Here is a 144,179-nt window from a genome sequence, read left to right on the forward strand (position 1 = left end):
AGGCAAGTATTGGATTCACAAAGCAAAACAACCCACCACAGAAGAATTCAGCATGCCCAGAACTATCCCTTGCTCTTTGATTGAATCCAGCACACAACTATAAAGTACAATAGGTGACCAGTGACTTATTTTTGTGTGGGTAACTGACCACTGAGAGCAGGGGGGGGGGGGGGGGGGGGGGTGTAGCCTAGAGGAGAGTGAAATTTAGTGTTATGTAAAAAAGTAACTGGAATTTATTTTGAACAGTGTAGCATGTAAACCTTTTTTAGTGGACCGTGCTAAATAAATAATGATGTGCATAATATGGCCAATTTAAAAGATTTGTTTGTATTATTAACTAAAAAACACATCTGAAAAAAACCCAGAATGCTATTTGTATTTTTATTAACAGAATTAGGTAGTAGCAGTGACTTACCCCTGTTAGATGTGTGTATATTTTTGGATAATCAATTACCCTGGTTAAAATAATTCTGTAAAAGTAATTATATAATAATTAAAACATTTATAGTACATTTATAGGAGGTTAATGCCACTGGGGGGAAATGAATAAATAAAAATTAAAAATTATAAAAATTTGGTCTATTGAAAGTTCATGTTAGTTGTAAATAATTATCTGAAAATTCTGACTTAATAACTCAAAGGATTCGAGATGTTATTTCCAGATTTAACATAAGATAACATGACATAACAATTTGAAACTTTGACGTAATAACCCACAATCTTAACTTACTTGATCTTTAACTTACTTTTTTGCAGTGTTGGAACCTAGCTTCAATTGTTATATCTAAGGGCTGTAATAATTTAAGGTTTATATGTTTTCGGTAAGTAGCACAGAGATTCACTGGGTATGGAAATTGTGGATAACGATTAATGCGCTAGTAATAAACCCGTAACAATCTGTTACTTAACTACACTCTATTTCCCACAGTGCTCCGCTCTTGAGTGCACGTGTCAATGATGCCAGCAGACCGGACTGAACGTCACATTCCTGCATTCCCTTTTTCCTCAGTGTGGGACGTCGGAGTTGCCACTGGATAGCTAACCCTCTTTCCCCCTCGCTTTCTTTTAGAGAAACACACCCATGACACGGCGGATTTAATCTCTGGAGGCGATCCAAGGTTCGCCAGGAGTTCGCATTTCACTTCGGGTGAGGATTTACTTCGTTTTAAGACAACAGAAGGTGTTTTTCGGTTGGAGCGTTTCAACCGTTGTAACGAGATAACAGTTTTAAGAGATGCGCTGGATTTGCTGCGAGTTGTCTCAGTGAGTGACCTGGTTATGCTGGGATTGGTTAAGCCTCCACCAGCAGACCTGTTGATACGACAGAGGTGACGGAGACTTGTTTGAATTTGTAATTTATAGCCTTTCGGTTACTGCTCCTAAGGGCTAACGCTAGCCGGCTGGTTAGCCGCAAAGCTTGCGTCACCATTGTTACCGGCGATACGCGGGCACACGCAGACACACAGACACACACAACAGGGCGTGGAAGTGCCCCCAGATGTGGCTTTGTTACCTTAACAGGAACAATGCTGTGCAGCTGTTTTCAAAACCTCTGACATAAACGAACCGTCATGTATCGCTTCACTGACCCCGGTACACACGGTACTAGCATCACAGACAGCATGGGCGTGGTTCTAAGTGCTAAATTTAAAAAAAGAAAGCTTAAGCTATAGTGGCACAGGTTGTTAGTCTTTCTTCGGTTTCTGTAACGTTGCGTCATACTTGCTTGACAGGAATCATGGGAACAGTCGCTTAAAGCGTTAAAGTCAATCAGCTGTGCTGAGCTAGCTGCAGAGCAGCACACTGTCTCAGCTGTTGGCCCTCACAACAAAGAGTGGATCATCACAGCTGCGACTGTGGCAGGACAGAGGCAGATCAACATTTCTGTCAGATTTGGAACGTCTGTCTAAATATATTTTAACATAAACTTTAGCTCATACTCCAATGATGAATGTGTTACATGTTATTCATTAATCATGCAGTCCTTAATGAGAAAACTTGGCAGACTTAATATTTTGATCACTAGCCGACCTGACTGTTGCTCTTTAGCTCATACTTCGGTGAAGTTTGCGCATGGCATTCCTGGGATTCCAGCTGTTTAGGGACTGATTGGATCAGAGTGACTTTACTGATTTAAGGAATGTTTGCATGCTGCTACAAGTCAAAAAGCAGAGACCAAGGTAACCTTTTTTAATGCAGACTTAGAAGCTAGACCTATTTTGCATGATTGCATTATACAGGTGGTATTATTAATAGAGAATTTTAAAAAAGATTGTCTGCAGTGATGAAAGCATGTCTCTGCAGTGTATTTACCTTGTCACATTACTGTGATCACTCAGGAGACATATGCTATTTCATTAGAATGCCAAGTGGTCAGTCATGCTCAGCCACTTTCTCATTCTGTACATGTACATGTAAAGTCCACCCATTTGGTAACATTTAGCTGTTGTGAAGCTAGTTCAGTCAATTATGATTTGGCCATGATCTGATAGTACATGAGCAAAGACATACTTGGTTGAGATTTGCCTACAGTTGCAGGGAATTCAAGGATATGTATGAAATTGAACTTTGATAATATGCCTATATTACTATCATCAAATAGCTGATCAAGAAAAAGAAAGATCTGATACACTATGTGCCCCACATATGCTCAATAAAGGATACTGTGGATTCTTAATACACATTGCTACAGTTAGGAAATATTAGAAATATCCATCCATTTGCTTTTTCACTTTGTGATATGTTGTGTAGTTAGATTGCTCTCACATTAATATAAAACTGAGTTTTGCTGATGTGTAAATGTGGCCTGAAAAAAAGTTTCATTCATACTAATCTAAGAGTCAGTGCACCATCATCACCCCTGTGATCTGCCATCATGGCGCATGTGAATCCTGCATTGACGTGATGAACGATCGTTATTGTGAACTCTGTCCTGGGAGACCATACAGGGACAAAAAAAGAGAAAAGACAATAATGAAAGGCTGATCTCACCAGTGATGCCAGGGTTAATTTCCATAGCAGCAGGTAACTCTTACCTCTGTGTTGTATGTCAACGTAAGCATTAGAAAAGAGCTGGTGTTTAGGTCATGATGTAGACCCGGTTCCCTGTATGTGCGTGTAGCGCTTTGAAGAATGTGGAGGAGGCACAAATATAGCAGCAATCTTACGGAGAGAGTGGGAGCTGCCTGCACAAAACTGGATCATCCTGAGTCAGGCTGTAAAGCAGAAATCTAGCCTTGTTTCAGTGGGGGCTGCTCCTCATTACATTGCTTCTCTGGAACGGATGAGTGAGTGGGAAATGAGAAAGTGAGGATAGAGTGATTACACGGTTGATGAATCAGAGAAACATACAGCAGTTCTGTGAGAGATGACGGAGCTCCAACATGTTATATACTATGGTTTTTGCAGTAAGCCATTGTGTTGCTACTAGTTGTGTTGTTTGTGTGGTTGATCTCTTTGTCATCATCTCAGCCCTGACCAATAATAGCCACAGCTCTGTTGAACACTCACCTTTGTGCCTGTCTTTTGACTTTTGGTTGCTGTTCACCTTTAAGGTCTCAGGACTGTTATCTACCCTCCATACATGTTAGGAAGCCTGTGAGCAGGTCAGCATGCCCTCATTTGTTTGTCACACCTCCACGCTCGTGTGTCCGGACAGAAGAGCATAGCAATGTGGAGCTTCAATCCCAGCAGTTCTGTAGTACTGCACATGCCCAGTCCATTCCCATTTGGTCAGTACAGGGACAAAGAGGGACAAAAGAGGACAATGAGGCTATTGTTTTAAGTATACACACACACCATTGTACCTCCCCTCTCGTGTGACATGTGCACACACTGTTAGTCTCTTCCACTGGATTCAGGTCGTTCTAATCACACACTTGTACACATAAGAGGGAAAAAATGGAATATTTTTATATTTTGTTTTATGTAACTTGTATTGCAGTGTGAAAGAACAGGTAGTATTTTATGACTTGAATAGCTCTGCTAGGAGAGTTGATCTTTGTAGAATGACTGTGTGATTTTGCAGTGGAGCGCATCTTTGTAGAAAAAAAATCTATATTTATAAAGTGCCAAAAAAGAATGACCTCTTAAGCTGATTTACATCAGTTGTTCTTTAGAGAACTTTCATGCAGTCGTTTTCAACACAACAATTCGTGGAGGAGAAACTCTTCCAGCGCTAGGGAGATGAGTGAGGGCAGGATGTCAGACAAATGAACGGCATTGAGCATCCAGTTAATTTTCAGAGTTAACTGTGGGGATTAATTGCTATCAGTGTGCTCTGAAGCCATCAGCAAAGATCATCATCATCAAGTATAACTGAAGCTGAATGTCTAACCTTGAGGCTCCCTATCGCACATAAATTTATGTTTTTATATTGTTATGACTGTAACTTTTAGCTATGTAAAGGGACCCATATGGAAAAGATATATATAAATCTTATAAAGTTTGTATCTGTCTTGTGTGAAACTTGTATGAAAAGCATATAAGTGTGAAAACAGATATAAGATCCCTTGAAAAATTATATAATGAAACTTGTATGTTTTGGATACTTACTAAAACAATGTATGAAAGTAATGCGAAAGTGGCCACTTTCATGAGTAAATCATGTAAGGCTTATATGATTTACTCATGAAAGTGGCCACTTTCATGAGTAATCACATATAAGTTTTTACTATTTCTTTTCCGTATGGGGATATTCCCCTTGTTTAGCCCTGACAATTCCCTTGTATCCATGTCATCTTTAGTAGTAACAATAATAGATCTACAAAGGCAGTTTTCTCGATTGTTGCCACCTGTTGCTCTGGTAACAGGATTTCTGCTTCTGTTTTGGTGCTGTACTTCCCGATGCCTGTCAGGGGTATCCTGAGGTTGACTACTTACCTACGTTGCAAACTTGACCAACAAGCCACCCCTCTCAGGCTTACGGAGGTTTGAGAATGCCCTTTTTTTTTGCCTTTGTATGAAAACCATAAGATGGACAAATATAGGGGATGCACTCTCTAAAGTGTGACGAATGTCTGAAAAGAAAATGAAATAGAATTTCCAGTTTCACTACCGAGACGCATTATGCAGAAAAAGTGTCGCGGGAGAAATTGTGATTGATTGGTGCCAGCTACATAATGCTTATTATTATCCCTCGGCTTTGTCAGAGAGTGGCACGCAATGTGAACAGTGACACTTTTTCAACTGCATTTTGTAGGCGATATATTTAAAGTGTTCATGTTTGCTAGGTAAGAAGACGCGCTCATCCTGGTACTACCGGTTCCAGTGAATGCAAAATAAGATGCAGTATTAAAAGGATTTATTTGTCATTTACTTATAAAATAAATGAAGCACGTTGTGGAGTCCTGTATTATGATAGAAAATTGTCCATTTGTCATTACATACTGGCAGAGGTGTAAAAAATCTTTGAATCTCTGTGTCTTCAGTGACTGTTAATGTTTCATATGCACACAGGTGTTATTAGTACCCTTTGCTGACTGTAAAGCCCTTGATCCTAAGCAAAGTATGTGGTTGCTCCATTTAACCTATTTGCATACATCTATTACAGCAAGTATGTCTGCTGAATGGTTAGAGTCAAAGAAGGCACGCAGCTCTTCTGCTCTCAAGAATAGACTACTCCAAATTATATTTAAGCTCAAGTGTGAGTTTCTTAAGCTGCCAGTCAGTAGTAGACCAGATTAGACGTATTACCAGCTCTCACTGCATGGGGTGAGAACATTGACTTGGATTCCCACTGGGTAGACGGGGTCTCATGTTCTGCTCTGTTTGGCTTGTGAGGATTATGGTTCTTACTGATTGGTTGTTGTGTAACCATATCAAAGGTTGCAAATCACCGAATGGTTTAGGCTTGTTTTTCTGTATTCACACAGTAGAAGCTGTGTTCTTTCCATTACAGCTGATTTCTTTTTGTGAGTAAAATCCACGAAGAGAGTGACGCACATCACGTGAAGGAGTCCAAAAAGTCTGTCCCGCACTCTGACGCTTAAATTGAGTTTGTGCTTATGTGTTAAATTTTCATTGTAGGTACACTGAAACCAAAACCCCCCCTCCCCCAGCCACAAAAACCTACACCGAAACCTGGTGTGGTCCTCGACAGAAATGGAAGACTGGTTGGCCCGTTCAGTACCATTATTTCTTCCTTTTTGTGGATTTTCCATCTTCTTTTTCTGCTGCCAGTTTTAGAATTGACTGGAACAACTCGAAGATAAAAGCTCCATCATGGTGGTAAAGCATGGTACAGGTACAGCATGCACAGGTATAAATGCTGGGAAAGGCATCAGCCACTAGGCTATGTCATAGGCTCAACATAGATCCAGGGCACAAGTCATATTTAAGCTTTAGGAACAATAATTCAGTTTGTTCAATATCTCATTCAGTAGGCCTGGCAGTGTGTTAATTCAGCACATCAACAGGCTAACTTGTGCAGTGCATTCTCCAGAAGTTTAAGATAGTTACTAATTATATGTATGGTTTTCCAGAAAAGTTCCACTTTCCCTACAATTTAAAAGAAAATACGAGCCTGTGCATATGTTTTCATTTCATAAAATTACATTTTTGGATATGCCCATGCTTCAACGTTCCTTTTGGACCACGATTAACTTCTAAACTAGTTGTGACAGTACTCTTTCATTATTCAGACATTAATTAGACACATTGATTAGAATGTCTACAGCAAAATTGATTTTTTGTGTGTGTTTATACACCACTCCTGTTGTAAGTTTGCATATATTTGTCCATTAATTGACAAATATATGCACTCTGATTTTGGAGATACATCCAATCACGGACATGCATAGTGATGAAAGTATATCTATCGGTCCTGAAACAAAGACACAGTGTGCAGTCCAGTGCCACGCTGTGTCTGTCTGGCCAGTTTAGTATCAACATGAACACTGCTTCACTTTGGGCATCGATGCAGCTGACCTCATAGTCTGCTTTGCATTTTATAGGGTTAATGTTTCTCTGCTTGCCTGGAGGGTCACTGCCTGAGGTAACCCAGCTTCTCACCACACATTGTTACTAGGGCTGCCACAAACGATTATTTTGATAGTCGACTAGTCACCGATTATTTTTGCGATTAGTCGACTAATCAGATCATCATCCATTGGACGTAAAACGTACAGCTTATTGCACCAGCAGCATCTGCTCTTATATAACTATCATTAGCTTACAGCTTTAAGTGTTTCAGGTCTGTGGTAACTAAAAATAAAGACAAGATGATAGTTTATTAAATTTTAATGAAATCTGCAGATTGTTTTGGTGAAGTTTAATAAACTCCTTGCTATCTAAAATATAACAGGACACCGGAGTAAATTCTCGAGCATCTCACACTTCTGATAATCAGCTGTCTGCTTGATGTTTATTCAGCTGTGCAAAAATGATAACTTTAATCTCAGCCAAACCGATTTACTCAGGAACAAATAAAATACTGAAAAAAGCCAAACAATAACATTTTTAAGTTATCTAAGTGACTTATATATGTTTAACCTGAGTAGCGAAAGACGGCGGTGGGTTTGAAAACGATTTGCCGGGAGTCCGGTGTTCTCACGGCTCTAGTGAGCCTAGCCCCCGGCTAGCTATCAAGCTAGTGGGTAACAGACGTCTCTGAAAATGTCGGAGCGCTTTGAAAATATGTGGTGTCTTGATAAACTGAGCAGATATTTGAGGTTTACACAGCTACATTCTCGCCTGAAAATATGTTAAACATTTATTTTGTGACCCAGAAAGAATAATAAGAGTAATATTAAAACTAACCAGCTGCCGCCATTGTTGGAAACTGAGCAGGGCTGCGCTATGAATTCTGGGACACAGCTTCTTCTTCGTCGGAGTTTAACGGCAGCTGGCATCCTTGTACATGCAGTGCTGCCATCTTCTGTTTCAGTCCGTTATTACACTCTTAAATCCTACTACTTATTCCTGCGTCTTTTGGGATCTTACAAAGCTTCAAACGACGCGTCGACTATTAAATCAGTCGTCGACGATTTTGATAGTCAACGTAATCGTGACTAGTCGACTAATCGTGGCAGCCCTAATTGTTACTCCACTATTCATGCTGGAAAGGCTTTGTAATAAGTAATAATGTGTGTATTTTTTGGCTGATAACAAGCTGTGAGACTCTAAAACATAGAGCGGCTCAGGTAAATTGTCCCTAACCCTAACCGGAACCTGCCAGAACCACTCGGCTAATGACAATGGATAGTAATAAATTACGTGGCTTGTCTAGATTCAACTGAAAGGTTAGGAGGAGACTTTGATGTCTGCAATTGTTGTGTACTGATATGCAATTTCTTAAGCGGCTTAAGTTTAGCAGTGAAGTTTGAGGGGAAGCTGGACAGGATGGCAGGCAGTTCTTTGTTGTAACAGCTGTTAGGATTGGGGCAAAAGAGCGAAAAGATGGAGACAGGAAAGAGCAGAGGAGTTAGAGCATTGTGGGTCAGGGGACTGAAAAATGTAGTTTGAGAAGACAGAAAAGGAGAATAGAGAAAAGAGGAGAGAGTGTGTTATACTGTGATGATTCTACAAGCAAATTAATACTACATAAACAGGTAGTATAAAAAAACTCCACAGTGCAACAACCACTGCAAAAATTGCTTGAAATCTGGAGACATGGGTCAGGATATTTTATACTTTCTTACATGGTGCACACAGCTGGAATAAGTGGATTCACATGTGTTTGCACTACTGGAGATACGCTCTGTGGTGCCGGTGAGGGAGTTTGCAGGAAGCAGGACACATGAAGCCTGCTCGCTAGAGGTGAGTGTGCTGGACCGTTAACTGGACTGTTTGCACACTGGCGCAATCCAACATTACACAAACTTGTAGTAAAAAGCTGGAAAGTTTTAGACCGGCTAATGCTAAGCTTCATTGTGTTGAACACTTATCTGCTTATATGCACCTCGAATGCTTATGCACGTTTGTCTGCAAACCATTTTATACTACTTATCTTGGTCCAGGTCATATGACCCTGCTGGTCGATGCACATGCTTTTTTTGGAATGCAGTCTAAAATTTTCGCCACCCTGTAGTTCTTATCTATTTTAGAATAGCTATAGTAAGTAATTTAAACAAATATTTGACAGTACCTGGGGTTGATGACAACTGGTGTGTTGAGTTTTTATCTAACCAAATTCCCTGCGCCAGGAGGGGAAGACATTGTTGCAAATCAGTGACTGTTTCTGTCTTGCTCGATACTTTTCTCTTCCCATCATTCTTTTACAGGTCAACCTTGGTTTCATCTATACAAAGAATTTCTTTTATCAGAAAGATCATAGCTCTTTTAGATGTTTTCTGGCACCAGTGGTTTGCACCTTGTTGCAAATCCTCTGTTTTTACGTTTTTGCATCTCTGACAGTGATACATCTATCTATTTTAGAGCATTCATGACTTGGCAAGAAGCTGAGAAGTTGTTTTTCTTAGGCAAGGAAAGAATCCTTCAATCATCTGCTGTAATTACCTTCTGTAGCCTTTCAGGCTTATTGGTTTTGCTAAGCTGGCCTGTGTCTTCCCTTTCTCAGGCAATTTACCACATTGTTGATTTGGCTACGTTTTTGCAATCTCTCTGATGGGTTTAGTTTGCTTTTTTTTCACTCGCTTCAACATTTTTTTAGACGTTCATTGGGAGTTCTTGTGAAAAGATATGAAACTACCATGGCCATGAAACTGCTTGTCAGTCAATTGTTCAATGGCTAAACAGTCAACACGCTATTTTTGTAAATCTCCTCGAATTAAAGCTAAAAGTCTGCACTTCAATCACATCTTGATTGTTTGGTCAAAAATCCCCTGTGAAAAAAGTACAAAAATTATGTCATTGTCCAAAAGTTCATACATTAAATATTTCAGACAAACAGGTCAGGATACAAGGATGACGTAAGGAAAAAGTCACATTGGATGTTGTGTTAAAAATAGGCATTAGTGCCCACCCTGTAACTGTATGGATCTTCTCTACTCCCAAGTTGAAGATGTTTGTAAAGTATGCGTGTATCATAGGAGTCAGGTTAGGCGTGGATACAAAATGCAGCTTATTTAAATGTCAGAAATCTTCTCATTTCATGTGAGCGTAGATAGAAAGGCTGGACGATCATTACTAGTAAGTTAAAATGCAAGCAGGACTTCAGAATGATTTCATCTTTGTCTGCATCTTTTTGTTATTTGAGAGCTCATATCGCTGATTGATCTTAGCGTGTATGGGGAAGATGAGACCTGTGTTTGGTGAATCTGAGCTGCCTTGCAATGCTATTTGTGTCCCTGACCTTGCAGAGTCAGTTCCTCTGTTTAGTCAAAGCTCTAAGATGGGCTACCAGCCTGCAGAGCATCTTTATTTGTTATTCCTCACATATACACCAAATACAGTAGTATCCTTTTCTTTGTGAAGAGCAGGTCCTTGCTTTAATCTCCTATCCTTTTCCTGCAGCCTATAAGTACAATAATAGTTTGGCTTTTTTTTACTGTTATACGTGATTGTGTTTTATGACTAAACACTTATTTTTCCCTCATGAGAAAAAATTGATTTTTAGTCAATGTAGCCATGAAACAAATCAGAACTGCAGATTTAGAGTGCTGTGTTGCAAAACACTGCTGGGTAGACTCCATTCCACAGATGCCTCACTCCTGTGATATGCAGAACAAGCTTTATATCCTGAAGTTAATGCCATTGAGATGGACCTGGTGATTTACTCATCCCCTACAGAAAGCACATAAAGGCTGTAATAGCACTGTAGAAATTGTCATAGATAGCAAGGCAAAAAAACCCAGAAGCTATGTGTATTTTGCATCAATCAAAGGGTCAATAATTGCTGGCAGCTGTTTACCCTTAGGCAGTAATCCCACACTACATATCAAGGACAACAGTAGGACAACTGACTGGATTGTAGCCACTATCGATATGCATCTATCAACATACTGTTGCATTCACACTATTATTGATTGCAGCTCTACTTATTCAAACTGTGTTAAAAGTATTATAAGTCAACACTTTTAACTTCAGAGCTCGAGTGAATAAACACAGTGCTGTAAAAAAAATTAGTTTTGATTTCTTTTGTAATTTTTATGTTTCAGATTATCAAATTTTAATATTAGACAAAGATAAGTGAAAAAAAATACTAAATGCAATTTTCCAATTATGATTTTTTTTAATCAAGAGAGAGAAGATATCCAAATCTTCCTCGCTTTGTGTGTGCCCTAAACCAGCGGTCCCCAACCTTTTTTGCGCCACAGACCGGTTTATGTCAGACAATTTTTTCACGGACCAGACTTTAAGTTGTCGCGAATAAATACAACAAAATAAAACCAGTACCGGTAACAAAAAAGGAAATGCATTCATAACACAGGGGAAAAGACCCAGGGAAAAAAATGACGATGAAAACTGCTAAAATCTCTGAAAACCATAAATTTCACACCCGAGGTTCAACTCTCGCGGCCCGGTACCAAATGACTCACGGACCGGTACCTGTCCGTGGCCAGTGTGTTGGGGGCCGCTGCCCTAAACCTAATAACTAGTTGCACCACCCTTGACAGCAAGAACTGCAATTGAGTATTTGTAATAACTGGCACTGAGTGTTTCACATCCTCGTGGAGGAATTTTGGTCCACTCTTCTTTGCAGAATAGTTTTAATTCGCTCACACTGCTGGGTTTTCAAGCATGAATGGCCTGTTTAAGGCCATGCCATTATCGGATTTAAGCCCAGACTTTGATTAGGCATCTCTTATATAAGTTTATTATATATAAGTTAATTTACCATTAATTTTTAATGTCTGAAGTGAGTTTGCACTGTCCATGGTTCGTATACAGTGGGTCCATGTAAAATAGTGGTTTACACATTCGATTAACACATGACACATGAAAGGTTGCTGGTAGAGCAGTGGGAGACACAAATCCCTTTGGGGTTCCATGAGTAAGGGCGTCTGGCATAAAAATCTGCTAGGTCAGATATGCAGAGATACCCGCTGTGGCAACCAGCAGGGAGTATCCAAAAGTAGCAGGTTGTTACCGGTTTGGCTGAGGACATAGCGAGGGGTACAACTTGGATTGATTGGATTGTCAGATAAATTTGTTGCCTTTTTGGGCTGCATATGAGTATGAAAAGTGTTAGTTTCAGTCTTAAAATACACCAAATACCATGAAGATAACAAATGTCTCTTGAGTCAGCAATGGCAACGAAAAGGGACAGCGCAGGGAAAACTTGTAAACCTCTGTAGAACTTTACTAAAGCCAACAGTGCACCCTTTTATGGTGTGCAAGTTTGCAAACAATCTCATCATAAATGTCACAATATATTTCCAAAGCTGGATTGAACTACTAGAAAAAAAGCCCTCCATTGGTCAAAGCCACAGAATTGTTTGTCCTTCCTTAAAATGGGGTCTCAAGTCCATGTACCAAGCATGACTGCGATAGCTGTGACCCTACATCCTGTTAGGCAGCTTTCTCAGTGATTATGATTGGCAATAATTGCAGCAAGTGACATAAGATCCAGTATCGCTAAAAATTAATTAAGGAAGAACTATGCTTGATTAAAGCAAACTAATTTTACTCAGACATATGGTTTAAAAGTTAAAGGCACCAAAATGGACCCCCTTTTTAAACCCTTTAGTTGTACTGCACTGCTGGCAAGGCAGACACCATTGTTTAACAGGTTCTTGCTTTCCATATGCCCCAGCTCTCTTCCTACACTCATAAAAAGCATCCTGTCAACTTGTGCATAATCCTGCTAACAAACAAAAAGACAAACCAGAAAGCAGTAGTGAAAACAGAGTTACCTCGGCAGAGGTAACAAGTAGTGAATCACTGCATCTATACGGAGATTGGAGAAAATATGAAAGCATGCAAACATATATGTAGATATATGCATGGGTGTGCCAGGGGATGCTTGTACTTGTACATGTGTGCATGCATTCATAAACTTGCAGGTCCCGTGTTGCTGAGCACACACTTGGTTTGAGTGTGCATATTTCTGTAACCTACTAATTGCAAATCACCAGGCTAATCAAAGCCCTGGCATTAATGTATGGTGGATTATATTATTGACACGTATGGATTACAGTGCTGACTGTGAGTCAGATGTATAACATGTTGACCTGCTAGTGTTTGTGGAGATTCAGGTTACTGTCTCTCAACAACAGTTCAGAACCTGAGGTCTGATCTTCTAGTGGAGGATGTTGATGTTATTTGCTGACTGTTCTAAATTTGTTTAGAGTTGTTGTTATGCTAGCTTAATTTAGAAATGATCCTGCCTTTGTTGTACGTCTGTTTGAAAAACATTGCCCTTCATGCAGTGCAGAAATTAGTAAGATCAAATTTGATCTTGGAAAAAGAGATTGCAGAATATGTTTAGGAAATACCACTCCCCATTACTCTGGCATTAGGCAGCACTGTTGCATCATAGCCAAAACAAAGCCTTTAGACTTTATGTAGCTGACTTGTTGGCTGCAAATGCACAGGACTCCCCAGCGAGTCCCAAGGGCTCAGCAGATACCATTCTGCTTGCTCCAGCCATAAATCCTCTTTGCATGGCTGGTGATCAAGCCGTGATGTAAAGGAGCTTAGTAGCAATAGACAGACAGCCAGGAAGCTGCTTCCCTGTTGGCCGGGGGTCAGGTGATCACACAAAAACACTGACAGGAGACAGAGGGAGAGAGACGGCGAGGTAAAGGTGGGAAAACAAACTGACATTGAGAGGTGTGTGAATGGTGACAGCCAACAGGGTTTGTGGAGCAACTTTTCAAAAGTTGGATTGATAAGCTGAGTGCCTGCCTGGGCCTGCTGTAGCTCCACCTGAACACAAGTTTTCTATCTTGTGTGTTGGACAGTTTGTTGGAAGCAGGCAGTGCATGTATGGGTGTTTGCTGACAGCAGGGAGGCTGTGTACCTTCTTCAAATGTCAGGGAGTTGAGGTGGAAAAGGTAAGAAAAATGTGTTTAGCTGTTCCTGAGCTGCAAGCAGTGATTATTTTAGGTAAATCTCCCAGGGATATATTTGATCAAGTGACTCAACAGTTTGTCTGTATTGGGTCGTTGGACTGATGTCCACGCACCTCTTTGACAGTCAGTGTCTCGATATTGAAACATTTCTTATAATGACTATATAATGACTGTCAAAAAGTTGAGCTTCACTTACTCTTGTACATTTCTTAAACTTCCTTTCCCCACAGGTCACTTTCCTTCCTCCCTCCCTCCCCTTCCTCCCCCTCCACCCATCACTGCACCCGTTGCCATGGAGAGCTCTTCGGTGGCGTCTGCGTCGTCCGAGGCTGGGAGCACACGCTCGCAGGAGATAGAAGAGCTGGAGCGCTTTATCGACAGCTATGTGCTGGAGTATCAAGTGCAAGGGCTTCTGGGAGACAAGGCAGATGGAGACTTGGACTTGGACAGTAGCTGCAAGGTACCCCAGGTCAGAGCTATATCACATCAGCAGTACTGTATTTGATTATTCCAGGCCTTGGTGGTGTCTGTGGATTTTTTTTTTATCTTCCCAAAAAAGACTGGAAGGTTTCTCTCTGTGTCAGCTGCCATTAGTGTTGTAATGAATACTGTGTAAATAGAGAGAAAGTGGAAGGGCATTCGTCAGAGATGTACCACGAAGATAGATTATTGGGTTAGGGTGGTATTTTGAGGTTAATGTCAGAGCGTTCATTGTTATGAAGGTAGCTGTCTTTTTACCTAGTTAGATTACCATGGTAACTAATGCCAAACACATAATATGGCCCGGAGCAGGTTATGTTCTGAGTTTCAGTTCGCAAATGACTGTGTGAGAGCCACATTCTCACAGGCTCTTACATTTTTGGTATGCTCTATGTGCCATATAGATTCTCTGATGAAGATATATGTTTATTCACAGTTTTCTGCAGGATCACTCTCATTTTATTTGTATGAACAGTGATTTGGCATTTAATGATTTAGGTTCTTTATAGATTGGTATCATCTAATACTGTCTCTGATTGGCCGGTTTTGCACTGAAGAAAAGTAAAATAACACATCTAATCTCAGACATTTGAAACAGAAATTTAGAAGTTCAACTTCAAATAGTGACTTGACTGATTCAGGACGGTGATTTAACTACAACATGACATAGAAGCTCAGTAGTCTTGCTCTTATATGCGAACACAACAGAATCTAACCAGTTGGCATCCAGCTGAATAGAGTTCCCCATTGCAAAGAGACACATCTCAGATGATCTCATTGAAAGAGAAAGATCGATTCCAACATGTTGGCAATCCGTCTGCATTTATGAATTAGATATATTCAATTAGTCAATTATTTGCAGGCCTTGCTTTCCACCAGGGTGACCTGTGCATGTGCCATTTGATCAACCAATGTACGGCCAATCACTGGACAACCACAGATTATTGGTTAATTAGTAGCTGTCCCTATTTTTATTGTAGTGTGACAGAACCATAATGCAAAGAAAGCATGGCAGTGTTGAACTTACATTGTAGTTCACCTTTAGCTGCTTCAGCTGCCTTGACCTAGTTTATTGGCTGCTACACAAACTATACACCAGGCTTTAAGATTTGGTCAGAAACATAATTTTGAGTCCGTTTTAAAAGCAGAACTTCAAAGTAAATTTGAATATGCTTTAATAAGACTTTAAATATGCCGTAATTGTTAACCTACCTACTTTGTTTTCTCTCTTCTTCAGTGGACAGATGACTGCAATGATAAGAAAGATGGTAGCTGGACATCATCACAAGGACGAGGCACATCTAAGCCAGTGAGTGTTTGTCTGTTCACAGCTCTATCTTTGCTAAATAGAGGTGGGGATCACCAGATACCCTGTGATATGAAATTATCACAATATATGACTCACAATACAATATTATTGCAATTTTTAACATTTTGCAAGATGCTGACCGTTGCAATAACATATAGTGGGACTTGTCATGTTTTGTCCACCGCAAATGACATTACACTTTGTCAACATCTGTTTTATCCAGTAAGATGAGATAAGTTGCCTCACTTCAATTTTTTTGTTTGCTGGAAAATGAGCATATCGACACTGTCGCTAGCATGTGCTATAACTGTTGCTATAAGATGGAATCAGTTTGCTAACAGTCTGATATGAGTGATTGAATGGGGTCAAGTTGGCAATTACATGCAATCTGTTTCTGATAATATAACAATCAACAGTGATAAATTGTGAAAAATCACATATCTGTTTCTGTTTACCTAGACAGAAATTCACATTTACCTATTACAGTTGTATTCAGCAACCAGCTGGTAACCAGTTGAGTTGAGTATCCTTAAGTTGTGCTCATTGACAATGACTTATTCAGACTGATGGCAACACATCTGTCTGCATTTGAAAAAACCAGATTATTTGCAGACCTTTGACAGTCTCTCTAAGTCTGATTGCTCTCAGTCCAAGTCAGACTGCAACTGCTTGCAGACAGGTAGCCTCCTATCAGTCAATTGCCTTTATGCTTACCATTATGCTGAACATAATGTAATGCTGCTGTTGTGTTAATATAAAGATGTTAAATCACTAACAACCAAAATAATTTGGATGCCTAAAACAATAATACAAAAGCTTTAGTCATTGTAACACATCTCCTAGGCAAGGTCAGATGTATACCGTTGCACATAGTAGTTGCTGATCTGAAAATAGTCCTAATTTTACCCAGTGCACCCTTTCAGTCTGCTCGAGCTGCATATTGACTTACTCTCTGGTCACTGGATCACCACAATGATTAAATCACATGTTTTCCTTCTCTCTGTTCTGTACATGCTCGTCCGTTTTCTGGGCTCTGTCAGCTCTTCAGTGTATGATTGAAAGAGCTCTGTAACACCAACCTTTAGTCATTCATCTACACTTTCTACATTGAACGCATGTTCATAGTGACTGTCATGGGACACTATGACGCTAGAGCCAGTAATTAAAAAAATACTAAGTGAGTTACCAGCTAGTTAGTCTGTTAAATCTGAGTCTGTGTGTGTCGCTCTGGTGCGTTCTCACAATGCAGATTTTGGTGATTTTTTATTGTTGTATTGTTGCTCTCCAGAGTTGACTTTTTAGCAGCATGGATTAGAATGATCTAACAAAATAAAGCAGGGTAGCTGAGGTCAATCTTTTTCCATTTTCCATGTTCAGCAGGTTTTGACATTGACTATCTAGAGCAATGGTCTAATATATATACACACACAAAGCATGAGCAAAAAGGAGGAAAAATGGAAAACCAAAAACAAAGACCATAATTTCTTTCGTTAACTCTCTCAACTCCACAGGATGAATGGGAACACAGCAGTAATGGCAGCACAGGTTCCAGGCCCAGTTCAGGGTCCAGACCTGGATCTGGCTCACGATCTGGCAGCAGGGGGCACAACAACCAGTACAAAGGTTCTGCCAAGGTACAGAAACACATGGGTTTGTCTGCTTTTGAGTTGGATTAACTTTCTGAAAGTGCCTCACTAACATGACTTTAATCAAGATGAAAGTAAATGGAAAAAAACCCTGATACCATGGTCATTTGTGCGTTCAAGCTGTCAGAACAGATTTAGATGCTTCAATGCTCCAATTTATCCTCTTTAAGGAATTTCTCCTCCTGAGAAGCCAGGTTTGTTCTCATTTGTCAGCTGGTCCAGCAAAATGAAGGCACATTAGTTACATTAGTTACTTACAGAGCAGACACCACCTTCAGTGAGTTGTATGCCTACAAAACATTAGACCAGGAACACGGGGAGCTTTGAACAGAGATCACTGCATTACACAGTACATGATAATGTAATGCCCATGACCATTTGTTTCTCTGCCACAGCAGTTAATTTTTCAGTTCCATCATGGTAAAGACTGAAAAGGTCCTGAGCCAAATTATGAAACCTTGTAGAGAGATAGAGCGTTAAAAAAGCAGGGGCAAAGGAAGAGCCAGTAAAGCTTTGGTTTACCTCAGCAGAGGAAAAGTTTGGAGGCTTCCTCATGTCCTGTTGGTTAATGTTAACATAAAATCCAGATAGGCTTAGTTTGTGCCACAGGACAAAGTCGTTTAATGAAAACACGTTAACATACATGGATTCCTTTCTTTTCTTTTCTTTTTTTTACTGATTTCAAATCATTCACTCATTCAAATCACTGATTTCATGTTTCCACAGTTTCTGATTAAAACTTTCACATAGTTCTGGCATATTGATATACAGTCACAGCTGTTGGTCATGTTAGCCACATTAGCTGCTCAAAATCCTGAGAGAAACAATTTCCCTTTTGTTAGGGATATAACAGTAGTCAACTGGGTCTCGGTTTCAACAGCAGAATGCTTCAGAATTTTAGGCTCTAAACACTGCTAACAATGAGGGAATGTAAAGCAGGAAGCTGCTCATTCTCTACACAAGGCCTTGCTTGTTGAGGATTTTGCTTCTGGTTATGGTTGGTTATGGAGTTAAGTCACAGAAACGTCTAGGCTACAAATGAAGTCTTTCTAGAATACCTTTGGAGGAACAAATGATTTGGAGGATTCTTGTGAAAGGTTACATACAAGTTGAGTAATGTGGACATGGGATTGGTGAGAAGTATTTTGTAGTCATGCTGAAAATATTTTTTCTTCTTTTTCCTTGTGTGTTATCTAGAATGGCAACAGAGAGGGATCCTTTGACATCCTGGGGACAGACATATGGGCTGCTAACACAATGGACTCACATGGGTAGGTACCTTTCTGTTTCACACACCTGTCTGCTGGATATAGCTTTTGGATGGTCATGTGACAGACAGTAGACAGCACAGTCTCGTAGCAATTGTTTGTTCCTCTCTTTGGTACATTTTGTAATTTTGTTTGGTTACTCTTTTCACTTCTTTAAGATTTCCTCTCCACTTGTGGTCAGCGGTTGCAGTTTAGCACTTGAGCTCCATTAGTGTCCTGTTTTTAACCTGTTTTATCTTTGTAGTCCAAGACAGTAGTTTCAACATTCAGCTTGACCTTTAGCAAATCTGTTCAGCTGTCGTTCCAAACTAAGTATCTCTTCACTCAACCTTAATCACGAGGGAGAAAAAAAAACACATTTAAACTACATCTGAGCTACCGGAGGCTCGACTGTTTAGCCCCAGTGCTCTAAATCCTGTTACTCTTTATAAATGACGTCTCTGCGTGAATCAGCTTCTGTGTGTCCAAGAGGTTTTTCAAACAAGAGCTAGACGTGAGACTTAAGAGCAGAGGGGGGAAAGTCAAAACGTTAGAGAAAGGAAATGAGCGAAACATAAATCAGTTAAAAGTGGAGGCAGGACTGGTTGCCATGGTAACATCTGCACAGCAGCGACTTCCGTCCACGCTGGCACAACGGAGCATGCAGTGAGTGATGCAGCCAGCATGGTGGGATGATGTAAGCAGTTTTTTCCTCACGCAGGTGGAGACGTGTTACAGGGTTAAATGTTTTACTAAAACACACTGATTCATTCAAGTATGCATTCCTGATAAAAGCTGTGTGTGTGTGTGTGTGTGTTTGTGCGTGTGTGTGTGTGTGTGTGTGTGTGTAATATGGAAACATAGTGTATTATATATTGTATATCAGATGATATAATAAGAAAAACTAAGGGTCTCATTAGCAATGGTACCCTGCAAGTAGATTATAAATTATACAGTATAAAACATGCAGAAATGTGTAAATCATTTTATACACATATAGAGCCAGAGATATAGATGCATAAACAATTCACATATTTATACATCTGCATTCACACCAGGCATTAAAAAATTACATACATTACGGTAATCAATGACAACCTGAAATATTAAGAAAAGCAAGCCATTCATTATATAAAATCTCATGTCCCCCCCCCAAGGGAACTGGTTCTTGAACACCAGTTGCTTTCGTAAGTAGAAGCTTGTGAAGTTTTATCTGGATTTAGTGAAAGTATAATTAAAGCCTTTTGAAAAGCCAAAAATAATTTGAAGGATAACTTTAAAGGATGGTGATGTAACAAGAAATCAAAAAATATCACAATGTCTCTCTATATCTTCAAAATAAAAAGGCAAATAAATCATTTCTAAGGGATTTGATTAAAAAGAAAATGTCCCACATCATTTTTAAAATGAGTTTTTGCAACTTTGTAGCAGTTTTCATGCAAGTGATCCAAATAAAGTCCAGATTATCCCACACAAGACCTGCTAAAGATCTGCATTTCCCCTCATATGCACTTATGCAGAGACTCTCCATGACTCTAACTGTTACTTTGTCTCCTCCTTGTAGAGGTGCAGGCTGGGACGTGCAGCCAGAGAAGCTGGATTTTAGCCATTTTCACAGAAAACACTTCAGAGGAACGCCAAAGCATCTGCCACACATTGACAGAGAAGGGTAAACTATACATTTATTTATGTTCAGTTATTTTGTCTCACTGGTGGAACTCAGAACAGTTTTGATTGCTCTATACCACCTTAATTTATAGCATCATACAACCTCCTGATCTCACCCTTTCTCTCTTACAGGATAATCAAAAACAAGTTTGAAGAAGATGATGGTATAGACATGAACGACATAGAAAGGTTCCTACCCCATCTTCGCTCGGTAAGTCTCTGATTTTTTTCTTGTGTGAAACTAAGCCATCCCAGTTTAGTACTGCAGTGAACAGGTGTGAGAAAGCCATTCACAGGTCACAACTTTAAGAAGCTTTAGCAATACTGTGTGATTTGCTGTTAGAGAGTGACCCCTGGTGGTTAGGTGAAGGAATAACGTGCACCAAATGGAGTTCAGAGTCAAGAGTGCTGGAGTCCGGTTTTTGATTAAATTACTATTAAACATAATTACAGGAATGATCTTTCTTGTACTAAAGGAGCAATTTGTATTGTTAATTTCTTTTTTTTTTTAAAGAAAAAAAAGGAACTTAAGGGTGCAAGATGAGTCTGTGTTATATGTATTTTCTGAGACTTGTTGATTGAAAATAAAAACTTTAGTGACATCCGCTGGTCAGATGCAGGAGTGAGCTGTAACTGTGAATAATGATGTTATATGTCCCTCTAGTGGGCAAATGTTTGCATAACATATATGCATAGATGCCCAAATGATTCACACAGAAGAGATGTGGGTTGTTGGTTTCTGAGGCAGTCGCTGTTTTAGTCAGCGTCTGATTATCTCTAACAGACTCGTGCAAAACTTAATGAGTAGGTTCACATTTTCTCCAAGTGTGTCTCAAAACAATACTTGTACCGTGATAGAAGTTATAATACTTTCTCATTTCAGTCCACAAAATACAAAAATGTATGCCTCAGTATTTCTGTGTACGTGCATTCTTTAGTTTAGTTGAAGTCCCCATGCAGTGTTTTCTCGCTTTGTAATAAGACAAAAAGGCAAATGTTGTACAAACTATACTGTCAGGTCAGTGTACAAACAACAACATAAGTTGACCCAGAGTCTTCAAGCAACTTAAAGAAGTCCAGACGCTTTTCTTTCCAAGCTCCTTAGACTACCATGACCTGGATGGCTGAGAACCTTCACAGACATATTGACCCAGAGTGTTTTCCAGATCACCAAGAACCCAATAATTTGAAAAACAAGAATGAAAAGAATGAAAATATAAATAAAATCTATGAGTGTTCAAAAGAGTCAAATAAAAGAGCAATAGAAAACATTTACAGTGAGCTGTAATAAAGCATATAATAGAGCAGAAAAATAGCGTCCTCTAGAGATTTAAGAAATTGCCAGAACCTCCGTGACACAGAGGAAAAATGCGGAGATAAAAGATTTTTTTAAAAGAACTTCTTCAATATATTACAGATATATTGTGGACTTTAAAAACAAATAGTAAAATTTTAAAATCTATTTGAAATATCACAGATAGTGATGTGCTATTTTCATTGTACTGGTTAAACATTGATCAGCTGCATTTTAAATCATCTGCAACACAGAGAGAGAGAGAGAGACAGAGGTTTGAGGTAAAGTTGCAGCAGTCCAGCTGAAATCCTTTAGCTGCTAAACTGGCTTTAACTTAGTGATTGGTTCTCAGTTGGTAAAAGCTTCGTTTAACAGCATCCTTGATTTGATCGTTAAAACTCAAATAACTCTCCATATAAACACCATGATTTTCAACTGCAGTTTGGAAGATAAGTATCTTATCTTGATGTTTGTGGAGCGTGGGATGCCAAATCAAATAATAAGTAAAGTGAAGTCATTTTGTTGAAGTGTTTGTTTTTTTTGCCTGCATAACAGTGATAGTGAATTTTGTATCTATGAACAATAGAGCAAGAGAGGTAGCGTGTACAATTTAAGTAAAAAAGGACCTAAAACGGATCCTTGAGGGATGCCGCAGTTAATGGAAGTTAGGAATGGCGAGCAGTTTGGACTCTAAAGGTGCCATCAAATAAGGAAATCCAGTTTAAAAATATTTAGTTTAGATCATTGTCTAAATGCAGTAAAGTCCAGAAGAGCCAAAATCAGCAGATAAAATGATATCATTATAAACTCTTAACAGGGCAAAATCTGCATCTTTCTTAAATTAGACTGAAATCTCTTAAACATATTAAAAGTATTCAAGTATGAAAAACTATGAAAAAACTTGAGAAAGGCAACTTTTTCTAAAATCTTGACAGGGAAAGTAACCTTATATATATTATAGGGTTATTCTGAGTTCCTGAACTATTGAGGAGGTTTAGCATCTTCTCTAAATGGGATCTAAGTGCCTCTTACTTACATTACTTGCAGTCTAAAGGGCAACAGCCGTGTTTCTGAACGTGACGTGTCTCGCATCAACAGAGTAAAAGTCATTTTGCAGCTGGAATGCTTCTCTGTATAAGGTATTGAGCATTGTGTTTTCCAACATGATTTGTGATTCATTGAGGTGACGAGAGTTCACATTAGGTCACTCCTGTCACCTTCCTCTCTTCCTCCCCTGCTTTCTGAGCCAAAATATCCTCCGTCTTTCATGGTGTTTAAGCTACAGTGTCTTCCTCTTTCCTTCCCCTCTTGGCCTTTGAGCTGAGCTGCGCCGCTCACGCAGCTTGGGCTAAGATGGATCTAGGTGAGCGATCGAGATGGCTTCCTCACTGTATCATTTCTGAGCCAAGATTGTCGTTTCCGTTCATTCAGTAAGGGCCAAAAGATAGATGGGGTCATCAGCGTTTCTGTGCTGCGATCGGGATCAGAGACGCAGAGCTGGGAATTGAGTGCCACATTTTCTGTTTTGTTTTCCCTGACATTTCTCAGCTGTTTCTGGCAATTCTCATCTTCTCCCAGTTACTCTTTCACGTTCCGATTGTGTGAATATCGAGCCCTGGCAAGCTGATCGCAAAACCATGCCCTGTGGGGTCATGCAGCTATAAAGCAAGGCCACTGATGCCCAGTTGTTTGTCATACTAACAAGGCCATTCACTGACACTCTCTTTGGTCTTGAATAGCCCTCAAGATAACAGGAAGGGTACTTAAGTCTTCCACAAGAGACCACAGTGTAAAATAAAACAAAATCAATGTAAACCTTGGTTGGAATGATAAGCACAGGGGTTTGTGTTTGAAAGTATGTACATCTTTTTGTGGCTCGTTAGATGACTAGAATTTTTGTAGTTAACTGATAACCAGCATTATTACATTAAATTACAAACTGCATACCCCACTGCGCATGGTTTTGTTACTAATAGAAAGGGAGTCGTGTTTCTTCAGTATTGTCATCGCTTTTATTGTCATGAATCTCTATTAAATAAATATATATTCTCAGCATCCTGGCTCTGTATTTATGTTTGCAGGGATCTCTCTTTTCTGCTGGTAACTTGCTGCACTTAAGCAGTGATCCTTGGTCGTAGACATGGACAGCTGAATATCCCATAGACTAGTAGTTATTCCGGTTGTACAGTACTTTTCCACTGGAAGCCTCCCTGATGAGCACGTGCATGTTGTTGCAGACAAGTCTTCCTGGTCACAATAAACTGGCAGACATGCAGACATCCTCATGGGGTATCTTGTTCACCTTCTGAGGAAAAAAGCATTTAAGCTTATGCCTTGACATGCTCACAAATAATGAAACTCTAAAAAAACATCTGTATTAGATGCCCATTCTCCTTTACGTAATATTTAGTCATCAGGGGATTTTTATTTATTTCTTTTGTCTTTGAATAGTTTCATTTTGTGCCGTTATATACGTATTTTTTCCAACATAAACATTTTTGCACCCATGGCCTTGCAGCCTGCTGACAAACCAATTTCTGACAATTCAGATTTTCATTCTAAAAACTATAATTGGCAGCATATACATTTAAAAGCTTTTCTTCAATGCAAAATTTTATTCTCATAATAAAATCTTTTAAACTTCACACTTCCTGTACACCAATCTTTACCTGATATAAGCTTCTTTTCTACTTCTACTTACTCAGTTTTGCTCGACTTGACTTGGTTTTCCGTTTGGCAGTAGTATGGGCTACCAGGTACTTTTTCAGTACCTACTTGGGTGGGGTTCAAAGCCAGTTGAGTCATGCCAAAAATGTGATGTCAACAGACAGAAGGGCACCGAGTGACATCACTGCATGAGCCATGAGAGCGACTCCTACACTAGAATCAAACCCACCATTTTTCCAACCCTGCCAATTTAGTTTGGCCAATTTTGTGTTTTCCTCAGTAAGAACTCGCTAACAGATCACAACCACACCAATCACAGTGTTGTTGATCACAGTGTTGTGTGTTTGCTAATGTGAAAACTGACTATTTTCCTGTGCTACTATGCGCATGCATGAAAAGAATGGGCTCGTAATCTGACATTGGTGATGCTGCCCAGCCAGTCACCAAGCGAGGATGCTGAAAAGTATCTGATTCCTGTCCCTGGTCGGTTGATCAGTGTGTCTTTATATATAATATCAAATATTGTGATTTGGAAGCGCACTTTTAGAGGGCATCTTCAACCAAATCTCCAAAACAAGAGAAAACTGGACTAGGGTAATGCAATATGGGGTTCTTCCTTTGCCCACACTCTACCAAAGCTGTTCTCACATACAAAAACTGGACAATGTCATGAGAATCAGGTCTAAACATAGTCTGAAGTTGTTTTTTTCTCACATGCAGCACACACAAGGTTCCACCTCCTTTGTGGAAGAAACAATTAAACCACTGATTCATAACTATTTTGGCTTAACGGGCACTTAAGAAAAAGCTGTGAGTAGACATTGCTCCTTATTATTTGTCAGTTGTTGATAGTTGTGCCATAGAAACATCACTCCTCTCAACTTCTTAGATGGTAAAATTAGCCTTGGGGGCCCACTTGGGGCTAAGATATATCAGTTTTAATTAAGAGGCAATAGAATTGCATCAAGATTAAAGGTGAAAATATAAATATGTATCACAACTTTGGTTCCCACATTCCGATCCGATTACTCCTATTATGACTCTATATATTTATCATGTGAACCCTTTGCTGCTAAACTGCCCTATTGTATAATAACTGCCTCCACGGATGGAAGGATAAATAGATAGAAAGAAATCATCAGGTATTTTTCCACTCATAATGTACTGGACTTTTCCAGAGTCATCACTTCCTGCTACTGCACGGCAGGACTACATCATCCAAAGTCCCCGTCTGCAATCCACGCTTCCTTCCAACATTCACTTCCCCTTTTTCCAGGAGCCACAATGCGCTTACAAATAGCCCTCGGACGTGGAAAACCTCTCATTTGTGCGAGGGCGTGTGAGCAACCCAGTGAGAAAGGGCTTCCTCCCTTTGCTTTAAGGTTCTGCTGCACCTCCACTGGCCTCTGTGGAATGTCATCCTGCAGTCACAATGACCTGCCTTCACGTGCAATTTCAGGTTGTAACGACAGAAGCATCCAGGGGTCAGGGAGCAAGTATTTGATTCATGTCACGTATCCAATGGATGCTGGGAAACATGAAAGGCTGTATAAAAAGAATACTTGTAATCGCCCTCACGTACAAATTCCTTCACACAAAAGCAAATAAATAAGACAGAGACAGTTAAAATAAAACAGGTATAGACAAAACATGGATGTGGCCACCGTGTCATGGACTATCATTTAATTGTTTGCCCTAAAGTATACCCTCCTTTTTCATCCTTATTGCTTGTAATGAGTACCATGTTTACCAATTGAAGATGCTCGAAACCAGCAACTGAGACCATAAACTCGTCAACAAAGTGTTTCCTGAGGTCACCGGTCAAGTGATCAGTAGGGTCATTTTCCCATTTAATGCTAACCAATCTGACTTATTCTTGCAACAACATGGCTAGCCCCCCTACTGGCCATTTGAAAGAATGCAAGCCACTTTCACATTCAGTTGACTTTTCGGACCCAGAGCCAAATTCCATACCCTAATATAGAATTTATGCAGTTGTTGTACTGTGTTGTCTTGTGACTTTTATTCTCTGTTGTTCCATATTTAATTGTGTGTAAGAAAGCAAAGTGTAAAAGTATGTGGGCGATTGTGGCTCAAGAGTTGGGAGTTCGCCTTGAAATCGGAAGGTTGCCGGTTTGAGCCCCGGCTAGGACAGTCTCGGTCGTTGTGTCCTTGGGCAAGACACTTCACCCGTTGCCTACTGGTGGTGGTCAGAGGGCCCGGTGGTGCCAGTGTCCGGCAGCCTCGCCAGTGCGCCCCAGGGTGGCTGTGGCTACAATGTAGCTTGCCATCACCAGTGTGTGAATGTGTGGATGACTGGATATGTAAAGTGCTTTGGGGTCCTTAGGGACTAGTAAAGCGCTATATAAATACAGGCCATTTATTCCTTTGGCAAAGTTTAAACATTTTCTCAGGACATGTCTACTTTTGTATGTATAGTTGTTCAACTGTTTGTTAATACAAACATTTAATCAACATGGGAGCAACTCAGTGCATTTAGGCATGTAGACACAATTGAGAGGTCCTGCCGAAGTTTAAACCGAGCCTCAGAACAGGGAAGACAGGTTATTTAAGTAAGTCTGAACATGGTGTGTTAGTTGGTCCCAGAGGGGCTGGTCTGAGTTTTTCAAAACTGCTGATTTGCTGGGATTTTCCCACGCAACCATCTCTAGTGTTTACAGAGAATAGTCTGACAAAGAGAAAATATCCAGTGACCAGCAGTTCTCTAGGCAAAAATGCCTTGTTAATGTCAGAGGTCTGACGAGAATGGCCAGACTTCGTCGGCCTGATAGGAAGGCAACAGTAACTCAAATAAACACTTGTTAAAATCAAGACATGCAGAAGAGCATTGCTGAATGCACAAAATGTCAAACCTTGAAGCAAATGGGCAACAGCAGTAGAAGATCACCCCGCAGGAGACTCTTGTCAGCTAAGAACAGAAACTGAGGCTACAGTTCACACAGGCTCACCAAAATTGGACAATAAATGGATCCATATTCCCTCATATCAACCGTTGAGGCTGGTGGTGGCAGTGTAATTGTTTGGGCAATGCTTTTCTTCTTCTTTTTTCCTTGTAGCACTTGAGCACTGTTTTAATGACACAGACTGGCCGAGTATTATTACTGAACGTGTCCACGTCTTTATGACCACTGTGTGCCCATCTTCTGATGGCCGCTTCCACCAGTTTAATGCATCATGTCACAAAGCTCAGATACTCAAACTGGTTTCTTGACCATGTTGAGGAGTTCACACTACTTAAAAGGCCTCATGTCAATATTTACCAGCATCTCTGAGAAACCTTGTTGAGCCTGTGCCATGAAGAATTAAGTTCTGAAGGCAAAAGCGGTTCAACCTGATACTAGCAAGTAGGGTATCCAATGAGTATATACTGTACTGTATTGTACAGCAGTGGGTTCACATGATAAATATGTGGTGTCATGTTTTAATATTAAGGGTTTTTTTGTGTTTGGTTCAGTAAAAAAGAAAAAAGAAAGTATTTTGCTTCTCAAAGAAAGAAACAATAAAATAAAAATAAAGGGCACCAGATAATGAGGAGAGCACTTGGGTGCAACCCGGGAGAAAAGGAGAGTGCAGCTAGTCACTGAGAAGACATCCGGTCTCTGGTCTGTGAACAAAGCCGTCCAAACGGAGAACAAAGCAGGAATCTGGAGCTGGGATATTACAGACTGGTTGGCCCCTCAGTGTGGAAGTGTACGTGCCGCAGAGCAGGACTCCGGTTATAGAATGACACTGGGGGCGGGGTGGGTTTCTTTGGTGGTCTGTGTGTCAGCTGTCAATTTGTCTGAGACGTGCAGGTCATACGCACTCATTTGCTGTTCTTTCCTGTAGTTTTAACTTAAGCTAACCTTAAACCTGTCTCCTTCATGGCATTTTTACTATCTGTTACCTCTTCTCGCTTTGTTTCCTCCAGTTTGCCTTTTCCTACTTATGACCACTACCCTTATGCTCTGCCTCCACCCTCCTTATGGTGTCCTTCACTCGTCCCCTCCATCCTTCAAATCTTGGTAGGCAGCAGAACAATATCCATAGGGTCATGGTGACCGGCAGCCCCCCTTCACGTGGTTACTTCCTGCTATTGTCTCTGGTCCTACTACCGATTGGCTCCTACACTCTATTAACCGCACACATACTGGATTAATCATCATTGTACTCTGTTCTGCTCTGGGCTCTGGCTTGGGAGAAAGACTGGAGCCATGCTTACACGCATGCATGAAAGCACAATACCATGGGAAATGTATGACCACTCACACAGAGGTATTCAATACGTCACCAGTGACTTGACCTGTTTTATCACATATGAGTGGCAGAAAGAATATGGAGTGGTGTATGTAAAAGCATAAAATATATCGTAGTGGAACGCCAAAAATTAATTGGTTCATTGATTTTAATCCCTTTTAATCAAATTTTATGGTCTTTTTTTTAAAGAAACGGTGTAGCACACTCTCCATGAGTTTAGGTTTTTGTCACAGTAATTATTCCTACTCTTCATAGAGACCTTTCTCCGAGAAGTAATTTGACAGGAATTCCCAAAGCTTCACAAGTGTACTTAGTACAGTCTTCACTGAATATGTTTGCTTGTTGAACTTTAGAAGATGCATACTTTCTTGTAGACACTTAGTTAGGCTGATATGTCAGTCAATATTAGCTATTTGCCAATCTATTAGTATAAACATTTATAATTGCTAATAAATAAAACTTTAAAATTTCAAGTTTAGAAGGGGGAAATGCACTTTATCCATGTTTTGAATGTTGAGCTTGCATAGTTTATCCACCAGAGGGCAGTCTGCAAAGTATTTAGGTCATTAACATACCTGCGGACTAGCTGAGCCAATCAGAGTCAGGCAGAGTGTAAATAAATAATCCAGTCCAATAAGGACTCATGTAACAAATGGTAGAGAAATCTGTTTGTGTTTGAAAGAAAAAAATATACAACTTGATGTATCAGATTCTTAATTATTAACTATTGTTATCAGTATGGGCCGTAAAAATTAGTTGGGCTCTAGTATAAAGAGAATTGCCAAAGTTTTAATGATTTGTGTGTGTGTGTGTGTGTGTGTGTGTGTGTGTGTGTGTGTGTGTGTGTGTGTGTGTGTGTGTGTGTGTGTGTTTGTCGAAGCAATACTATAATACTTACATTGCCACGCACCTTTAGTTTCTCGTGATTAACGCATTATGTCTTTTTTTGGACGCACCTACCCCCTCGGCAGCTGCTCACAATAGGCTCTGATGATTCAAGCGTGTCAGTATGTGTAGTAATCTTTGCAATTGAGCTCACAATCATCAGACATGTGGCTCTTTTGACAGCTTGCTGTTTTACGTCAGAATTTTTTGTCCTACTGTGGTCCTCTGAGAAATAGGCTCAGCCAATTAGCGGTAACGTGGCCTTTAAAGGTTTCCTCGGGGTAAGTCTAGGGAGAGCTTTCATCTAATGCTTGTTACTTTCAGATCATCCTGGATAAACGCAGACACCAACCATATTCTTATACACAGCAGAAGTCCACTCATAAAGGCAGTGTTGTTTTAAGACAGACTTAAAAATGCCATACCTGCACTTTAATCATAATAAATTGCATTCCTGTGCGCTTATTCCTAAGGAATGAGGTAATCTTAAGTTTGTGATTACGGATTGTAAAGTTTCACTGTAAGAAGCAGCAAAATGTCTTCATAAAAATGTATATATGCTATTTGCAGGTCTTTATAAATATACTAAAAGAAACATCACACAGACACACACACAGAGTATTGGGATGTAGATAGAACATATGATTGAAGCCTTTTTTCATTATTCTGAGAGCTGCCAAGAGCACAGCTATATGCACTTAAAACCCGCTGCAGCAGCAGTTAATTTCTATAGGGTACTACAGTTTTTCTCCCTTTTTCAGTCTCCGACACTTTGATCCTGCAGTGTTCTCCATATCCTCCAGTAGCAAGACCCCTGAGTTCTTTGATGTACCTGTCTCAGCATCTGTGGCGCTGGCCTCTGATCACTTATTAAATGAGACATGAATGTCAGGACCTCACATCTTTGCCTCTTATCACAGATCATCCTGTATACACGACCGTGGCAGCTCTAAATCTCCTCTGTCTGTACTGTTAGCATGCATCAGCTACAGACTAAGTTACATGAAAGGCAATGCGTATCATGAAACATGAAGGAAATCCTGTACTAGAGGGGTTTTATAGATTCTGAATACTAGCGTGACAAGATGGTCCGATAAAAAAGATCCAGGATCAGCATGTTACTGCTAATTTATCTCTTCCTGCTACTTAAATCTAATGGTAGAAATGCCATCTTTCATCATATAAAGTTAGTAAGTTAAAGTAATAAGAGTGCTAATAGTTTGCTTTTCGTGAATAATTTATAAAATGAAATCACTTAGTGCTGTAAAAGTCACACTGTGTGTAAAATTTCATATAGTACTGTGCAAAAGTCACCCTATATTTCTTTATACTTACATATGTTTCAGTAAATCCTAATTTTCCTATGAAAGGATACATGGAAATACAGTAAATAGGACAAAACTGTTTGTACAGTTTTAGCTAACTTGAAAGTCAAAATTTGGTATGGCCTCCTTTATTCTTCAAAGCTCTTCTTTGGATGTTGGCTGCCTTTTGTTCCTTTTGTCAAGGTGATCCCACACTGCTTAATATTGTTGAGGTCTGGGCTCTGGGGAGGCCAATCCTGGTGTGCTTTTACCAATGTTTGGGATAATTGTCATAATACTTACTGTAATTTTCTTGGTGAACTCCATCTTTTGATGAGATCCCCAACATCACTGCCTGAAACACAACCCCAAGTTGGATACATGACTCCATCAGCATAGCTGCTGATTCTCAGTCCAGTTCTTGTTTCTCTTTCTTAACAATGGCTTCTGGACAGCCACCCTTCCACTGAGACCATTTCTGTTGAGGCTTTGGCAAACAGTAGATGGATGAACTGAAGAGCCAGATGCATCTCTCGGTTCTCCTATTTCTTAAGCATATGACTCAGATAATGTTCATCTGATGTAGTTTTTAAGCCTGCTAGTAACAAAGTTAAACAAAGAAACTGTTTAAAATCTACCCCCCACCCCACAAAAGACAAAAGACAAAAACTTCCAACTCTAATTTCCTTACAGACACAGAAAGGAGCGTTATTTGTTTGGTTTGGCCTGTGAATGAAACGTTGAGGAACGTTTTTGTATTTTCATTTTACGTGCCTGCTGTCTTGTATTGACAGCGGCTTTTGCTCTCAACAACCTGTCCTGTAATGCCACCCTTGGGTCAGCTTTAAATTTATTGCTTTTGGCTGAAAGCCCTTGCAACATAAATAAACTAAGAGAAACAATGGAGCGACTCAATAAGCATCATACCAGAATTGTTACAAAGCAGAAGGGAAAGGAAGACATGCATTTCATTTTCTATGCTATAGCAGACAAAGTTCTATAATCTTTATTCTCCATTTCCATTCTCCACATTTCCACCCTGTTAACATTTCTCATTTCCTTACTTTCCTTCCTTGCAACTTATACTCCTTCCATACTCATAATTGTTATGAATGGATCAACAATGGCATTTGACCTGGTACGTGACTGTTTAGGCAACTCTTTAGAAAAACTGAATCCTCTCAAATGCTACTAAGTATTAGTGGGGCCAGACCAGTGAAACTGCATGATAAATGTGTGAAATTGGAGATTCTGACATTTTTATATAGCAGACAGTTTAAAAACAGACACTTTTCTGTCATTTAATTATTTATCTGTTACTTAATTACTTTTGTGTAGTATAAGGAGAGTCTTTATCAATAGGAAAAGATGTAAAACGCATGAAAATATTGTTCAAAGTTCAAAATTTATAGTCACATTTTACAGTCACGTTTTTGGAATTTTCAGTTCAATTCAATTCAGTTTTATCCATACAGCACCAAAACACAACAACAATTGCCTCAAGGCGTTTTATTTTGTAAGGTAGCCCCTAAACTCGTTTTTTTTTTAACATATTAACTGACTTTGCACTTTATTTCAGCTACATGAAATGCTAGTAGTTGTTTAGCGTGTTATTAAGCACTAATTATCTGGACATCTGCGAGCTTTGACTTTAAACTTTGCTAGCTTGCTACCATTAGCTAATAACTAGCTAATAGCTAATAACACTCCACACTTTCATCCAAATATGGCAGCTTCTGGCTCCAAAATGACAAAATAATATGGTGGCAGCTAAAATGCTAACATCAAAACTCCAGTATGTGTAGTTCAATTTTAGATAGGTTGATCTTTTTTTCTTTTTTTTACCTCTATTACTAACATTGACAGGAATGTCGACAGGAAAGTATTAGCAAGGGGGAATGATGCAGGACATGAGAGCTATAATAGCATCCCATGTTTCACTGGTACCTAAACAAAATAGGTTTCTAAACAGGTTTTCCTTTTTTTTTTTTCAATTTATAATTGAGCTGGATGGAAAAAAAACAAGCACTATCCACTAACTATAATTAATGACTACTGTGTGCCAAAGTCAGAACAAATGCGTGGCAGAGGTGCTGCTCATGTTTCAGACTGCTCCTGGTGCAGATGAACACCTGAAGGTAACAGTCTGAAGGAATCTGCGTGGTTGTTTTAGGCAGTCCTGTAACCATGTCAGCCTGTGTCTAAAGAAAATTCCAAGATGCTAATGATGACAAAGAGTTCACAACCCAACTCCAGAGTGAATTATTTACTGTGATTTATGTGCTAACCTGTGAATGTCCTTGGCATGCTACAGGACCAGACTTCCCCTGAAGGCGGACGCGCAACACCCAACCGCAAAACACAATACACGCATAAAAGAGACACCACAGTCAGGCCTGTAAAATTCAAGCTGATTTATATTTCAGCTGTTGGCACGCTGTTTGACATCTGAGACTCGATGTTGTTTTAAACTTGGAAAAACTTGAGTTTGATGGTTTACATCACCATGCTGTTTACTTTTCTACAAAATAAGGCTGCGTACTACACATGCATATCCACAACTGAAGTCTAAAACTGAAGACTGCAGGAACGATCATTGTTAGCTATTAAAATGCGTGTGTTGTGCCAGCTCTGGCTTGTTAAGGCTTCGGTTAAAACAAGTGATGAATGTTTTAAAAGGAAGCTCTGCCTTCACATTAGCAGGACTCGAGCCCTCATCACTGCCAGCCCCTTTATTGCCGACTACTTCAAGCATATAAAATCCAAATTAAAAATATTCCTCAAATTTAGCTGTCATGAGTCTGAATCCTCATTATTAGCCCTAATTGTTCAATGGACGATAAAATTAAGAGTCTGAATAAAAGACTATTGACAGTGGTGATGAAAGGGGTTAATCCTTCTTTCGTCATTTTTTGTAGCACAGCTCGTCATTCATCTCCACCAGTGTATCGTAATCTTTGAAGAGCTACATTTGTTTTAAAAAACATACAGATGTGATCAGATCCACAGATAAAAATCAGTCTCATTTTCTATCAGCTCTTGCGCAGGCAGTCCCTCCCCTCCATCCTTGTCACGTCCACAGGGCTAGCACGGCCTGCCTCGAGGTGAGAGGTCTTCTGGCTGGGGACCAGGACAGTATGGGTCCTCACTTTGATCTGCCTTAAACTGGCTGCTACCTGCAGATAGCATATTCACACATGCAGCTGCTTGAGAGGCAATTCTACATTTCTCGTTTCCTGTCTCTCGATCACGCCTCTCTTATCTGATAGAAACTACTCACATTTTTTTCTATTTTTCTATTAATAGCGCTTTCTAATGAGATCTAACTAGCAATAGGAAATGCAGCAAGTAGAGAGTTTAAGAAATATGTGGTGGTGGTGGGGTGTGTGTGTGTGTGTGCGCGCGTGCACTCACTGTCATCTGGTTACCATTTGAGGGCAGAATTATAGCTAATGATATCCTAGAGGAGAACTACAGTAGCTAAACATGCAACAGTTTCTCCGTTTTCCTCCCTCTCAGATCATTCCAGTGGTAAGAAGAGTTAAATTATGAGGGAACAAAGGCAGAGTCTATAATATGGGTTAGTTTGTTAGAGGCTAAAAGCATGTGTTTATTTACATTTCCAGACTCTTTGCATCTCAGATTTCCATCAGAATTCAACTATAATAATTTTGGGCTCTTCAGTTTTTCTTCTGAGTGTTTTTAGATGATGTCTGAGTTTGCAGTGCGATGCTGTACAGGTATGTTCTGTACTCTGTGTGTACTCACAGTCCTTGGAGGAAGTTTATGAAAGGCTGGCATAAGTCATTACAGGACTAAAGAACCGCTGACAAACATTTTTTGTAACACAGTTTTCTTTTCACTTTATCTCACTCTTCTGTAATATATGGAAACCAAAGCTTGGAGCTCTAAAAAGTTCTCTCTCGTGTTACTTCTAAACCAGAGTGGTCATACATATACCAACCAGAATTGGCTTGCCAGGGTATCCAGTCTAGTGCACTGACTGGATCACTTCGCAGTGTGCCAAAAAAAAACTACAGGGGAGGATGTTTTTTTTTGTTTTGTGCACTAGAACGTATTGTGTTAGAAGTTGTTAAGAATGCATCATGTCACACGTGGTTGTCTGAACATTTAAATTCATCCAAACCGCAGGTATGAGTCATTATCAGTTTTACGGCAGTCTTACCAAAGCAAGCCAAGGAGCCATGCTGGTGCATGTCATTATAATGACAGCAGACTGAATAAAAAAAAAAAAACAACAACAACAACAATTGAGACCAATTCTTAAATTGTTCTAACTTCTCGACGTCTCAGGCTGTTTATGATCTATTGTGTAAATGGATGATTCGTTAAATGTATTCCTAACATTAAAATAACGGCAGAAATGTACTGATATTTTAGTTATTTTGCATTGAATTAAAAAGTCTAAGAGTCCTGTTTCATGTCAAGGTAAACTAAAAAAAATGGGAACAAAATATTAAAAGTGCTCATGTGATCATTATCAAAAGGCATTATTGTCATTATACGGTCGATATTATCAAGTCATGAGACAAAAAAATCTTTGAGATTTAATATCGACCGTATTTTTTGTCATTCTTTTATGTAGAAGAAGAAAATGATGATACAGTATTATACAGCATCGACCAAAGACTGCACAGCACTCTGCCTCATGCACCTTTTTTTTAAATCCTGTCCTGTCTGGTAGCTTTTGCAATCAGAATTATGATCTGAATGCACTGTTGTGCCAAACGAGCCAGGTTCAGCTCTATAAATTCTGATTAGGCTCCTCTTGTTCAGGGTTTATCTGACTATTTCTTCATTTCTGGTCATTGTATTTAAAGTTATTATATTATATGTGGTATACATTATGTCAATGTCTAAGGCAGGACAGGATAGAGTACAAATAGAAATACACAACGTGTCGCCAACTGCTGCACCTGTAAGGAAAAAAAACATACAACACCTGGGACACAGAAATTCGAAAGTGTGTGTGTGTGTGTGTGTGTGTGTGTCACACAATGTACTTGAAAATGAGGCCTGAAACCAGGAGTACCAAGCCTCCTGCACTCACTCTTATTGCACACTGCATGTGCTAGTCCTGCCTGTAACCATGGTAACAGCGCATAATGATGATGTTTGACTGACAGGGCTGATGTTTAATGGATGGCAGACAGTCTTATGTCCTTTTCACAAGAAGTGAACTGTGTAAGTAAGACATCCAACACAGTGTGCATTGGAAATATCCATGTTAGAACTAACTGTAAAAACATACTCATGTTTCTTATTTGTTTGATTATACTTTGTCGCTTCCAATGCAGGGCACCTTGTGCTATTTATTAAAACCCTGGGAAGTGTTAAGTCTTGATTTAAACTAAAGAACATTAATAACTGTTCCTCGTCCCTCAATGAATTATTGTTTGTTTTCATATCTCTGCTGTTTTCACCTGCACAAAAGTGAGGATATCCTGCTTCCCTCTTTCCTATCACATTTTAAACAGAACATATTTGAGTTCAATTATTGGTACAATAAAAAAAGAGGCTTATAATAGCTTTTGTCTCTCTCTTATCCATTTTTATGCAGTTTTAGACACTTGGCTTCTTTTTAATACATTTGTATGATGATTGCTGGTGCTCAACTTCTAATGATTCCAGAGTGCATAAACACACACACACACGCACACACACACACACACACACACACACACACACACACACACACACACACACACACACACACACACACACACACACACACACACACACACAATGTACTGGTCATTATTGAGTAAATTACTGAGTGTGTCTGTTTGCAGTGAATGACATGAGGCAGTGGATTTTCGCCATAGCCATCCTATTACTGTACAGTTTGTCAAAGTCATGCCTGCGAAAAACTAATCGCAATCAATAACTCTCACTCAGCTATTACTGTGGTAATAGTTCAGTCATCCTTTGGAAATGAAAAGGATGTTTGAAATCCTTGTTTGAAGCAGCCGATCAAAGAGATCTTCAAGGACAATTCTACATACTATAGGTGGATCAAACAGTTCCAGGAACTCCCTGAGGATCACTGCCCAGCAGGGAGCTCCAAAGAGAGATGGCTTATGCCTTAAAGGGATTTTTTTTTTTCTGTTTTTATTTGCATGGCCAATGAGAACTCTACAGTGATGCAACAGCTATTCAGTTCAGTTTTAGGTTACTCATATAGCACCAAATTATAACAACGGTCTCATCAGGACTCTTTGCATTATAAGGTAAAGACCATACAGCACTAGAGAGAAAACCTCAACAATCAGACCTCCTCTAATGAGCAAGCACCAGTGGCGACAGTGGGAAGGAAAAAACCCATTTTAACAGGAAGAAATCGTCAACAGAACCAGGCTCGGGGAAGGGCAGTAATACACCACAGCCGGTTGGGGCGAGCTGGTGGTTGGCAAAGGAACAACAGCAGCAATGACAGGATAGAAGATATCGCCAATAGAGTGTGTATGTTATATACTCTTAATGTCCAACAGGATATTAGGATATTTTTTCTTTTTATTCTTCTTCTTGGGGCAGCACAGTTGTACAGTGATAAGCATTGTGGCCTCACAGTAAGTGGGTTTGAATCAAATGGTGGACTGGTGCCTTTCTGAGTGCAGTTTGCATGTTCTCCCTGTGCCTGTGTGGGTTCTCTCAGCGTATTTCAGCTTCCTCCCACAGTCCAAAAACATGCAAACAAGGTTAACTGGTGATTGGCTGTAGGTGTAAATGTGAGCGTGAATGGTTGTCTGTGTTAGCCATCTGTGACAAGATCGATGGATGTTCTCCTATTTGTAACACCTAAATAGAAAAGCTTTTAACAGAAAAATATTTATGCCAAAATGTGACACTTCATTTGAAATGTAGCATATTCTAGTTTCTAAAATAGTCCCTATTTAGCATGTGGCTAAAACAAAACCCAACCCTAAATTTAGATTGGTTGCTGATGAACCAACAGATGCTAAGAGGCCTTTAAGTCCCATGGCTATGGCCCTTCCAAGGGTAAGAGAGCTGCCATTTTACAGTGCGGAGCTGCCTACCTGAAATGCTTTTTGTGGCACAGACTCACAGCCTAGCTTTTCACACACAGCATGAGTGTGGTCTTTTTCTTTCTTCTAATCCTGTTTCTTTATTTTCTTCCTACATCACCATCTCTGTGAATACTTCAAGTATCAGGCTGAGAGAAAATTGCGAGCTTCATTTCATGAATGAAATTTTCAGTGTATTTCCTCCAGCACATATAGGCTCCACTCCCGGTCCATTTTCCCCCAATTTTGTTCAATTTTAAAACCAGAAGTTGTTTGCACAGCTGATGCGGTACTGAGATTTTTAAAAATGGGCGCTGGTCTTGTGAAAAAAATATGCTTGTGTCTTATCATGTGCTAGTGAGTATGTACCTTGAAGGACAGTTTGAAAAAGATCCTGAAAACAGGTTTCTATGAACTTCGATACTTCCTCATTTCAGAAGTATCACAAGCACAAACGTGGGGGGGGGGACTTCCTCCATGACTTACAAGTACTGTGGAAAAAGTTCCAGCAGTCACACAAGCCTGAATAAAAATTGTTGGTCAACTATTACTGTGAGAATTCTTGTAGCAGTACTTTAGTCATCCTGTGGAAAGGAACAAGATGTTCAACACTCTTCACTCTCTTAAAATCAAAATCATCATCAAGGACAGTTCTAACTGTAGCTGTAGACATTTGTGCACATACTAGCAACTCAAGTGTGTTTTAATGGATTATTGTTGAAGTCATGTGTATATTCTTTATGCTAGTTTTGAAAGCAGCGATGCTTACTCTTACTCTGTGATTTGTCTTGTTACAGGTCTTCCCACCCCTTCCTAACGAGGCTGAGATTGCACACACCAAAAAGCTCTTCCGACGCAGGAGGAACGACCGACGGTAAGCCTACACACACACACACACCTACCTCAGTAAGAGGAAACATTTTTCTGTGTTGGTGTCAGTGCAGTCAGGCCCATAGCCCTGACATCTCTCCCCATCCAAAGAAAAGTTGAGACAGTAATGCAGGTTCCACACTCAACTGCAGATGGGGAATAAAGAAAATGCACGGAGGAGACAAGTTTCTCCTCCATTTTCAAGTTGATTAGGTCTCTATAATAAAAAAGTGCCAGCTTTTTAGTCACTCGTTTTTGTGCCTACAATGTTCAAGTAATCTCAAGTCCAAACTAGGTTTCACACTGGCACATCTACTTTAATTGTATACAATGAAATCCAATTTCACCCAAGTCTGACTTCATTGAAACCAGGTCCTTAAAAGAAGAAAAGAAAAAAAAAAAATCTCTCTCTCTCTCACTCTCTGCCCTGATGTCACTGGAAAACTGTTCTTCAGTTGCTAAGCGACCAGCGAAGAGAAAATATTGTGATTGTATTTGTGGTTTAAAAAGAGGAAATTGTCTCTAATTCAAATGGAAAAAATGCACTTTTATCCTTGTTTTTAAGCTCAGAGGATAATTACTTTTGTCCAGAGCTTTTGTATTTATGTTTGATGGCCGCAGCAGCGAAGGCTTGGCAGAAAGAAAAGAACAAAAATATGGACCAACATCAGTTTGCTTGGGTTTTGGTCTATTTGTTTTTAAATGGGAAATATTAACACAAGACCATCCTGTTTTCTCGTGCACTCTGCTCCCAGGCAGTCTTACAGCTTACATGTTAGGGGAAGTTTTACATAGAGAAACTGCTGGCCTGTGTCTGGTTTATGCACAATTGTCAGGAATTTACACAACTCTCGTCTCATAAATTTGAATCTGCCGCCAACATTTGCATTCAGCCATCTGCGCCTGAATCCAACTGAAAAGGAATAACATTAAACGCGAAGAGGGATCTTGACAAGAAAACCTTGTCACAACCTTCTGTTAAATTTACATTCATTTACATTTAACCACAATGAATTACTTGGCAAACAGGTTTCTGCTGAATGACTTGTTGATGGTGGACTCTGGAAGTGTATTCACATTTTCAAACCATAAATTTCTTTCAGTGATGAGTGCATGCTGTCAAAGGTGCCACCAGGCTACCACTAGTGCTGTGCAATCAAATTTTGGTATTGATCCAATACCATTATCAATACATGGCCAGTATTACCAATACTGATATTTTTAACCTGCAAAGGCAGCTTGTGTAAGGGAGACCAGGGTATCATACTGTATGAGATGAATTACCTTCAATTCTGAACACATTTTTGTGACCACTAAACCACTGTGATTTTCACTTTCCATACAAAGTATCGATCCTATCATGCTACTATGGGTCTGATGCCAGTGATGCTAGCTACCACCCTAAGGCATCACAGTCACACAGGCCTAGAGGCAGCCCTCTGGAAACATCTAGTTGATAGGGAAAGAAGTACACTCCCCTTTTCACAGTTTCCCTACCACTAGCTGAGTAAGTGGGGGGCGTTTGCAGACAAGTCAACATCTTCCATGCAGATTACAGGTGATTACGGGAATCTGCTAATAACCAAAGCAATCACAAAGAGCTTTTGAGGGCAGCACTTATGCCTCTTTGCTATCAATTTTACCTAGTGACAGCTGGCAACCTCTGCATACTACTCACCAACCAGACACATTTTTCCCTAACGACCTATCGTTGTCAGGGGTCTTTCCCCTAGTGACCGAGGGTTGCTGACCCGGTTGTGTTACTGGGAACTAAACTGTCTGTAAATCTTTTTTGGCCTGACCTTCTTCGGAAGTTGATTAAAAATGAATGATAAACTATGGTTTCTTTTGCCCCTCATAAATCATCTTAATTCACTGTAGTTTAACTCCATATTTTCCCCCTGGTCCTCAGTAAACAACTGCTTTACGCTAAAAAGAAGCATCACACAGACAGCAAAATGAAGCTAAGGATGAAACATGTCAAATGAGGGATGAGGCAGAGGATAAAAAGCTGGGCGGACATGAAATGGGGATCAGTAGAGCTGGAAAAGCAGGGAGCAAAAAGGAAAAAGCCGTGATTGTTCTCACAAGCCAAACATGAAAGCAAATTATTATTTTTTTTAAACAATACAATTATTAATGAAAAAGAAAAGCTGGGAGTTGAGAGAAGAAGAGTGTGGAGTAGAGTTAAAGTGGAATGGCTAAAAGTAGGTGCAGATTTTATATGTAGAGGGTCAGGAGAATGAAAAAAAAGTGATATGATTGGGTCATGCCAACAGAGCTACCTATTACAAAGCTAAAAGCCTTTCTACCGACATGTGGTTAGTAAGCAAAGCCAGTTAACAAAGTGAAAGGTCTTTATAAAGCTTAACATGTCTGCTCATCAAATGCATTTACCACATTTGTTTCTTTGTAAAACATGCTAATCTTTTCCTGTAATTGTGCAACTAAACACCAGCAGTCACTGTAAATGCAAACGTTGTATTTAGTGATTTATTTTGTCTAATGTCTCAACACAGCTGAGGTAGGAGAAGGAGAAAAAAAACATGAGCAAACGTGCTAAAAGCAGAAGATGTTGAAATATGGAAATAACTATTGATCATTTGACTATTTGTCCGAGGCATGCAGGCTGCGCTGAACAAAGCTCAAGAAAGAGAAACAGAGTGGGACTGAGAGATTGAGTAAAGGAAAAGTGTAGGCTGGCTGTGGCAGGAAGGAAAAGAAAGGGGAGGTAGTGCATGTGTTTCTACTTTAGTAGGCACGTCAAGCAGGGCTGAAATTAGTTGTGATTTACTGGAATGTGCTGCTTACCGCTTTCTGCTTCAAAACAGAAAAAGGGGAAAGAAAGAGCATAGCAGATCCTTTCTTCATCATACCTTAAAGTCTTTCTTTAAAAAAAACCCCATTCTATTAATTAACAAGAAGCTTTTTACACATATTGACTTAATTTTGTCTTTGTTGGAAGAAGTGCACTTTCTCCACAGCATCACTTTAACTGTACTCATGACTAAACAAACAACAAACACTAATCGAGGATGATAAACATCCCATTTACAACACATCATAGCTGAAACCTGTTAAGTGTCATTGGAGCTGTTGAACTGAGAGTTGAAACGATTTAAAAACAGTTTGTGTGGGACTAAATGTCACCGCAATGACTAACAGTTCCGCTATCTTTATGATTTTTATGCTCTCAAATATGAGTAAACATCTGGGGCCAGAGGCATGAAATTGTGCACCAACAAAAAAATACAAAAAGAGAAAACCAGAAATGCACACTTTCTGTTAGATTTATGAAGATGAAAGTAGGCCTGGTTCCGTTTTTATACATCTCAGTTCTAGTACGAGCCTTATGTGCCCTGCTGAACTCACGATTTCATATCAGGGCTTATCCCCGCTCAGTGACTCATTAAGCCTGTGAAGTAAATGCATTGTGTGGCACTTGGCGATGTCTTTGAAGAGCTGTCATTACAAAACGACTGCGATTATTTATAGCACCTGTTTTATCGCGTGTATGCACACACTCACCGGCCACACGCTCGACGCAAATATCTAATCAGCCAATCACATGAAATCATCTCAAACTGGTTTCCTGAAAATGACAATGAGTTCACTGCACTCAGATGGCATGCACAGACTCCAGCAACTGTGTGATGCCGTCATGCCAATATGAGCCAAAGTCTCTGAGGAATGTTTCCAGCAACTTATTGAATCTGTGTCATAAAGAATTAAGGGAAAATGCAAAAGGGGTTACACCCAATACTAGCAAGTTTTAAATAATAAAGTGACCTGTGAGTGTATATGACATGTCATTTTAAGCCAACATCAGGTAAATGAGCCATACTGAATAATTGATAACCCTCCTATTAACCATAGCCAATATTTTGAGGGTTTTCCTTTTGTTTTGTTAACTAAATAGTCAAAATTATTTAATGTGAGTGATTCTCAAATTTAGAGTGATGGAAACTGCAAAATTATTTTTAAAAAAAATCATCAACATAGAATGCATTATACAGAAAATGGTGTGTGACAGACATCTGAAAGAGGTCTGCTGCTTCTTCTGCACCCACCATGAAACGCCTGCTTTACTGAGTGTAATCAATAAAAGCTCTGCATGCATGTATGCACACACGCTCAATATGCTTTGGACTTTTAAATCTCAAGACTTAGCAATGCAAATATTCAGTCAAGCAGTCGAAACCCATCTCCCCACAGTCCATTAGGCCAGCGTGTTGTGTTCTTTATGAAGCTTTGGCCCCGTTATTGACTCGTCTGGCCTCCGGGCGTCTTTCCCCTGGGCCGATCAATTGTCCAGTCTGGGTCAGCCGGTGGTTCCATGAATTCTCCATCCACATAACCGTGCACGGCAACAGTCGTGATTGATCATCAGCATCCTGCCTCCTCCAATGATCATGTCTGGCCATTAATTTCACCTTTTTAGTTACCTTAGCATTCTTTCTGTAGTTTTGTGCCTGTTGATTTTATGACCATTATCAACCTGTAGTTTTTGTTTGTTTCCCTCTTTGCCGCTTTGCTTTTCCTTCTCTTAAAACCTTCCGTTTCCTCCTTTTACGCTCTCCATTAAATCCCCCCTGCTGTTTTCTACAAACTGCTGCCACTGTACTCAACTCTTCATCCATCCTTCCAATCACCTGCACTGTGGCATCCCCATCTCTCTTGTCTGTAGAGCATTTGATCAGTTCACCCGAGACCAGTTAACCGTACTTCTGCCTACTGGCCCAGGGGGAAAGCGTCAAGTCTGCGCCAGGTTAGTGACAACATAAGAAAGATGCTCAGAACGAGACCTGAGTACAAAACGGTGGAAAGTGCATTTGATTGATTCTACTCAAGACACCCAGAGGTCAGATAATGGTGTGGTACTCACCCCCCCCCCCCTTCAATCAAACACACAAATGGCTCCATATAATGAGGAGGTGGAGCCCGCCAGGCAACATCAAACACTAATTTAAACCGGTTAATACCTTCATATTACCAAACTCATCATCCTCAGACAAAAAAAAGAAGTAATTTCTCATTTCATTAGAAGCTCGGTCACGCCAGAGTCAGGTCTGTTTCCAAGTAACAAGACAGTGCGAGATGAAATTTCATCAGTGGCCCCATCCCTAATGCAAACATCTCTTTGGCATTAATATGACTGATGGGCGGTCAATCTGAGCAACGCTCTCTCTACCGCAGAGCTCACAGTCATTAAATATGATTTACATTTTATTTCATTCTCACTTTCACCCCTCATCACCAACACCAGTAGATCAGAATGGATTAGTGTTGAGCCTGAACTAACAGCTACTGTAAATATCTAATGAATCAAATCAGAGTATGTGTGTGTGTGTGTGTGTGTGTGTGTGTGTGTGTGTGTGTGTGTGTGTGTGTGTGTGTGTGTGTCAAAGACAGACGTGTCATATTCCTCAGCTCTCTTGTCTTGCAGTGAGCAGCTTAGCAAATTAAACATCATCATTAGCACTGAAGTCCTAATCCGTAAGGCATCTGATTCTTTAGTCTTAAACCTACAGTAAATACCCCTCAGGTGTAAACTCTCTCAAAAATAGAACTGCAGGACCATCTGTTTACAGCTCAGCCTAATCAAAAATGTAAAAAATAACTTGGACACCAAAGCGGGGACTGTTAAATTGGTCGCTCACAATGACCATAAGCCAGATAATTTAGTGATTAAAATAAAGCACTGGTTAAAAAAATAAATATATTTTTTTTAAATACAGGAAAAGTTACAGGGTAATTTTTTGATGCAAAAGAAAATCATTCCTGTGAAAGAGGCGCTGTTGTTCTTTACAGAGGGAACCGCTTCAATTAGCAGTGCGATTACAAACACGTCAGGCCAAGACGGAATATTTATGAAGTGATGAAGGTAGGCTCTTTGGCAGAGGTGACTCACAAGATGAACTGTCTTCCAACCTCCCAGAGAGTGGAGGAGGGAGGCCGGGCGAGACATAAACCACATGAACACACGCACAAAAACGATAAATACGTTCACACAAACACTCCTTTACCGAGAGAGCTGCCAGACAGGAAAAAAAGCTAATTGTTTTTTTTATTACTGATGGAATCAATTATTTGTAGAAAAAAATTCCTTAAATATCATGCGCAAAACTCTCTCCCCAAACCATGAATATTTCAGTTTACATTGCTTTAAAACAGAGAAAGCCGATCCTCACAGGACAACCTTGATCCAGCAAATGTTGGACAACTAAGCCTTAAATCCAACATAAAGTCTGTTGTGCTTTGTAATTTATTTAGTAACTTAACAGGCTATGCCTATCAGCGTGCCACTACCAGTTAATTGAACCATTTAAGTCAGGGGTGTCAAACACGGCCCGGGGGCCAGAATTGGCCCAACAGAGACTCCAATCTGGCCCACTGGATGGTTCTGAAAAATTAGAAGGACGGTGTCAATTTTAGACATTTAACTTCGTAGGTTTTACAGAGTTTGCTGCTGACAGACCTCCTCCACAGCCATTTATACGACTTAAGTATTTAAGTAATAGATTAAAAAAAATTCAGTGAGAGAAATATTTCTGGGGTTTATTGCTTTTTAAAAAAAAAAAACAATGGTTTCAAAGTTAAAAAAGGACATTTTCTGTGAATTAACAAAAACTTTCTGTTCTGTAACTTTGCACATTTATTAACTACATTTTAAGCCCAAAGAGTCACGCTGATAGATTTCTTTCAACTACAGAAGTGTAGAAAAACTAAATATAAATAAATAATATCATGAAATATCTGAGCGATTCAATGTGTAGTTAATCGTCTATACATGGACAGACAGGTGAGTGGTGTGACCCACCATGTACGCAAAATGAGTTTGACGTTCCAGATTTAAGCTATTATTTAAATTGTCTTTATGCAGCACTTTTATACTGTAACTGAACACTCTTAGTGCTTTATACAACTTGCCTCATTCACACGAGCATAATTTTTATCCTTTTTTTGTTTTGTTTTTTTAAACGCTAGTGCTTTCTATCTAACATTCATACTCCAAAGGATACATCTGAGTGCAGCTTGGTTTTAGTCTGTTGCCAAAGGATATTTGACGTGCAGACGGGAGCAGCCAGGGATCAAACCACCGACTTTCTGATTAGTAGATGACCCGCTGTACCTCCTGAGCTACAGCCGCCCCACCCCTCCACCATGACGTTTCATTGTATACGTTTTACTGGGTTCATGTACAATAGTTAAACAACCGTATAGATGCTAATTTATAATATTTGGCAACTAGCTACTGTTCATTTGCAAGTAAAGTTTGTAACCACCTACACCAATATGCTAAACATACTGATTTCATTTCCTTCATTTACAGATCACATCAGTCAAAAATTAACATTAAATTGCCTACATGGATACAGTTAGGTATATCTAAACAAATGCTTGCTAGCTGCTGCTACCCTTTGAGCTAGTTCACTGGCTGAGGCAAATAATAGGTTGCCTTCTCAGTGCCAGGGTGACTACCGGTAATCCCTTGGACCATATGTCAGCGGCTTGTCAAGCCCAGAGCCAGTGCAGCAAAAGGACACAGCAATGCAGGACAGGAAAACACAGACACACTGTGCGTCCACATGTAAGCAGGCACTGGGCTTTTGATTTTCTAGATGTAGTTCAGTAGTGGTGGGTTAGTGCTTTTGTGTAGAGGTTCTCACAAGAATAATGTTTGATCTTTGTGAGAAGGTGCGTCACAGTGTCACAGAGCCGTTTAAGATATAAGGCGGCTGCCATTTCATTACACTGCACCTAAAACTTGCCCTCATTTCAGGAAACAGCAGCGGCCTCACGGCGGCGGAGGTGGCGGAGGAGGGAAGAACCAGCCTCAGTCACCGCAGCAGCAGAGGGATCAAAACCAGCAGCAGTCCCCAAACCAGCAACAGCAGAGTTCAGCAGAACAGGGAGATAACAGAAACACTTGTGCCGGTCGACCCCCACGCCAATATCAAGGAGGACATGGGCAGCGCCAAGGAGGGCCCTTACATCACGGATACAGCCAGAACCGGCGTTGGCACAACAATCAGAAAGGTCAGGGGCATGGACAGACAAACACTACCGGTGATAAAGGAGTACCCCCAAGAACAACCAAAGACAAAGAGACTGAGAATGTAAAACTGGGTGACGAGCACATGAGACCTCTTCTAGACTGCAGCAGCAAGAGTCTCAGTGAGTCACCCAAATCTGACTCGACGGCAAACACGACCGCTTTCGCCGATCTGACGGCTTACAAGGAATTTCCCAACACACCGCAAAGTGGAAAGGCCAGCGAGGGCCAGTCGGAGCAGCCCAAAATCTGCCTTCTGCAGTCGTCAAAGGAGAGGCTGAGGAGGAGACTAAAGGACAAGGTACTGAAAAGCTGCTTAGTGACTGTCAGTCAGTATTAAAGCAACAAGAACCGATGTGTATATACACACACAAACACAGTCACACGACACCATTTGCTCTCATGATTACCTTAATTAAGTTCAAAAACATGGGTGCACTGTCATTATGTACACACATGGAGAAACACTTTCCTCCCTGCCTTGCTTGTCTGTTCATTTTTACAGCATTCAGGTTGAAACACACACCCAGACTGGGGAGCACATGTTCTCACTAAGGAGGTGAAGGAACTAAACCAGCATTAGCTTAACAGTTTTTGATGTTTTCCACTGTGCCCCAAACTGATGAGTTGGCCAACTGTAGCTGCCCCCCTACCCCCCCTTTTTTTTCTCCTTACAGCTAATTCATTACCACCAGGAGACCATTGATTTGACAACACGGGACTTCCCAAGATGCAGCAAGGCAGGAATTAGTAAATATACCCTCTGTGATGCCAGTGAATCAGTGAAACCAGTCTAGAAGGGAACTTTTGGTTGATGGGATGCACCGAGAAATACATCTAATGTTTGCATCATCGTTGTTTGCAATAACGTTTTTTCCTAACTGGTGACAAAACCTGGTGTATTCGCAACATTTTGCAAAACCTTGACTGGGTTACAAGTCACGCGTTTTCAGCAGGGCTACACAATCTGTTGCTTGGCAGTAGTCTGATTGCAGACGATTTTAAATCACATATATTTTGCTACAACTCTGCGTGCACACGGCGAGATGAGCAGGGAACAGGTGGAAGGTGAATTTATTCATCTAATACGAGCAGCAGCAGGGCCTCCCGCTAGATCAGACTCAATTTTTTACTTTTTTTTTTTTCCCCAATACTCGAGCCACCTGAAATCGAGTGAAATGAAACGGCCACCTTGCTGCTCATGCTGGCCTCCTCGCATCAGTTTCTGCCAGGATTCCTCTGTGGCGAGAGGGATGGGGCAGGTGGGCCCGTCCTATTTCTGGTCACCAGTTTAGGAGGTGCATCTCTGCAACCCTTTCCCTGCTTTGTTAGAATGGTAGCTGAGCAAGGGAAACACATTATAATTGTGCCATGAGTCACCACCTTTTAAATGATAACGAACCCACTGCCTGCTTTGTTCTTTTCCCTCCTTTCACTCATACTCCTACACTTTTTTTCCCAGTGGCATTGACAGTTAACAATTGAAAACAATGTGTAACAATACAGTTAATAATACAGTTAATAGGTACAAAGGCTCAATGTAAGAAAAATGGATATACCTGTGATTTATCTCTCTTTTTCTAATCAGCTTAATTATAAACATAGTTATAAACTTGCCTTTGAACCAGAACGTTATTGGAAAAGGATATAGGAAAACTGGAAATACAGTATCAGTCATACCTGCCTTGGCTCACTCTATGTCTACTGAGCCAACATAGCAATAATCGGAGCCAGGGTGGCTATCCACTTAAAATGACACCCCAGATAGTGCTCTATGTGAAAAATCTTGAGTGGTTATGAATGTAAATTAGAGTTTCTGTGACAATTTCTGTGGGAGTGTCAAGGACATTGCATGATAGAAGAGGAATGTTTCAGCAAAAAAAAAAAAAAAAAAAAATCATCATATGACAGCTTATAAAGAAGAAAATGTTGAAAGCTGTGGCCCGTGTACGTCACTGAACTTAACTGCTGACCCTTTTTCCACTGACCAAGTCAGTCAACCCAGTACAAGAAGTGTCTGTACCCAAACATGGAACTGTCAGAGGTTATTGGGATGTGTTTCAACAAGAAATGTAACAATGACTGGCACTGAAGCCAGGACTTTTTCTCCGCTGTGAGAGAACTTAGTAAAACAGAAAAAACCCAAAACAGAAAAGTTCAATGGTGTTTAATTTCACATGAGAGATCATTACTAGTCAGAGTAATGCATCACTGTGAAACTGTACCATTTTTGAAGCATTTGCTATTTAAGCTACAAATGAGCTTTAATATGTCTGTCCACATATTCAGGACTTTAACTAGAGCAACTGTTCCCTAAGGAAAGAAACATGACGTATAAACTTCCTAAACATTCTCATTAACTCAACTTGCTTTTTCATTCATCGCAACTCATGTGTCAGATTAGCTGACATTTATTTCTCTGTAGGAACATCTGATTTGTGTTGAAATCTACTGTGCTCTGAGTCTAATATCATTATCCTCACCAACCACTTACATGCATTATCTTTCCCCTCAGGAGGAAGCATGCGTGCAGCAGTCGGGCCCCGGATCACGGAATATGGACCGACTAGTGGCGCTTCTCAACAGCATGAGGAGCAACAGCAGTGGAGTAGAGCAACAGCTGGCGTCCTTCATGGAGGAGGCGCAGTCCTCAGCCCGTTCGGAGGAAACCCTCGCTCAGGTGGTCGGAGCGATCTACTCCAAGGCCGTGTCGGACAGGAGCTTCGCGGCAACAGCTGCGAGGCTCTGCGACAAGATGGCGCTGTTCATGGTGGAGGGGACCAAGTTTAGATCGCTGCTGCTCAACATGCTGCAGGTGAGATGACAACAACGGCGTCCAAAGCTTATCCTGGCTCCTTAATGTTTTCTCTAAATACTGAAGCAGGTGTAATTTATTTATTTATTTATTTATTTTTTTTGGGGGGGGGGGGATTTTTTTAAATAGTAACTTTTACTGAAAAAACGTTGTGTGCTAAACTGTTCTTAAAAAAACAACAGTGTTTGCAGCCATGTGCAATGAACTTGAGAGCCTGTTGCCTTTTGAAATAGCTGCTTTGAAGATGGGGATGAGGTCTGTGACCACTTGCAGTTAGTTAGTGTTTTTAAAACAACGTTGTTGCATCAAAAAAGGCAGATGGAGTCAGTCAGTAAGTCTGCAAGTGAATGGGGTGGCATTGGCAATTGTATCCAATCTGTTTGTGAGAACATGAGTAACTATGATAAACTGGTCAAAATGATAAATCTGGTAAATCTGAATTTAGATATTTTAAATCCATGTCACACTGTTGAGCTTCCAGCTAAACCATTTTTGCAGTTAATCATTAAAAATTAAGCAGAAAACAGTTTCATATTTAATTGTTTGTAGAGCAACAAAACCTCTAGTCTGAATCATTTTTTATATATTTTGGGAATAGACTAAACACTTTTAATTGATTAACCAAAACAGCATTTTCAGATGAAGCAATAATGACCCAGAAAATCTTTTGTCCAGTCTATTGCTTTAATGTTTGAATCCCCCTGACTGTACCTGCCATTTTATGCCTTGAAATGCATGAGTTATTGTAAACAAGAAGTTTAAATGAGCATTAAACATCATATTTTATACTCTATGTTTTAACACAGAGGTAGGCAACTCCAGGCCTCGAGTGTCGGTGTCCTGCAGGTTTTAGATCGCACCCTGGGTTAACACACCTGAATCAAATGATTAGTTCATTACCAGGTCTCTGGAGAACTTCAAGAAATGCTGAGGAGTCGTTTAGCCCTTTAAATCAGCTGTGATGGATCATGGACACATCTAAAACCTCCAGGACACCGGCACTCGAGGCCTGGAGTTGCCTACCCCTGTTTTAACATAATAATCTGTCATTTCAGCAGCTACTTTCAAGCTTTGCTTTTTTGAGAACGTTCAGGTGGAAGCCCACTGTGTGTGTTTGTGTGTGAGACGCCGTAAATGTCAGTGGGCACAGCAGCTAATCTAAACACCCAGGGGGGAAGAAAGAAACCCGTTCCCCCTTTTTCCTCTCCGTGTCTTCACTTAACTGCACCGTTCCAGTCTCGCACCCTCCGTGAAAACATCCCCTTCGCCGTTGCATACTTCACTCCCCCTTCCTCCTCATCCCTCATGAGCTCTGTATTCCAGAGCTGCCCCATCTTATCACCCTCCCCTCACCTAGAATGACACAGGCCACTGCCTCACTACTTCATCCTGCATAGTTCCCAAGTGCATCTCTCACCCGCCAAACTTTTCCTTTCGCCCTTCGCAAACTCCTGAGAGCAGCAGACAAACTAGAAGTAGACATACAACACATCCTTGATGCCGGCAAGGACTAAATGTTAACCCATCCGCTTCTATGCCCCCCCCCTGTACTCCTACGCTCTTCTTTTTCCTCCTCCCTTGAGCTTTAGTGTTTTTCCACCTCTTCCTTTAGATGCTAAACTTGTTTTTATCCCAAATCCAGCAGCAGTGAATCTTGCCTTGATCCTTTTACACCCCCCCCTTTTTTTTTATTCACCCCCTCTTCATCTCAGCTGTCAGGTCCCTTCTTTTCTTTTATTCCTCACTTTAAAATCCACTTCCTAGCTAGCCAGCCAGCATGCCCCCCCTCCCCCCTTGTCTTTGACATTTTGACTTTTTTTTTTTTTTGCTTTAAAACATTTTAAATGTCATAAGTGGGCTCATGAAAGCTTTAATTAATGATGCTGCTTTCAGGCCCCTGGATCTCAGTATGGGGTGGAATTACTGTGCGTCTGCTGTGGCTTTGCTTGAACATAGTCAGACTTTCTCATAATGAAATATTTAACACAGCTCAGAAGTCCCAGGGGCCCCTTTTTGTCTATTACTGTTGACACCTTTTGATATTATAATATGATATGATAATTTGCTGAATCATTTTAGTTTAATTTTGAGCGCGTGTTGCGCTTGTTTTTAAATGGGCGGAGCTTCCTGCCAAACCTCTTTACGTCTCCGTTGTTTGTGCACAGGCAGACTTTTAGTGTAGCCGTTCAGCAGCCCAACAGGCAGCAGAGCGAGCGGCTCTGATTGTTGATAAAGTTTCACTTTAATCTGCTGAATAACATCTTTACAAGTGCACATTAAGCATTAACACATATTAACCCCGGCACTTTAACAGCACCACACAGTTCACCACACTTCACTTTCAAACTAAATTAACACACTCGCATCCACTTCTGGCAGTTAAAAGAAATTTGGGAATTTTTTTAATGCATTTTCAAGCTGCTTTTTGGCTTCAAGTACGTTGAGGAACAAGGTTAATATATGTGCCACCTACCAAAAAATCCCATTAGAGAGATGGAAAAGTTGTTAATAATGATTAATGGTTCTGCCAGGAAGATGGTTAACCGTCTTCACTTATGAATTTAACACCTACCTACCCACTGCCTACTTGTACTACACAGCTACTGAAGCTGGATAACCGGGAATGTTTCAGTGTGTTTTCTAAACTAACCAAGCATCCTTTTTCCACTCAGAGGGATTTTTCCTGTCGCGAGGAGCTCCAGCAGTCAGATGTGGAGCGGTGGTTGGGTTTCATCACCTTCTTGTGCGAAGTGTTTGGTACCATGAGGAGCTCCGGCGAGCCGTTCAGGGTGCTGGTGTGTCCCATCTACACTTGTCTACGAGAGGTTTGTATCTGTTTTCTTTTAGGTCACTAGCCAAAATTATCAACCCCTTTCACGCTTTTCGAATAAAAGAAAGTGCCCGGCTGCGTCTCTGTATCGTGCTTGCTCAGTTCAATACATGCACTGAATCAGAGTTTCCTGTTTTTGGCCAGACTCAGTCTAGACTCTTGAAACCACAGCTCTGTTTGGTTAGTGGTGCAAAAACAGCCAAGACACCATCAGTTCCAGTAAAATTTTGTGACCCCAGGTTCACTTCTCATCAGCTGGTCTTGCTCACTTAGACACGGTCTCTCGGTCTCCATGGAAACCATTAAGGGAAGCCGCAGCAGACGCACGGCGATACAGAAGTGGTTAATGACAAATGAAATACTGAAAGGGGAAGCAAGCGAGGTGAGGGAGGTGAGGGGAAGTGGGGGAGACTGTGGCTCAGGTTGACTGTCAACTCATGGCACAACAGGTAAAAAAGAAACCAGCAGAGAGGAAGCTTGGTTTTAATACAGGGTCTGAACGAGAGAGGAAAAACAAGGTCAGGTGTAGGAACTAGTCTGAACACTGTCCAAAAATACACATCCACAAAATAGCATCACTGCTTGGTTAGGTACACCTGTTCAACTGCTCCTTAACGCAAGTATTTAAATCAACGAATCACATGGCAACACTAAGTCAAATAACTGAATAAGGCTGTGAGGGTTAGTGTGTATTCCCTTCAATGATCGCAGTAGGCATTAACTCACAGAGGCAGACTCCACTTCTTTTGCTAGCGGCAATTTTTCAAATTCTTCATCCCACATTTAGCGGTGAGTTGAACAAACGTCCACCGCAGACACGCATTTCGGACCACATAGAATAACATGGCATTCACAGAGGGATGATGAACATGAGAATCAAAACAATTGGGATTTATAAGAAATCCACTTTAAAAAGACGGAGAATTAAAAATTGCTGTATGTGTGACAAAGTTTCATTCAGATAGGCCCACCCAATAAGGAGGAGATGGGGCAGAGACAGTCATACGTACACTACAGTCGTTATAGTAAGATTCTTTATGATATTTCCTTTGTTGTTTGTATCTTCTTAATGTGATTTTACATTAACAAATTCTATCATCTGCTGCACCACATGCAGCTGTGAGATGAAGTTCTATTTGTTGTCGGATCAGCAGAAGGAGAGTGAGGTTTGGCTGCATGAGTGAGAGGAGATAGAAGTGAACTCTATACGGAACAAAAGGATTCGTGTAATGACACTTCAAACCTCCCCGCATCTGATTTGAAAACATATCGTCCAGCCCTCAGGGAGACAAGTAATTTTTTGGCATCACTGGAGAACATTTCCTCATATTGAAATTCAAGTGGGGTAATTGGAGACCTCTGCACCCCCTTTTTTTGTTCTGTTTTTCCAGGCATTAGAAAATCTAGCCAGTGAGATCTTAGCCAAGCCCCAGATCAAGTGATGTAGTACAAAAGGAGCAACAGCCCAACAGTCGGAGCTGGTTAAACAGAGGACCTCCTCGCAGGCAAAGAGGCGTCAGCCTCCCAGCATCTATGCTGGATATTTGGTGACATTATTTTTAACTCCTACACAGTGCGTGCATTTTTCTGGTGAGGGTGGAGGGCTGGATTCTGAAATTCAGCTTTTGTTTCACTTCCATATTTCTAGTGTAGTTTGAACACACCTGGCGTCTCATTAACAAACAAAACAATCGCAAACAGTTTAAGCCATCCACACCCTGTCTGAGGGTATGCCCAGGGCTTTATCTCAGGCTTGTTAAAAGGCTCAACAGCATGACCAAGGGTGTGGACTAACCAGTCAGCAATACACACAAACACGCCTCTATAATCTACATCAGCAGTATGAAGGGAGCCCCGAGAAGACTAGAGGTCAGAAGGCGCCTGTGAACAACTTAAACACTAATAATGAGGATATATGGTGTGTGTGTGTGTGTGTGTGTGTGTGTGTGTGTGTGTGTGTGTGTGTGTGTGTGTGTTTTCAAGCCCACATAAACGGTCTAATAATCAGTTTCCTAGAGACAGTCTTCGTGACTTTGATCTGGCCGCTGTTTTGATTGTCCTGTTGTAACATGCGATTGTCAGATTCTTGCTACAAGCTATGTGCAATAGGTGTTTGCATATGCACACGCACACCGCCTTATACATGCGGTCTAAGTGTTTGCATATGCATACATATGTCCCTGCAGAGGAGACACTTCTCCAGTAAACGTAGCCTGCACAACAGGATCAGGTAACAGCAAAGGTGTGTTAGTGTTTGGGCTTAAATGCCAGCTCCTATAGCCAGAGCAAATTAATGAGTGCTGATCCCATCCATTAATAACTGACAGGCTGCTATAGCTCCAATCAAATGGAAGATTTGCCCCACACAGAACAAACTAAAAGACATAATCCTCAAGTAAAATTAAATTTAAAGCACACCTTAAAACGAATGACTTTTTTCCAATTGACACATCCTGCCATTACAGAGCAATATTTGCATTTGTTTGAGTCCTACTTTTGACTCAAGCTCCAGGACCTGCTGTCCTGTTTTAGCTCAGTTGATCTGTGACTGCTCACCAACTAGCTGCTTTTTTTGCTAGATTAAGTGACCCGTTCTACAGCTGTGCATGCGTTGTAGCACAATTAAAATGACACGTTCATCTATCTTTTTGTCTCTTGGGCTTACTTCTTTTTTAATATGTTGCCATGGTAACAAAGGTTGGCAAAAACCCTTCAGGTCAGAACTTAATAAAAATCATATAAAAGATTTTTGACTTGGACCTTTAGCCTTGAGTTAAAGCAACATTCTTTGTGTACCAGTAATCATACACACTACCAATTATTGAATCACTTGAGTTCAACTCTGTTATTTTCAAATGAAGGGGAAAAACTGTGATGCAGTGTGGCTCATGATTCTACCCCAAAAGATCATCATGTCATCATGTGACCCATAGAAGTTGCCATCAGGATATTGGTTTGCAGTCACTCCTGGTAGACAGCATGTACATACCCTCCGGTGGTGACATCAGGACCTATTTATATGGTATCTTGGCTTCCCTCTTAGAAAGCTACCAGTAGCTGTTTACTAACTTGTTCAGTGGATTTTAACTTTTTCCCCCATTAAGATTTGACAACCTCTGTATTCTTAATGACAAGTTGACACGTCAGTATGTATTAATAAAGACGTGGTTAGACGATCATTAGAATAGTTTCCGCTCACTTCTGATGCACACTCAGTCATTTTGTTCTATGACAGAAACCACTCAGTTCAGAAGACAGCTTTCAGGGTTTTCAAGGGGGGGAAAGTTTAACAGTCTTACATTGTTAAACTCTGTATTATTGTAGGTGTTTACCTTACAGTATAAAGTGCCTTGAGGCAACTGTTGTTGGGATTTGGTGCTACATAAATAAAACTGAATTAAATTAAATTATAACAGATACCAGACAAATATGGGGCTGGTCCTGAAGCGTGAATTCCAGTTTTGTCTACTACGTCAGAATCCTTCGAGTTTGTGTGTTTTTAATAAAGCATGTTTCGCTCTGCTTCATCCCGTGCTGCAGTTATTGAAGATACAACCTTGAAGATACACTAATGCAGCGGCCCCCAACCCCCGGGCCTCGGACCGGTACCGGTCCGTGAGTCGTTTGGTACCGGGCCGCGAGAGTTGAGGCTCAGGTGTGAAATGTATGGTTTTCAGGGTTTTTATCGGTTTTCAGTGTTATTTTGTTATCGTTTTTATCGTTAACTCGGTTTTCCTGGGTCTTTTCACGTGTGTTATGAATAAATCTTCTTTTTTTCGGTACCGGTACTAGTTTTATTTTGTTGTATTTATCCGCGACACCTTAAAGGCCGGTCCGTGAAAATATTGTCGGGCATGAACCGGTCCGTGGCGCAAAAAAGGTTGGGGACCGCTGCACTAATGCACATGTGAAGTCCAAACTCATTTAAGTCACTCACAGAGCCGTGTTTGGATTTATTTCTTCTCTTCAGTGCTGTGAAACAATCAAAGGGAAAAAAAATAAGACGGCTGTATTTTCTAATCCTGATGTCTTTTAAATAAAAATACTGTAAAAGGAAGTCGCACAGAATCCCGGGTTTTCCCATGGCAGTAAGATTAGTTTCTTGATGATATAACCAACCAGACATCCGAGTGTTTTCAGCTTCAGCCGGAGAGACTGAGTGTTAAGCTGTCTCTCAAAAACTTTTTTTTTTTTAAATGCTGATTTTTCAGCTGGAACACACCATGTGTTACGGTGCAGCAGTGACAGGAGAGAGAAGAGAGGAAAAGCTTATTGCAACGGATAGGAAAGCCGATGATAGATGAGTATAGATTAGATCGTTATAAGTGTATTGAACAAAACTTCCTCCCTCGGTTCCCCGGGGAACTCATTATGAGCTAATCCCGCTTGTCACATAGTTCTCCTGCTCTGGAAAAGGACGGGACTTGAGTTTCCACATCAAACAGCCACACTGTCACCACACCCGTCTGAGCATACTGAGGAGCTGACGTCTGAGCAACTGTTGGACCTAAATGATAGGTGGAATACCATTAAGCTTACAGTGTGGAAATAAGAGGCCTGCTCACAGTGAATGTGGAGCATAGCATCAAATGGTGGAGGATTACTTTTTTATTTTTAAATGTTTTTACCTCTGAGGAGTCAGACATTTGAATGACTGGTTTTGATCACAGCGTCTTTCCTAAAGCATGCATTTAAACAGGGTTTGGTTTGTCTGCTCAGTTTTAAAATGAAAACACAGTGATCGTGTTATTTAGCTCTGAAATACTGAAGTTGGGTTACTTGAGTGGGTTGGAGTCTCTATGATGCATTCTATCTAGTACTCACATATTATATCATTGCCGTTTTTATAGTGAACTTATTCATACAAAATTGTTTGTTTTAATCATTGAATAGCTTCAGAGCAACATGAGCCTTTATGGAGAGTCAGTCTGCCATTTTTTTTAAACTTCCAGTTTTAAGATGCACCAATTCCTGTGTGAAATATCGGGATTTGGCAACTTCATGCTGCTCTCTGCCCATCAGCTGGTTGCTAATTCTGTCTGTCTGCAGTCTGGTAGCATGCAGTGGGTTTAAAAAGCTTTTCTTTTCTGTTTTTTTTTAAGAGTGAGCCAACACTGCTAAGCTGTGGGACAGTATGTTAGGTAATACAGATTCAGGTGATAAACCATATAAGAGATTGAACATTTTTATATACAGTTGGCATTGAAAAACAAATTGGATTTATGGGTCGTTCTCCTGAACAAGGTGATGTCCTGTTTATTCCCTCCGTGATCTCACTTATTTTTTCCTTTACTCTGTCGCTGGACGGCGCATTGATACGTGACAGTATTTTCCTCATTTTCAAAACACGCTCCCCCCTTCCTCCATGGTACTTCCTTCCCTCCATCAGTTTAATCAAAGCAGAGCTTTGTAAACAGTGTTATGAAGACTAAGGCAGCATTAGAGTTGAGCATTTAGCCAAAGTCGCTTCTGCTGTAAACTGAACCTAGAAGCTCGTATTCTGGCATAATGTTATTCTACCTCTCTCTGCCTGCATTGTTTCAGGGGAGTATTTGTATGCCCATCTGTGCATGCGGGCCGGCATTGGTGTGTGTGTGTGTGTGTGTGTGTGTGTGTGTGTGTGTGTGTGTGTGGTAGTGGGTGGGAGGGGGCTAGCATGTTTACCCAATCCACTGTTTGTTTTTGGCCACGCTGTGTGTTTACGTGTGTGTGCTACTGCGTGTGTATGTACATTGTGCGTAAAGGAAGGCATGATGTGTGATGTTTGCTGGCAGCCTGGAAGCTCAGTGTGTTGTCTTCCAGGATTTAAAATGTTAATGTCAAAAATATTTACAATCAGGATTAGGTCCCTCCCCGTTTCTTTGTGAACTCATGAACACATTTTTCTGTTCTCTTCATCAAGTGGTTTAAATCAGTTTTTGTATGTATACAGTGCATCTTCCATCATTTCTACTGTGCTACTTCTGGAGTTGTGTTGTGCTAGTTTGCGCAGCCCTTTGCTTTGTAAGTCTTACAGTGTCTGTTCTTGTCCTTTGCAGCTGCTAGAGTCGACGGATGTTAAGGAAGACGCAGTCCTCTGCTGCTCCATGGAGGTATCAATGCATAATTACTTAAAGTCAAGTCTTCATACTCAAAAGTCAAACTGGCCCCTACAAACACAAGTGCTCGCCTATACAGACACCACAGACTGTATAGAGATTGACAGACCACGTGACTTTCGCGCATTGCATTGTAGGTACGACTGGCAGCAAAATCAAAACACTGCATCAAGCGTTAGCATTTCCAGCACCGGTAATCATTAATTCTGCGGTTTTAATCCCTACTTGCATTTTATTTGCCCCTAAAACAGTTATGTACAAAACGACGGAGAACACGGCAGGTCCGTACAAAGACAGACTTGACGAAAAGGCAAACCAAGAAAAAAAAAAAGTACGAGGAAAAAAATCAAAGGAGTGAAAAGGTTAGACCTATACGAGCATACAGAGTGGAGTAAGGACGTTAGCGTGCTGCCCAACTTTTATCACGCACATATTTATTATTATATGGTCCTAAGTGTGGGTGCATACACTCACAAAATGTTTGGTAACTTCAGATCCCTGCAACAAGCCCAGGTCCAGTTTACTTTGGTGATTTGGACTATTCCATTTCACAGCTGTTGTTAATTTTTTTTTTCTCTTTATCTCCTGTACAGGCAAACACAATCTATTTGTCTTTTCAGGTTGTAGTATTACACTACATTTTCAGATCCAGTAGAAATAAAATAAGTGTTTCGTAATTCATTCAATTTATTGTCTTTATTTATAACTGGCATTATTGTTTCATTCTATTATAGGATCTTACAAGAAACAGGCAAAATTGTAAAAATCCACTATGCTTTATTAGCTGCTTCGGTGAAAAACAAATCAATAATAATAATAACCATTGCAAAACAACTTACTTGAAAACAGTTATTCATCACTTGATTGCTTCAATACAACACTTTGGGCACATATATGCGGGACTTTTCGCGGCTGTTTTTATATCGCTCTCTCACTTAACCGATCAAATCTCGCTGTGGTAGCAGCTTTAAACTCGGTATGACCCAGGTTGATAGAGGGGGCCCAGTCTGGATCGCCACAGTGAACAAAGCAGCATAGTGCAACGAATTCAATTCAAATCAATATAAGACTTATTTGTAACCCTCATCAACAATTATGTTATGATAAATTACGTAATAACTACAACAGAAGCCATCAGTCGGCTCTTTGTTACTTCGGAAACATGGCTTGAACAATTTCTCTTCCACGACAGAATCCGATAAAAAACGATCTCCTTACCCGTCGGCTTCCCATGGCTGTCATGTGACCGGCTATTGCAGTTAATAATGCCATTCTTTGTTTCTTTTTATCGTTGTGTGACTGTTTTCTTATGAAAGCCTGCGTGCCCTAGTACCGCTTGCCACTCGTACCTACAATCCTTTGCGGTTTTACCCCGGAAATTACATCACATTTTCGATCTCTATACAAAAGATGGATATAGTCAGTCATTGGTTTCTGGATTTGCATATTGAAGCCTTAATTTGAGCATTTTTGCTGCGTAGTGTTTCTAAAACTGGGAAGCAAAACTATATGCTTATCAGTAGCATTATCAGTCGAAGCATAACTAAATTGTACTCTGCAGATGGATTTAACATCACGAAAGACTTGAAAGTAGCGACCACAATCATAAATTTATTAGGAAAGAATTTACTCAGGTCATAAATGTGGTATGCAGATGGCCCGTTTTCCCATAGACTTCTATACATTTGAACTTCTTGTTGCAACAAGACTAGTCGCCCCCTGCTGGCCATAAAAGAACACAGTTAAAGTACCTAATTGGCTTTGCAGTGGGTTTTTTAGACGAAGCTAGCAGGATGTAAACGTAAAAACACAGAAATTTAGCCCCCTGGAACAACTATCTTGCAAACTATATCAGGGGTCTTGTTATCAGGGGTGGGTGGGGTGGGGGCGAATACAGTCTGCATCACCCATAGAGCCACAGCCTCCACATTTAATGGGAAATCTGCCAGGCAGCAATAAATCCTTTAAACGGCAGAAAGTAATACCTAGAACTAAAAGGACAGAAAGGGCTAAGGCAGGTGAGCTCTGATTGGAAAAGAGTTCCCAGATGCTCGCAAACACAATGTTTGCAGTCTTGATTACATACTGGCAGCCTCGGCATGCACACATCTCCATGGCCAGAGGGTGTGTGAACCTCTGCTTGTCTGACTGTATCCACAATAACAAGGTGCCAGACATTGTGTCTTGTTCTCAGTTAAGGACGCACACACGCACTCTTTTCTCTGACCTCCTACCTCTTTACTCCCCCACCCTCCCTTCCTTGTCTCTCCACCAGCTGCAGAGCACAGGCCGACTGCTGGAAGAGCAGCTCCCCGAGATGATGACAGAGCTCTTAGCAGCTGTCAGAGACAAGATGCTTTGTCCCGCCGAATCTCCGCTGACTCGCTCTCTGCTCATGGAGGTCATCGAACTGCATGCGCACCGTTGGAGCCCCCTGGAGGCTCTCACTACCCAGTACTACAACCGTACCATCCAAAAGCTCACCACCACTGCCTAGGTGCCAGCTCCCACAGGAGAAGAGGAGATGTGTCCTCCTCACCCCAACACAACAGATGTTTTCTGGTTATGCATTGTAATAATCTCTGTTGCCTAAAGAAGTAAATGTCGCTATTGAGCATAACTGTAAATTCCATTATTAAAAAACAAAACGGATAAGAAAAGGTGACCACTACCACAGACAAATCATGTAAGAGCCTCCTAACAGGTAACCCAAAAAGCCAACACTACATGTGCCACATTTGGCACACATTTGAGAAGATGGTAACTGATAGGTAGTCAGTGTGGGTGTGTTCGGCCACATGGAGCCTGAGAGCTTGGCTGGCTGCTGGATAAAGGAGGGAAGAGACAAGAGAGGGGTCACGTAGCAGAGAGGAGGAGAGGGCAGCGGTCTGTCCGTGGGGAATAGAGAGATCTGTGCCCAGAGATGAATAGAGGACGGAGAGCGAAGGGGCGGGTGGGGGCCGGGGTGGTCTGTGTCAGTCTCTTCATTGTGTTCGTTTGCCACACCTCCCCTCCTCCCCTTCCCTCTTCTGTCTCTCCGTTAGCCCCCAGGGTCTGTGTGGCTGATAAAAGAGAGGAGGAGGCAGGGAGCAGACACAGTGCTGTCTGTCTGGGCTGTCTGCCCTGCCAGGCCAGGGACCAGGTCAAAGGGCCTCGCTGTGGAGCCCCCCCACAGCTCCTCCCTGCCTTTGTCTCCCCGACACCCCCCACCCAGCGGGAAGCCCTTTTGAGGAGATGAGACAGCGGGCCTGCTGGGCCAGGCTGGGTTGGGGATAAAGATCAGGCTGGCTAGAGTAGGGTGACAGATGGCTGCTTGAGCCCCTGTGAGACGACACACTCCGAGCACACCCCACTGGCACCCCAACTCCCTGTTCCCCAAGCTCAGGCCCACACAGCCAATAGAAGCAGTAGAAATATTGCAGAGGGTGGGGTGAGGGGGGAGCAGCATTAGGAAATTAAATCAGACACTGCGGTCTGATAATTCCTTTGTTTTTGTCTTGCTACGGAATGTCTCTTCTGCTGTTAAGCCGTGCACGTCTATGCTTTGTTAACCACATCATCATCATCATTATATTTTTTTTATCATTTATTGTTTTTGGTTATCAATTTTTCATTTTGAAGTCCTGTTTCAATGGTAATATGTATGAGATATTATAGTCATAGGCCTTATTGCACAGGATCGATTTGTTTTGCACCGTTTTGAGGCGATTTGCTTTGAAAACTCAGAAAAAACAGAAGTAGGAAGTTTGAATTGGAATCAGCGTTGCAGAGTAACGGCGAATTCAAGTAGAGAGAGATCTGAGTTGAGCATAGTGAGGGATTGGAGGATGTTTTAATGGACTAGTGGCCTTGTCAATTGCCCTTTTTTTCTCTCCGTTGTTTAGGGCACAGCAGCGAGCGTGCTGAGGACTTTATCGCATCGTTGTGTTGTTGAAGGAAATATATATAAATATAAAACAACTGAAAAAGTGATGTGACAACTAAAAGAAAAAAATAAGCATGGCACACAATGAAGCAGAAGTACAATGCTTCTTTACAATTTCCTCCTACGCAAGCCATTCTTTGCAGTGGATGTTTTTGCAAGTGTTTAATATCGACTGTAGTTTGGTCTTGATTTTTTTTTCCTTTTGGAGAGAAATGACAACTATTAACCTGTGTATTTGAAGATGACAATGACGACAAGAAAAATCTTAACTGTTTGACCTCATATTAGCTAGTCATGTGTGACCCTTATTCCAGCTAACGTGTGTACTGCAATAGTCATACCAAGCCAATCACGTTTATTTGGGGGTTTTTTGTTTTTGTTTTTTTAAATGGGCTCTCTATATATAATCTGCATACGATATAATTACAAGTATTACAAAAAAACCTCTTAAATTTGGGGAATAATGCAGCAGTGATGTTACACATAGGAATACCGTGGTTGTGTGGCTACAAGTTAGCTCATCCTTTTTCATCAGGAAGTAGCTGTTTGGGAGTAATCACACACACACACATATATATGCTTAGTTCCCACTGATTCTCTGTGGGCTGTTTTTATATTATTATTATTTTCTGTGTCTTGCATCAAGAATTAAGATCCTGTGTGGTAGAAACACACCCCAGAAGATTAGTTAGATGAGATGGGTGACAATTTTTTTTTCTTTTTTAAGCTCAGATGTTTTTTGAAGACGCATCCCAATCATCTGTACGTGTGTGTGTCTGCTTAAGAAGTGATCTGTTTTATTGTTTTGTCTTTTGTTGTTGTCTTATTTTGTTTTTAGGTTTGTATTTAAATTATATTTAGCTCATTTATATATATATATATATATATATTAAAAATAAACTTTTTTTTCTTCTGGTGGGTTTTTAACACATCTGAAGCAGTGATACCTAGCTTGCTGGCAAGTGTGTAAGTTTGGAATTTCTGGAGTTTCCTTTGTGAAAAAAGAAAAGGCCATCAGTCAGTATCCATTATGCAAAGAGCGGTTCCCTCTCTCAGCAGATTGGGGCAGGTGGGGATTGCCCCCATCATCTGTGGCACCCCCTCCCCCCACCTCCAACCCCTTGTGCCCTTAGACCCCTGCGCTCGGGTCATGTGACTCACTTGACGACTGAATGAGATGCACCCTCATTTGGATTTTCTCGTGAATCTTGACAAAACGAGCGGCCCGGCCGACGCGCGGACGAGCTTTTGGGATTGACGACGGTGGGTCATCTGTGATGAGCTTTTGTTTTTGTTTTTCTAAGCAGCTGAAAAAATAAACTAATAGGAAAGAAAAGATGTGCTGGAACAAACTCTGGTGTGTGTTGGGGGTTTTTTTTCCTTCTTTTCTGTCTCGTCAATTTCTCAGTGCAGTCACATGGAAGCTGGCGTGGTATCACTAGACAAAAAAAAAAGAAAAGTCATTCAGACACGACAAAAGAAACAATGGCACACACGTGGCTGGCTCCGTCGTCAGCAGACAGACTGCGTAACTAATCGTGGCGCCGCAGTGGGTCATTTTACTAACAATTCATACGTGTGCACGCTGCAGCTCATTTACATCGTCACACATTAAGCCGAACACACTTTAGAAATTAACAGCGCCGTCTGTGTTGGTGTGCACGACTGCCACGCAGCGACCTTCATCAGTGACTCGCCTTTGCTGAGCCCCCCAACATATGCCTGGGGGCTCCACGACTTTGGCGTCCCGATGGGCGCTCTTAATGCAGGGGTTACCTCCCTGCTGAGGGCCCCGTCCCTCAAACCTATTGGATGTCCTCCAGCCCTTATCCACAGCGATCAACATAATCCCACGTGATTATTCTGAACACGTAAACACATGTGAAAGGCTGAAACGTTAGATTTCTTTGTTTTATTTCACGCAGAATCACAACACAAACAGGGCCAGTAAGGATGTTATAGATGTGCTAATCTGGCAAACAGGGAAGTGAAAACACGCCAACAGCAGATGCAAGAGGGGATAGAAATGAAATACTAAAATGAGTGAATGCTCATATCATACAGGGGATGATTAATGAATAACTGACACTGATGGCCAGCACCGGTCACACTTAATTCAGCTTGGTACAGTAAGAACAGGCAGAAACACTGTAACTTTAAAGAATGAAGATTGTGTCTCTTCCTTTGTCTGTCACTGGGCCCAACACTGACTGATGAGTGAAAGAAAGGTCTGTAATCCAGAATTCGAGATGACATCTGCCCATTTTCCTATTGCTCCATAACTATTCCATAACTATTAACTCTGGGCTGGAGGTGGAAAGAAGGCTGGGTAATTACAATTTTGGTTTGCAAAGATTAAAACAACATAATTGGGGACAAAATTCTTACTGCTTTTGGGGGCTGAAGCCTATCCCAGCTGTCATACGGCGAGAGGCGGGGTACACCCTTGACAGGTTGCCAGTCTATCACAGAGCTAACACAGACACTGACACCCACATCCACACCTAGAGTCAGTTTAGTTTCACCAATTAGCCTAACCACATGCATATCTGTGGGAGGAAGCCATATTACCTGGAGAGGACCCACTCAGAAAGGCCCCAGGCTGGAGTCAAACCCGAGCCCTTCCTGTGCGGTGACGGTGCTAATCACCACACCATCCTAGATGCTAGATAAGCTATATGGAGCAAAAAAAAAAAAAAGAAACACCCACACTTTTCTACTTCTAAAAATGTGCATATAATTAACATAATTCTGCTTTTGTTATTCACTATTCTGTTTTCCATTGTCTCATTCCGACGTATTTTTGGTTGTCAAAATCAAACTGGTTAACAACGGATCATACGTTTTGGATCAAACCGAACCATTAATCACCTTGTTTGAGAAAACCATTGGCAGGTCCTTTTAGTGTCTAAACAACCATTAGTTAAAGCCCATAAATAGAGCACACGAATAAATATAATCAAGCCTCGGGGCACCGTATGATGACTCGAGCTTTGCCGACTTTGTGCTGGCACTGAAGAATGAATGGATCCGTGTGCGTGTGTGTGCGCAGGGTGACTCACACCAGCATCGTCCATTGTGTGAGCCAGACAAAAAGCTGGCTGCATCTCTGCTGGCCTCGATGACGAACCAAAGCCGAGGAGGGAGGACACTCACTTTAAGATGACGGTTTACGAGCGCAGACGCACTCCCACAAACTTCAACACACAAGTGCCAGCACAGCTCTTTGTGGCTGCGTCTTGTATTTTTATTTATTTATTTATTTTTTAAGTTGTCTGATGGCTCACACACTGTATTTTTTAAGACCCTTGGTGGGGTTTTTGTGTGTGCGTGCCCTCCCGTCTGCACAGCATGCGCGTTTTTGTGTTTGATCGGCGCACAGGCAAAGCCGGAGGAGAGCACTCCAGATTGTTTTCTGTGTAGTCCGAGGGCTGCAGAGGTCAAACATTGTGTAAAACAAAGTAGATTTGAAACGCGCAGAAGCATCCCCAGATGTTTTTTTTTCCTCTACTGTATGCTTTGCTGTGGGAGAAATCAATAACTGTGGGCTACCAAGTGGTTTTAGCTCGCTCTCTTGACCTTTTCCAACTCAGCAGCAGCTACTGCGCAGCAGTTTATTCCACTCTCCCAAAAAAAACTGACTCCATCTCAACTATAATTGGATTCAGACATTTTTAACTGTGTCAACATATTCTGGAGCTAAAGTAGATACCGAGACGTTTAATGATTAATCATATCATCACTTTGTGGCTGCTGCCAAATTAAATCCTACAGTCATATCCACCTACAAATCTCTGCTGTGTGCTCTGTAAAAATACTACTCGTCCTTCACTATACACTCACCAGCCACTTCATTAGATACACCTTTCTAGTACTTTCTAGGACACCTTTTACCTTCAGATCTGCTTTAATTCTTCTTGGCATAAATTCAACAAGGTGCTGGAAACATTCTTCAGCGATTTTGGTCCATATTGATTTGAAAGCATCACAACAGCTGCTACAAATTTGTCAGCTACACCTCCATGATGCGAACTGTCTGTTTCACCACAATTCGAAACAGAAAATTCTCTCTGTTACACTGAGATCTGGTGACTGTGGTGTCCATTTGAGTACAGCAGACTCAAATGGACTCACTGCATTTGGATGCTGGAGACTGGTTGTGGTCTTAAGTTGATGCTCAAGAAAGTACTGATCACCAGCAGCCTGGCCTACTGAGGCAGTATGGAGTCATGCTTTCATGTTGTTTATGTTAAATTCTGATCCCACCATGCAAATGTTGCAACAAAAATCACGATTCATCAGACCAGGCAACCTATTGCCAATCTTCTGTTGTCCAGTAACAGTCCACGGGAACGTTAGCCTCAGTTTCCTGTTGTTAGCTGACAGCAGTAGCGCACGCTGTGGCGTTCTGCTACTGTAGCCCATCTGCTTCCAGGTTCATTGTGCATTCAGATGCTCTTCTGCACACATTAATTGCAATGAGTGGTTATTTGAGTTACTGTTGCTTTCCTATCAGGTCAAAACACTCTGGCCATTCTTCTCTGATGTGTTTTTCACAGCATTCTCTGTAAATGCTAGAGATCGTTGTGTGGGAAAATACCAGTCCGACCAGCCTGTCCTGCACCATCAACCATGCCACTTCAATCTTTCTTTCTCATTCTGAGGCTCAGTTTGAACTTCAGCAGGTCATCGTTACTATGTCTGCAGGCCTGCAATAAGAAGCTGCCATGTGTGCCCCACACACACACACACACACACACACACACACACACACACACACACACACACACACACACACGTTTAATAGTAAAATGGTGTTTTTTGAGAAAAAGTAAAAGTAAAAGGTGATCTCAGGCAGAGCGGAAACTGAAAAGCCATAATACTGTTTCCTGTACAGGCTGTGGAGGAAATGATGTCATGACCTGCTCACTTCCTGAATGAACTCTTTCAGTGGCTCTTCTGGTGAAGAACCTGCCGACTCAGCAAAATAAACAAAATATAGGTTTCTTTGGCTCTAAATGAAGTACATCCACAACTCACTGACTCATTTGCGCCAGGCTGAGATATTGGATCTATTCTGAGAAAAGAACTGGAAGTCTGCTCAAATCCACAAAGCTGCTTTGAGCTAAACACTAAAATCCTCATGCCAACATGCTTACAACACTAATAATATATCAGCCAGCCAGCACTGACCTTCCTGACTGCCTTCATATTTCCTTTTTTTTTTGGCAAACAGCATTTATCACTGGCAGTGACTGATATTTATCCATTTTGTCACATCAACTAAATGGTAAATGGCCTGTATTTGTATAGCACTTTACTTAGTCCCCAAGGACCCCAAAGCGCTTTACACTACATCCACCCATTCACACACACATTCACACACAGGTGATGGCAAGCTACATAATAGCCACAGCTACCCTAAGGAGCACTGACAGAGGCGAGGCTACTGGACTCTGGCGCCACCGGGCCCTCTGACCACCACCAGTAGGCAACAGGTGAAGTGTCCTACCCAAGGACACAATGGCCGAGACTGTCAGAGCCGGGGCTCAAACCGGCAACCTTCCGATTACAAGATGAACTGCCAACTCTTGAGCCACATTTAAAGACAGCATGAAGAAGAGTTGAAATTGTTTTTATTCCAAGTAATTGAGATGTTCGTGTATCATTGGCAAAAAAAAGGATAATCTTTCGGGCTCCTCACAGCTCCATCATGAACACCCACTATCCTTCCTCTGAACATCTCCAAACCATCTTCAGACCATGCATCAAAGCAGCTCTCACTACCATCTTGTGAACCTTCCCTTTCACTCTTGCTGCTGTCATCCTGTCACAAATCACCCCCAACCCTCATCTCCACCCAATCCGACCTGGCTGCACTCTCTTCTTCACCTCTCTTGTGCACAGTCTGTAGCTTTGGATGGTTGACCCAAGGTGTTTAAACTCATCCACCTTCTCTACCTCTGCTCCTTGCATCTTCACTGTTACACCTGTCTCCCTCTCATTCACATACATGCATTCTGTCTTGCTTCAACTACCTTTCATTCCTCTTCTCTCCAGTGCATACCTCCACCTCTCCAGACTCTCTTCTACCCACTTCCTACAGGGAGTGGGAGTCAGAAGTTGGCACGCTGCATCCATAAACTGCACATGTACAACAAATATTAGCTAATTAAGTAACGGACTAATAAAATATAGGATTTCAATCAACAAAACTACAGTACAAGCGAACGACTCATTTAAACACAAATAAATAAATAAAATCACACTCCCCGGAGCTGTCGTAAAGCAGGAGGCCAGGCAGTAAACATGTTTTAACGCTGTGATGTTGGGCAGTTTAAATGAACTGTAGTTTTTGCCATTACCAGAATGCCTTCATGTTTTTTTCTTTTTTCCATCCAACATGTCTTTTTCATGTTGGACTATCAGGCTAAAATTTCCCCATCGGCATTCATTTGAGGATGCGATTAACTGTCACCTAAAGTGTGGGAGCAACTGGGATTGTGATAGACTGGCGCTGTTATTACAATTCATCCTAAAACTAATTTCCTGGCAGTGCCTCCAACAGATTCGACAACCTCTTGGTGGAGGAAAAGTCAGGGAATAACCCAGATAGTTGCACTTCACCCCATCAGGATCAGGAATTTCCATTAGTAGCAAACAAGTCATCGCAGTCCGTCCAGTAATTGTCGAGCTATCACAGATCGGACCAGAGTGGTTAACCAAACACCCAACAGGCTTATGTCCCAACAGCCAGACCGCAAGATGACTAATAAACACAAGACTCTGCATCATGGAAAATCCACCATCACAATCATTCTACAGAAAGTATGAAAAATAAGAAAAACACAAAGAGGGACTTAGCAATTTTAAGGATGTGCTCTGCAATACGATGAACACACATCAGCAGCCTGAGTAAGTGTGGTATGGCAATTTGAGCTCAGTGAAAAGTATAACAATGTACACAGATTAACACTGTTTTTGTTGCAGACATGTGAATCGCACGCTGTAAAGCATTTCATTCACACAAGCTTAGAGCAGCTTGCTTTTAGGGGAAGTGTGACGTCTTTGTTGTTCAGGAGCATCTGTGCCCTCACAGTGGCCTGGCTGAAAACGGAGCTGCAGCAGGCTTCTCTCACTTGCTGCCAGAGAGAGCTGATGCGACCGGTGTCAACAGATGGACTTTCATACTGGGAGAGGAGTGGTGAAGAAACACGAGGTAGAGCGGATTTTTTATTTATTTATTTTATGGAATAAACTCGCAGACTAGATAAAGATTTGCAGCAGAGCAGAGAAAATAAATGGTGGGGAATGATCAGATCATTCTATCCTTCTCTCTCTTTATCTCGCTTACAATGGTCATCTCAGCTAAATGCTTCAATTTATAAGAAGTGGCATGTGTGTGCACACGAGTGTGTGCGTGTGTGTTCGCATGTCCGTGTGACATTTCCTAACCTGACCAGACCAGCCACCCAGAAGTGTCACAAGCCGGCGTGAGCAAAGCTTCCACTGTGAGCTGCACTCAGTAACCGACCACTCGAGCAGAAATCAACACAAACACACACACACACACGTGCACACTATAATTAGAGATGGTGAAGGGACACGGATAGCGTCTGCAGAACCTCTCCTGCTCACCAGAGCAGAAGTGAACACACAAACCTTGTGCACACACGCACACACACACAAACACACACTATAGCCATTGGACGTCGATGGAAGTGTCCACAGACAAGCAGTGGGAAGTAACACCTGATGTCTTTGTTGCCAGGCTCCCGCCTAGCGACTGTCAATGTGGGAACCTGCTGCGACAAGCACGACCCTGTTGCTAGGCAACCCGAACTTATGCGACAGATAGTGGCAAAGTCGTACAGCAAGAGCAAAACTGAACGATACGGGGGGGGGGAAGAAAAAGAAAAAGCGGTGTTGGATTCAGACCTCCATGAAAAGCATAAAAATGTTTTTTTTAAAAAGGTCTGTGGACAGCTTATCAAAGAAGGCACTGAAGCACAACAGCAAGAAGTTTCAACTTGAGTGTGTCTTCAAGAAAACCGGTGCAGCTGTCTGCCTTTTCCTACTTTTTACAGACCTGCTTCCCTGCGTGCCAGCAGTCCTTTGATTTGTGAGGTGGCATGCAGGGCGAGGCGTGTTCCTAGTATACTGTGTGTGTAAACACACACATAAAAGAGCTCTGCGCACAGCCAAGGGATCACATGAACTCTTGTACAAGGTACTGCTCTGTCCATGGACATGCAGGCTCTACCTCAGCCTGCTCTGGCACCCCCCCCCCCCCCCCCCCCCACCCTCAACACACACATACACACTCCCACACATTTCAAGTCAAGCCAAGTGTGTTTTATTGATATAACACAATTTCACAACTCACAAGTTTGCCTTTAGAGACTGCACAATACGTGTAACACCCACTGTTGTTAGGCCCGTGAGTGATATAAGGAAAAACTCCCCACCAGAAACCCTTTAACATGAAAAAATGAACTAACTACTAACATATTCCTAAAAAACAAACATAGCCCGAGTATACCTCTTCCACACAAATGCCCCAATGCACAACCCTACATGTTTGCTTTGCAGAAAGTGCATGCACTACCCCAGATTTCATCCTCTAAAACACAATAATATCCCACAGTACTGGCAGCATTTTGAGTTTCTGCACAGCAAATGCATGCCCGCAGAGCTTTTGCATGAATTCACTTATTTATGACACAGACGCACATGGGAAAAATAGTCAGTTGCTTTCCTTCTATACTGATTCAATCTCTTTGTGAGACTACAACAATACAATGTGATAAAATGGCGATAAATATTCCCATCTATTTTATATCAGTTGCAGCTTAGCCTGGCAACCAGTGGTGTTGAGTCTTCTTTTGAGAAGAGATGCATAGCTGACAGGTTGCACTCATCAGTGCAGACTGACTGACAATCTCTCTGTTTAGAAATAGATGCAATTATGTGCAAACCCCTCACTAATCTGTTTCAGTTTGACTGCAGTCGGTCCTAGTCAGACCACGATTGTTTGGAGTCACGTTGCCTCCGAACTGTGCAGTCATCTTGCAATCAAAACAAAAAAGTTGGTTGCTGCAACTACTTGCAGTTGGTCACCAACCTCAAAAGGATTCAGTGCAATCACTGGGAAACTCAGTGACTGAGTAGTAAGACTTACTGAGTTATATTAAATTTTCAGAGATTATCTGAGAACGTGATTGTTCTGTTATCGTAGTCCTTGAATAATTTTCTGTTGGCTTGTCCATTAGCAGTCTAATAATTACATCATCTGCCAGTGATAGTTTAATAGTTAAATACTGCTAAATCAAACAGTTTCCTCGAGGTGCTTTATACTGAAAGGTAAACCTCGACAATAATACACAGAAAACTCAAACAAACCCCTATAAGCAAGCACTTGGCAAAAGTGGAAAAGAAAAACTCCCTTTTAACAGGAAGAAACCTCCAGCAGAACCAGGCTCAGGGAGGGGCAGGCATCTGCTGTGACCAGCTGGGGGGCTAGGGGAGGTAAACAATAATTTAGTTTAATTAAAAATAAATAAATAAATAAAAAAACTTGGAACTATTTTGGTTTTCATGTGACGTATGACCCTGAAGGTAAGCGCGTCATGGACAAAAGTAAAACAGTATGTCGGCTGTGCCACGCAATGCTCAATTACATGGGTGGGAACTACTGCGTTAGCGCAGTTAGCTCGTTAACGTAGATTTGCCGTGTTGTGGTGTTAACGTCATTTCAACGAGATTAACGCTGACAGCACTAGTGGAAACATAATGAATATGACTGCACATTTACTCCAACATCATCCTAGTGCAAAGACAAGTGGAAGCAGACAAAAACAACAAGCACGCATGCTACAAACTTTACCCGAGTCATTTAGACAGCCGTTAGCACATGATTCTCCTTATGGGGACCTGATATGTTTAATATGCTGCTGAGAATATAGCCCAGAAGAAGCGTATAGTATAGCTTTATTTTGGAAAGAGCCATTTCTCTGTAATAAACTCTCTTTTCCAAAGATGAGTGATTTCTCAATCAGATATATTATTTTTTATTACTTTGTTGTTTCAGCAACATTAAATTTAAAAACTGTACTTTTGAGTTAAAATATATATTTATAATTTTAATAAATGACAAATTAAAAAAGCATGAACATTTTTTTTTTGTATCGAAAAAATATCGAACCGTGACACCAAAGTATCGAACCGAACCGTGAATTTTGTGTATAGTTGCACCCCTAAGAAAGAAAGATAGATAGATGATATATATATATATATACCAGGGTTCTAACTGGTCAATGTGTAACATTTACATGTATTAAGACACAAAATTTTAATATTCAAAGTCAGAATTTTTCATAGTTATTCACATAGATGACATGATCTCAACCGCATGAGACTGTGAGGGTTTATCAGGGTTTGGCCAAGTGTAAAAGCCCTTTCCAAATACAGAAAAAAAAGGTTGAGCTACTATTGCCTAATTGAGATTGTTAGTCAGTCCCCCTCTGTGAGCCAGGTATGTCACAGAGCCCACTCCAATGAACTCACAGACCCCTGCAAACTGTTCATAAAACATTACTAAAAATAACCTCCTTTATCTCCTTTTCCCTCCGGCAGACCTCCAGTCTCTTCCTGTTAAAAGGGAACTATCCTTTCCTGCTATTGCTAAGTGCTGTTCATAAAGAAAGGTCTGACCACCGGGGTTCTGCCTAATACTGTAGGGTTTTTACCTGGCAACATAGCGCCTTGAGATTTCTGGTGCTGTGAATAGGCACTGTATAAATAAAACTGAAATTGAAAAGAAAATTGAGTTCTTTTGCCAAGTTGCCAAATGGAACTTCAGTATCTCAAGTACACTCAGAAGTTGTTTTCCACAGCACGTCCACATCAATGAGTTTGACATCTGCAGATGTCTTTCATTTGTGTTCGTTTCTCTTTCTACCACTCCCATTGCTGTCATCACAAAGACAACAACTACTGCCAACAGGTTAGCTTGGTTTTCAACTACAGTTGGGTGCACATTCAGGCATGCTCTGGTTTGCACACCAGCTCAGCTCAGACAACCTGTAAGGCTGTCAATCTAATGCTGAAGCTTGGGTTCAAAACTGCTCCAAGGCCATTTATTGGATATCTTTCTCCCAGCTTTCCTGTTGTCTCTCTCTAGCTACACAAAAACGGTAACTGTGAGGATAGTCACTAACATGTCAGGAGCTAAACGAGTTAGAAAACCTGACGTGCCCAATAATGGGCAAGGATGATTCACAGGGTTATGCATTCCCCCCCCTAAATATAACTGTTAGCATCCAAACTCCTTTAGTATTGGCGGTGTGAGAATATTTGTGATGTGTGAGTCAGAGTGAATTCGGCTGCTGAGTGTCGTACACCCACGAGATCCGGCAGTCGCTGTAGACTCTGTTTCTAAATGATGCTGTGTTTCAGGGTGTTACACAGGCTTTTTTTTTCCTCTGTCTTTTTTTGGATGAGTGATCAATTTAGTGAAAGTTGAATCACAGTATCTCAACAGTACTCGTTCAACCACATCCCCTTTCTCTGTTAACCGTTATGTCTTGATTTTGTTGAGCACACGCAGTACAGTACAACCCACACACAGCCTACATATCTAGGAAGACACGCTATGGCCCCTGAGATACCAGAGTGAGTCTTTGCAATGTGTCCAGCACAAAAAACAGCAACAAAAATAACAAATTACTTCTGCGTGTTCAGTGGATATTGGTTTTCATAGTCAGCCTCAATTAATTTGATCATTTCTAAGAAAAACAAAAGAAGGGGGGATAGCTAGGATGCTTGCTTTCAAATAGGAAGATGTAACACTTTTCTTGTTTTAGTCCTTTAACTGCACCAGTCAAAAAAATAAGGGATCACTTAATCACAGTGTAACACAAAATCAGTTAAACTTCAGGGATATCAAAGGCAACCCTTCCTCTTACTGATTTTTCTCTACATTTACTTTTTGCTAATGTCTGAGGCTGAAAACGGCTGAAATGCAAACTCCAAATGAGTTGATGCCCCAAGTAGAGGAGTTGAAATATCTCTGGGGCTCAGGAACTTGTCATGAGTGAGGGGAGTGTGAAGCAGGAGACTGACAACGAAGAGGGAGCTGAGAACGAACCCGCTTAGATTACTGCCTCATATCAAGATATCTGGCAAAAAATTGATGGATTGACCTGCAGCCCGCTAAGGTTGCACAGCTAGTCCGACTCCTTCACGATGCCACAGCCACACATGCAGTCACAAGAAGGTTTTCTGTGTCTCCCAGCACAATCTCAAGAGTGTATCAGAAATGGGCTGTTACACAAGGACACCTGGACAGGGCTGTAGACGGGCATCAACCCAGCGACACGGCCGGTATCTGCTCTTTTGTGCAAAGAGGAAACTGAGGAGCACTGTCAGAGCCCTAAAAAATGACCTCCGGTGGCTGCTCGTCGTGCATGTTTCCGACCAAACTGTCAGAAAGTGAGAGACGCCTCCAAGGTTCGCACTAAGAGCTGCCTGACCATTCCACAGTAGGGGTGGGACAGACTACTGATAAGCCAGTCTGATCAAACTGGTCAGAAATAGGTTTCATCAAACTCAGCACTCTGAATATATTCTCCCGCAGACTGACACAGCAAAGCCAGCACTACATGGTAAAAATCGAATGAGAGAACAAACTCTCGAGGGGAACATTGCAGACAGTGTGGAGAGGGAGCTAATTACAAAGCTAATTCTTTTAATTGACACATTTTTAAATGAGTAATAATGACAACGTGCGCACACATTGACACCAAAATGGAGCGAATAAAAAAGTAATTTGTGCTTTATGCATCTTCAGAGAGATTTTTGCATTCTCTTTAATTCATCACAGAGTTGAGATACGATTATTACTGTGGGCACTGTAACATGTTAGCATTGTACTGTCAGTTAGCCAGCCTGTTTCTCCTTCTAAAATGTGACAGATTCATACCGTCAAACTGAGACTGTGCAAAACATGACAGTAATTTCCAACAACGCAGCGAGCTGAGCTGTGGCTGAGGGCCAGCAGGAGAACGGGGATCACGATCATAGAGCTCGGCTAATTCATCTAATTAACAGCACTGCTGCAAACGTATCAGCACATCACAGCATTTTTAGTGTCCTAGTTTCCCTTTGAAGTATGCAAAACAAACAGTTAAAAGTGAATTAATAACCACAAGACAATTGGCCAGTGGGTGAGTTATTCATTTCTTCTTTTGTCTGTTTCCATTCCAGCAGGTTAATGGCTCTGAAGTCTTTCATCTTACTGGAGACGCAACACTAAAAGATGTTTTCTTTTTCTTTACTCCCTCATTTTTGTCCTCATCCCCTCTCTTTGTATCTTTGTGGTTTTTGTTCTGTTACACAGCAATAACATGATTTACACATAAATTATAAAATGGCCCACATGGTTATGAAGGTTATAAAAACTTTTAACAAGCATGACTGACATGCATACGTAATGACAAATAGAAGAAAAGTCGTCATAACAGAATGCTCAAAAGCAGCTAAGCCAATAAACTGTGCTTCTGTGCAAATCATCGTCTCCCAAAGTCTCTTTGACTGAGGTGATGAGTGCAAAGTTGCCTTGTCCCAGTGGGAAATGCGCCAAGTTCAAATACACTGGAATTTCCCTTTTTTTTTTTTTCTTTTAACAAGTTTCTGTTGATCTCATACCACAAATCAGCTGGCAATGAGGAGAGTATAGACGCAGCTATTCGGTAGAAGAGCAAGTGGAGCTGTAGTTTGGTGCACGTTAACAAAATAATCACTATTAACCATCAACAAGGTCCGTCAGGACAAAAGAGACACTGTGGAAGAGAGCCAGAGGTTAATAATAACTAATGATTAACTGCACACAGAGTGAAGAAGAAACACTCAGTGCATCGTGGGAAGCCCCCAGCAGCCTAGGCCTATTGCAGCATAACTAAGGGTCATCTGATCCAGCCTTAAATATAAGCTTTATCACAAAGGAAACTTTTTAGCCTGATCTTAAAAGTAGAGAGGGTGTCTGTCTCCTGAATCCAAACTGGGAGCTGCTTCCACAGAAGTGTGGCCTGAAAGCTGAAGGCTCTGCTTCCCATTCTACTTTTAAATACCCTGGGAACCCCGACTAAGCCTGCAGTACAAGGGCAAAGTGCTATTGGGGCGATATGGTACTATGAGCTAATAGAAGCTTATGCCACACAGGTAAAAATCAGCTATACAGGACCTCTGAGTCTATTAGAGGGTCTGCGGGATGACTGGGCTCTCAGAGACTTGGACAGTTTTCCAGACATGGCTAAGCCTAGTCCCAGACTAAAAGAAAAAATTCAATACAGAACTCCATTGAATAAAGGTTATGGTCTACAACAAGACTTAATCCATGTCTGGGAAACTGAGTACATGTTTGATCTGTCACCCTCCTGTGTTTTAAAGCTTATGTTGCATTTCCATGTAGCTTAACTCATAAAGGCTTGTGATTGCGATTTTTCCTCATTTATTTTGCACTCATCCAGTTGTCTGACAAAACAAAACATCAAAAATAATAACAATATCACAACCTAAACACTGTCTGATGAACCTGCCACATATTCTCTGCAGACGCAGGTCCAGAAAGTAGCGCTAGTCATGTGTTTCCCACACCACTTTCAGTCCAGGAGGGTCACAGTAGGAATGTTGATCTTCCATTTCAGTCTGATCTGATCAGTTTGACAAAGACGAATAAAATGGTTTCTCTTTTTCCCTTTCCTCCTGCACTAAGGCAGAGCAGACAGTTTGGTGTAATTCAGCCTGATTTTTATTCATCTTGTTTTCAGCACAGGGTCACTTGGCAGTGAAGAAATACTTCTTTTTTTTCCCTCCCTAAAACATAAGTGTATTTTCATTACCCAAGAAAAGGAACTGAGAGCAAACGAAATAACCTTTTCAGATTGTTAACCTGGCAAACGGTTTTACTCTAAAGCAGCGTTAAAATGAAATTTGTAGCGACGTGAAAATGAATTTCCTTTACAGCGACTTTATGACTCCCAGAGGTAAGAATCTATATTATTGCTTCTTTATGACAATAACAGGCACGCTTAATGAGATGAGATGCGATGCAGAGTCTATATGGCCCAGTACTCTTTATCCAGCAGTCACACTTTCATTAAATGTGTACATTTTTTGACACTGAGCCACGAGCGATATGCCAATACAATATATATGATAATTACAATGTGTGGGTTGCAGCAGCTCTTACCTATTTAAAGTCATTCATTATCACTCTGTTTCATATCTGAGCAGCTGTGTGTGTGTGTGTGTGTGTGTGTGTGTGTGTGTGTGTGTGTGTGTGTCTAGCCTCTACCCTACGCTAAACCCTGTAGATGGATGTAACAGCGCTGTGTGTGCCTTTGTGTGTGTCTGCACTTCAGACACGAGGCCCACAAACAAAGGACCATTCATCGTCCCATTTGGGCGATTGCGAGGGCCCTACTTGGAGACACTGGGGCTGACACTGAGATTCGTGCCACTGGGCGACACAATAGCAACATTATGTGGTGTCAGAACAGCTACACACACTTCTTGGAAGAATGATTCAAGGCTCCAAGCTCTGAATCCCAAACACACACACACACACACGTAAACAAAGCATGTGGGATATGTTTGTGAATCAGTTGCGCGTGCGATTCAAACTCTCAGAAACAAAGTAAGGCCGGGATTTGGTTTCTCAGGAGCAGTAGCCATTTATATTGATGAGTTTAAACATTCTGAAAAATGCTGCAGCTATCAAGTTTGTTCCTCTTACAAAAACTGGTGACAGGAAGCACTGATTTTCATGGCAATGACCTCCATACGACACTTTGTCTGCGCATTTTTTCTAGTCATCGTGAGTTTGTAATGGTCAGACACTGTAGGACATAATTATTGTACATCATTGTGACATCAGCATGCGTCTCCACAGACAGATTAAGACTGACTCTTCACTACAAAACATGACCATTATGTTTAGCATGTCCTGCGGCATGTGTTTTCTAGTCTTACATTATAGCCCTACATTATACATTGAGTGCACCTCTTGCACGTGTACATGTGAAAGTAAAGGTCTAAGAAAAGGCAAGATTGTGAGCTGAGGCAAGTAAAAGTAGGCAGAAACACGGGGAATGAAGAGTTAAATGGAAAACAAAGCACAGAAAACACGACACGGGCAGGTCTGATTAATAAATAACCTCAGTCGTGATCTTCATGAGCTTCGGTGAGTCAAAAGCCGTCCTCGTGGCAGTTTAATGCGCGCTTACTTTGTGTTTTTACAGCGCAGTGTAACTTATGTGGGGAGTGACTGCTTGGCGAGCAATTAAGCTCTAGTTTGTCTTAACACTCACGTCAAAGCCAAGGGAAACACTAGAGTGTCAAAATTAACATACAGGTGTAAAAAGCTGTTTGGCCCTTTTTATTAGGTCCACAGCCTTGGCTGATCCACCCGTGTTAACACACAGGCTCGTACACTGCAAACTAACCGGCACAGGCCAAGGTCTATTTGAGTGTGCATTCACGAACCTTTTAAAGTACACATATAACAACATTTCTGACTTCAAATGAAAATTGCTGAAAAATAAATGTAAATAAAGTGCCAGCGTTTTTTATTTTTCTGTGAAGGGTGCCATACTTTTGTGTTCTTATTCAAAATGTTAACTATGAAGCTATTTTTATAAGCATCTCCTTTAAATTTGATTTGCACTCTCGCACTGGTTTATATTTTAATCAAGCTCCATTACTTGGAAATACAAATCCACCCTTTAGGATTTGGAAAGGTTGCCACATGTGTCCTTGGAATATGAGAAAAGAGACCTGGAAATGCGGAACAGTATAGCCCTTCTCCACTTTCAGGAACAAGAGATTCTGCTTCTAGAAAATTAGGGATTCAGGTTTTTGCAGGTTGACTGAATTTGTGCATCATTATATTTGGATGAGAAACATTGGTCCCTTTAACGGCAGAGACAGACATAATGGACGATGGACCGCACCAGTCTACAGTCAACTTTAAAGTCTCCTTGCATTATCACCCCTCTCCTGTTTCATGTTGACAAGCAAAGCAAGAAGACCAAAAAAACCAAATGTGATGCACAAAATGAGACACACACTAGACGAACTGTTAACTTCTTCAACCCACTCCCATTCATCTTTCCCTCACACACAACACACATTCACTCACCCTTTGTTCCAGCTCTCCCTCTCCTATCTTTTTTCTTTTCCAACCCTCTCCTCCGCCTCCTCCTCCCTCGCTGCCTCTCTCTATTCAACCTCTTTCCTCTCAGTCACTGCCTTTGACCTCGCTCCAGTATAAAAGCTAACCTTACACGTCAGAGAAAGGTCACTTGCACACAGGGGGAGGGTCACGGTGAGGTTGAATTCAAGCCCTGGGGCGCTGCCTATGTCCCAGAGGACTGTGGGCAATGTGACAAGGATGAGGCGGGAGGGGCTCCCACTTGACCTTAGGGGGTGTTGTTCATCTGCACACATATACAGCTGTATGCAGTCACTGTGCTGAATATACGGATCTAACATCTAGAAGATCATTCAGATACCAAGAATAAAAACCAGCAAAAAAATGAATGGGCTTTGGTTTGAATAAAGGCTTAGATTCACATCAGTGAAAAAACATTAGCACACGTTTCTCGCCCACATGGAATAAATGTGCTCGCTATATCTTCATATTATAAAGCAGCTGGTCATAACTCATTTGGATTATTCTTACTTTCTATATGCCTCACTTTTCACCAGTTGTGCGCATGTGTGCGCATGGGTGTCCAGTGATTGCCTCCTCCAAACTGATCTGTCTTCCTCAGAGGAGGGTGACAGGTCCCTCTGTGTCTCACAATAGAAAGACAACCCCCTCGTACGCACACACTGAGTCACACTTACCATACAGCCAGATGGGCTTGTGTCCCCCATCGCCAGACAAATTAAGTTTGGGCCTCCAGATTAATATTCAGGCAAAGCAGCGGCTCTATATAATTGAATCATGGTGCCATGAGTGTACAACAGGGGCTACTTTAGATGCAGTCACCATGTGCGCACCCACACACACAGACACACACACACACACTCCAACATCAACACTTGGCTGCCAGCTGCGCTCACTATCCTGTCTGCTGGTTGGGGACAAGACATGAATACACAATCACAGCTCTGCATGCACCACACGCTGTTTTATGGTGGGTTTTGTGTTTTTTACCTGTAGGTCTCCGCCTGCTACCTAAAACTCTATTGAAGTACACCTTCTGAAAAATACAGTAGAGACACACAAAGGTTTATATTGTTTTTTTAATGTCGGAAAAATATGTCTGTACTGTCACTAATGAAGTAAGCAGTAAAAGTTTTTTTTAAAGTAGACGGTGGTGTTGATTTTTAAATTTAATTAATTTAAAAAGAGGTGATCATATATATATATATATATTTTATTGTTTTGTTTTGTTTAAATATTTATTTTAATATTTTCTTATCAATTGGCATAAGTGTGAAGCCTCCACTGACACCACACAATTAGAAATGGCCACGCTAAGAAAGCCTTTAAAATACATACAACTTATCTACATCTATACTTTATACGTTGCTTTTCTAGTGACATCTAACGACATCGCTATGAAATACTGAGGACAAAACAATATCTCATTCTGGTTTTCCATCATGTTTGGATGCTTTGAACGGTGTAACTGTGGCACGGGTATTAAAATGTAAAAAAAGAATTAAAAAACAACTTGATGTTAAGATTGTGTGTTTATGTTACACTAGTGCATCTCAAAAATGTAGATCATCTCGTATTTTAATTCAAAAAGATAATTTTTTATTTTCTAGACTTATTACTTGGCAAGTGAAACATTTTAAGCCATTTTTATTATTTTCTTTGTTTGCTTTTAGCTCATGAGAGGTCAGACATCTAGTATATCAAATTATTAGAATATTTCCTATGACCTGTAAATGGACTGTTTATACAGCGCTTTTCTACTACCAGAGCACTTTATGTAAAATGCCTCGTTCACCCATTCATATAAGCACTTTCTTTCTGTTCTTTCTTCTGTGCTCAAGTGCTTTCTGTCCAATGCTGACAGACATTCATACTCTCGTGGGTGCATCTGAGAGCAACCTGGGGATATTTGGCGTGCAGTCAGGGATCGAACCACCAACCTTTGTAGTCAGTAGATGACCTACTCTACCTCGTGAGCTACAACCACCAGCTCCAGAACAATGCAGAAATGTCCAACTTCTGAATTCACAACTTGGTTGCAACTCATATTAGCATAAATTACTACATCAGTGTGACAAGGAACGGAGTTGATCAGCTGGTGGCTCTGCTGAGGTTCAGCTCATCTGTATTTTGGGGTTTTTGGGAGTTTTTCTCATCATTCTATTGATAATACGTCACAGATTGCTTGTGAGGTTCAGATTAAGTAAGTTCACTGTGAGCAGGTGGAAACACTTAAGCTGCGAAAATAAATCTCTAATCTCTGGGACCTTGATTTCCAAATGAAATGCACAAAAAATGACTTCCATCAGAAAAGAGCAACAATCCAGCTCTCTTTCTTCTTAGCCCATGCAAGATCTCTGGCTTATGACTGACTCGATATTAGTAACGCTACAGTTGTAGCTTCTTTCCTGAACATGTCTGAGCGTGGTTGGTGCACTGACACCAGCCTCAGTTCCCTCATCCATTTGTTGAACCAACTTTTCCGCATTTCCAAAGTTTGAATAATCATTCAACTTAAAAAAAAAGATTTGAAATGTTCACTAAATGTCGAATGAATATGGAGTACATTTAAATCACGAAGAAAAACGTATTTCTCGCGTGTTCTTTTTGATCAGCCGTGATACTTGCTGTTCATCATTGCTAGCCAAGGATCAGGCTGCTTAGGCTAACTCCACTTATAATGCTTAACAAATTTATTTATACCACCATCCAATATAAGCTTTATGCTTAAGGTTTAAGCTCCACTGATTTTCATACTGACTGTTTTACAAAAAAGGAGAAAATAATAAAATGTGTTATTGTTTTTGATTAAGATGCCAAATTACAGTTATTTATTTGTATTGCTGAGCAGAAAAATTTATTTTAGTGGTTAAATGTTATGCTTGATTAATTTCTGTGGAGTTGTGTCAGCTCAAATTTGGCTATAAAAACATTCATTCAAGTTCTCATTTGCCAAATAAATACTACTTTTAGTTTTAAACAAGGTTTTGATGGATTTCTAAAATATGTTGTGGACTAATAAATTTATTAAGCACTGTATATGACCTGCAGCTTCAGATGATGTGCCTGCATCAAATGCTGCCATCATGTCACCTTAGTATTTAAGTATGTATAAATAAATAAACACAAAAGGTAATTTCCTTGAACCTGTGATGGTTCATGCATGTGTCAACCCGGGTGGAAGCCATAGGTAAAATTTTTTTAAATAAATAGTAATTAAATATTTAAGGTTCCTTTTGATGAAGATTTCTTTTTGATGAAGCATGCCTCTTGAATTCAAGTTTTATATGGTTACCGTCTTAGCACTTTAACGTAAAAGTATTGTTAGTGCTCCTTTGAGGAGGAGAATTCAATTAATCATTACCTCCAGGAGCTCACTTGGAAGAACGTTTTGTTTTTTTTAATTAGCAGAAACAATAGTGTGAAATGCAATAATTGATCAGTGGCTTTCTTCCTCCAAAAGACACGCTTTTTGGTCCCACAGGGAAGAGCAACCAGGTGCTTCAGAAAATTAATATTGGATTTCGAAGTGCAGCATGTACCTGTCAAAGCAACGATCTGACCGTGCACATCAGCCAAGCTGCAGTTTGGAGGAAACATGCACAGAAAAAGGGGGGAGATTAAAAACGTTGTGATTTTTAAATTTATTTTTTTTTAAATCACACTTTTATATACTTTGACAACATAGTTGTTGTTCCCCAAATGCATTTTTCGCACCTTTTTTTTTATTGTTTCAAAAAGGTGACAAAATATCGATCCTAATAATAGATCAAGTGCTAGCCGGCTCAACAAGCTGCTACACTGCCCACAAACACCAACACATACACAGACTCACACCTCCACAGTCTCTTTTGCTTCCTGTTCCTCTCACAGGCTGTCACCCTCACAAGTTTTGGTGCAGAGAGAGGAGGTGACATGGACAAGCGAACACACACACACACACACACACACACACACACACACACAAAATTCATTTCTCACCACTCTTTTGCAGTTATCCCACACGACCACCTCCTCTTCTTCGCTCCTTTCTGTCTCTCGCTCTCTCTGTTACACACAAGGTTCAGTTGTGGGTTATCTGCCACTGGCCCTGCTCATTAAATTTCATGGCGAATATCCAACATACATCCACTTTTGTCTTCATCATTTCTTTAGGGTTTTGCATCATGTAAAAAACATTATGTGCAAATAAATCTGCATTCATTCCCAGCTCTTTCCAAACACAAAATGATGAAGACTTTCTGCCAGTGAGGCGGTAATAGCACCCAATTTCTGCCTTTTTGTTAATTTCGTGACATCTCTACTGGCAAATATGAGCACAGAGGACATTCGAGAGGACTGAAGGTACCAATTAGAGTCATTTTGGCATGAATACCACCTTTACTCCTCTCACTGTTCCAACCCAGTATCAGCACACAGACATACAGTCTTTAGTTTGCAAAGGCGCTTCCACATACTTTAAGTGATTAAGTCCCTAATGGCAACAAGGCCAGACCGGTACAGTGGTATCTGGCATCCACAGCCGCTTGGATGCTGTGTGAGAACTATCACTTCCAGTGATTAAATCCCAGCACTCATCTTATCTGAAGGCAGCAGGGCAGGTAAAGTGCACTGCAGTGGCAACGGTTAATCTGAGGGAAGTGCTGCGCATTCTCAAAGAGCAACCTGGTTTATAAACACCACTTCCTGTGTGGGTGCCTTGTTGACTGAACCACACTTCACTTTGTTTCTCTCTACACTAAACTGGCTCTGTGGATTTCACAAGGCAAAACATGTTTAGTAAGTTGTAAAGGCTGTACGAGGACAAAGTGTTCACGTGGATGCCAGATACGGTTGGTTTCGTCCCAGTACGTGCAATTGCAATCTACAGCACTTGAGCACAATGTCACATAGCCAGATAGAAAAAAAACGCATCCCACGCAGTGCACTCAGCCAACACTCATCCTAATAAGATATTCACAGCTGTATCCTACAATTTACCATGGTTTATGGCAGCACACTAGTCCAGCTACTGGGGGTAGTGCACCTGCTGGTTTCAGGACAAACAACAATCAGCAGACTCAAAAATTAGAGGACATAGAAGACTGAAGCTTCTTATGGTGCATTCGCACATTCTTTGTGTAAATACATGCGTGTTGAAAAAACTACAAATGTTCGCCCCTGACAGCCAATGAGGACTACGAGTGATAGCTGGAATCACGTTACGCTAACCGTTGATTTCACTCACGTTTCTTCCTGTGCATTAGTTGAGAATGACCGAGCTAAAATCCTGTGTGACTTCCATATACAGACAGAAAAACTGGTGATAGCTAACCAACCAGATATAGCAGTGGTAGCCAAGTAAAGGAAGACGGCCAAGCTAGGCGAATGGCTTCAGCATCAACATCTAAGATCTCTGTCCAGAAGAGCCCAATCCTAGGAACAGCAAAGATACTGCACAGGCCTCTGGTGAAGGACCCAAGCTTGAAGGATAAAGACCAGTTTATTCCAGAAGAAGAAGAAGATCCAAAAGTTTTTCACTGAAGCAGAAACATTTTAACCTTCACAATTAGAATAATATTGCATTTATGACACTTGGACTGATGTTAAATATGTTTTGTTTTTTTAAAACAGTGAACTTATTTGATCCGCTCCGATCTTCCTGTAATATTACACTTAGTGTTTTTTGTAATGCATGCTACATATGTGTCGTACTATGATTTAATCATGAGGTGGCCTGTTTTCTGGCTTAAACATCATAATTATCATAGATTGTTAGTATGACTCAAGTAAACACGTGAGAGGAAAAATGTCATTGGGAAATGGTGGAGCCACATTTATGAGTTATTCATAGTAAGAGTCATTTAAGTCTTAAGTCTTAGAGAGTGATGTATAAAACCTAAATGACAGAAAATGTTTAAATTAGGGGAATAATGAAAACACTATTTCAAAAGTCTTTTATGTACACTGCTCAAAAAAAGGCCCACTTTAATCAGAGTATAGCATCGAGTCAGGTAAACTTCCAGGACACTGATGAGTTCGGTTAAGCAGCAGAGGAGGTTGTTAACCAATTTCAGCTGATTTAGTGTTCATGAAATTAACCGGTGCACTAGAGAGGCAACGTGGAGGAAACTGACAGTTTCTCCATCCTCATCTTTTCTGTCAGTTTTTTCACTAGCTTTGCATTTGGCTAGGGTCAGTATCAATACTGGACACAGAGGTTGCACAGGTAGTCCAACTCCTGCAAGACGGCACACCAATACGTGCTATTGCCAGGATTGCTGTCCATCCAGCGCAGTCTTGAGAGCATGGAGCAGATTCCAGGAGACAGGCTGTTACTGTAGGAGAGCTCGATGGGGCGGTGCAAGGTCCTTAACTCATCAGCAGGGCAGGTATTTGTTCTTTTGTGCAAGAAGGAACAGGATAAGCACTGCTCGAGCTACAAAATGACCTCCAGCAAGCCACTGGTGTGAATGTCTCTGACCACACGATGAGACAAAGACTTCATAAGGGTGGCCTGAGGGCCTGACATCCTTCACTGTGCCTTGTGCTCACTGCCCAGCACTGTGAAGCCACACTGACATTTACCAGAAAGTACCAGAATTGGCGAGTTGTGCAATCGCCTTGTGATTGAAACCGATCGCTAAAATTACTTGAGGTCAGTCGCTAAATGTTAAAAAATTCAGTCTAATTGTTCCATTAAATTTGTTTTTCTAAGGCAATACAACACATTAGCTAGTCAAATAGTTCACTTCATATTTTTATTTTTTTAAATCTCCAAGAACAAATGTAATCAATTAAAATATGAACTACTTCAATGCTTATGCACTGACAGAAACGCTGTCTATGAGTTTGCTCGTGTTAGAATCTGCGATCTCATTTAAGAACCAGCTGTATTGTTGTAAAGTGGAGCCTACTTATTTGTTTATTATGCTGATTTTATTAAATTAACTAAATCATGGAACCATCTGAGCCCAACTTGGCGGTGTAGAGGTACGCTCCTTATCAAATTTCCAATTTCATTGTACTACTGTATGTATGACTGTGCAATGACAAAAAAAAAAAAGAGTTATCTTATCTTAAATAAGTATGTCTAAATGCTTTCTGGAATCTTAACACATGCATCTGTGATTTCCCAATCGTACCCCACATACGACAAGACGTTTTGCCACCTTGTCTCCTGAAATCAACAGTTACTGTCATCTATTAAGGTGTGTTGAACTCACAACATCCACAAACAGAAACAGCGAAGGAGTAAATTGATCTCAACGCCCAAAAAAGACAAAAGCCCAGAGAGCTGCTCTGTTTTCGATAAAGGATGACACACCCTTAAAGCTAAACCTTTAATCGCAGCAAAAGCACTACTAGTGACATGCTTTATGCTTTGTAATACCACACCTTTATTAACCTGTACCACAACATAGCTAATCAGGGAAACCTAGGCCTTTGAACTGCTGAAAACAACATACTGTAAGCTGCAGTGCTGGCAAGATGAAAGTCTCAGCAGCATGAATAATTAGGCCAGCAACACCCAGCTACTCTCTTTTCACAATTTAACACAAGTAGATAGGAGGTCATTGTAAAAGAGGCACAGGACAGTCTGCAGAACTGGAGAGGTGATGACGTCATGGCGACACAAACCAGGAATAGTTCATATCATTGAAGAGCAAGGGAGTGAAGAGCAGGTAAGAGAAGACCTAGATATCGCCGCCAGGCCCTGCAGCCATGTTTTTCAATGTCTGAACCACTTAGCGAATGAGAGAGACACAGAGAGAGAAAGGGCAGAGAGAGAGTGACACACCAGATATTTCATAGCCTAATGCAGCCTGGAAAGTGGCAGTTCTGTTGAAAAGCACACGAAGCCTCCAGGCAGCTTTCTGGACCTTGGTAATCTTCTTCAAATCGCATGCCTAATGCTCACTCACACCCAAACACCCATCTGAAATGTTCCCAAAAAAGAAAAAGAAAAAAAGGCTGACCGGCCGCCTGGATGGCTGGATGGCCGGATAATTGACTGGGTGAGTGAAATCAATGCTGTGAACTGGATGTGCTTTTCAGCTCCACTAACAGCACGCTGGTTCAGTAAGAGTTCAGCATGCCACAGTAAATGGTCTGGGGGGTTTGTGTGGCTCAGCTGGGAGGACACTGAATCACCGCTCTTCACATGAATCCGCTACAAAGGCTGCTCTGCTGGCGCATGTCACCGAAAAGGACTTTAGAGACGAAGAGGCGGAGTTCATGTTACACCGTCCATCATTTTGACTCAAATGAAACGTGAATAATCACTAACCATAAGGTTATTTTTCATTGTTATCATTCGCTGGAAGCAGCAGCCACTAACACACAGCTGTCACTGTGCCCGAACAGGCAAACTTATATAATGAAATTATACAATTAATTAAGACAGTACAATTAAAATATGAGTAAACCATTTACAAGCAATTACCTCAACAATAACAGTGCAAGTAGAAGTGCATTAAACTGTAGCTGCATAAGCCAGTAACACAGACAGAGACACACACACACAGCAAAAATGCACAATTAATAAAGTGCAAAATACAAAAACAACCAAAATCTCTGAATTTATGCACCAATAAAACCTAAAACATCAGTAAAATTTGTTTGGGCAAAATATTTAAAAAAAGAATAGGGGCAGTGATAGGCAAAACATGTGCAGCCTGAAGAAACTGCCTCCAGGTCATTTAAAAATCACCTTAAATGTATTCACCCAAACCAGCTTCTTAACTTTCAGTTGATTTTGCAGCTGATTCCAGGAGCTGCAAATGTGAATGCTCTTTTGCCAAATTTAGTGCAAACCTTCGGGCCAGACAGAAGGAACGAGTCGCAGGACCAGAGAAAATTATTTCCTACACTTAATAAGGGTATTCTGATAATGTCAAACGCATCCTTGTAAATAAATACATCTACTTCTCATTAACTGTTTTATTTAACTGAAGATTAAAAGCTGAAAAGCACACGATCTGAGAGAGGTATCTTAGTATGATTTTTTTCTAGAGCAATTTCTTTGCTTAAAAAGCTTTTCATCTGAATGGAAACTGTTGCATGTCAATGGCATACAATGAAGCTGTAGTTGGAAAAGAAAAAACATGCACAGCTAAAAAAAAATAATGCCCCTCCAGATTTCTGCTGCATTTAGGAATAACTTGTTTTTTTACCTGATACATGGTTTCCTGTGAGTTCCACCTTCATGCATCATTTTCTTCTCTGAGATAATGAAATGAATTAATATATTAAGGGGGATTTATAATGAATATTGTTTAATACATAGGGATATTAATAACTGTATGCCTATATGTGACAATGTGATTAGCCCACATATTAAGGAGGAATGAAAGTACATGCAGGTATATATGCACATATAGGAAGATATCACCATCTGTTGCTTTGGCTTGCTCTTAGCAGCACTTGAGATTTTTTTTTTTTTTAAATCATTCAAATAAACCTAAAATAATAAATAATATAAAAAATATCCAAGTAACAGACAGTTTAAAAGATGGAGGTAAGCTTCAAAAATAGTGTTTTGGTTGATGCCATATTGGGGGTTTTTGGCATCGGAAGTAGCCTTATGAGCTAGAACTAGCTAGCCTGGTTTGCAAAACTCACAGGCACATATTGGCTAATTAGCAAGCTAATAAATTACTAGAACTTCACTCACCAAAGCTGAAGCACAGACTTCTTGAATAGTCTGTACCACATAGCAGGTCATGATATTAGCCATATAATCTAGATAACGGCTAGAAAGAGACTCTGATTGGAAAACATGTCAGTGAAAGTGGCCACACCCCTAACTCAATTATCCAAGTGGATGATTTTTATTTTTTTTAAAGAAAAAAGAAATCCCCACACTCACAGCTGCAATGAGAGAGGGGTAATAGCCATATAAGCTTAACGTGTTTTTGAACCAGGGTGTAAATATGCTGTAAAGTTGGCCATTTTAATATTTTAATATAGTGTAAGGGGTCTGACTCGCTTTTGGGTCCAACGTGAAGTGGCACCTAGGGGAGCTGCAGTTGGCTTAATTTTCCATCCCTTCACTTGGAACTCAGTGTCTCCTTGCTTTTAGGCAGCACCGATGACCACCAGTTATAGGAAAAGTCATACTAAATATAGCGATAATGAGGTGATGATCACTGCTGTGGGTGAGTGGGATGTGAAGCACTCAACCTGTGTTGACATGCATTTCCACATTTATGTATATATGATCTTTCCTTGTTGATGAAGCTTATAGTTAGTGTGAGAACAGGTGACCCTGAGCCCTCTCTTAGTTGTGCTTAAATAGCCTTAGGCTGCTGGAGAGTTTCCCATGCACTGAGCATCAGCCATTTTCACTTTCTATGTGTTTATACAGCACTACTGCATTTAACCATTAGTAATTATTAAACTCTGGAACTTTCTCCCACAGTGTGTCTTTTGTTCTGTCTCATTCCCCTCACCTCCACCTGGTCACAGCGGATGGCCACCCTTTCCTGAGCCTGGTTCTGCCCGAGGCTTCTTCCTGTTAAAAGAGAGTTTTTTCCTTCCCGCCATTACCAAGTGCTTTCTCATTGGGTGCCGTTTGTTTATTGGGGTTTCTTTCTAATATTGTAGAGTTTTCAGCTTACAATATAAAACTCCTTGAGGCGACTATTGTTGTGAATTGATGCTGTATGAATAAAACTGAAATGACTTTAATATATTTATGCCTCTGTGTTCAAAAATTCCTACCCAACAAATAAAGATCCAAACAGTTGCATGTCTGGGTGCTGAGTGGGAACACCGGCTCAGTCATGTATAAAATATGACCATGTTGAGCACTGCAATGTTCTCCCTGCACTTGGCCTCCTCTTCACATGTCAGGGCCTTTCCTCTCCGTCACATGGGCTCACTCATCATCTGCAACTATCACCGAGCGGGCAGGCTTCCACTCTTGCGCCCAGGGTACCTCCAAGACAGGCGCAATGTTTAAATCAGTCCCCAGGAAAAACTGGATCTCTTCCACTGTTTAATTCCACAGACTTTGAGGCATGCAGTTGCTAGGCAACAGTAGAAATGTGTGCCCTTCTCTGATATCCATGTTGGTTTCATTTCTGCATATGCCAGCTTTGACTCAGATCTAAGTTAAGGAGATAATTGTCATTTATAAAAATACACCCCCAAAGCATTAGGCGAGATTTCGCAAACAAACAGCTTCAAATGAAACTGTGTGTAGTTTTGATTTTCCATGTTTTTATTTATTGTACAAAGGGAGAACGCTTACACTAAAGTGTTTGAGTTGTGGCTGAAAAAGGGAGTTTTAATGAGTTCTGACTCAGAATACTGAGTTATTCAAATATACTCAACAAACACACTCAGCTTCTTGGTATGCTAACATGCGAAGAGCAAACAAAGTTTCACTGTGTCACGGCATCTGGAACAGCGAGAAATATTTAGCTTCAGAAAAGAAACAGCATATTTTGGCATCTCTTTAAACTAGTACATAGACACATAAAAAAAAAATCAATATTTTGTTGTGTAGCTTGTCCTTATCTTTACTGAACGAATCTTTGCTTGTAACAGACACACATCACAGAAAGCGTGTTTCAGTTCCGATGAAACAATCAGTGCACGTCTTTGTGTTTTTGTGACTGTGAAGCTAAAGAAAAACTGCATGGGATTGTGTGGCTTTTGTGTCTGCTGCTATAAAACCCTCTACTGAACATCTCCATCCCCGGGGTGTTATGTTTGTGCATGAGAGGCCATTAGAGGTGGAAACTGGAATTGAAATGACTGTGTGTGTCTGCTTTTCTTTGTTGTGTGCATTTTTCCATCTCTCTATACACTAGTATGGTATCCAATACAAAGTAAATATGGGGCCGGTATTGCTGATACTGATATTGACTCGGACGATCGAAACAAAGTATCGATCCCATCACACTACTATCAATGCTATCGATTTTTGGATCAATCTGCTCACCTCTACTACACACATGCTACACACAGACCTTCGGCACAAATGCTTGGTGGGACATAGTCAACTTGTTTTGATTAGCAGGCTTTTTTATTAGTTATGTCTTCAGTAATCCGACTTATCCAGGAATGTAGAAGTACTGATCTTCTTCCAGGTTGGACTCTTTAATGACATTTAGGCTTTTCTCTAATCCACACAGGCTCAAATATATACAAACACTTATCATAACAAGTGCTGAAGGTCTACGGTGCATTAGTGATCACGACTGTTTAAGGGTTTTTTTCTTCCTTTTAGGTCTCCGTCCACTTCAAAAAGAATCAAAGAATGTCTCTCTGTTGTCTTTCCAAATATTTGATAAAGCTTCACACACACAGGTAGACCTTGGACCCTTGGAGAAATTCCTCGGCCAACAGAGGCGATTTCATTACATGAACAGGATTTGCTGTGTGTTTGTGCGTGATCATTCTGCTTTGAGGGAGAGACTGCACCAAGCCGAAGAAATACAGTGCCTTCTCATCAGTGCTGCTTTGCTAATCTCACCATGTCTGCCTTTGCTATTTAAGTTTTCATGCGCTGTGTTTGAGACATCAGTGGTTTCAGATGGTTGTTTGCAGCCAGCTGCGCTCTGTACACTCTGCTCCCACTATCTCAGTGTTTTCATCTCCTTCTCAAACAGATTTCATCTGTTTGGGCTCTTGCTCGCTTTGTGCTCTCTGTCAGCGAGACCCCAAGCAGAGAGCATCTTCTGCGTCTCCCTTTTTCTTTTTTCTTTCTGGTCCCCACAGGTAACAATGAAAATGTTTATGTACAATTATAAACTCGCAGGCCACTTTGCTAGTACTTGGTTGGACCTGCTTTTGCCTTCAGAACTGCCTTCATTCTTTGTGGCATAGACTCAAAATTACAAAGGAAATAAGCAGCCTAAAGAACAACTCCCACAGAGGGACAAAAAAAAAATCCTGAACATGAAACAGGAGAAGGAGAGTCTCTCTGTCAAGCTCACTGAAAACGGTCAGAAAGATGAGGCCTTCACAAACACATGCAGCTCTCTGGAGGACACCTTAAGGTACTAGGAGAGAGAAGGTGGAGCAAGACAAGAGAGTTTTGGAGGACGAAAACAGCTCAACAGCTCCTGGAAGTCAAGGAAGACACCAAAGTAGCCAAGGGAAGAAAAGAAAAAAGTAGAAAAGAAAGATCTGTATGGAGAGCATAAGGAGTCAAGGATAAATGCAAAGATAAAGAAAGTCGGGCAAAGAGAAGTGCAAAAAGCACTGGAAGAAGAGAAAAAGTGAATAGAAGAGGCAAATAAAGCAGCTGAAGCTGCACAGAAAGACACGGGAGTGAGAAAAAAAAGCATTAGAACAGACGAAAACAGAAATAGGAAAAACAAAAATGTCGGAGCGACCCAGGACCCTGAGCAGTTATGAATTATTTTGTTATATGTATAGGTGATACTGTGCTGCTGTTCTGTGTCCACATTTCTGTATAGGCAGGTATGTGTGTGTGTGTGTGTGTGTGTGTGTGTGTGTGTGTGTGTGTGTGTGTGTGTGTGTGTGTGTGTGTGTGTGTGTGTGTTTGGCTGTAGGATGGATGTCAAGCACCTGCAGGCCTGGTGGGTGTGTCCCTGCTAGGGGACTGGCCACACCCAAAGCTCCTGCCACACACATGCTGCTGGTCAGGGCTCGTCGGGGGAGCTACTTAGGAGAGTCTTGGAGCTCCCACCGGCGCGGGACCACTGTGTGAGACTCCACGTTAGTCGTCCAGTTGAGCTTAGTGTGTGTGTATGCCCGCGGTTGTATGTGTCCTGACGGCTGCTTCTATTGTATCCCCAGGAGAAGTGTGGAGCGCCAGACAGCAGCCAGCACGAGGAGTGCTGAGACACGGACTTTTCATGGAGAGACACGACACGGGAGTCAGGGGAGAGCACGGGGATTTATTGTTGTTTTTTTCCCATACACTGTAAATAAATGCACTGTTTACATACAGAGCTCCGCGCCTGGGTCCTCCTTCTCTACATCCAAACCGTGACGAAAAAAGAAACTGAAAGAGACAAAATTAGGATTCAACAGTCAGAACTGGAAACATTTTGGTAAAAAACAAAACAAACAAAAAACGATACTACTGAAAAAGAAAGAAGAAATAGACATGAAACTGCTGAGAATGAAAGAAGCAAAGAAACATCTGAAAAAAGAAAAAGAGGCAAAGAAACTGAAAGAGCAGATGAGAAGGAGAAGAACTGGAGTGGCATCTGGAGGTGCTTCTGGTGCAGCTCAACTTCCTCTTCCTCCTCCTTCACCTTACCTCTTTATATCCCCTCCACTCCCATTCTCTCTAGCTTAATTATCACCTTTTCATGTCCGTTCATTATCTTAATCAGTCTTCCACACCCTTTCCCTCTTTCACCCTCCTATGACCCTTTGGTAATTGGGATTTCTCTCTAACACTGTAGGGTCTTTTACCATCCCATTCCCTCTACCCATATTCTGCTACACCCTCTTTCAAAGAGCATTATAATAATTGCCCATCCATGCATCCACAGATGAACATAAACAGACCTCAGCTTGTAGGTGGATTTAAACCAAACACCTTTTAACTTTTAGGTGACAAAGCCAACCACTGCAACTCCACGTTGGCCTCTGTTAATAATAATAATAATCATCATTATTATAAATCATTCAAGAAAACCAAATCATATTCCTGCCTGGTTGCTGCATCTATGATTAAAGAACATTTTCTTTCACATGGTTATCAGACTCTTTTAGGATTCTTAGAATACCTCCACAACTCCAGTAAGTGTTGTTAAATGAGATATAAAAATGTTTTAGGAGACCCTGAACTTCCTTTTACTGTTAAAACATCAATAACAGTAACTGAAAATGGAAACCAAAAATGTTCCCAGTAAATATTCCCATTGCTCCATGTCTGCTACACTGGAAATTCTTTGCTTTGTTAGAGTCCAGGAAGAAGTCCATAAAGTCCATAAATCGTAATTATCCAACATCCCCAGATCTTTTTTCTTACAGTTAAGTGGAAGTTTGCACAGTGTTTGGTAAGTAATCAAATTCTCAGTGCTATATTAGAAACCGGGCTGTACTGAAAGAACATAAAACCATAAACATGAAGGGATGCATCACATGACAGAAACACCCATCAAGATAAAGACTTGTTTTTCAAAGCTTTAAAGTTTTATTTATTAATGGTTTCTATAAGAGAGATAATCAGGCAGATTCCTGTTATGGAGTCACAAAATAACTGAGTGACTTTATTGCCTGATCCAAGGTTAAACTTTCTGTAGACGAAACAGGAATTTAATCTTCAACAGTCACAATCGTCAAATGGGATGACGAGAAGCCACACGGGTAATTGCAGATGTTTGAAAATCTGACATATTCTTCTAAAATAATAATAGCTGTTATCTAATTGAAAATGTGGCATGAATTACTTTTTTCCAGTTGATCAGAAGGCCTTAATAACTTAATATGGGGATTCATCTATTAAAGCTGGTAAAACATCAACGAAATATCTTATAAAAGTATGCATGACTACCGTATGGCAAGTTGCAGAAGATTCGATTATTTTTCAGTCGTTCTAGAGCCTAATCTTTAGAGAAAAATTAGACTTGAATACAATTTATTGGGATGATAAAATAAAACAAAATGCTATTTGAGCAGTGACAGCTTCTGGAGCTATCAATTTCACAATATTTGTTTTTTTAAAATCAATGAAATAGAATTCTAAGAACCACACGAGTGTTTATACCCATAGTGGGTATAGCAGAGCAAGGGCTGTATGTTTAGGGCAAAATTCTGTCACACATACAAATGTTGGTGAGGCGATGTATGTTGAATGTGACACGTGAAAGAAACGCAACATTGCACTGGTGTCACTGGTGCTACCGTGTGAGAAAACCTTCCTTTAGCCAATTTCCTGAAGATCTATTAAGAATTACTCACAGTCAGTACAATGTCTCAGGCAATTTATCACAATTATTTTCTCTTTTATTTCATAATTTCATAGGAAGCCTCTTTTTCGGTCACTGCTTCCTTATGATGATGATCAGTCAGTAAGATGGAGAGTAAGGATCTTTGGTCGTACGTATGCTACCATGTGTGGCTTTGTTTCTGTCACATCAAATAAAATGTGTTTCGTTTGGCATGATAATAATTTTACATCCACTGAATGTTGCTACATTAGAATAAAGCAGCAGAAACTCATCTTTCAGACACTTTAACATCTTTAGCTCTAAAGATGAACAATTATTGGCCACAGGCAGTATCAGGCATCAGACCCAAAAATCACAGTCAATAATACAAGGACATCCAAAAAGTCTTCAAAATTAAAATAGGTTATGTCATAACATCTTATATAAAGTTTCACATGTATGGGAATAAAGGAGGTTTTGTCTGCCTTTTCATAGCCAAGTAAACTTGCTGGCCATGATGGTAACAGCTGAAAGGACTGATGGAGGGTGCGAGAGCTGTATGACCAGCAGAGTCAGACAGTGGTGCTTAAACTGTATCTGTTTTGTCTTGTGTATAACAGTGAGGCTATTATGCCAGGATTAAATACTGAAGGTCCAGACAGATTCAATGAGTGACTCGTAAACCAGGCTTGAAACTTCTTTACTGATATTAAGACTTCTGACCTTCCTCGGCAGAGTTTGAATCGTGGCTGTTGAGTTATCTTGTCATATGCTGTGGGAGTGTCTGGTTGGGCGTGGTCCAGGTTCCTGTCATTTGTCCCTGGGAGTGGAGTTGGCCAGCTCATCACCTGTTGTCAATCTCCGGGGCTCCACAGATTCTCCACCCATCGCACTCACCAGTAGTGCTGTTTTTGGTCTCCATCCTGTCCTCCCATCTGCTCGGAACCCGAGGATTATATACTCCACTTCTCCTCAGCCTGCCCTTCAGTCTGTATTCTCCATCTCTTCGAAATCTGGACCGGACTCTCCACTCTTGACCCTCTTTGGAATACACCCCTGGCAGCCTTTTCCCCGTTAAATGACTAGGGTCGCCAAGTAAGCCCAAGACTATTCACTGGCACTCCGTACCTTTGTCCCTTACTCGTTTGTTTCCCATTCAGTAACATTTCTCCCCTGTGTTTACAGAAGTTCCCGTTAGAAGTCTCCCCGTGCTCTACGCCGGTTTCTCCGCCCACGGATTTCCTTTAGTTTTCTGCGTATGGTTTTTGTTAAACCCAGTTCCGTTCACGTTTTGTTCTTTTCAATAAATTATACACAGTTCTAAGCAAATTGAGTCTGCTCTTGAGTCCACCGCATTCTCGTCCGTGACAGAACGAACTGGCCACTAATGGACTCAGCGGACCCAATTCGCGCCGCCATTAACAAACAGGGCGCGGTGTTAGGACGGCATGAACAGACTTTGACGTCCTTAATGGACCAGTGTAATGCTATCAGTGAAAAACAGGAGGAGTTACTTACCCGGTTGTCAGAAATCAGGGAGCCTAATCCACCCGTTTTTCCTAGTCAGCCGGGACCGTTGCCTGCACCCGCCGTTGCGCGTCCTGAATCGGCTTATCGGGGCATCTCTTCTCCTCCACCGGAGCCTTTTCATGGAGAGCTGGGGCTGTGTGGGGGGTTCCTGTTTCAGTGGTCGTTGTTCGTCAATCGCACGCCGCACGCATTTCCTAATGAGGCTGCCAAGATTTCCCATTTTGTTGGGTTGCTTAGGGGTAAGGCGCTTGCGTGGGCTGAGGCGTTTTTGTTTTCTCATCCTATTGCCTCGTGTTCCTATGAGGACTTCCTCAAGGAATTCAAGGCTACGTTCGCTCACCCGATCTCTGAGGGTACTGCAGCTAAGAGGCTGTTGGGACTCCGCCAGGGAAAACGCAGCATTGCGGAATATGCGATCGAGTTCCGCACCGCTGCTGTTGAAGCGGGTTGGCCGGATGCTGCGCTGCGGGGTATTTTCCTAGCGTCCCTTTCCGAACAACTGAAGGATCAGCTGGCTGTGCACGACGAGCCGGCCACGTTTGAAGCGCTTGCCTCTCTTGCTCTCAGGATCGATAGTCGACTGAGGGAGAGAGACGCTGAGAGGCGGTCCAAACCCTCTCCGTCTCTGTTTCGACCCGCGGCCGTTTCGGCGTTACCCCCGTCGCTTCCGGTGACATCATCCGTCCGTTCTCGATCTCCTTCCCCTGAGCCTAAGCAGATTGGCCGCGCTCGGCTCACTCCTGAGGAGCGGGAGCGGCGTTTCTGAGCCGGAGAGTGCTTCTACTGCGGGGGAAGCGGCCATCGCATCGCTGTTTGCCCAGTCCGGCCAAAAGGCGTGGCCCGCCGGTAAGTCCGGGGTTACGGGTGGGCAGTGTTTTTAAGAGTGATAAACCCCGTTTTTTGCTTTCGGTTTCGTTGATGTCCGGTACTAAGGCTCATTCTCTCCGTGCTCTCGTTGACTCCGGGTCGGAGCAGAATTTGATAGATGCTGCGGTGGCTAAATCGTTCGATTTGCCCCTCATTCCGCTCGAGCCTCCGATCCCGGCCGCCGCTCTGAATAATGAGGTGTTCGCGATGATCACTCACCGGACCGCGCCTGTCAAGTTAGTCACGTCAGGTAATCATCAGGAAGACATAACTCTCTTTGCCACCTCTTCCCTTGACGTGCCAGTGATCCTTGGTTTTCCGTGGTTGCAGAAGCACAATCCGCACATTGACTGGGCAGGGAAGAAAGTAGCGAGTTGGAGTTTGTTTTGTCTCGCCAACTGTTTAAAGTCAGCTCTGCCCTCGGGGGCTTTTGTTTCTCCTCCAGTGGTTGTCTCCCCCCCTGACCTTTCCTCTGTCCCTCCTGAATATCATGATCTACAAGAAGTGTTCAGTAAAGACAGGGCTCTGTCGCTGCCTCCTCATCGGCCCTATGATTGTGCTATTGATCTCCTCCCCGGTGCCCCTCTGCCCTCCAGCCGTCTCTATAACCTGTCCCGTTCGGAGAGGGGGACTATGGAGACGTACGTCCGGGATTCGCTGGCGGCCGGTCTCATTCGTCCTTCTTCTTCACCGGTGGCCGCTGGTTTCTTTTTTGTTTCTAAAAAGGATGCGTCGCTCCGGCCGTGCATTGATTATAGGGGCCTTAATGCGATCACGATTAGGAACAGGTATCCCCTGCCTTTGATCAGTTCAGCTTTCGAACCCCTCCACGGGGCCACTGTCTTCTCTAAGTTGGACTTGAGGAATGCATACCACCTTGTCCGCATAAGGGAGGGTGACGAGTGGAAGACTGCTTTTAACACTCCTCTGGGGCATTTTGAATACCTGGTGATGCCGTTTGGCCTCACCAATGCCCCTGCAGTCTTCCAGGCACTGGTGAATGACGTGCTCCGGGATTTTTTGAATGTTTTTGTGTTTGTTTATCTGGACGACATTCTGATTTTTTCTCAGTCCCTTGAGGAACATCGGGTGCATGTCCGGAGTGTGCTGCAGCGACTGTTGGAGAACCGCCTTTATGTGAAGGCCGAGAAGTGTGACTTTCATGTCTCGTCTATCTCGTTTCTGGGCTACTTACTGGCGGAAGGGCAGGTGAAGACGGACCCTGTAAAAGTTAAGGCAGTGGTGGAGTGGCCCGTTCCTGGTTCGCGTAGACAGCTGCAGCAGTTCCTTGGCTTCGCAAATTTCTACAGGCGTTTTGTCAGGGACTACAGTCGGGTGGCTGCGCCTCTCACTCACCTTACTTCCTCCCGGGTCCCCTTCGTTTGGTCCCCCGAGGCTCACTCGGCCTTTGCCACACTCAAGCGACTTTTCACTTCGGCTCCTGTTTTAGTCCATCCTGACACGAGTAGGCAGTTTGTGGTGGAGGTGGGGGCTGTGCTGTCTCAGCGTTCTGGTCCTTGTGGCAAGCTCCAGCCCTGCGCCTATTTTTCTCGACGCCTTTCTCCTGCCGAACAGAACTATGACGTTGGGGATAGGGAGCTCCTGGCCATTAAGTTGGCTTTGGAGGAGTGGCGCCACTGGCTGGAGGGGTCGGAACATCCATTTATCATCTGGACAGATCACAAGAATCTGACTTATCTCAGAACGGCTAAAAGACTGAACTCCCGCCAGGCTTGGTGGTCCCTTTTCTTTGCTCGATTTAACTTTGATATTTCCTATCGCCCTGGTTCCAGGAATCTTAAACCCGATGCTCTGTCTCGCCAGTACTCCTCGGACTCGGACTCCCGGGACCCGGAGCTCATTCTCCCTTCCACCTGCAGGATTGGCTCCCTCACCTGGGATGTGGAGGAGGCTATACGCCAAGGACTACGGGACGACGTTGATCCGGGAACCGGCCCGCCCGGTCGGCGTTTTGTGCCCTCTGCCGCCCGGTCGGCTGTTATCCATTGGATCCATACAGCCCGGTTTACTTGCCATCCGGGAGTGAGTAGGACCACGGCTTTGTTGAAGAGGTATTTCTGGTGGCGTTCTATGGACAAGGATGTGAAGGCTTATGTAGCTGCCTGTTCCGTTTGTGCCCGTAACAAGACCTCTAATCGGCCCCCGTCTGGCTTACTCCGACCGCTGAGTACCCCGCATAGGCCTTGGTCTCATATCGCCTTGGATTTTGTTACCGGCCTCCCAGCCTCTTCGGGGAAGACGGTGGTTCTGTCCATAGTTGATCGGTTTTCCAAGGCGGCTCACTTCGTGGCCCTGGACAAGCTGCCGACGGCTGCAGAGACCACCCAGCTCCTTACAGACCATGTGTTCCGTCTTCATGGCATACCCTCGGAGATTGTGTCTGACAGGGGGCCTCAGTTTGTCTCCCGAGTGTGGAAGGCCTTCTGTACGGCCCTGGGTGCCAAGGTCAACTTGAGTTCTGGTTTCCATCCGCAGACCAATGGCCAGACTGAGCGTTTGAACCAGGAGTTGGAATCCGCTCTTCGCTGCGTCTCGTCACTGAACCCGGCGGCCTGGTCGTCTCAGTTGCCTTGGGTGGAGTATGCCCATAATTCTCTCACGTCTTCGGCGACGGGTTTGTCGCCCTTTGAGGCCTCGCTGGGATATCAGCCACCGTTGTTCCCAGAGGATGGGGCGGATTTGGCTGTTCCTTCGGTCCAGCATCACCTTCAACGCTGCCGGCGGGTGTGGCGGAGGGTCCGGCGGGCTCTCCTTGCAACTGTCGACCGGCAACGGGATTATGCGGATCGTCGCCGCTCTGTCGCTCCGGCGTATCGGCCTGGACAACGGGTGTGGCTTTGTGCTAAGGACATTCCCTTGCGGTCGCTTTCTCGAAAGTTGGCTCCCCGCTATGTTGGCCCCTATGAGATCACTGCTGTCGTCGGCCCCTCGGCGGTCCGTCTCAGGCTCCCGGCTTCCTGGCGTGTCCATCCGACGTTTCACGTCTCTCAGGTCAAGCCGGTCCGTAGCAGTCCTCTGTGTCCACCGCCTGTTCCCCCGCCTCCCGCCTGGCTCGTGGACGGTCATCCGGCCTATTCGGTCCGGCGGATCGTTGACGTGCGCCGCCGTGGTCGTGGTGTCCAGTACCTGGTGGACTGGGAGGGGTATGGGCCTGAGGAGCGTTCTTGGGTTCCCCGGTCGCTCGTTCTGGACCCGTCTCTGATCGCTGCGTTTCGTTCCTCCCCTCGCAGGGCCCAGTCTGGGGGGTCGCCGGGTGGCGGCCCTTGAGGGGGAGGTACTGTCATATGCTGTGGGAGTGTCTGGTTGGGCGTGGTCCAGGTTCCTGTCATTTGTCCCTGGGAGTGGAGTTGGCCAGCTCATCACCTGTTGTCAATCTCCGGGGCTCCACCTAGAGGGTTTTTAAGCCAGCACGGCCTGCCACTCCTCGCCAGTTCGTCCTGCTACCATCTGTGGTAAACTCGGCCTCCTCTGAGCTCTGACTCTGTATATCTGGACCTTGGGTTAATATGTTTTTGTTTCCTGTATTCTTCAGATTCTCCACCCATCGCACTCACCAGTAGTGCTGTTTTTGGTCTCCATCCTGTCCTCCCATCTGCTCGGAACCCGAGGATTATATACTCCACTTCTCCTCAGCCTGCCCTTCAGTCTGTATTCTCCATCTCTTCGAAATCTGGACCGGACTCTCCACTCTTGACCCTCTTTGGAATACACCCCTGGCAGCCTTTTCCCCGTTAAATGACTAGGGTCGCCAAGTAAGCCCAAGACTATTCACTGGCACTCCGTACCTTTGTCCCTTACTCGTTTGTTTCCCATTCAGTAACATTTCTCCCCTGTGTTTACAGAAGTTCCCGTTAGAAGTCTCCCCGTGCTCTACGCCGGTTTCTCCGCCCACGGATTTCCTTTAGTTTTCTGCGTATGGTTTTTGTTAAACCCAGTTCCGTTCACGTTTTGTTCTTTTCAATAAATTATACATAGTTCTAAGCAAATTGAGTCTGCTCTTGAGTCCACCGCATTCTCGTCCGTGACATATCTTGTATATTGAGTCAGAATATACAAGAAGAGAGAGAAAGAGGTACCTACCTCTGTTCCCAGATATTTGAAAGACTCCCCTGCTCTACCAGCTGTCCTTGGGGTTATGCATGTCGCAATTTGCCCCTACAACACTGCTCCTCTGTCTTGCCTATTACAAGCTTTAAGGTGTTTTCCATCAGTGACCTCATGTCACCAGGGCCATATCATCTGCACATTTTAAAAGAGTCATTGTCATTGAACAAATCATGCAATCACACTTCCAAACCCGTTAGAATAAATATAATTATTCTTCTCTGATTCTGACAAAGTGTGCTGAAGAGACAGAGAAATAATATTTCATCAAAGTACCAAAGGAGTACGATAATATCTGCCACAAAGAGACGGCACATGTGGTCTTTAATTAAATGCACAAAAAAAGATTTAAAATAATTTTTTTTTTTAGTTGCAGTAGTGTGACCAAAGTTCAAATGTTAGAAAAAGAAATTAATTTTAAGACATCTGTGGAAGGACTCATGTGATGAATGTGTATGAATGTGAGAGTGAATGAATAGTGGCATTGTAAAGCGCTTTGGGTGCCTTGAAAAGCGCTATATAAATCCAATCCATTATTATTATTATTATTATGAAACCAGAAACAGCGCTCACTCATATCGGTAACATTACTCTTCTTTAAAAAAGTCTGACATCACCGTGTTTGTTTTCCTTGTTCACCAGGAATTAGACCAGAAGGTCAACATCAGTTTAATCTGTGTGCTCAGTTTAGTAATAGGTTGGAGACATGGTCAGTCTAGGTTAGCTGTGGATGCAGTTTTCAATGCTGACTTTCTTCTTTTCTACTCAGTGCAAAGGCTGCAAAGTAAAAACATCAAGCCAGTCAGGCCCCTGTTGCTTCTCTACTTGCCTCTGCTGCTGCCACACTGCTGTAAAGCATTTCTTGCTTCATACCATAGAATTATTTATCTTATCTAGCTTTACAAAAACGTCGGCTTCCCTGTAACAATGGCAGAAAGGGCGGAATGAAAAACATTTTCTCAGGCTCTTTGCAGAAGGAGCCATACACATCATCACACATATAAAGCCTGTCAGCACACTTCTCTCTCTCCATCTGCGATTGTTCTCAATAACCCCTGTTGCCCAGATGAATGATGGCAGGTTACTGGATGAAAGCCAGCATCTACTCCACTCCAACTAAAAAGTCTCTCTCCAGCATTTCATTCAGTACTATTCAATATCAGGCATCGCTGCACAACCCAAAGAGTGATGTGTAAAAGAGGTGGGGAGGGTGAGATGAAAGAGCAGCGGGTTGCTCACGAATGATGAGCTCCGTTGGGTGTGACTGTGGCGATTTGGAGCGAGGTGTTTGTCGGTATGCTGTTTGAAACACAATAAAAAATGTGAAGGTTCAGAATTACCTTGTTTGATTATTTTTTTAAAAAGTAAGTTTTAAAAAATCTATAAGTAGAGGATTTGTACAAAGCAACTTCAAAGATCACTCTAAGAAATAACAATGACGTTGCAACCTTGTGATTTAATCTAAGAAACTTTGGGGAGGAACAAAAATATTTATTCTGTTGATAAAAACTATATTTATATATATATAATCCTTGATATTTACCACACAGTGCACACAGCACAACAAACCCACCAGGATTTTCTTCTCTCTCTGGTATCTTTTTATCTTGCTTAAAAAAAACAGACCCTCCCTGGCGGTATTTTTGTTTTTTTCCCTTTATCTTGATCTTCTTTTTGCCAGAGTGTCTCTCCGTCTCTCTCTGCTCCAGTGTGTTTGTTTGGAGAGTACAGCTCGCCCAGTACAACATGGAAGTACGTCAACGTTGCTGGCTCCTTCGTAGATAAGGGCAACAGGAAAAGACCTCTCATAGAGAGCAGAGACAGGAGGGGAGGAGGACGACAAAGGGCCAAAACCACTACGTTGGTGAGGAAGAAAATATAAATGGAGGGAATAGAGGAGGGATCAAGAGGTCATGCACAGTGCAATAGATCAATGACTTATTACATCATAAAGATTTTTTCTTATGTCTCCATTTACTGAATCCTGTCTTTATCATGTCTGGATGTTAAATTGTTGTAAAGTTTTATAATCTCATTAAGTCTCTTTATCAAGGAACTGCTGCTTTATAAAGATACGAGTGGATGCTGTCATGTCACGTGAGTGTTTTGTCTTCAGTTATTTCCCGTTGTGTTGTTGATTTAGGTTCTTCAATTAAGGCTTCAGATGGGTTCGTATTGGAATTCTGGGAATGTTATTGTATGCTGATGACATTATTTAACTTGCTCTAAACAAAAAAGGAACGCCGATTCTGAAGTCTCAAATTTTAATGTGGTACGTGGTTCACGTATGCACACTGGCCACTTTATTAGTTACAACTTGCTGGTACTGGTTTGGACCAACATTTGCCTATAGAACTTGATTCTTCATCGCATAGATTTAACAAACTTGCTCAGAAATTTTGGGCCATCTTGACATGACAGCATCACACAGTTCCTGCAGACCTTTTGGCTGTACATCTATGATGAAAATATCACCATTCAGTACCTTTCAGCATTGCTATATTGGACCAAGACCCGGTGACTATGGAGGCCCTTTGATTACAATACGATTTAAATGCAGATCAACTGATATTAAGGGGTGCAAAGGAATTATCCGCCACACCATTACACCACCCCCATCCTGCACAGTTGATAGAAGGCAGGAAGGATACATGCTGTCATGTTGTTTACACAAAATACTGAACCTACCACCCACGTTGAAACTCATCAGACCATGCAACATTTTTCAAACTTCTTTTGCTCAGTTTTGGTGAAACCATGCGAACCGTAGCCACAGTTTCCCGTTCTTAGCTGACAAAGTGGCGTCCGCTGTGGTCTTCAGCTGCTGTAGCCCATCTACTTCCAGGTTTGATGTGTTGCACATTCATGTCGTGCATTCTGCATACCTCGGTTGAAACAAGTTGTTATTTAAGTTACTGTTGACCTCCCCTCAGTTCAAAGTAGTCTGTCCATTCTTCTCTGACCTCTGGCATCAACATGACACTTTTACCCAGAGAGTGTGTTACTTCTCTTCAAGGTGATTGTGAATCGAGAGTATCAAAAACATGATCTCTGAGAAATGTTTTCACAATGTTAGCTCTCACTACTGTGAATGTTGCAAAAGAAAATCTATTTAAATCTGTTATAGTAAGGTGGAGACAGACAGGTCAAACTATAGAAGCAAGGACGTTTTTTGGCACTCCGAGGCCAATGCAAAGTAGACGGCAAATGTGTCAGTGTAGCACAAAAGAAACCAGATTTCCAACAAGTCTGTAATCAAGCATGCTTGAATAGACAAGCCTTTATCTGCAACACGTATTGTTATGGCATTGAGCGAGGAGATAAAAGCAGAAGGTGTAGCATTCATCCCGATACATTCAGTGTTTCCCTCCCTTTATACGTCTTTATCTCTTCTTCCTGCTTGATTCAGGACTAACGCTTTGATCTGGTTCTTCACATAACAAGGCCCCAGGGTGGACTAACACAGCAGACACAGAACAAATTTAAATATGTGCTTGCGTATACATTTGAGTACATATATCTATTCTTAAACTATGTGTACTTTCTGTGATAAACCTATCCAGTAGGTATAGTGTAACCACAAAGCCATCTGAAACCCTGCCCCATGACTTAAGCTATAATTTGATGGTACCACCATTTTCTATTGTTCATTCAAGCTACTGCTTATTCTGCCAACTTTATTTTAACCAAATAGAAGAGGAGTGTACAACTTGAAGAGAGGGAATCCCACCAACAACTAGTGATTTGGTTATACTACTGATCTCAGTTGTGTGTCCTAGTCCACAATAAAGTTTTTGACCGGTATATGTAAACCATCCAGGCACTTTTAGTATATCCCTGCATGTATATATTCCATTGTTAGTTGGACCTCACAAATACCTTATCTAAGCATGAAGTTGACCGATTTAAGATATAGCTTGTGGGATCATTTTAAGAAAACAGACAATCCCAAGCCGGTGATCTCAAACATACCTAATCATTTGAGACATGCCAGACCCAATCAGTCTAATGCAGGGGTGTCAAACTCCAGGCCTTGAGGGCTGGTGTCCTGCAGGTTTTAGATGTGTCCTTGATCCAACACAGCTGATTCAAATGGCTAAATGACCTCCTCAACATGTCTTGAAGTTCTCCAGAAGCCTGGTAATAAACTAATAATTTGATTCAGGTGTGTTGACCCAGGGTGATATTTAAAACCTGCAGGACACCGGCCCTCGAGGCCTGGAGTTCAACACCTCTGGTCTAATGTTAGCTACTTAGCATTGCTAGTTTTAAGCTCTGTTCGATCACTCTTCATTAATGACTAAACGTACCTGTTCATTATGCTCTCAAGCACTCTGGACCGTAACTGGGCCATCGCAACATTCAAGATTCAAGATTCAAAGCGTTTATTGTCATGTGTACCAAGAAAAAGCATATCTCTGTACAATGACATTCTTTCTCTGCTGTCCACACACAGATGCCGGTTAAAATGTACAATAGATAAAATACAAATAGCATGAATAAATAAATGGAGACAAAAATGAAAAATTGAAGTATTAAATAGATTTATGTGCAAAAGCGGTATGAGCTTAATATGCTGGTTGATATGTGAGATGACCTGATGTGCAAAAATTATTGTTACTGTTAAAATAGGTCAGCTGTTTAATAACATGGCGATCTTTTTTAGTTATTCCATTAAATTTTTGCTGCTCTGCTTGGGTTCATTGTCCTGTTGCATGACTCAGTTTCACCCAAATTTGAGGATGGCCTCACATTGGGCACTCTCAATGACTGCAGACTGCCCAAATCCTGTGCCTTCAAAACAAGCCCAGATCATCACCCTTCCACCAGCACGAGGTGTTTAGACTGATATGCAAACCCATGCCATGCTGCCATGTTCTTTTTAGAGAGAAGAGGCTTTCTCCTGCCAAACCTTCCAAAGCCATACTTGTTCTGTCTTTTTCTAGCTGTACTGTCATGAACTTTCACATTTAATATGCTAACTGAGGCCCGTGGAGACTGAGATGTGGTTTCTGGGGTTTTGCACAGTCTGACCTTGGAGTGATTTGCTTGGAAGTCCACTCCTAGGAAGATTGGCATCTGTCTTGAATACTTTCCTCTCCATGGTCTTCCTCACTGTAGGATGATGGGCTTCAAATTGTTTGGAAATGGCCTTATAACCCTTGCCAGATTGATGGGCAGCAACAATCGCTTCTCTAACGTCACTGCTGATGTCTTTCCTCCTTGGCACATGTGTCAACACACACCTGAATGCTCCAGACCAGCAAACTACTACAACTTGTGTTTTCATAGAAGGGCTCACACTTGCTGATGATCAATTGCAATTGATTAGCTGCACTTGGCAGCTACTTAACCTCTTAAGTCCTATGTGTGTACTTCATTTTTCATGTACTATTTCTATAACTAGAACTTCTGCTAAACAAGTGACAATACAATGTAGCATACTATGTGTTGTTGTTCATATGGGGTGTATTTAGCTAATTCTAAGACCTGGTAACAATCAGCTTATTTTTATTATGTTTCTATACAGAAAACATTCCTTAGAATTGAAAGACAAGAGGTGTGCTTTATTTTTACACTGAAAAAATAAAATAAAAAGTCAAGAGTGTGCAATTCTCCAGAAAGGATCACTATAATTTCTCTGCTGAAGCCACTTTATCATAATGTGCTGTTTAGTTACAGTATTTGTGTTTAAATACTGCCTAAAGGTCAGGTCAATTCTGGGTGTTGAGGTTATGGAAATATCATTATCTTGATTTAACACCCAAAACATCTGCAGGGGATTAAAGAGAAATTGCTTTTTAACCTTGATAAAAGTTCTTCTATTTCCTGAATCTAACCACATGCAGCCACCACAGCATCTGCAGTAAAAGTAATCTAATTTATGCAGATTAATATCGTCTGCAACCAGTTTCTCAGAAAGTCCAGTGTGTTGAATAAATGCTGCGATTCACTGTCATAATTCACACTTGATTCTTTAAAAGTATTCCAGGAAGTATTTAAGATACTTCATGTCTCTGTTTACGGTATAGCTGTAAACAGAGACTTTTTATACGTGAATTTTAGAGGCACACAAAAAAAGGAGATACTGAATGTGGGGGGAAGGAGACTGGACGGCTTGTTCTGGCCCAGCCAATATGTCTCTTGCAGAAGGCGGTGTGTTGGTGTGGAGGGATTCCCATTCCTCTGAAGTCTGGCACTCGGTATCTGGTTACTCCTGCAGGTCTGATGATTACCCTCCACTCAAATTCCACAGCCCTCATTTACTCCAATCCACACAGGAATCTTGCAAAGTCAGCTTTACACACAGAACAAAGACACACATAAACACAAGGACCAACAACCCCGACGGCTCTCCAGTCCAATTTTAAACCAACTTTTAACTCAAAACATTCAAATATAATTACTTTTATGACCCCTTCTCTCATCCCCGTTTCCCCTTCCAGTTGTCTCCGTCACAAATTCTCTCAAGAAATGCAACACACAACACAAGAACGCAACAGTCTGGATAATGACTTCGACTGTGGGTGAGGTTTGTGTTGCCACTGCAGTGCTAACCTGGTTGTAAAATGCCATAATACTGCAATCCACATGTAGCCGTTTGTCACCTCGCACCAAACTGTAAGCAGAGCAGCAGCAATGTGGCGGTTTAGCCCTCGACCTTGTCTGCTCCCCTCCTGCTGCAAGGAATGCGGTCGCAGACAGCCGACGAGACACCGACTCAGCTGCGCGTATACCCACAGTTCCGTGTTGCTGCCACAGGACTTGGTGTTCTTTCAGAGAGACCACTTGATTTAAGACATCAGTGTTTGTGTGTTAGTGTGTGAAAAGGTCACACACTCCCTGCAGGACGTGCCTTCACCTTTGTATTTGGCAGTCATCTTGTCGCCAAACACTGCTTCCTTCCTTTTGAAAATAAATTTCCCATTGCTTTATTAAAGTCAGGTCTCTGTCAGGTAGTGTGACATCACAGTGTTGGCCTGTGGGAGAAAGGTCCAAATGGACAGAGGACAGTGCAATTCATAATCAAGAGGCAAGCTTAGGGAATGTCTCTGCTTGGTTAACGTAATTGAAAAAGGAAAGGAATACGATATTGTAGTGATCTCAAGCTTGTCCCACGGTGATATTGCGCAGATGAATTATTTCTCATAGGTTATGTTTCGAGTGTTCACTGGCATTTCTCTTGATTTATCTTGGTAATAATAAGCGCACAGCATTCAATACAAATGGGAGAGAAAGGGCATCAGAGAGAGGGATGTATGTGATGATTTAATGTTATGGCCATGTAGAGGGTATAATGTATAAAACAGGGGAATCTATGGAAGAATACAGAAATCCAAACAATCTTTATTTTGCAAAACCATCGCTAAAAGCAGACCTGCTGAGCATTTTGTACTCAAAAGGCAGATTCTGGGCGGAGTGTCACTTAGAAAGATATTAAGACGATGATTCACACAGCTGGGGAAAACAATTTAAATTGTGTTATAATTTTTGTTGTTTGCCAGTTTGATCTCTGGCAATTGCATGGCTTTTGCAGGTCTGCACTTTAAAGTCAATTTCATTTAGCGCTCTGCTCTGCCAGAAAGACGTTGCAGCTGCTTAAGTAAATGAAATCAGATACGGTGTGAGGCTTGCAATATTTGTGAAAAGCCAACAGACAGTTGAAGACGAGTCATCCTGTTTCTTTCGTCATTAAGCCTGTGATGCCTAAATCTGAAACGGCACCGGTTTTCACAGTATACCAGCTGGTTTTTGTTTTAGTTGTTCTCCATAATGTAGTACTTTGTGTTTAAGTTTTACAATGTATGCCCTAGAACACAAATCCCTATTTTTTGGTGCTTCTTTTCTCCATTTTCCAGTCATTAAAAGAATAGTTAGAACAGAAACATATTAATTAATTGAGAAAATAATATGTTAACTGCAAATCAAGGTAACAGCTAGCTACAGCCCTGTCTCAATGCAAATCTGGTGCTAATAACTTCCTAAAAATGATTGATTTTTATCTGCAATAACTGTGCAGTGATACAGAAAGAACATTTCTACTTGTGTGTGGTACAAATGTTTAACCTCCTAGGACCTGGCGTCCACATATGTGGACATCACATTTTGGGTTATTTAGACCAAAATACTCAATTTTGCTCTACAAGGGCCTGATATCCACTTACATTATACTGGTACTGTTCTATCAAAATTTTAAACGCATATCCTCATATGTGGCTCTTATTTTTCTTAAAAACAAAAATAAGGTAAAAAAATAAATAAATCTGGTAATTCTTTGTTTTTACATTCATCGGGCCCCAATCAGCCCAAATATCAAAGAGAAATTAAAAATGCATACTGTGGAAGAGTTCGGGTCTTAGGAAGTTAAAAATGAAAATGTGCTTACTGTTATCATTTTGAGGTATAACTCAGTTCCGTCTTTATTAGGTACACATGCTTGACTCCTTCTGACTCCGTCTGAGCTGGTCTGAATAGTTCAGAAACTGCCGATACTGGGATTTTCCCACAAAACTGTCTCTAGGGTTTACAGAGAATTGCATGAAAAAGAGGAACTATCTAGTAAGTGGCAGTTATCTTGGCGAAAATGTCTTGTTGATGTCAGACAGTTTCAAATGAAAGACAACAGCAACTCAGATAATCACTTATTATACCCAAGGTATGCAGAAGAGCATATCTGAATGCACAACACAGTGGGCAACAGCAGAAGACCACATCAGGCGCCACTCCATTCAGCAAAGAACAGGAAACTGAGGCTATGATTCACACGACTCACCCAAACTGAACAACAGAAGGCGGTTTTGTCCGGTGGTCTTAATTTCTGCTGCAACATTCAGTTGTTTGGGTGAGAATTTGGGATAAACGATATCAAAGCACAGATCAACAGTTTTGGGCTGCTGGTTGTGGTGTAATGGATCTTTGCACACTTTAGGCCCCGTAATACCAACTGACTATCTTTTAAATGTCACATCCTACCCTGGTATTGTTGCTGACAACCTGTAAGAACAACCACAGTGTACAAATCTTCTTATGGCTATTTACAGCAGGATAATGGAGCATGTCACAAAGCTCAAAATTTGTTTCTTGAATGAAAATAAGTTCAGCTGTGAAGACAAATGAGGATCCAACTTGAGAACTTACGATGTTTAATAGTCTACATTGTGTACATTGTGCTTTTCTCTCAGCTACATTGGTGTGAGGTGAGGTGATTTCTGTGCTGTCCTTTGTCGTAACTGCGTTTTGCCATTTAAAAGACAGAGTTTCAAAACTTTCCCTCAGAAACCTTCAAGAGATCCTGCTTTTGTGTATTCCTGTGCTCTACATGCAGGCATATGTGACTGCACAGTCAAACAGAGGACGCAAGTAAGCACTGGTTTAGAAACTCACAAATTCCAATTACAGCCAGTTTGTCTGTGAGAACCAGATCAATGTTGGCTCAAAATTCATCACACTAAAGTGCTGTGCTCAAAACATTTTTCTAATTACAATCGGGGAGCTGTGTTCCTGCTAATGTCAGCTAATTTTAGTTACAGTAATAGCGAAGTCTTTTAATTTACTGCACTTCAGTGTTCACTGACCACCCAGAAAGATTTCATAGCGAGAGAGCATGCTATTTACATGTAACAGGGCTTCAGTGTGCATGTGTGTTTGCATGCCTTTCAGCCCATCTGTACTTGTGTTTGTTTTTTGTGTTTTCTTTAGTACGTGCAGGTCAGGAAAGACAAGAGGGCGGCCATACTGGGGTTAAAGCAGCATATGAAAGCCAGAACTGACTGTCATCTTCTTTAAACCCCCTATTGAACTCCCAGCATGTAAACATGGCTAAACTGTGCACGCCCCACCACCTCCGTCACCCCCAATCCCAAGCCCTGGGCCCCCCTTGGGGCACAGGCTGTCTTATCTCCCCACCAGGGAAGATAAGACTGGCACTGGGCTTTGTGCTTCTCCCCCACAAGCAGGCACATGTGCACAAATATATGACAGCATATACACACGAGCACAAACACAGGCAGAGGTGAGCAAATAGCATGCGACACACGCCAGGCAAATGCAAGGACAAAGCATGCAGGAACTATTCATCCATAAATACTGCACACCAGCATTTATACGGTGTCACATGACTCATATTCAAGAAATAATTGGCTTAACAATCCAGAGGATGTCTGCATATGATTGAGTGCTAGACTCTGATTTGAAAAATAATCCTTGACACAAAAAGGTCAGGGTATAGTCACACACCTGCAACAGAACAATGCAGCCACCCCTAACCCCACCTATGGAAGCGCCAACCAGGGGCGCATTATTTTCAGCGTGTTGGAAGTGCTCCTTTCAGATTGTCCTCCACGGTGACACAAATGCACCATGTAATTTCAGGGTTTTATTGATTTCTCTTCCTGAGGTCTTCTCCTAATCGCTACACCTTGACCTCAGCAGGAAATGTCATGAGGTCAAGGAAAGATGCAACAAAGAATGTATAAGGGAAAAGATAAATGTGGTGCTCGGTTTACTTTATAATGTAACAGTGGATTTTGTTGACTTGGCTCACATGAAACAGAACGACTGGCGATCCAGTGTAACTGCCAATTAATTAAAGCTTTGTGGCAAAAATGAACAGAATTTATATTAATCCTAAACACTAGCAAAATAGCAATAGTTAAACTGAGGGCACAACTAATGCAAACTGAACCATGATAAACAACGTTGATATAGGTATATATATATATATATATATATATATATATATATATATATATATATATATATATATATATATATATATATATATGTTAGGTAAGGTAATTGCTTCATAATAAACTAATTTTATTACAGCAGCATACAGTTCATAGTTCACTCGTGGGTTTTACAAGCCTGTAGATGAAGGTTTAAAACATATGAAGGGATTGTGGCAAGAAATAGAAACATTACCATGCAAGTGATTATCACCACCTGTCAGTTATGTTGATTTTCTTTAAATGGCAGTTGTGAAATACAGAGCGGTATTATCTCACCTCCTTTTACAAGGAGTATCCATTGCGTGTCCTACACTAAAGGAGGTTATAAAGGAAGCACTTGGTATTTTAATTTGAATTGGCCAGCTGTCATTATGAAGCTACTTCCAGGTCAGTTAGGAACCTTCTTAAGCAATAAACAACTATTGGACCTGCAACCCTGGTGAGTGAGGAGGCAGCTTCAATTAAAAAAAAACAAAAACTAATTTACAAGCTTCAGCTTGCAACAACTATCGCCTTTGTGACAGAGCAGAACTTCAAGCTATAAATCACCCAGATCAATGGGATTCACTCAGCTGTTGAGAAGCAGGTAGACGAAGTAATACATGCACAAGGACAGAAAAAAACTGAAGGACAGGAGGCCCACATATAGCACATGTCACAAATATGGATACTGACTGAATTAGCTGCTAACCCAGTGGTTCAATAGCAATAGAAGAAAGACACTGCCAAAGGTGGCGAGAATCCAGAAGAATAGAGGTACTATTGGTTGAGATAGTGAAGTGACCCTGATAGAAAAATATTATAACTTGCCACCATGGCTGTAACCAAGGTCACCAATGTCTGAACTTTGTTTTTCTAATACAACACTGTATAAATTGTCCCAACACCACTTGTGACGCTCTGGATGGTTTTTACTTTACTCTATGGGAATTGGCCTGCAGTACGTGTGTTTAAGAGATTTGGTTGATGCATGACTATTGGTTTGTTTAGGTATGAGCAGTGAATCAGGGGCACAGCAGGGCCAGAGCCATTCAGTAAGTACCTTTTTTCCTTGTGACATTTTAATTTCATGTGAAAGAATTATTTTGTATTTTTAGATTTCGTTTTATTTCATTTTTTTATACTCACAGTTCACCATCACACAGGTGCTCCTGCAAAATAGGGAATCTCTGCAGGTGCTACACCTTTAAAATATGATGCATTAAGTGAAAAAATTCTGGATTTCACTCATTTCTAGAAATGAGTGAAGAGAAGAAAGACAGAAAACCTTCTTTCTCTCCTTTTCTTTTCATCCTGCCAGCAAGCCTTAAATGCAAAATTCCCCCAGCAGAGTTTACAAGATGTTCAAAAAGCAGAATAAAGCACCAATAAAGCCATTTGGGGGGGGGGGGGGGGGGGGGGGGGCGAGAGACTATGTTTTTTACTCACCTGCGGTGTTACGTTGTTACACAAAATACTGCATTAATTGTTGATTGTTGATACATTATGTTACTTAAGAGTACTCTCTGGACAAACTAATTTGTTACCCTAGTCATTACATTACTGTTGTTTTATTCAGAAGCTTTGTAAGTTAATTACTTGTTAACAATAAAAACCCACAGTCCATTCAGTCCCACACAGTGACACCAATGCCCATCCTAATGAACGAACACACACACACACACACACACACACACACACACACACACACACACACAAGTTTCCTTTTAGTGTTTAAATATAAACACAAAGCTAAATTGAAAAACCAGTCCAAAGAAACTTCAGAGTTACTGCCACTGTAATTCTACTGTGCAAACATGTACGGATAGAAATGGAGGCTACGTTACTACAGGCTACCTGTGTTACCTATTGAAGTTCAGTGTCTGGCTCCTGGGCTGGGGTTGGCATACACTCAGGGTTCTTTGCTGTGTGTGCAGGCACTTGCAAAGCACAGACATTGTGCTAGGAGTATTGTTTCTGTCCTAATGCAGTTTGCACTTTAACACTAGGCTCTTGTTCTTTGGTGCAATGGAAATAAAAGCAAAGTCCATATCGACACTCCTCAAAAGTTATAGACCACTCTACCAACTTCCTCCTTCCTGAAATTAGCTCATTGTAGTGGAAGTGCACAGGAAGAAATAGACATGCTTGACTTTTTAAATTTTTATCATTATTATTATTATTTCTATCCACCCATCTGGCAGATATCTGAAGAACTTAAGTAACATAAGAAATGCCATAACTGCAATGGGATTACTGAACTCAGTATAATAATGTGGTACATTTCTGCATTACCAAAATATTTAATGGCAGTAACATGCCATTCCCAACGCTGCTTACCTGATGCTGATAGCCACTTCTTCTTGTGGCTGGAGCTTAAGTGGTCAGTATCCAGGTGATAGTCTTGTCCCATGGTGACTTTGGGGAACTTTGTTTACAGAAGTATCCAGCCATAGCAAACAGTTAGTCTAGCTAAAACATGATATTTGATGTTATTTATACCATTGGAAGTCTAAGGAGCTTAACCCTGGAAATTTGGCTAATGGCAAACTAGTAAGCTAACACAACGGGCGGTTTTTTAAAACGTTTGCTACACCACATTTTGATGTGCTAAAGGTAAATAAATTGGTACAAGGCGTGACCGGCTGTTTCTTAGTTCACTTCGGACTTACTTCAGCTAGCATTAACCACTGACAGTTTCACAGTAGCATAACTGTCATTTGACAGTCAAAAGGTATATTGTATATTAACGCCAAATTTTTATCAATAAATGCTACTCGTTTGCTCAACTGGGATTAGCTGCCATTTACTGCATCATACCACTAGGGGCACCGCTTCACCAATTCCACTAATTTATAATACAACACCTCATTCTCAAAAAGAGCTAGAAAAAAGTCTTTATTATTGTATTTATTTGGCTGAATATTCTTTCCTTAGAAGATGTTGAAGGCAGCGTTTTTGCTGTTTTTTCCTAAAACAGACTCATTTAAACATACTGAGTCAAATACTGTGGAACTAAAGCACTCGTGTTTTTCCTAGAAGCGATTCACACAAACAGCTTACTTTAGCTGTGTACGTGTACATGCTGACGAGAGATTCTGGAGAAAACTGCAATACTTTTAATGGAATTATTGAATCGGGGTCACCCTGTCTGGAGAAGTCATGGGTCATGGATATAAGGACACACAACCACACACAGCTCCGAGCCGCTTTAGCTGTATTAGCAGGGTTGGGGATTATTGTTTCGAAGGACACACACAACACACACACAGATAGCCATGAGATTTAAGGGTCCCATCATGTGGAAATAGATTTTGATTTAAGTGACTGTCTCTGTGTGAAGGTTTCTTTGTGGGTTTTGAAGGAGATACGAAGATATAAAGTTGTGTAGGTGTTGAGCACAGTCTTTAATAAGAAAGAATATAAATATGCATCCATCCTTGTGTTTCAGCCACAATCACTTGCTGATATATCTTTTTCAATGTGGCTTTATGTTTGTGATTCTTAGTCTTATGGTGTAGTATATCACTAGCAAAAAATTTGCATTTTTCAGTCTTTTTCTTTTTTAAAGGTTCAAATAGACAAGCAAAATGCAGCAATAAGAAACATATAAGCACATAAATTCCCCACTAATTATGCTGGACAAGATCTATTTGAAAGGTCTGATATTTCAGACACTTCTAAAGGGTTTCATCAAATAAGGAGGACATGAAGAAAAACATACAGACATCTTTCTGTCTCCACTGCAAAGTTGCTATCAGTAAATATGATTTTTGTCTCTGGTATTCTCTATGAAATGCCATGTGTTCTTTAGCAGAGTGCAGGATGGGGTGGTTAGAGGGGATTGGATGGCGTGGAAAGTGGGTCTTGTGAATGTAGGTCTTTGAAACAGTGTGTGTGTGGGTAAAGCAGGCTTACAGTAGTAATCCTCTTCACAGACACCCATCTGACTAGCAACAGGACGGGACCCAGACAGACACACACTCATGCCTCACGCATATACGTGTTTGTTAGAAGGAAATCTGTTTTGGTTTGCCATGTTTTGAGAAATAGGCTGTTAATGTGCCAACATCTCCAAGTGCATGCTCGATACACCCCTCTGATATCTGGAGATGTCTAAGTGAAGTTGTAATCTTCCAGTAAAGTTTTAATTTCCTTAGGTGTGGCACCAAATTCTTCTGCGATTGTTTTAATGCTGCATTCTTTTTGTTTTTATCAGCCCTTTAAATAAAGTTGCGCCTCCAGGAAACCGGACCCTCTGTTGACTTTATTGGTTCCTGAAGTTTGTCATTAGGGCTTCCTGGCTGTGATGTCATCAGTTTCTTAATGACAGAGAGGAAGAGGGACATTCATCCCCCAAATAACGCAGGAAAAACAGACAATTTTAAAAGGCATAATGAGCCCGTTGGAGCACGGACAGTGAGCTATGGCTCTGTCACTGTCTGACTCATTTCGTCTGGGGAGGGAAATGCTTTTAAGATCCGTGGCACAACATCAAAGTCCCTCAGTAATATAAAGTTAAGCCACTGTTGACTTTGGGTGTAATGAAGACCGAATCAAATTAGATGGGTTTTAAAGAATTGACATGTGGATCCATTCAAATAATCTTATTTGAATTATGCACTGAAAGGAAACATGGATGAATGAATGAGACCACCACAACTCCAAAGTAAGACCGGACAAGAAATATTATTTGTATTTGTTTTTTTATTATTATTTTGGCATTTCTTTGTTTTGCATTTATATTAAGCAAAGTGCATCTTATTTTTTTTCTCATCAACACATTGCACAATACATAAATAATGATGCATATAAAACGTCTTCATATTTACAATTAATAATATATTTATATATAACATAAAATACATTTTTTTCGCTTCTTTAATTAAATCCTAGTCATTTATTAAACAAAAGTCCCGTCAGAATTTTAGACTTTCTTCTTCTTTTAAATCCTTTTTTTTTTCCCGTGGAGAGAAGGGAAAAAAAAAACAAAAAACAAGGAACGTGGGTGTAGTCCGTTTGTGAGGGCTGTTGAAGAAGAGGGGGAAGGCTGCTGCTGCTGCTGCTATCGGGTGTTAAAGATGACTTCCAGCCAGCATGGGCAACTACTGATGAACTGTCTGGTGTAGCACTGTCCCCAGCCTTTCACAAAGCTTATCTGCACTGTGAAGCCTGTGCGAGGCTGCTGCGTGAACTCGTGATCGTTGGGCCTCTGCAAGCTGCCGGCCTTGTCATAGTCAAAAGCTTTAATGGAAAATCCAGGGAACACCTTGTGCACCAGTAGCGTGCGCGAGTCCGGGTTATCCAGTGTGGCCGACTTAATGAAGATGGGATAGCAGCTGCGGTTGTAGACCCACACCCCGTCCGGCTCGCGCGTCAGCTGGATACCATAGCCGATCTTGGCCCGCACCATCTGCACCAGCGGGGACTTGTTTTCGGAGCAGAGCTGGCCCAGGCAGAAGCCGTTCCCCTGAGGTAGATCATAGAAGATGTCCAGAGAGGGTTCCTGGACCGAGTAGAGGCGCCCGACACGAGTCTTCTCCTCCCAGTATGCCACCACGCACCAGTGGGCCCGCTCGCCAGACTCCTGCAATGCCAGGGAATCTGAAAGGAGAAAAGAGTCAAGAGAAGGAGAGGGTTAGATTCGAGAAAACACAATGACACTGAAACATTAGGCAATAAAATACTCGAAAGGAGAGGAGAGTAAAGAGACATAAAACCAGAAAAGAACAGTGTTTTATAAACATGCCAGCTAGTAAAAGTAGATCAAGAGGTGAAGAAAAAGTCAACTATGTCGAGGAAAAACACTCCCAAAACGTATTAAAACGTTACTACTTCAGAACAGTTTCTTCCTCATTCCTTGTTTGGGAAATGGGGAATTTGCTTTTGTCAAGAGCCAAAGCTAAACTGTCATCCTCGATTTCTGCCACACAGGAAAACCATGTTGGAATTCCTGGACTTCAGACAAGAAAAGCAACTCTGAGACACTGGCAGGCAAGCGTCCACACGCAGTACAATATTTATCTAGGCATTAAATGCTTATCTTCTGTCTGGCTCGCTGTATTTTTGTTGCGGCGTGGCCAACAATGTGCTGACGTCAACCGACTGTCCGATCGTCTCCCCGTCTCTCTCTCGATGGCAACGAGCTTCCCCCCACTGGAGGAAATGATAGGAAACCGTCTTCGAATTTATGCGTGACGGAGATTAACCTGAGCTAAAACCGTGTTTAGCTGACGAGCAAGGCGGGCTGTTAACTCTCAAAAACCTCCCAGTTGTCTGAATCGTTGACAAGCTAGGCCTCTGCAGTCTAAAGTTTCTCTTGAGCGTAAAAAAAAGTGTAGCGTTGGCCACGCTCCAGTTTCCAAACTCCCCCCCTCCACCACCCTTTAGAGTGCCTCCTGCGCCATGCCTCGCGCCCCCTCGCCACCCTCCCAACCCTTCATATCTCTATTCCACAGAAATCTGGCTCCCAGCTACTCCCAGAGAGAAGAGTGCGAGCCAGTCAGGCGCAAGGGAAATAGAGGGAGACAGAGAAGAGAGGGCGAGAGGAAAAGAAAGAGGGGGTGGGCAGGGGAGGGAAGGCTTTTCACATATTTTGACTGTTACTTTTGCAACTTTGCTTCCTCTCGTGGTTTTTTTAGGAGCCTCCTGCGCCTTTTGGGGGGGGGTCATCGTATAATCGCCTCAACTTCTATCTAATTGTTCGGCCATCTTTTATACTTTCCGTCTTCCTCACACACACACACACACACACACACACACACACACATTTACAAAATGAGACATGCAAAGGTTAAAAAACTGTTTGCAAAGGGAAACAGATATGAAAAAAATGGACAGAGCCCCTCTCAGTGGCAACCATCCTTCCCATTCAACTCCACAGCCACCCCCCCTCTTTCTTTAATCTGGCAGCGGCTGTGAATGTAACCGGTAATTTGGAAGGTCCCGTCTGAGAAAAACTGCAACATTAATGTGGCAGGATCTGTGCTGGCCCAAGCCGACTTACCCCAGCCTGTCATTAGCCTTCATTAGAGGAGAAAAAAAAAAAAAAAGGGGGAGACAAAGACAACACCGGGGGAAGAGACAGAAACAGGAGGAGAGAGAAGGGAGCACCAAAAAAAAAAGGAGCATGCCTTCCATAAAACAAGAGCGGCTGAGCTCTTTGAAGTTGGTCTGAGCCGAGCCTCGGGGAGTTTATCGTAAATCCATCCTCGTGGGGTGCTGGGGGAAACTAAGTACCTAGCTCTCTACCTCAGGCCAAACTGGAGGAAACGAAAGGTTCATCTTTGAGATAAGAGACAGAAAGTGTCATCTGTATCTCAGGCCGGTGTCACACAGTCTTGCACGTACAGGGGCTGATGGGCAAAGAGGACCGAGTGGACTGGACTTTCTTAACAGCTGACAGCGGGCCTGCTGGCAGAGCTCACCTGTGGGGCCCTTGTGTGTTTGTTATTGCTGAGAGAGACAGGGCCTGGCGTCAGAGGTCATTAGAGCGGCTGCCTGTCTGAGCCTGTCATTGCAGCCTGAAAACACCCTGCTATTCAGGACTACATTAACTGCTTTTCACCCCCACCCTCTCCTTCCCCCATCTCCCTAGTCATCCTCCCCTCTCAGAAGCTCGCTCAGACTGCAGGTAAGCGAGAACCGCAGAGGAGAAAAGAGATGAAAGGATAAAACGTACGCAAGGCAGACAAACGGAAAGGGAACTTATAATAGACAGGCCAGGTAGCAAAGCAGCACGGAAAGTAGGATTCAAATCCTTTTATAGCTTAAAGCTGCACCACTGTATTTTTAAAAGAACACTACAAGTGCCGTCGTGCTGGACAGTTAAGTTAAGGCCTGATCCAAGCTCTAATAAACAGTGCATGCCACTCATAATCCAGCTCAAATGGCCCTCGCAGGTAAACAAACACCAACTTTCACTGTTCACCAAAGCAGCAGAGCCGAAACCAGCCAAGATCCTTAGGGTGCCGCCTCAGGAAGAGTATGTTCGCAGGTTGTCCTGACAGCAGATGAGCTTACACCTCATACTGATGAACATTAAATGAACAGACACATACACATATATTAATAGAGGTGAAAGACACACTCTTTATCTGTGGGCCCCCATATCGATGCGCTTTGAGCGTGAGGTGAGACTCAATTTAAACTGATTTCAATTTTTAACACATTTTTTGCGAGGTGTCTGCCAGTCTGCCTCCTCGCGTTACCGTCTGACACTATTTCAGGTGCGTCTGGTGTAGGTGCGTGCGAAGCTGTGCTGTCAGAGCGCCTGTCCTAGCGTGTTTCCATCAGATACGGTCTCTGAAATGCTCCGAAGGCTGTCTTATTCTCTCGTCTGTGCATCCGTCTGCCCGTCCAAGTCTTAGCCCCGGCCTACCCCCACCTGCTCGTCTGCACCCTGTCCTTTCAGGCTACTCCATCACTGGAGATAAGCTGGCTAGCTAGCAACCCTCAGGCCATCTGTCACCCCAGCCCTTTATGTTCTGCCCCTGTCTGCTGCTCTGTCCCATGGGGTCCACATGTAACCCCCCACCCCTCTATCCCCAAATAGAAAAACAGTTTTCATGCTAGTTTACTAAGAAGAATGCCAAAATGATGCTGCAGGATGTATGGGCTAACGTGACTACTGGTTATGAGCAAATCAGCATATTTCTAGCTGTATTTTTTTTCTTCATTTTTGGTATTTAATGCACCATCAGCTTGGAGATAAGTCCGCTGCAGCATATGAGGAAATTATAAATACATGTTGTTAAATAAACATCCCATGCAGAGCAGCATTTTTAGCACATAATAGCAGATTTGGCAAATGGTCAGGGTGTTAGCTCCCCTGTGGTTTTTAATGGTCCCCAGGCTTAAAGAGCGGACGCCACGCTAGCTGAGACATTTGGACTGAGTTTGAAGGGAGGAGGGGTGGAGTGGGGGTGGCAGACTAGGTGCTTCTCTTACACAGTCTGCAAAGGTTAATCATTACCTCTGTCTGACTCCACACACACACACACACACACACACACACACACACACACACCAAGTTGTTTCTATTCATAGAAGTCAGCACTGTCACAGAATTACACATTAACGCCATCATGGACACACACACAAAAAACCCTCCAACCTTCTGTTCTGAACTATACTTTCAACATCTGCAAATAGTGAGGAGGCTCCTGAGAACCGTCTCGCATCGATCCCTGAGAGCTATGTGTGTGTGTGTGTGTGTTTGTGCTTGTCTCAACTCAGACGTGTAATGACCCTGTCGTCATCACACACACACAGAGTGCAGCTGAAAACAGGAATGAGGAAGACATAAAGGATACAACACCACTGGGGTGGGGGAAAGGGCCCTTCACGGTGCCTTATTTTCCAAGTCAACACCCTCTCTCAAGCAGGGGGAAAGTCTATCCCAGAGGTCAAGGGTCAACCTTGAGGCATTCCTTTTGCTCTCTCTGCCATGACGTATATGCTCAACCCTGTGTGTTTGTGTGTGTGTGCGCCTGAAAGCCTGGCATTTCTCACTCTGTATTCACAAAGAAATGTAGTCTCATTGATTTTAGTGTAATCAACAGCAAACTTTCCGCCTTCTCACAACTACTACTGGCTGATCAGCTCACTTTTTTCACCGCAAGAATGAAATGAAACAGCTTTTATTTGTCACTAGCAGGTTGCCCTGCAGCGAGATGGAACCCCCCCCCCCGACAGAAATGTCAGCTGTTCTGCGTGTTACCGTTGTCTCACATTAGCACAGACCACAGATTATAGACAGTATACAGTCTGGCTGGTGTTTCTCAAGTGCTGAAAGACAACGACCAAGTCTACACTTGTTTGTGATTGATTACTTGTTGTGCAGCAGAGCATGCAGCCATTAACAAAAAAAAAGCCATTAACTTGGGCTAAATTATGTTATTTATCAACTCAATTGCACTGTTTCTTCAAAGAATACAAACTCAAGCTAAAAACAAAGAACGCGAAAGAAGATGAGAAAATGAAAATCCTGCAAGTCACCTGCATTACCCACAATGCATCTTGACAGTTCTTGGTAAGTCCACACCGATGCTACGTCAAGTGATATAAGCCATTTATAGAAGTGGCATGGGGGGGGGTGCAAATGTGCAAAAATGAGTAATACGGCCATCTTCACCGTGCATCAAGCAGTGAAACTACTTTTACTGCTTTAAGTGTCCCATTGTGTCTGTCGAATGCCACCATTTGCAAATTGAGAGTGAAGAAGAAGAAATGATGCACCAAAAGGCAGAGTAGGAGAAAAAGAAAGAAAGAAAAGAAGACAACTGAAAGGCGGTGGGTTTAGTAGCAGACAGAGGAAGTGGTGCTTCAGAGTGGCAGGTTGGGTACGATGCAAAGTCTTACTCCCCGCCCCCTAGCTCAGGAAACATAAATAAGCCCCGATGGCAGGAAAACCACCAAGGGGAGTGGCACGGTTTCGCTATCACCAGATCTGACTCCTTGCAGAAACACAGATAGAGAGAATGAGTTGCAGACACGCCATCTCTAACATGAACCATCCAGCCACAACGGAGGGGGGAGAGAGATAAGGAGAAGAAATGTTGCATGTCCCCCCCCCCCCAAATGTCTCCATCTATGGTATAATTTTCTCTTGAGTGGACGTTCCTGCCGTAATTACACGATCCGCATGTCTTGAAGTCGCTCAGGCGTGGTGTTCTCCGCGGCTTGTGACAAAACACAGGGCCGTTTCGTAATGAAACGGGGCGGCCGGCGGCTTCCATCTGGATCCACATTATCACTAAATTGCAGCACAATACTTTTTTCCACTCAAGGACACCCTTGTTTCCGTGTTACACCTCCTCCCTGCTCCTGCTGAGTTATTATTCCAACACTTCATCAAGCTGACCCCAACACACACACACAGCCACTCCCTGCAGCCCAGATTTCCCAGGGTGACAGGACAAATAAACACCAGCTAGTTGGCTACAAGGTGCCAGGCAGACTGCAGTGATGTCATCGGCTCACTTTTTGCAAACGCACAGGTCGAGAGATTACCCGCAGGATCTGTATCTCAGGAGCCATTTATACACACAGACACAGACAGATGGACAGACAATAACCTGCATTGTTGTGGCACAGAAAAACCAAAAAACACACCGTGGGAACTAAACAGCTAGCAGAGCCAGTTGCATGTGATCAGAGGTTTTTGTTGCATTCTTACTCTGTTATTAATCGTCATACACCTCTACGCGTCTGCGAGCGAGCATGCATGTGCGTGCGCTTTTGTGTGTGTGGGTGAGGGTGGTTGTGCCAGTGCTCAGGATAGAGATGTGGCTACCGACGGGGTTTGGGCCTGTCACCAAGATGAAGAGAGGCAGAGCGAGAGGGAGAGACAAATACACACCCCTCCACTCTGAGTACACAAAAGACAAACCGACTACATGAATGAGCAGGCGGGAGGGTGGAGACGGCAGTACTTTGTGTCACACTAGAAATTTCACACACACACACACACACACACACACACACACACACACGCAGGTTTACAGGCATGTGTCTCCACTTATTTCCATTCCTGTTTTTATCCAGTTAAAGACGGCTTCTATCCCTTCCTTCCTCTTTCCACTTCGCACGCTCTGCCTCTCTCTTTCTTTCCCTCGCCTCCCTCCTTCATTCATATCTTCATACATTGAGGTAATGTCAAAATCCACTTCCACAGAGTGACTGCAAACCAAAACAATGTTCATCTTGTTCTGGGCTTCCCTCCAGCTTTGGCTCATGGCCAAATCTGCATGGGCCTCTTTTCAATCAACGGGCTCAGCAAAGGTAGGTAAATGTTTTCAACTGCAAGCGATGCTGCGAGAGGACAGGGAGCGTGTGAAGCTTCGCAAAAACTAGACACGCTTTCCTCTTCTTCCCCTTCTCTTTCCACCCCCCACCCCGCACCTCTCTATCCTCTGCTGTCTGTGTGCGCTGTTTTTTCGATTTGTGCAGCATAATGACACAGGGTGGGGAACAGAGGACAGCCAAAACCAAAATTAAGTCCCTTGCCAAGAGGCGGTTTGGCTGCCGCGCAAGGAGAGGAAGTGGGGAGTAATGAGAGATCCTGGCCCGGCACGGGGCGGCCCAGCTCTGCTCGGCTCAACTCGTTGGCTAACGCACAGCCTCCAAAATTACAGAGAAGAGAGCGAGGAGCCGGCCACCTCTCTCTCTGCCTCTCCACCCAAAGCCGCCATCTTCTTTCCCTCTCCATTCCTTCCTCTTACTGTTCAGGCAAAGGAGAAATTTAAAAGAAGAAGAAGATCTAACCAAAAAGGAATGAAGGTACAACCAAAACAGAAACCCTGTTACGGTCAGAAAAGTGCGAATTCGCTCTACCGTAATGGGTGCCACACGCGTTTCTCTCATGGTTTAAGGAAAACAAATTTTCAGTTACTCTCTCTCTCTCTCTCCCTCCTTCGGTGCACTCCACTGTTTGTTTTCCGTCAAGATGAGGCCTCAGCTGCCTCCCTGTCCGCTCGCCTTTTCCTCAAAGACATGAGGTCATATCCTGCGCAGCCCTTTCCTCTCCCTGCTAACCCAAACAAGGCAGGAATGCTGAGGGAGACTGAGGGTGCTCTGTTTCTGAGCTGAGCTCCTAATTGCTGGAGGTTCTTTTGCAAAAAAAAAAAAAAAGTAAGATGCCGTCTTAGGTATTTAATACTTCATACCAAACATACAGGCCTTATCTCGCCCTCGGTTTGCACCAAAAATGGGCCGTTTCTCTGGGACCTTCAGCATGACAGCAGAACTAGTTTGATTTAATGAGCCAAGGTGCCAGGACTAAATTTAATCTCTGATGAAGGTTAAACCTCCAGCCGATTCACTGGATGACTAATTGACTGACTACAGGGCTGGCCGACTGTCTGTCGAGTGAGGTGACTGGTTGGTGGTATAAGAATACAACTGGACCTAAATTTAACCTGCACTGGGAGGAAGCGCCTGTGTGACAGTCGGCCATGCGCCAGGGCTCACACCAAGTCATTCTATCTGCCCGCCTGTGTGTATGTGTGAAAAACTGTATGTGTGTGCGTGTGTGCATGCGTACATGTCACCACAGCAAGACAGGATCCTGTTACACATAGGCACTCCGGGTCAGTCCCCAATGGCACCAACAGGCATGCCACCGACACACAAACAACACTATACATCCCAGAGAGTGGGAACATCAACAGTGGTGGCCGGTAACTTGACTTTAAAGAAGGCTTTAACAATAAAGTGCAGAAAGCCGACAGTTAATGTCTGATCCGGACTTCCATATCTTCAAATTCACAAGTCACGAATCCAAAAACTCACAACCAACAACATATTGCAAGCCACTTTAAACTTAACAAAATGAATGATTGGCAATGTGAATGCTACCTGATCTGCTCATAAACTCAACTGAATGCACTATATGGCTTTTAACGAGTTACTTAACACCCTACAGATTCATAACTCAGAGTCCAGCACCCTCTTAACCCTGGCCTGCTCTCCATTTCAAAATCTCTCTTTTTGATCTCTGTCTTCTGTTCTTGGTTCAATCCAAACCCCTGATCCAAGCCCTCACTCCCAGCTCAAACAGAGATCAGCACCCCGACACCCAGCTCCAGGCCTCCAGCCATCGACCCCTCCTCCTCTTCTTTTCCCTCCTCTCTACTCTGTTTCAAGCTGATGACGTGAGCCAGCGAGAGGAGCTTTGGAGCTGGTAGCCTGGCAGGCAGCCTAGTTTGCATTTGCGCTTGTCGCTGTCACAGCTCACTTAACTCCTTCCTGCCTGGATGGCTTTTCCTGCAGAGAAAGAGCCTCCTCTTTCCCGACTCTGATGTCCTTTGGTCAAGCTTGTGCTCTCGCCTCAGGTGCAGTTGCGCATTAGATCTACAGCTTGAGCCTTCTCCTACAGACAACGAACACTTAATTACTGCATTATAACGCCAAAGCAGAGAAGAAGTGGCACAGCTCTTGCTCACTCCCAAGTCTTTCCCACTCTCCTTCCCTGAGAGCCGCCCTCCTCTCCCTCTCTGTAAATATGTCTGGAGAAGAACATAAAAAGGGCAGAGTGAGTGAATTAGAAGGTCAGCAGCGGGCCTCTGGGAGAGCCATGTTTCTTTTGTCAGAGCCCCAGAGGGAGGGAGCAAAGAGGGAAGCAGGGAATGAAGGAAGGGAGGGAGTGAGAGGACGAATGGATTAGCCATTTTTTTTCTTGGCTTGCCAGGGAAATCATGAGGGCAGAGCACTGGAGCCACCCCGCCTGGCCTTTTCTAATGCTTTTTACTGAGGAGACACATTCACTGAAACGCTGCCATGTCACCCTCGCCAGGAAAGAAAACAGGGGTAGGAGGAGGGGTGGCATGTATACTTCACTGAGGGAGGGGAAAAAGAAAGGGAGGGGAGTACGAGGAGGCCTGTTAAGACTCCACTTCTTGGGTTTCACCGCTTGAACTGGGCCTAAAATGTGTCTTTAGTTAATGCACACTGGGCCTACTTTAGTGTCCATCTGATGGTCTGGCAGAGGAGGCGGAGGAGAGTAGAGACTGATTTTTAGGTTCTCTGTTCCTCTAACACACACACAGGCAGACAAGCAGGCTAACCCCACCACTAAACAAAGGAGGGGGCTGGAATGGGCAGCGAACACCAACTGACATAAAACAGGCTTTAAAGGCCCGGTAATGAGAACCATCTGAGGCCAAGGAAAGCAGAGAAAAGCACAGAGCAATCTCAAGGCAAGCGGCGAACAAACTCTTTCTCTCTCGCGAACACCCATCTTAGTCTGGAGCCTGCGGATGGGGGGCAACGGGCAGGGAAGGCGGCGCTGCCAGAGGGAGATTATGCGGGAAATGCCGAAGAAGCTCGAAATACATCCTGCCAGGGAGGTTGAAGAAAGAAAGACGCCTGTGTCTCACTCTTATCCCCACAGAGCCCGGAGGAGGATCTAACAAATACGTCCCCTGTACGCGCAAACACACCCAAACAAACACTCATGTCTGTCGAAGCCAGCTTTTTTTGCTCACATTTTTCCTCCCTCAATACCACACACACAGAACATATTCTTCTCCAAACAACGCTTGAGCGTGTTTGTCTTCCATTACAACACAACACGGAAAGGGGATGAGAGGGAACGGGGAAGGAAAAGGAGAAGAGTGGAGCGTTGTTCAAAGAGCCAGGAGGGAGGAATTTATGTGGATGTGGGAGAAATACGCCGCCCTCCTTCAACGGCTTTTTTTATTACAGAGGGGAAGCAGGGGCCCCCACAATCACCGCCTCCATCATCGCAAGTATGGAGGGAATACGTGTGGTTGTTGGGAAGAATCAATAGAAGAGGAAAAGGAAGACATAAGTGGAATGGATTGGGAGAAAAAGAGCAGAAAAATGGGTAATAGTAGGAATATTTACCTGAAAGCCCCACAGGGGCCGAGTAAGTCGTTCCTCCAGTTTCACTGGATGAAGGTCCAGAGTCTGGAGAATCTAATGGAGAAAGAAGAGTTTGAATCAGTGTGTGTGCATTTACATGGCAGTGAGAGGAGACAGCACAGCAGCAGCTGCGAGGCCGTCAATCACTCTGGTGAAATCAATGCCTAATGAAGATGCTGACGACGAAGCTCGCACCCTCACACATACGCACAGGAGACTTACAGCGGAGCGCTTCTCACACCCCTGATAATCCCCCATAATCCACTGCTTCAGGAGGAACGTTAGCCCGGCTTCCCCTGCACAGACGAGCTGCTGATCCGAAAAGAGGTGTATTCTTTCTGCTAACGACTGAGCGGAGGGTTCAATCTGGGCACGATAAACCCCGCTCAATAACCCAACATTACACGACCGCTCTGGGTCTGAGTAGACCGGGCTTGTGTAAAAGATCTGAATGTCAAACCGACATCGGAGTCTTCACGCCGAAAAGCAAACAGAGCTGTCAAAGATGCAAAAACAAGCCTCGAAATCATTTAGTGGGCTCAAAAAAGGCTCAAAAAAAGTTGCTTATTCTAAATGTTCTTCATGGTGAACCAGCAGATGCGCGCAATAGAGAGAAAACTAGACCCGCTCTCTCCTTCGCTTTGCATTTGAATGCTAAACTCCCACTAAGACTTGTAATGTAGACTAGTTTCAACACGACACCTGAATGGAGCTTCAACAAAACCACAGCATGTGCTGGGAGAGGGCTAGGACCAATGCAGACTGCTGCTGGTAGCTTGGGATTTATTAATGATATATTCCTTTTGCGTCAACAATGCTCACCACCACAGTATGGAGCGGTGGTCAGCGCCACTCTCACTGAAGTGTAAGGTCAGTGAAGTTTTCCCAACTCCAAAGCACCCGCTCTGACTGCTCAACAAGGCGCCAAAAGGCGTTATATTTATTTGCACCTACAGAAGTAATCCACGTATGGCAAGGAACGCTATTGTGTTTCTGCTGAAAGCAGCTGACAGAGAGCCAACCAGAGCGGTTTCACTGCTCCCTTCCCACCCCGGCCCGTCCAAACGCAGCCCATGCTGCTGCGGTCACGGTAACGAGATGCACGGGCATAACCCGAGCCTGCCTCGCTTTCACCGGCTGCCAATGGCCTTGCCCTGGTCTCCCGGGCAACAGTTCACAGCTGACCACAGGGCTGAGGTGGGGGGGCATCAGAGAGAAGGAACTAAACAGTGTGTGATTTATATTCCCCAGAGCTGAAACAAGGTAGCGTTTTATGTCTGGCCTACTTTCATATTGACCGCCACTGCTGGAGTGGGCAGGCACCATGACACGCATACCCCCCCCCCCCCCCCCCCAACCCACCCACCCACTTCCTGCTTGCTGGAATCATAAAACCATCATCATAAAATTCATGGCCCTTCCGCTCCGTGCAAATTATTTAGCAACGTCCACTCGCCCTCCATGCAGATTTCTCTGAATGTCATGAGGATTTACCACATCCTCAGACAAACCAAACACACAGAGAATTCTACAGAAAACTGTAATAACGTCCAGATACATGAACCAGCTGATGACTGACAGTTCCCTGAGGCGGTAGGGAAAAACCCCTGGCTTTTTTTTGTTTTTACTTTTTTGCATGATAAGCTTATTTGTCCCGTGTGCATACAAGTGTGTGTGTGCACTCTCCACCACGCTGCAGTGTTTTATTAATACTTCTTTCACCTACTCTGCCAATAAGGAGACGCGCAGACAGACACGGGTCGTCTCCAAGTAACCACAACCGCAGCTACGCGGGCTTAACGCAACCGAACGAGGAAAGAGAGCAGCAGGTACGCTCCGCAGAGGCGTGAAACTGACACATCTGCTTGCACGCACACACTTTCTGTGGGTTTTTCTTTTCTGTTTTTTTTTTTTTGGGGGGGGGGGGGGGGGGGGGGGGGATTTAATTCCCATTCAGGCTGGTATGAGTTGTATAATCATTTCCTTTGTGTGTATCCAGCCTTCTTTTCCTATTTACATTCTTGTTTCCTTTCATCAGGGTAAAGTCTCCAACTGAACTCGTACGGAGACGCCACTGCAACTCCACAGGGCAGACTTCACATCAGCTGAGTGTTAAGCACTGAGGACTGAGCTGCGGCTTTTTTGTTTTGTTTTGTTTTTTTCTTTCCAACACTTTAGATCAACCCTACTTATATTTAACTTTTTGAAAAACGCTCTTTAAGGACAACATCACTGCTAAAGAGGTGATGACAAAGACGGAGGGAAGGAGGAGGGGGGCTTTGAAGAACCGCAGCTGCAGCTGCAATGACTTCCTATTGTTTCCACTCACTCAAAGCCACTTTCTCCTCTTCTCCTGACTAACTGGCTGGCTGGTCGCCTAACTGGTCATTGTTTAACTCCTGCACTTGTAGACAGCAAGATGATGAGCAAACGAGCAAAAAAACAACACAAAACACAGAGGACGGGATGGGAAATTATGTAGATCTCACACTATTCTAGCTACAGTGTGAAGTTTAACACACTGAAAACTGACTTTGCCTTGTTTGACATAACTTGATGCCACTTTCCTGAACAGAGGAAGAGAATGACAGCAGAAGCCATGTGTGGAGCGAAGTGCACAATTAACACGGTTGCAACAGTTACGCTTTAGATGTGGAAGAAATTACAACAAAGCCTCTCTTCTGTTCTGCAAGACATCAAACCGGGAAATGGGGACAGTGACACCCCCAGCTATACACACACAGACACACACTAGAGACACACAAGCCCTCACCCTCATTCTGTTGATTAATTCAGCTGATAAAGACTGGCTGGCTCCAGAGACGCCGCTGTCTGTCTGTTTCTCCCTGCGCTGCGATTCACAAGAGATAGACGAACACACAAACAACCCCCCCCCCCCCCCCCTTTAGCCGCACACACACACACACACACACACAGGAACACACAGGCTGCCCCCGGTGATGTGCCAGTCAGTCAGTCTATAGCTGGTGTCTCAACTTTGTACTGCCTTGCCCTGGCTGTCAGCCATGCTGGAAATGGCTAGCCAGTCAGCCAGACGTGCCACTCCACTGCTATCATAAATCACAACATAACATGGAGCCATTTCCTACACACACACACGCACTGGAGAGGCACATACAACACAAACATTCATAAATGCAACATAGCCTTTTAGATGGAAATGTTATGCAAAAACAAATGCGCTTCTGGCAATAACATGAATGCATATATTTATGCATGAATAGCAAGCTCACCTGGTGGTTTAAGATAGTCCATGGGATAGCGGGAATATGGTGGAGGAGGAGACTCTGTATGGAGAAAAAAAATGAGTACATGAGGAAAAAAAAGGGAAAACAAGGGAGGGAGAGATCGAAACTTTATGATAAGATTTGTCATTTTTCAGGGGGGAAAGATTTGTGTCTGTCAGCTCCGCCTGGAGAGGCAGGCTGAGAGGCCGGCTGGGCGGCTATTGCCTTTCATTGGCAGGCAGATAAACAGGGGGGGGGGCCGCCTGGCGCCAGAAGGGCCACTATCAGCGTCTAGGACAAACTGAGATACGGGCCTCTTTTGGCCCGGGACGCCAAGCAAACGCGCGCACTCAATCGAGCGAGCGCGTGCACGCCCATACACACAGAGACCCTGGAAAAACTTCACCGTGGAAAGACTGGAAGACTGTAAAGCCCTGTGCACTTCGGAAATGCCATCTATGAAAGGTTTAAATAGCAGAAAGGCTTTGTTGTTGTTTGGAAAGCGCATATTTGAAGTGCCAAAAATAAAATAAAGCATGTTCTTTATGTTTGGATACGTTAGGATACATGTTACCGTTTTTACAACACGGCCAATCAATCAATTATTATTTTAGTCAAATGACATGCCAAACTCGGATTTAATGGCGCCACACTTCCGAAAAGATGGGAAGGTGTTGGGGGGGGGGTGTCTCAGCACGCTAGTTTGACCTTATGGAAACTCAACACAACTGTGCCAACAGAGGTGATGTCATTTGAATTAGGCTAATTAGCTCTTTAGGTAATTCTGACATGATGTCACAGCAACTGAACTTGAACTTGCTCTGAAATAAGGCCAGAGAATTCAAAATACTTGCTGCCAATAAACAGATAAATAAACAAACGTGTCTATTTTCATAAAAATCCAACTCACCGAGTTCACAGAGCCTGCTCATGTGGTGGGGATTGCAGCAAACAAGCTCTGGGTTGATTTTCCCGTAGGATTCACAGCAAGACAGCCTCTTCAACTCCGAGGAATGCCTGAGGTCCGGCCACCTGAACACTTTGTAGAGCAGCATGGGGAGAGAGTAAGACTGTTGACCCACTTTGGCGTCCACTTTGCTGGACAGGAGCAAGCAGGGGCTGCGGGCACCCCCTTTGGACTCCACTGCCTGCAAAAGCACCTCCAATTGTTTCTCTTTGATCTTTTTCAGTATCGAGTGGGTCAACGCCTTCAATTCAGCCTCCGACCCTGCGTTGGACTTGGCCACCTTTGTCGTTTTGCCCATGCAGCAGCCCCCGGAGCCATGCGTCCCTCTATCCGTTTCCCCGTCGCCCTCCACGGGCGCACGGCTCCTCCAGAGTCGCCGGACGAGCCCCGATCGTTTGGTCCTAAACATGCGGGACGAAAAGAGGGTTTCCCGGCTAAAAAACGAGCATTGTGTCCGCAAATCATGAAGATTCCGGGATCCGAGTCCAGGCGGTGATAAGCAGCCTGAGAAAAGACGGTGGAAAAACTGTGGTCTGGACAAGCAGAGGAAATCTGTAGCATACGCCAGTCTCTTTCGCCGTCTTCTGCAAACCAGATCACCAAAAAAAGCAGACAGGGTTCACGGGACAGTTAACTTTTCCTCCGGGGATAAGTCACCATCACCTTCGGGAATTTAAGACTTGTGTCTGATGACGAAAACCTAGCAGAATGTGATCGTTAAAGCGAATGGGGGAGCAACCCTGCTGCGCGGAGCCTAAATGTGTTACAATTTTCACTTGGTGATGTGCAACCCAGAGCAGTGAGCTGACCCCTTAAAAATTCTCCAGGCAGCTTTTTCAGCAAATAAACACTGCCTTAGAAAAAAAGAACGAAAAAAGCTTTCTGCCAGTTCGCAGTAGCTTTAATGGAAATTACAGAACGTGGGGCCTAATTAAGCCTAAAATGTTATTGCAATTATCCCATGAAAACCGAAGCTCGCTGCCGTGTCTTCAAGAGCATTAATCCACAAAAATCCGTGATCCAAACTGCACAGAGTGCGGTTCTCCACCGGGCATGCGGAGGCTTTATTTATTTATTTGTTTGTTTATCCGCTATCGTCCAAATATGCCAATCGTCTGCAGAGGATGTGGTCTGCCCGGGTTGAGATGAGCCAGGGAGCAAAAATCCAGGTCTGAATCTCTCACCCAAGTTGAGTTGCGTTTCTAAAGCCCGGAGAGAGAGAGAACACTCGTCCAGCAGCCGAGCGTTTCGACCTGTTTCAACACACAGGCGAACCTTTTTCTTTTTTTTCTGAGCGTTAAAATAATCCCAAGCTCGTATCTCACGCGAAGTTTCCGTGGAAGAGAGAGCGAGCCGCCGACTGCGATCTCGAGGGGGAGTATGAGGCTGTCTGTAAATGAGGCGGATGGTTTGGGTGCCCTTGCTCCGTCTCCAGTCTCCAGTGCGCATTGACGCGCCCGGTCACGTGTGTGTCTAGACACCCTGTCGCTTAAAAGAAATGTGATTGTGTGTTGCGCAAACAACAGATCAAGCAGAGCCTGCGGCGCACTCACACACACACACACACACACACACACACACACACACACACACACACACACACACACACACACACACAACCTTTGAAAGGAGGAAAGTTTGGGGGCAAAAAGTTGCCAGAAGGGTAAAGTTGAGAAACTGTGACATGATATAAAGTCTTACAAGAAATTTCTCTCGTCACTGTTTAATGCTGAATAATTGACAGAGCGATAGTGACGTAAATTTGGCCCCTTAGTGTCATATAAACGTTTTTTTTAAGTTTACTTGATGATTGTAAACTCAAATGTCCTTTTCGAGCTCCAACCACGTCTAATAGCTCTGTTATCTCAGCTTTACTAACACTGGCTTCATATTAAAGCAGCTCTGTTGCTGATGTGTGCGTGTGTGTCATTTAAGCTAGAAACACTCTGATTTCCACCTTTTTCTTCTGGTAATATAACATTTGTGCATTTGTCATCATGATTACTCAGGATGGTTTGGCTTGGGAGGGGGCTGCGTGGGATAGTCCCAAGGGCGACACTTCAACCACTCACCGGATATGTCGGGTCGTAGATGGAGCTGGTTCGGATTAGGGATTTTTTTTAACGTATAAAAAATGTGCCTGAAAGACTTAACACAAGGAGAGAGAGAGAGCGAGAGAGAGAGCGAGAGAGAGAGGCCAGTATGTCCCAAGTCAGACGGGAGCGCGCTGCTGCCGCCCTCTGGACGTTTGGTTTCCAGGTGGGACGAGCATCACCAGTTTTCTGCCTTTTAATCATCAACACGGCGGTTTCCACCCTCTTTTATTCACCCAGCGCTCTTGCCCATCACTTTCCCGACTTGCCTGACAACAGATGGGATGTGCCCACATGACTGCTGTCTTTATTATCGGCCGAATCCATATTTATTATGACAGGCGCAACGGTTTGATTCTTACCGTTTCGATCTGTTTTGCCGTATTGTGTGTCGCTGAAGAGACAAAACACAAACAACGTCATTTAAGTGTGACAGCTTATTTATCTCTATACGCACATATACATGATCTGTTCTCTCAATAAACTCACTTTTTATTCAAATAAATAAATGATTCGCACTTTGAACCCAAAGTGTCCGAGGCCCTCAGATAGGATCTCCTAGCATGTACCAAACCCTTTGCAATGTGCGCATGAATAATATGCATGTATGTGTGTGTGTGTGTGTCACCTACATGGCTTAATGTGTTTACCTCCACAGAGACAAGTCCAGAGGAGGTGACAGGGGTGCTCCCGGGGGCAGATGGGAGGGGTGTCTGATAATGATGATTGCAGAGATGTGCGGGGCTGGGGGGGCAGAGGTGTGCATTGTGGTCGATGGATGGGGGTCGGGCTACCCGCATTGTCCCAGGATCACCCACTGGCGCCGAGCAGGAGGAGACTCAACAGCCCAAACAACACAGGGGACTGCGCCTCTTTTTTTGTTGTTAAAGAAGTCTGGAAGCAATCAGTCAGGGGAAAGGGTCTGTCAGAGGTATTGTGGAAGTCGCTGCAGACGCACGTTGTTCCCTCCCCTCTCCCCCTCTCCACTTCTCCCTGCCCTTCCTTTTGTGTGTGTTACTGACTATTCCCCAGACTCCAGGAAGTAGCCAATTTTATCTAACCAGTTTCCATTTCAGTCTGGATTCAGTCTGTCTGCAATAAGGTGCAGGACAAGGATTCATTAATATTTTTTCCCTCCCTGCGTGATAACGTTTTCATGTATTTTTAAACCACACCTGACATGACAATAACTGAAGTAAATACTGATGGTGTATTTACATGCTTGGTGGAGTCCTGTAATTTGGTGTTGCGAACACTATATTTGTGGAACCTACCCCCCCACCCCCACCCAACTAGCAGGTCAAGGTCTTTTTTATTGGATTTTGACAGTATGACAGTACAGCCATTAAAACGACATGCACTCACTGGACTCTGTACATACTGATAGAACCACTTTGGACTCCTTTTTGCTTTCAGAACTGTTTTTATTCTTCGTACAACAGATTCAACAAGATGCTGGCAATATTCCTCTAGGAGTTTGGTTTATACTGATATGATAGCATCACACAGTTGCTGCAGACTTGTTGGCTGCACATCCACGATGTGAAACCACATCCCAAAGCTGCTCTATTGGATTGAGATTTGGTGTTTGTGGAGGCCATCTGAGTACAGTGAACTCGCTGACTTGTTCAACAAACCAGTGTAAGGTGATTTGTACAGTGACTCCATGTGAACTGTAGGCTCAGTTTCCTGTTCTTGGCCTACAGGAGTGGCAGCCGGTGTGGTCTTCTGCTGCTCTAACCCATCTGCTTCAAAATTCGAAGCTTTGTGATTCCAGAGATACTCTTCTGCATAACTTATGCATACTTCTGCTTATTTGAGTCACTGTTGCCTTCCTATGAGTTTAATTAGTTTGCCCATTATCCTGTTGCTCATTTGTTATTTTCTCTTGAAATTTCCAATGAAATTCCCAGTAGATCATCAGTTTCTGAAATACTCAGACCAGCCTGTCTGGCACCAACAACAATGCCACGTTCAAAGACACTGAAAACACATTTCTTCTCCATTCTGACTTTCTGTCACACTGTTCAAATGGTGCATGGCAAAGTTTAAAAAAACGAGGTCATTTGTTAAAACCAATTCCGATAAGAGCTCATATCCCTGATATTTTATCTCATCATTACAGCTCTAGCTTTTAGCGCAGCAGTCCCATCCACCTGGTGTTCAAACCCTTTGTTTGCAGGGGGCAGCCAATCAGGAGAAAGCTGGCTTAAAGAGAAAGGAATTAAAACTGCTCATTTCAGAACGTAGATGACCCAGGGGGCTGTACCAGCATCCAGTATAAAATGAATTATTCTGAACTGGGCAAAAGCTACTCCAGCAGAGTCCAAGAGCAAAAATGGAGCTGGAAGTGCTTTCTGGTTGACAACTGGAGTGTGGTGCTAATGTTCTCACATCCTAAGGCTACAGCAGGGTTAGTTTCATGCCCCCCCTTCACAGTCTTTGTGCTGAGCTAGCTTCTAGCTTTAGCCTTATGTATTCATAAGGCATATATACAGCAGTCTTGCTCATCTAAGTCTCAACAAAAAGTGAATAAATGTATTTCTAAAAGCTGCTGAGCTGTTGCTTTAACAGCCTCGTTAAGCTCAATCAAGTGACCCTGCAGAGGTGATTCAAATGAGGGCGTGCAGTCGGCTAAAACAGCATTACACAGCAAGAGGGATGATTAATATTCTAGACAGCAGCCCTAGCCTTCACTATAATTTATTGACACAGTGACTGGTTTCAGACGAGTGGGGGTCACACATATGCAATTAAACAGGCTTATTATGTGTGAATGAGAATGTTAAGAATAGGGTGAAGACTGCATGCAGGCAGGCAGCCAGTCGCTGGTGAGATAAGAATGATAGAAATAAGGCAACTTTAATTAAATAGATAAGAGAAAACTTAAAAAATTCACAACTTGCACATCCGATGTCACAACAGGAAGGATTGAAAACACCCACACTGGTAAATGACGCAGCCTCTTTAAAAAAAAAAAAAAAAAAATCATGCTGTGAAAAAGCATAAAAAAAGGAGGGAAAAAACTTATTCATCGTGTGTTGAGAAAAAATGTACCATTATCAGCATGTCCAGTGGGGTTTGCTCTATAATGAATGAGAGAAAGCTTCAGTCTTGTCCTCAGACATGCGGTATGACCCACATTTTATCCCAGAATGCTAATGTTAGCTACAGACCTACCAACCTGCCCCAGACTCCTTTTAGCCAACTGAACGTTCAATGAGTGAGTTACTCTCCTGCGGTAAAAATGTCAAACAGTCTAATGCAACAGCCTGGCGATAAATTTTACCTTCATAAAGGTTGTGATCTTCAGTTTTGGCTAAAATGATTAAAAGTATTACTTCTAGAGCAATCCAAATATTGCTAATATCGATACCAGCGCTGGTATCGGTATCGGATCGATACTAGCACAATAGGATCAATATTTTCTATCCTCAAAATTCAGTATGTAACCCACTGAATAGTGTTAAATAAATTCTTATCCTTTTGGAAATGAAAAAACTTAATCTTTTTGTGTCACCTGCCAGGTCTAGTAGATTTATAGCCTGTAGCACATTTAAACAACAGAAGTTGACAAAGAGCTTTAGGTACAGGCACATTTTTAATTCTTGATCCACAAAAAAATTCAGTTTGAAAATCTCAAAAATCATGAGACGCTGCTCTCCCCTACATAAGCTAACTTTATAGGTTAAAAGTATTGGTATCGGTATTGGTATTGGTAATTCTGGCCCTGTATTTACTTGGTATGGGATAAATACCAAAATTGGTGGTGTGCAGTATCGCACAGCACTAATTCACCTTGATGCATTGTTATATCAGTCTGTTAAGTTAATGTTGGGTAAAACCTGAGGACTGGCGTGAAAGTTCAGAACTTCATCTTTAGCTGAAAGTTGCTCAGTATGTAGCTCGTGCCCTGCAGCCAGTGGTCAGTCAACACAAAGAAACCCCTCAATTCAATATCAATAACTTTTAATCAATCCAGACTTTTAAGTTGGATCAAAGTGAGCCTGACACATTGAGATGCAACAATGTTATTTTACACCCAATTACACGTGCAAAGTGCACTGAATCTCAAAGAGTTATTATAGATGTTATATAAGATTCACGTTTTCATTTAGGAAGCATTTTCTCTTGTCCAACGGGCTTTGGTCTTTTCAGTATGAGATGAACTAATTTGTAAGGTGTTGTTTGATAAACCTCTCACAGAGAGCATATACTTTCAGATTTCTTTAGTCTGGTTTGGGTTAAGGGATTACATCTTTGTCATGTTAAAGCTGGAGGCCTCAGTGACCTAGTTCTCTTTAAAGGCCACTGGCATGAAACTATTTTGATGATCTCCATGCATTTAACTGTCCTACATGGAAGAGTGCCCTGGCTCAATTGTGATACTGATGCCAGTCAGTGTTTTTTGTCCCTTGAAGTAATTGCGTGATGTTTATGGACGAACTGTTTGTGGGGGATGAGTCTTTCACAGAAGCTACATGGTATCGCCCACTTATGCTTAATTCATAGCACCGCATTTGTGCCTGCTTGCAGAGGTATTTACCTACAATAGAAAGGGGCTTTCAACCAATGAAAATGTTCCCATGCAGAATCCCAACTGCACGTTGCTTGATGTGTATGATGCTGTGAGTTGGCTGAATGCAGACTGGCACACTAATGAGAAGAGAGCAACAGTGGAGCCAAGCACAAAAAACCCCCCAAAACATTAAAGACCCAAGAATACAGCATGAAAGATACAGAGAGTGGCTCTCGCAGCTGGTTAATGGACCAACAGCAGCGCAAATTTGAGTAGGCCACAGACCGGGTTATGTCACATATACTATCACATGGGCCATCTGACAACAGACGCTCACTGCAGGTAGACGAGCTGTCCAAAGCTGCTAGTGTGCTGGTAGTGGGCTACCACTGCTGAACATTGATTTCCCCATTGTGCTTCATGGAAAATATGGCCTTAAATCTGCATACGTCATCTGCTATAGCTACTGAAATCTAGTGAGGTGTTAATGTTTTGTATCAGAAAGACAACTCTGCAAAGAAATGTCAGCTTTTCACGAAGGACATGGTCCAACCACAGTTTTAACTTTAGAAAAAAAGAAGACGGTATTCATATAGAAATGCTAGAAAAGAAAAATGTTACAGTTTCCTTGAGTAGGCAGAACGTTAGCATGCTCTCCAGGCTAACGTTAACATGCTAACAGAAGCGGCTAAAAAAACCAGAGCTAATGATAAAATTTGATAAAACAGAATAACTAAAATGATTACAATCATTCCTGAAGGGATCACAGAGGTTTATAGAGAATGTTGTGGCATTACATACACTAAATGTTCAATATATAGAGCTTATTAAATTCTATTTCTTCTATAGTTCTTTATCATCGTCACCTCCAGTTATTGTTCTTCATCCTGCAATCACAAAAACAAGACTGCACAAAAGCCTTGAGCTACCCCTCATTTCTTTATAGTTTGTGTCTGATGAGCCAGACTCCTTTTAACCAACTGAATTTTCAGTGACTTGTGTTTTCCTCTATGTTCTCTTAAAAGACTTGACTAATAGTTCTCCGGACTTTCTGCAGGTCTTTCTGAGTTTTGCTTTGGACATTTGCTGCTTTATCACCTATTTTCAGTTTAGTCCTTGAATTTGACAGACTGTTAACAATGACATATGAATCATTTAAACAAACAAAAAGACACAAAAGTAAAGCGGTGAATCAGTTTTATGTCTACACATCGTGCATAACATCGTTATGCACTTTATTAACACAGTTTGCCAGGCATAAAATAATATTTTTGCACCAACAAGGTGATTTGCAAATATCTATTATAGAAAATTTGGCAATCTTAAAAAATATATTAAAAAAAACAGAACTAATTGAGGATTAAAGAAGAAGTGGGAGTCCTAAAAAAAACATATACATCAGATAAACAGAATCTGAAGGCGATTTCCTTAAAAAAATGGTTAAAAAAAAAAAAAAAAAAAAAAAAGAAATACAGCAAGATTAAAATTTCATGTCCTATTCAAGGGATCTGACACAGGACTGAGAGATGGATCTGCCCCGTCAGTTGAGCCATCTAATATTTGCTAAAGTCTCATCAGAAGTGGTCTCAGTAGGAGGCTGCCAGTCAAGGAGCCATTCTTAAGGAAGGGGGGGAAAAGGTAGAAAAGGCTGAGGTAGCCCAAACTACACAAGAACTGGACTGAAAATCAGTGCCAACAGGTCTGATGAAGTGATGAATCAGAGTTTGAAATTTTTGGGTCATGTCGTCATCAGTATGTATTAAGGTTGTCTCGAGAGAAGTATGCGTCTGCAGCCATCTGTAAAACACAGTGGAGGTACTATATCACAGTTTGGGGTTGCATTTCCGCTGGTGATGTTAGGATCTCATCAAAGCTGTATTATGACTTATCGACACATAAAAAGCACCATGAGATTTTGATACACCACGCAACACTGTCTGGAAAGTGTCTTGGGAACAGCGTTACTTACTTTATGACTTTGCATAAATAGACTGATGACTGGTGACTTGTACAAATTAAGCCATGTCATTTATAAGATGAAAAACAGAAAACACTTTCAGTGTAAGGTATGATTAAAGGAAAAAAACTAAGAGAAGTCTCTCAAGGCCAGCTGGTCAGGGCTTGTTGACTTCCTCCAAACCTTCCGTGCTCACAAAAACGAGGTTAACTGATGCAGACATCAAGATCATGATAATACGCCTGTCTCATCTTTATATCTCACTGATATTTTCCACTTATGGGCCGGCCCACAGATGCAATGCTTTAATTCCAACCAAGCTTTGGTGGTTTATTTTTACGTGTCAACGAGAGCGAAGAGTGAGCCAGCGACGTTATTGTGACAATGTATCTCACTGGTGTAAACTGTGGTTTGGTGATAACCGATGGTTCTAGAAGCACACTCCACTGGGTAGTCAACACGATCTCACCTAGACCTTGAGGAAAAGTACCAACATCTGGGGAGAAAAAAAAAAGATGCACACACACAAACAACAACAACAACAAAACTATACATCCCCAAATCCCTGGCTCCATCCATCTTCCTGCTGTCACCTGAAATGGGATCCGAGGGTAAGGTGACCCCTGCGCCATAAAGGAACAAGGGGAGCCATGTCACTTTGTAAAAAAACCTCCGCTCAACCATCTGGCACAGAGATAATAGAGCTGGAGGCAGGTGAGAGTCAGTGCAGAGGGAGAGGGCTTCAGTCTCCTTGAGCGTGCAGTTTCATTGTAACCTACCAATGAACCCGTCCTGAAAATGAGCCATTCTTTACATCGAATTGCATCCATTATATTGTCCCTGAGAACAAGAGAATTTCAGGCATGAAAACCAATACAATAGAGACGAAAGGCATGAAATTCTCTTGGGAAGTGGGAGCTCCAGCGACACAGTGGGTGCCATTGTGCCGTAAACTTTTGCACCCCCCCCCCCCCCTCGCCTGACTCCCGACGTGGTTTTCCGCCTCTGTTTCTGCTGCTTTAGCAGCGATGATAAAAACAGGCGAAAATAAGACACACGGTAAAGTCTGCTCATAGCGTAACAGTCCAGTCTTCAGGATGATCTTTCTTTTGTGCCGCAAAGATGCAAGAGAAGACTGTGGCTGAAATGTGCCGGGCAAGCAGCAATGAAATCCAAGGCTAAACACACACACACACACACACACACACACACACACACACACACACACACACACACACAGAGATATATATTTATCATTGAAGGTATGAAGCAGCAACCTTGGTAAATATTTTAATAACTTAGGTCAATATAACTGAGAGAAAAGGCCAGCCACTGGGTATCAAGAGAAATCTAAGAGGTCTTAGAAAAAGAAATCTAAATCTTGCGCACACAGGCTTCACACATCTTTTTCTAATCCTTCTTTCTACAATGCTTAAAAGGTCACTCTGATATCAAAAGAAATTACACCTCCTCAGACTTCGTTTCCATCTTCAGTCTGACATTTTCTCCTATTCATCTGTTTTTTTTGTGGGGGGGGTGGGATTTGTCCCACCCGCCCCGAGTCAGTCACTGAAGATGTGTGTGTTCTGAAAAAGTAATTTTAATTTAACACTGAAGTGCAGAAATACCATTATAGTGGTTTCGCAGGTGTTATGAGAGCAGTGTTCGATCGGAATAGGGTGAAGCCGGCAATCGCACGCGTTCTGTTTGTGATGATATGACAATTCGCTGAATACAACCAGAGGCCAACCAATTAAGCGAAGCTCCCCGTTGCACACTTACTGATGCAGACCGACTCAGATTGTTTGATTGCAGACTGATTGGCTAATGTGTCATCAACGTTCATCAATTATTTGCAAACCTTCGCTAATCTGTCTGAGAGCGATTGGAATCAGCCCAAGTCAAACCAGGATTGTTTGGATGGTTGCTGTCATATTTTTATCCCAATGCAACTGAGCCATAAAGCATTGTGCAACTGGGCAAGGCCGGAGGACATTTCAATCCACTCGATAAAAATCAAGACAGGCTGCTCAGCTTGTGGTCGATAAACACTTTACATTTGTCAGGCTGACAGAGTCATAAACAAGGCTTTCAGTCCAAAGTTGCATAACCTTAAAACAATTAAGACAAACGTGATAAACGTCACATGAATGCTGCAGTATTTCACTGCTAAATAACAGCGTGACACTCAGGCTGGTTTGATTTCATATTTTTATTTAAACTTCTATTTTCAAGGTAAACATTGCCACAAAAAGGACAGCTGTCATCATATTATATGCATTTATATATAAAGCCAGTTTTCCCGTCTGGGAATAATCAAAGTATAGTACCATTGCTTTTCTCTTTCGGTAATAGTAGTCATTTCAGCACTACTGCACTTTACATTTTGGGATGGTGAATATATATAAAAACAATATACATGAAAATAAATAACAATAAGTCCCTACTTAAACATGAAATAATGTAACCGGTTAAGGAGACAACGGTAATTATGCACAACAGGACAGGAGGTTTAATGGCCGTCCCCGGTTTAAGTATTTGCCTTGGGTTAGCATCAGGAAAAAAATGCTAATGACAAAAACAGGGTATGGAATAAATGAGCTGCAAGCAACAACGAAATCAGACGAATTAAAGAGTGATGCAGAGTGCTTATATCATCCGGGGACTGAAATTTAATTAAGCTGTACTTGAACGTGGGGGGTGGGGAGGGATATTAAACAGCCGGCAACACTGTAACTCCTGCATACTGATGATGACAACAGAGTTTTCTCTCTCTTCATTTCTTCAATTCAAAAGCGCAAATGTGTCAAAAGCTGTTGTACACTGAGAACAATGTACGCCAAAAGAAAAGAAAAACAGTTTATGAGATAATCGCGTGTAAAATCAACAATAATAGGACATTTGAAGATGAGTGGCAGGTGTTGAGTCACAGCAGGTTTTTAGTATTCAGTGCAGAAGTAAATGGATGTTCATCAGAGCAGTGTAACACGTGTCTGCATGTTTTAAGTGACCTATTGAATTAGCCAATGCCAGCGTCCTGAGCTCCTCGTGATATCACAAGTCAGCATATGCTGAACCAAATGAAGCAGCTCAGACGCTCCAACAGGTGTTCAGCGCAGGACTGAGTGAGCATGAGCGGGAGCTACCGCAGGAACTGTAACCCAAGTGCAGGTGAAGCTTCACAGTGTAGAAGCAGAGAGATTATGAAGATACGAGGGAGAACGAGGTTGTGCTGCATGAAAAAGAAACACCATCCTCTACAAGGTTGAGGCACTTTCAAAGCAGCGTGAACATACTATAAAGGGTAATGCATACACACCTACCCAGAACACACACACACACACACACACACACACACACACACACACACCCACACCCACGTG

General features: G+C 42.2%; 3 protein-coding genes across 8 annotated transcripts in view; 1 reads left to right on the plus strand and 2 right to left on the minus strand.

Moving 5' to 3' along the window:
* The first annotated feature begins 1,042 nt into the window (after window positions 1–1,042).
* Window positions 1,043–63,257, plus strand: ctif (CBP80/20-dependent translation initiation factor). 4 transcript variants are annotated; one of them, XM_085463915.1, is made up of 14 exons: window positions 1,043–1,147; window positions 14,147–14,385; window positions 15,634–15,705; window positions 17,217–17,339; window positions 18,549–18,622; window positions 20,163–20,267; window positions 20,399–20,477; window positions 38,517–38,593; window positions 43,277–43,357; window positions 46,373–46,946; window positions 49,161–49,460; window positions 52,133–52,285; window positions 58,329–58,382; window positions 60,664–63,257. In XM_085463915.1, the coding sequence occupies exons 2-14, from the start codon at window positions 14,209–14,211 to the stop codon at window positions 60,883–60,885; spliced, it is 2,091 nt and encodes a 696-aa protein (XP_085320041.1). In that variant the 5' UTR covers window positions 1,043–1,147; window positions 14,147–14,208; the 3' UTR covers window positions 60,886–63,257. The 4 variants fall into 4 exon arrangements, with proteins under 4 accessions (XP_085320041.1, XP_085320039.1, XP_085320038.1 ...); XM_085463913.1 differs by lacking the exon at window positions 1,043–1,147 and adding an exon at window positions 1,228–1,328 and having other exon boundaries at window positions 14,147–14,376; XM_085463912.1 differs by lacking the exon at window positions 1,043–1,147 and adding an exon at window positions 1,229–1,328.
* Window positions 63,258–117,524: 54,267 nt separating this feature from the next.
* Window positions 117,525–133,694, minus strand: smad7 (SMAD family member 7). 2 transcript variants are annotated; one of them, XM_085463916.1, is made up of 4 exons: window positions 132,171–133,693; window positions 131,267–131,320; window positions 127,995–128,066; window positions 117,525–118,229 (listed from the first exon to the last, which is right to left on the minus strand). In XM_085463916.1, exons 1-4 carry the CDS (start codon window positions 132,634–132,636, stop codon window positions 117,691–117,693), a joined length of 1,131 nt encoding a protein of 376 aa, XP_085320042.1. In that variant the 5' UTR covers window positions 132,637–133,693; the 3' UTR covers window positions 117,525–117,690. The 2 variants fall into 2 exon arrangements, with proteins under 2 accessions (XP_085320042.1, XP_085320043.1); XM_085463917.1 differs by lacking the exon at window positions 127,995–128,066 and having other exon boundaries at window positions 132,171–133,694.
* Window positions 133,695–142,989: 9,295 nt separating this feature from the next.
* The window catches only part of dym (dymeclin), a 59,278-nt gene continuing 58,088 nt past the window's right edge, over window positions 142,990–144,179 (minus strand). For both annotated transcript variants that reach the window (XM_085463919.1, XM_085463918.1), the window contains exon 17: window positions 142,990–144,179. This exon is cut by the window's right edge and continues 213 nt beyond it. The gene's annotated coding sequence lies outside the window, so the exon portion shown is untranslated.

The sequence above is a fragment of the Copadichromis virginalis genome, linkage group LG7 (assembly GCF_057382275.1).
Source record: "Copadichromis virginalis isolate Kocher_CV1m ecotype Utaka linkage group LG7, C_Virginalis_male_GT1.1, whole genome shotgun sequence".
Lineage (NCBI taxonomy): Eukaryota > Metazoa > Chordata > Actinopteri > Cichliformes > Cichlidae > Copadichromis > Copadichromis virginalis.

What these genes read in the sequence shown, in the direction of transcription:
- smad7 (XM_085463916.1), bottom strand. Translation starts at nt 132,636, where the DNA reads ATGTTTAGGACCAAACGATCGGGGCTCGTCCGGCGACTCTGGAGGAGC. An exon ending in GAGCAGGCTCTGTGAACTCG is followed by an intron (nt 131,321 to 132,170) that starts GTGAGTTGGATT and finishes TTCTCCATACAG; the next exon opens with AGTCTCCTCCTCCACCATAT. An exon ending in GGACTATCTTAAACCACCAG is followed by an intron (nt 128,067 to 131,266) that starts GTGAGCTTGCTA and finishes TTTCTCCATTAG; the next exon opens with ATTCTCCAGACTCTGGACCT.
- ctif (XM_085463915.1), top strand. Translation starts at nt 14,209, where the DNA reads ATGGAGAGCTCTTCGGTGGCGTCTGCGTCGTCCGAGGCTGGGAGCACA. An exon ending in AAGCGTCAAGTCTGCGCCAG is followed by an intron (nt 43,358 to 46,372) that starts GTTAGTGACAAC and finishes CCCTCATTTCAG; the next exon opens with GAAACAGCAGCGGCCTCACG. An exon ending in GGAGGAGACTAAAGGACAAG is followed by an intron (nt 46,947 to 49,160) that starts GTACTGAAAAGC and finishes CTTTCCCCTCAG; the next exon opens with GAGGAAGCATGCGTGCAGCA.